This window comes from Anabrus simplex, chromosome 9 (genome assembly GCF_040414725.1).
Source record: "Anabrus simplex isolate iqAnaSimp1 chromosome 9, ASM4041472v1, whole genome shotgun sequence".
In the NCBI taxonomy this organism is placed as follows: Eukaryota; Metazoa; Arthropoda; class Insecta; order Orthoptera; family Tettigoniidae; genus Anabrus; species Anabrus simplex.
Window position 1 is genome coordinate 105,426,881 of NC_090273.1, and position 130,023 is coordinate 105,556,903.

A 130,023-nucleotide genomic window follows, 5' to 3' on the forward strand; every position below is an offset into this window, starting at 1 on the left:
GATATCTTTCGTTATAAGACTCCAATGCTTGGGAAAGAAACTGGTTTGTAATCTTTGTTATTGTGGAGTTTATTATAGCACGTGTAACTGTAATTTTTTCAGATAAAGGATTAGGATATTTGTCACAGAACTTGAATTACAGCATGATATCACCATTTTCCTGCAGTAAGTGTTGAAGAACACCAAGAGAAGCCAAATTCATATTTCCTGTACTTGACAGCACCTGAACCTTGAGCCTCCGAACAGTGCTAAATGTTTCTGCCAGCTAGCCTTTAAAATGAGTTATGCATTTCTAATCTTTTGTACGGTATATCACACACACACGTACAAACCAAACTCCATGGCACAACAGCGCCGAAGGGCGATGACCTACCAAGCGAACCGCTGCTCAGCCCGATGGCCTGCAGATTATACAGTGTCGTGTGATCGGCACGACGAATCCTCTCGGTCATTATTCTTGGCTTTCTAGACCGGACACACACGTACAAGCGTACAAAATGATAAGAGCAGTCATACTTCAACATCTAGCCACGGATCCAACCTTTTCTTAAACGATTTCAATGACATTGGAAATTTATTGAACACCTCCCTTGGTAAGTTATTCCAATCCCTAACTCTCCTTCCTATAAATGAATATTTGCCCCAGTTTGTCCTTTTGTATTCCAACTTTATCTTCATATTGTGATCTTTCCTACTTTTAAAGACGCCACTCAAAATTATTCGTCTACTACTCATAAAACCTCGTAAATTTTCAGGATCCGAAATGAACAAGAGTGTCAAATGTAATTTGGACAGAAACGATGAACGAGAGAAGCCTTATATAAGTGGTAGCAATTCCAGGCGCAGTGATCGTGGTTATTATAGGTTTTAGGAGCAAAACAACCAAGGTTCAAAATTATGTTTTACTTATATTCCCCCTTAACAGGAACTCTGGGTTAAGGTTATACTTTTTGATAATAAAAATATAACTCAGGTTCACTATTTTATAAGAAAGAATTTGTGAATGGTGCCAGCAGTTGAATTCAGCAACAACAAAAGATAATCGTGATTCGACGACCAAAGCCCTTCAGTTATGAAAAAGCAATATTACTTCTTCTTTCTTCTTCTTTATCTGTTTGCCTTCCAGGGTCGGTTTTTCCCCCGGACTCAGCGAGGGATCTCACCTCTACCGATCAAGGGCAGTGTCTTGGAGCTTCAGACTCTGGATCGAGGGATACAACTGGGGAGAATGACCAGTACCTCGCCCAGGCGGCCTCAACTGCTATGCTGAACAGGGGCCTTGCTGGGGGATGGAAAGATTGGAATGAATAGACAAGGAAGAGTAAGGAAACGGCCGTGGCCTTAAGTTAGGTAACATCCCGGCATTTACCTGGAGGAGAAGTGGGAAACCACAGAAAACCACTTCCAGGATGTCTGAGGTGGGTATCCACCCCTACCCAGTTGACCTCCCGAAGCTGAGTGGACCCCGTTCCAGCCCTCGTGCCAATTTCCAAATTTCGTGGCAGAGCCGGGAATCGAACTCGGGCCTTCGGGGGTGGCAGCTAATCACACTAACCACTACATCACAGAGGTGGACTAGCAATATTACTAACGTGTGAGATGAATATGTGAGTTAAGCTCGTTATATCAGAAACTAAAACATATTGTCTTAAGCTTAAATTAAACTTGTCAGAGTATCTGCCTATCATCTCACCTAATTACTGCTGCAAGACGCCGGCAGAAAAAGGAACGTTGAGGCGAATCTTCTGTGAGTGAGTTTGATTAATTACACAGTCAAAGTTACATCACCCGCACTGCTTGGTATTTAAGTTATGCTGCAGAGTTGTCAGGCACTCTATAACAAATTGTCTTACAATGTATCTGACCTCATGGACTAACAGCCTGCACAGAAATCTACCTGTGTTAACGAGCTAGCAAAAACAAGAACGAATTATTCTACCGGCTCAAGTGCTCTTACAGGTTGTGGTGATAAAGTAATCATTCGGTGTCAGCTTTAATTGATCGAAATATCTAGAGCTCGAACTGTGCCTCATAAATTCTTCTTGTAATTCTTACTGGTGGTGATTATTGCTTCCAGAGGGAGTACTTTTCATTCGCCTAATTTCTCCTGCTAAATTCTCAAAAAATTATTATAGGTCGATTATGGCAGTAGAGATCTGCGACAGGCTCAGAATGTTAATCTAGAAAAATAAGCAAATTACATGCCATGTCTGCCATATCTATCAGCCAAATATAATATTTCTCTTGGTCAATGGGTTGTCAGAGGCCTCCTGTTTGGATCAAAGGTACCTGTCGAAGAACACAACCACTACCCTCCAAAATTTGTAAATTCCTTTTTATGACGTAGAGAAAATCTTATTACAAATCGTAAGTTAAGAGATTCTCTGCAAATTATAAAGTTACATTTATACCTGAAATCGTAATCTCTGGCTAACGATGAACTTTCCAGCAAAAATTCTTCAGTATAATTTCTGTAAGTTATATATTTCGGACTTTTAGGGTCACCCTCACTGCAGGACGGGTGATTTATTTCTAATAAATCTTACTACTGTTTCATTCCTCCAATTGACCCTATCTAATATTCTTATTCAAATTAAATCCTTTAACTCACATTGTAAGAGCTGTAGACTTTTTATCTTATCTTGTGCTATCTTACCTTATATTTAATTATTACAGAAATTCCACCCGATACTTGTTTCTTCATTGGCTTTTCGTAATACAATTTGACTCCGCACTCTAAGTCCATCAGTCTTCAGATCTTTCTTGTAATCAGATCACGTTTCTACTATTAACCTATTTTATATATATATACTAGCAAGATACCCGTGCTTCGCTACGGTATTATACTGAAATTTATAATTGAATGCTTATTGTTTTAGATATATAATCCGCCGAAATTCGCGATCTGACTCGTTTTCTGCGAGAATCCTCCAAAATTCCCGATCTGACTCGTTTTCTATTATTTTACAGCACGCTTCCTCCCATTTTTCAATATTCCTTTCCAACAATCGATTTCATACTTCCCGGGCTAGGCTCAGGTATTCCTCCTGGTCAGTTGGGTCCGTATATCTTTGCCATCTTTTCCGTTAATCATTTTTAATATGGATAAAATCCTTCAGGAGATCCGGCGTGGTGTCATATTGGGTGATTTGGCGGCACTGAACCCGCGGCCGGACTGCATTCTTAGTCATTACCCGTCCAGGAGCCGTTGCCAGCGCGGTCCGCACATTTGACGACGGTCCGGAACATTATTATTATTATTATTATTATTATTATTATTATTATTATTATTATGTGTTGCTGGAATGGCTGATGACAGGGAAAACCGGAGTATCCGGAGAAAAACCTATCCCGCCTCCGTTTTGTCCAGCACGAATGTCACATGGAGTGACCGGGATTTGAACCACGGAACCCAGCTTTGAGAGGCCGGAGCGGTGCCGCCTGAGCAACGGAGGATCCTTATAAGTACATTAATAACAGTAAAATCAATTGGTCTCACCTCCTTCTACACCCCACCGCCGTTAAGTTTATTTACCGCCACCTCCCCACCCCCCCAAAAAATTAAAAGAAGGCTTGTTTCTTTATGTTTAAGGGAGATTCCAAACACCAATTTTCACGTCTATTACCTTCAGTTTTGAGATATAAGTATCCCCATAAAAGTAATTTACTTTTTTCACTTCATTTCACACTACTCCCCCCCCCCCCCCCTAAGTGAACTTTCCCGAAAAAAATACTTGTTTCTTTAATAGTAAAGGATCTTCTAAATACCAATTATCACGACTCTAACTTCTTCAGTTTTTGATTTTTGTGTCCTCATGAAAGGAATTCAACTCCTTTACACTCCCGCCCTCCAAGATAGTTTCCCGCCCAAAACGCGTTTTTCTTTGTTTTTAAAGGAGATCCAAATACGAATTTTCACATCTTTAATAACTTAATTTTTATTAGATGTATGTATTCTCATACAATTAAGCCAATTAATTTTTCAATTCTTTCACCCCCCCCCCCCCCCGCTTCATTGGATTTTTAGAGAGTACGTGTATTTTTACTTTTAAAGCAGATTGAAAATATCAAATTTCACGTCTGTAAAATCTGCATTTTTGATATATCAGTAGCCTAATTAAAAGAATTCAACACCAGTTTCAGTCACTTTTACTCCCCCCCCTCCACCCAGGTGATATTTCCGAAAACAAAAAATACACGTTTCTTTATGTTTAATAGAGATAAAAAATACCATTTTCACTTCTGTAACATGTTAAGTTTTTTAGATATACTGTAAAAATTCTCATTTCAAAATTTCACCCCTTTTGAGTTCCCCTTAAGTGGAGTTTCCAAAAACAAATCACCTATGTTTCTTTACATTTACAGGAGATTCCAAACACCCACTTTTTACGTCTGTAACATTTTACGATTCCAAGATATTCTGTAGATATAGTCTTTCAAAAAATTCACCCCAATTTGTCACTCCTGTTTAACCGCTATTAAATGGATTTTCCAAAAACTAAAAGATACATGTTTCTTTATTTTTAAAGGAGATCCCATATACAAATTTTCAGTTCTGTAATATCTTTCGTTTCTGAGATATATGTATTCTCATTAAAGGCATTCAACCCATTTTTCCCCCTTTTACACCCCTCCTATTGCGATTCACAGGAAACAAAAAAATATGTGTTCCTTTATTTTTAGAGGAGATTCTAACTACCAAATTTTACATCTGTAAATTTTAAAGTTTTAAGATGTAGACACACTCATTTTAAAAAATTCACCCCCCCCCCTTTTCACCCCCAACATTTGGATTTTCCAAAAACGAAAAAATACGTGTTTCCTTACTTTTAAAGTAGATCCCAAATACCAGTTTTCAAGTCTGTAATATCTTCAGGTTCTGAAGTATAAGTAGACTCATGAAAAGCATTCGACCCCTTTCTCAACCTTTTCTTCCCTTCTTATTAGGATTTTCCGAAAACAAAATATAAGTGTTTCTTTATTTTTAAAAGAGATTTTAAATACCAATTTTCACATCTATAACCTTTACAAGTTTTGAGATATAGATACACTCATTTTAAAATATTACCCCCTTTTCACCCCCTCCCTTAATTGGATTTTCCAGAAACAAAAAATACGTGTTTCTTTATTTTTAAAGGAGATCCCAAACACCGATTTTCAGGTCTGTAATATCTTCAGTTTCTGAGATATAAGTAGCCTCATTAAAGGCATTCAACCCTTTTTCCACCCCTTTTCACTCATCCTATTGCGATTTTCCGAAAACAAAAAAAAATACGTGTTTCTTTATTTTTAATGAAGATTCTAAATACCAATTTTTACTTCTGCAAACTTTAAAAGTTTGGAGATATAGATTCACTCATTCTAAAAATTCACCCCCTTTTCACCCTCCCATTAATTGGATTTTCCAAAAACAAAAAAATACGTCTTTCTTTATTTTTAAAAGAGATCAAAAGTACCAATTTTCAGGTCTGTAATATGTTCAGTTTCTGAGATATAAGTACCGGTATCCTCATTAAAGGCATTCAACCACTATTTCACCCTTTTCACCCCTCCCATTGGAATTTTCCGAAAAGAAAAAAATACGTGTTTCCTTATTTTTAAAGGAAATTCTAAATACCAATTTTTACATCTGTAAACCTTTAAAGTGTTGAGATATAGATACACTCATTTTAAAATTTCACCCCCTTTTTCACCCCCTTAGAGACGGAATATCCAAAAATCCTCTCTTAGCGAGCACCTGCATCGTATTATGAATGTATCCTCAAAATTTTATTTCTTTATGTCAAGTAGTTTTGGCTCGGCGATGATGAATCAGTCAGTCAGTCAGGACAAGTTACTTTATATATATATAGATATATATAATTCGCTGGGGCCAATAAGGACCACGTTAAGTCTTGTTGCATTTGACACTGAACTTGGCCTTCTTTAGAGCCCAAATTTCCCTCATTCTTTGTGAGTGGGCCTGCTTACGCTCCTCTGTCCAAGGGGCACCGTGTCTTCTCTTCGGTTGCTCGTCTCGGTTTAACCCGTTCGTCAATATTTTCTTGCGGAAGAGATCTCTGTTAAGGGCGTCTTCAGCTGAGATATGTAGCATTTGCAGGTCTTCTTTGGTATTTCTAAACCAGGGAATTGTGGTTTTGGGGTTTGAATAAAAAAAGTGAAAGATTTCTTTAGTTGACTTTCTTCCGTCCATTATTTTCAGATGACCGTAAAATCGTGCCCGTCTTTTTCTGATTGTGTCGGTAATTTTCTCTATTTTGCTGTGGACTTCCTTGTTGGATCTCTTTTGATGGATTCCATTTCTGTACTTTGATCCCAAGATTCCTCTCACAATTTTGCGTTCTCTTTTCTCCAGTTCTTCAAGGAGTCCTTTGTTGGCATTTAGAGACAGGGTTTCGGCTGCATATAGAACTACTGGCTTCAAAACTGTTTCATAGTAACGTATCTTGGTGTTTTGGGAAAGGCATTTTTTGTTGTAGATTGTGCGGGATGTTTGGTAGGCTATTTACAGTTTGCGTACTCGCTCCTGAAGAGCTTCTTTGTCCAGTCCATTTTTCATGATGATCTCACCCAGGTATTTGAATTTGTCTACTCGGGTGATCTCCCCGTATTTTGTATGGAGTTTTGGTGGAGCCTCTTTGATGTTAGTCATTACTTCTGTTTTCTCAAACGATATCTGCAAACCAGTTTCTTCGGAAATTTCCTTTAAAATTTCAACTTGAGCTCTAGCGGTTTCTATGTCGTTTGAGAGAACAGCAATATCATCGGCAAATGCTAAGCAGTCTGTTGCGATCCCCTTGGATTTGGTTCCTATTCTCAATGCACTGTAGTTGGTTTCCTGTAATCTCACCCGCCACGTTCTGATGATCTTTTCAAGAACACAGTTGAAGAGTATCGGGGATAGTCCATCACCTTGTCGGACTCCTGTTTTGATGTCAAAGGAATGCGAGAGACATCCGTGGAACTTCACCTTGGATTTTGTATCGGTCAGGGTGGCTCTAATTAATGCCAGCAGTTTCAAATCAGCTCCAAATTCATTTAAGATGTTTAGCAGGACTTCCCGGTCAATGGAGTCGTACGCTTTCTTAAAGTCCACAAAGACAGACACATACTGCTTGGACCTTAGTGTACAATATCTGATGATCGTTTTGAGATTTTGGATCTGTTCAGCTGTTGAGCGACCTTTTCTGAACCCTCCTTGGTATTCACCTATTTGATGTTCGACTTGTGCTTCCAAACGCTCCAGGATGGCAAGTGATAGAATTTTGTAAGTCACGGGTAGCAAAGATATTCGTCTGTAGTTGTTGATGTTCTTCATGCTGCCTTTTTTGTGTAGTGGATGGATCAAAGTTATTTTCCAGTCATCGGGTAGGGTCTCCTTGTTCCAAATTTCTTCTATTTGCTTTTGCAAGATATCAAGTGATTCCTCTGGGGCATATTTCCATAGTTCTGCTACTACTGAGTCTTCACCCGGCGCTTTGTTATTTTTGAGACGGGCAATGTGGCGCTTGATTTCATCTCTGTCGGGTGGTCTGGAACCTGGGTACCTGAGTAAGGGTTCCTTGGTCTCAATGGCGCTTTGCGGTTTAGAGCAATTAAGTAAATTCTTGAAGTAATCTGCCAGAATGCTGCAATTTCGTCATTTGACGTCGCCAGTGTGCCGTCCTTTCGCTCAAAGCATAGAGATGGTGGTTTATAGCCAGTGAGTTTGCGTTTGAAGGCTCTGTAGTACTCTCTGCTTCCATTCTTCCTAAATTTTTGTTCTATCTTTTCAATGAGAGATTTTTCGTATTTACGTTTCTCAGTTCTGAACACCCTAGCTGCTTGGGCACGTTGGGTTTTGTAAGTTTCCCAATCATTTTCTGATTTCGTAGAGTAGTACTGTTTCCATGCATTGAATCTTTCTTGGAGGACTGATTCGCAGGTACCATTCCACCAGGCATGCTTTTTGCTTCTCTTGATTTCTGCAACGTCTTTGGCAGCCTCAACAAGGAGACTTTTGGCGTTGTGAAAGTCACAGTCATTTGGTCTAGCCTTCTCCTGGAACTCCTCGACCCTTTGCCGAAGTTTATCGTTGTCGAAGCGTGTGATCTGTTTGGTTGTCTTCCTTGTGCTTGCGGGAATTGGTTTGAATTTGATAAGAGACATATAATGATCTGAGGCCACATTGATGCCTTTCTTTACCTTCACATTCATAATCTCAGGGGTGTTTCTCCTGGAGATTGCAACATGACCAATTTGGAACTCTCCGAGAGCTTGGACGGGAGAACGCCAAGTCATTTGCTTTCTCGGTAGATGGCGAAAGTGGGTCGACATGACCTGCAGGTTGTGATTTTCGCAAATGGACACCAGTATTTTGCCGTTGGGATTGGTTCTTTTGTGAGCAGGGTGATTTCCTATTACTTTCTTGTACTTCTGTTCACGACCTAGTTGGGCATTGAAGTCACCCAAAAGAAGCTTGACATGGTGTTTGGGGATTTTGTTTAATTTTTCATCCAGTAGGTCCCAGAAATTATCAACTTCGTCTGGATCAGACTTGTTCTTATCGTTTGTAGGAGCATGTGCGTTAACTAGGGCGTAGGTTTTGTTCGCGCATTTAATTGTGAGTATAGACAATCTGTCATTCAGAGGTTCGAAATTTGCAACTGATTTAAGGATCTTGGTTCTAACAGCAAACGCGGTTCCAAGCATCACAGCTCCATTGAGGATTCCTCTTTGCGCTTTGCTCTTGAAAAGTCGGTAGCCTTCGGATTCAAAAATCTCGTCATCTGGGTACCTTGTTTCCTGTAGGGCCATTATGGATATCTGATTTTCGTGAAGAGCTTTGGTGAGGGTTTTCAGCTTACCGGTTTATGTAAGTGAATTTATGTTGAAAGTTGCTAGAAAGGTTTTAGATTTTGGCCTGAGTTTTTGACTCTTCGGGGTACACCGAGACGCTCCGACTCGTCTCTTGCATGATGTCAAGTCTCCCCCAGAATCCGAACGAGAATCGTGCGCCGTGGCATTCACGACGAGGGATTTATCCGAAGATTTACCCCCTGGGGTATGTTTCTTGAAATGTTGTGCCATCATGCTTTTTGACTTGACTTTGCTTTGGACGGGTACCCATCCTTTTACAACTAGGGTTGTTAGCCCTAGAGGTTGCCTCAAGATGTTTTCTGGCTTCTGGTCATTTACCAGTCTTCGCCGTAACCCTGGCAAGGGACCAGGTTTTTTTTCACGGTGGTATTTTATTTCCCTACTACCTGGTGACTCTGCTGGCGGCAGAGCCAGCGAGCTTCCCCAATTCCAATGGGATGCGCCCGCTTGAGGTAACCGGTAAATCCGGTAAACCTATTTTATTCTATATATTTTTCATTATTTACATATCGTCGTTGCGCATCAAAATACCGCTATGTGACAATGTTGAGGGGGAGAAATACTGACCCGCAGCACATGTATCACTCAGAACAAAAGTATTCGTTGATACAGTCCATGCAATACTGAACATTTCTGGTCAGAGTTCTAAGTGAAATATTATAACACAGAGGATTTTCTAGGAGCAACAACGATATGCTACCTTTAAATCTAGTTGTTGTTGTTTTTTCTTCTAAGTTCCACTGAACCCTCTGGCTTATATCTCGTCATCCTATATACTTCCACTTCCATTAGACTTCCCTCAGGAGAGGAAATAACTTCCTTCTGAGACAGCTCGTCTGCGATTTTTATTATACTACCTGAATCCCCACTCTTCTCTTGGAAATAGTATCTTAAGCTTACTGTTCAGGATAAGGGGAAAATGGAAAAGGTTCGACACTTCGAAAAATGGGAAGGGCCACGAAGGGCTTGAAAGTGGAAGACTTCCTAGGCCTCAAAATCTAAAACCATCGGGGTAGGAAAAGAACAAGACTTGACTAAGCGAGGTCGGACAGGAAAGATGTAGTGAATGTAAAGTATGGGAGGTTCAGCTAGGAGCTCTATGGCCGCCAATCTACGCTCCGTAGTTGACAGCCTCTGATCCCACTTTTAATCGACTGTTACGACAGACAGGAGCAACCGTGGATGCATTCTACAGCACTCGCTCATAGGGGTATCTAACTATGGACTTACAAATCAAACCCCATGACGCAACAGCCCTGATGGGCCTTGGCCTACCAAGCGACCGCTGCTCAGTCCGAAGGCCTGCAGATTACGAGGTGCAGTGCGGTCGGCACGAGGTATTCTGTCGCCCGTTATTCTTCCTTTGTAGACCGGGGCCGATATTTCACCGTCAGATAGCTCCGGAATTGTGATCACAAGGGTCCGGATTTTTTAAATGCATATACGCATATGCAAATGCATATTTTGAACGTTAGTGCATATTTTGAGCGTTAGTGCATATAAAGACATATTTTTCTCATGTGTGATCGATTATCTAAGATTTCTGAACGAAATTAAAAATCTAATGAACTCTGTATGCCGTACATCCCTTGGCAATATGAGAAGCCTTCCCTGATCAAGGAAAAAGCTCTCAGTGTCGCAATACTAACAGGTAGACAGATAATGACGCTTTTCACAGTAGCTGTTTCCTTCTTTCCTCTTTCCTTCTCCTTACAGTAGCATCCCGAAGTTTGCTTGAACAAATGCGTTTATCTGTTAACTTGCTCTTCGTCTGCTGCAGTGTTTCAATAGATTAAACTGTAAAAATGCCTAAAGATTTTGCCAGAAGAATGTTCCGAGCAGTCAGTGCCAGTGTTCAAGCATTACCCACTTACGCCCATCGACGTAGAACGATCATTTTCAGCCTATAAATTAATTATGGTCGACAACAGAAAGTTGTTGACTCCTGAAAACATTGAAAAACTGCTGAAACATACGGACATGCATCATTTTGAAAGGAATTAAACACGTTTATCAATTTAACACTGAGTTAAAATTAAATAATGCGTCTGATAAGTGTATTTTGTTTTATTTTTAGTGCATATTTACAACATTTTGAGCACATATGCGCATGCATAGTTTCGGAGTTTTTAGTGCATACGAATCCGGGCCCTAGTGATCACGTAGGCTGAATGGACTTCGAAACAGCCCTTTGTATTTGTTCGTCGAAATCCGTGTTTACAGTATCGTTATCATCAAAATTCTTCATACGAGTACGTAGGGCTCCATCCTCACAGGCGCGTAAATCACCCATACGGCGTCAACTAGAAAGACCTGGAACAGACCTCGTCGGAGGCCACGCGCCATTATAATTAGTTCATTTTAGAGTTAAAGCGATGATCTTTATCAAACTGATATTTCCCATAGAGTTTCGACCATGCTCAGTCGAGATTCAGTGGAATTGTATGATATGTTTAGCATCTTGATTTTCTAGGTGCTAGATCTTTAAATTATTTTTCTGAGCTATTCCTGTTCATATTTGTTTAAAGGTGTTATAGTGTAATAGGCGTGTGTATCGTATTGAGATGACATGGGTTAAATCAACCTACATATTTGTATTCCACTCGGGTAACATTTCATCTGGAAATGTAGTAAGCTGTCTAGCCTATACTGACGACTTGGTCTCAATGGCAGATTGTACCGAGATCCTGCAGTCTAATATCTTGCAACTTGAAGATAGGTGTAATGAGTATGGTATAAAACTAGCCTTTAGAAGATTAAATTGATGTCAGTAGGTAAGAAATTCAACAGAACTGAATGTCAGATTGGTGATACAAAGCTGGAACAGGTAGATAATTTCAAGTATTTAGGATGTGTGTTCTCCCGGGCTGGGAATACTGTAAGTGAGACTGAATCAAGATGCAGTAAAGCTAATGCAATGAGCTCGCAGTTGCGATCAACATTATTCTGTAAGAAGGAAGTCAGCTCCCGGACGAAACTATCTTTATATCGGTTTGTTTTCAGATCAACTTCGCTTTACCGGAGCGAAAGCTGGGTGGACCCAGGATATCTTATTCATAAGTTAGAAGTAACAGACATGAAAATAGCGAGAATGATTGCTGGTACAACCAGGTGGGAACAATGGCAGGAGGGTACTCGGAATGATGAGATAAAGGCTAAGTTAGAAATGAACTCGACGGATGAAGCTGTGCGCATAAGCTGGCTTCGATGGTGGGGTCATGTGAGGCGAATGGAGGAGGATAGGTTACCTAGGAGAATAATGAACTCTGTTATGGAGGGTAAGAGAAGTAGAGGAAGACCAAGACGACGATGGTTAGACTCAGTTTCTAACGATTTAAACATAAGAGGTATAGAACTGAATGAGGCGACAATGCTAGTTGCAAATAAAGGATTGTGGCGACATTTAGTAAATTCACAGAGGCTTGTAGAATGAACGCTGAAAGGCATAACGGTCTATAATGATGATGTACTTTGTATGTGTATGTATGTCGAGTAACAATTGTGTTTATTGTTCTGCATATTCCAGTTAAATTTTCCTCGTGTTGTGAATTTAGATTGCAGCCTTCTATTTGATTAGGTATGAATCCCAATCATACTGGGCTATTTGTGTGAAATTAGTTTATGAAGTGATACATTTACTAAGGAAATAGTACTTTCATTTTGTGACATCATGCAATTTCTTTACAGCCCCCGTGACTCAAGTGGCAGCCCATCGGTCTCCCACCGCTGGGTTCTGTGGTTCAAATGCCGGTCACTCCATGTGAGATTTGTGCTGGACAAAACGGAGATGGGCAGGTTTTTCTCCCGGTACTCTGGTTTTCCCTATCATATTACATTCCAGCAACAGTTTTAACTATAATTTAATTTAATCTGTCAGACGTTAACCATTGCTCCAGAGGAGTGCGACAGGCTTCGGCAGCCGGCACAATTGCTATCCTCGCCGCTAGATGGGATCTTCATTCATTCCATTCCTGACCCGGTCGAATGACTGGAGACAAGCTGTGGATTTTCATGTTCATGTAATATGTTTAATCTTCCAAAAAGACACATTGTACTGATGTTGCATGGTTAGGATCCGGCCAGCAAAAGTAAACAAGAGTCTGACTTGGATTAGCGCGCTTCCAGTTAACAAAGTTATATTATCGAATTCAAGATAAATGTTATCGAACTGTGCTCTGAATCTGGAACAGGTATTTCTAATAACTTAAAATCAAATGTAACCTGAATTGGGAATTGAGTTATAATAATTTCCTACATAACGGATTTTTAATTAAAACTTTAATTTGTAATAGTGATCATACCCATTGCTGTCTAAAGCTAGGTATTGGACGATTTGATAATTAAAGTAGATTTGATCCTATCATTTCTATATGTTTATTTATTGTACCTCTTAAGAATCTGAATGCCTTCGTGTACCCAGTGCCAACGCTGAAATAGTCCAATGGGGTTGAAGTGACAATGGTACTGCGGCAACCCAACAACCTCGTGTCCTTGTTCCTCCGCTACTTCATCGACTACATACGTCGGTGAAACGGGTTTGTTTTATTTTACCAGTGCATATCAGGCTAATTGAATAATACCCATATGCGCTGAAATATTTCTTGCCTGCAGCCATTCCACTAACAGTTATTTACAGGTGCTCCAAGTAGGGGTCTAGTCTATTATTACGGAGTGGTAAGGTGCATTGTCCAAAACAATGACAGAAGGGCCTTTGAGCTATTGAAGGAGCTTCTTTGGCCAATCCAAAAACCAACATGGCCCATATCTTCGTTATAATCGCTTTTCTTCTCCTTCGGAACGTAAGATCACCTTCCACAAAACCACTGGATGAACTTGCGAACGCTATTATTAAGCTGGCACCCCTCTCAGTCGGTTGATTACCTGAGCTTTTAGGACTGCCATCAGTCCAAGATTTAGGCATGCACTCCCCAGCATTCACCCACGTCTTATCCAACCATATTAGCTCGTGGAGATCCTTACCGACAAGTTTATTAAGAAAAATATTCCTCGCCATCACGACGTGTGACTTTTCAAGTAGCACTTGTCTTCCGTTCAATTTGTTTTTAAATGTGAAACCTATGGCTCGCAGTATCAGTTTTAAGGAAGTCTTACCCCCCGAGGAAAGCTTTGCCCGCTTAAGGGATGCTAGCAATTTCGCCACGGTAGGGTATTCCTACCTGGTCCGATTCGTTGGCTTAATGGTCAGCGTACTGCTCTTCGATTCAGAGGGTCCCGGGGATTTTAATCTCTTCTGATTAATTCTTTTGGCTCGGGGACTGGATGTTTTATCTACCCCAAAACTACCAACCACCATAGAAACACGCAATAGTGATTACATCCCTCCATATAGGGTTGGCGTCGTTCGGCCGTAAAACAGGGCCAAATCCACACGTGCGATGCAGTTGTGGGAAAAGCGGAAGGAGAAGAAAGGTATTCTTTCCTACTGTAATAATCGTACACGCGTCTTCGTATTTCATCAACCTGGAGAGAATCAATTCCTGTCACAGAAAATTGCTTAATCCGTTTCTTCCCTGGAGTGCTAAAAAGCAAGTGACCGCTATCCGCCCTTTTTACGCTTCTGCTAATTTCCCCAGTCCCTTTTTCCTTGAGTTCCTTGAGCGAACACCTTTCTAAATAATAGTACGCTTTCAAACTCTAATGTTTAAAATGTGCATTCTACAACTCGATCTGCAGGAACAGAGGGACAGCCATACAAGCGTAAAATTCCCTCTCCCTCTCGTAAAACTCACGAGTTCTCCACACTAATTCACATTCCTGACTATTAAGGGGCACAAGGGGCACAACTCAGTTCAAAGGATTAATAATAATAATAATGGCGTATGGCTTCCGGAGAGGCCTGGTGCAGGTCTTTTTCTAGTAGACGGCCTATTAGGCGACCTGCATGTCTGTGAAAATGAGGGCCCTACCTATGATGATTTCTAATGTTGAATACGCCACACACACCCAGCCTCCGAGTCATTGGAATTAACCAATTAAGGTTAAAATCCCCGACCCTCCGGGAATCGAACCCGGGGCCCTCTGAACCGAAGGCCAGTACGCTGACCATTCAGCCAACGAGTCGGACGGCTCAAAGGATTACTACTTCGCTATTCATTGCTATGTTGTAGTTTCCGTGACATCGCTCTGCACTAGTGTCAAAAAAGTTAATTAAAGCAACGGTCGCTTCCTTTCCAGTCCTAACCCTTTCCTATCCCATCCTCACCATGAGACTTATCTGTGTCGATGCGACATAAAGCAAACTGTAAAATAAAACAAAAAGAAAATATTAATAATAATAATCTTATTAAATGAAAAGGAGTCGAAGAAACATTCTGACAGTGAATAAATTAGCACGGAAAACATTTGTACCTCGCACGATGTATGGGAAGTTACGTTAAATTTATTTTATTTCATTGCGATTATTTTATTCATTTTATGGAATGTACCTTAAATTTTGAATATATTGAATAAACATTTCTCTCAGAAAAATTAACCTCTTTTGAAGTTATCATCCACAAGAGTTTACGTACTACACCTCGTAAAAACCCATTCCGTTTTCCATATCCTTGATTTCTTTGTCGTTGGTTGTACCCGTTTTATTTGTTTCGTTTTATGAAAATTTGCCATGTTCTAACTTCCATTTATATTTAATTATGTTAACTCGCAAGTGGTTACAAATCTGATCAGTCTTAGGACTGTAAACCGATTATGATGATGATGATGATGATGATGATGATGATGATGATGATGATGATGATGATGATGATGATGAATTGGACAACCACGATAAGCTAGACTGAAGATTATCCGAATGCTGATGGAGCGTTACATCAAATTGAGAGTCAAGCTAGTCTAAAACAGCTCGTATAGTTATCGTGCCTTCTGCCATCAGGGGCAAATATCCATTTTCCCTGGTGAGGGATTTGTCGGATGGAGAGGTGGAGAGCAGAGGGAATCCGCGGCGAATCCCCGGTGGAAAGGGTCGGCTTGTCTCACTTCACTCTGCTTATCAAATCACGCCTGGGTCTCCCAAGGCGAACACTCACTGCCACGCGCTCAGAATGGCATTTTTTACGCCAACTGCGACGCAGACTCGTATTCAGGATATTGCACCTCCATCCCGAGAGAAATGAAATGATAAACAGGAGGGTAAATAATGGAGAAAGCTTTTCCGCGGAAATTCTCAAGAGATGCTCCAGTTACAAATACCGTGCCATTTCGTGGAAATGAAAATGCAAGATACAAATGGGATTCGAATCAAGACACCCTAGTAACTCACCCGAGATGGTAATGAGCCATAGATTGTTATCATTTTTCAATGTTATTATTGTTGATGAATCTCCTAAGCCTTTTTATCTCAATGAATTAAATCGCCAATGGATGAAATCCAAATGAAAATTTTAGGCGTTTTTTTTCTCGTGTATTTTCATTATTTATTTATTTATTTATTTATTTATTTATTTATTTACAAGGGAATAAGTTATAGCTCTTAGCCCCCTCTTACAGTTAACAACTTTATTGATACTATTTTGATGATCATAGTGTTGATGATGTTAGTAGGGAGAAGAGCTTGTTTTAATATAAGTGCTAAAAGGATTAGGCAAGTATACCGCTGATGGGTTACTCGTAAGGGTCTAGGAGCTCTTCTTCAGGCTGCATTTATGATACCCACTTGGCTTGTCGTGGATCACAATGCTTCTTGCAGTGTTGAACTATCTGAGCACTTGTCTGCTGTGGTTGAGGAATAGCCGCTACCAGTGTCCAAGAACGGCAATCAGATCTGGAATCTTACGCATGGAAACAGTTCGTCAGTTTAGCGATTAAGCATTTTTATAGTTTTGGTCGTGGTGCCGTGAGACCTGGCAGCATAACAACGCGCTTGGTGAACTAAAAAGTCATTGTAATATTCCCTCCATAAACTATGCCATAAACATTTGCTGAGTAGAGATAAGACTGATTTGCATGAGTTTTATGAATTGTTTCGTAACACGTAGGCTAATATCGTATGATAACTTGTTCATACTCTTCAAACATCACAGCTTTACAAGATGTGTGCAAACCAGTATGATTCTGTTCAAACCGGTTGAGTGAACTCTGTTATCACATTACACACCATTAGTCATTAGATATGCACTAATGTCAGGTGGCAATGCCCTTAAAGATCACGAAATATTCGGGCAAATGTATCCTAAAAATATATGTCCTCATAATTAACTAATCTTCTTACACTTCATTATTCAAATTTTACTTCAACTTAGTCAACTAATTCGCAAAAATGTTAACAATTTTATCATTAAGAGATGTTTTCAAAGTTGTCAAAATGATCTCATTATAGTTCCGTTTCTATGAGTTTCAAGTTGACAGTTAACCGGATGCAGTTATCAGACTGTGCCCCTTATATAGGGCTTCTGATAAGTTCACCTGCATACACCCCAGCGTCAGTGGGTAGGGTCTGACACATCCCACTCTGATGAGTCTAGTGTCAGACCTAAGACGAAACGCTGGTTAATAGAGCAAACGCCTGAAAAGCCTTACATCTGATCTGTTTTTGTGACATGCTCTATTGGTGGAAAAATATCTAATTCCCTCCTTGGGAACTTAGAATTTCCATTCAGTTAACCGGATGTCAGACATTGGTGCCAAATTGTTACGAGTACAAACAGCTGATTCACGACACGTAACACGAACGGAAATGTATATACTCGAATATACAGTAAGTCCAGAATCAATTATTCTTCGTAGCACCATGCATAACTCACATAAGATGAACAATAACACATTACATATTTAGGATACGGTTATAAGATTAAAATAGATTAATGCTCGAACAGATGAAACGGAAGAAAATGAAGTGAAATTTCTACTCACCATCTAGAAGAGCTCGCTTTGCTAATAGATTCAATTTCTCTTAAACGCGGAAAAAGAATCTACAAAGGGTGGCGACCAACTTTATGCCCACGCCTCCTGACTATTTCATCCACCACATAACTGGCTACTAGGGCTGGTTTTGTTTCACAAGATGCATGAGATCCCCCCTTCTCCATGTCAACGCAAACCGAAATATTATGCTTCTTCAACCACTCAATCAACTCATTCTTTCTACCCGTCATTGTTGGTGCTTTGTCAAGAATGACGGAGTGAACTGACCGCGAAAAGGACTGAGCACAACACAAGACACAGCTGATAGCACGTGGTTACAGTAAACAAAAGATCGACAACATTGGTAACCGGAACTCGAGTCTACCGCGCTCTATAGGAGCGATCGGCTGCTTATGATTGACTGTTTTATTATTTCAGTTAGCCTCCGCAAAAAGGCAACGCTCAAATGTCAAGTCGAAATTCATAAGAACTGAACTATAACAAACTGATTATAACACAACCAGATAATAGAAGTATTTTCCTTTTTTTCTTTCTTTCTTTCTGTTATTTTTATTTTACAATTTGCTTTTGGTCGCATCTCCGGCCCCGTGGTGTAGGGGTAGCGTGTCTGCCTCTCGCCCGGAGGCCTCGGGTTCGGGGGTTTTTTCTCTCGACCTGAGGGCTGGTTCCAGGTCCACTCAGCCTACGTGATTAGAATTGAGCAGCTATCTGACAGTGAGATGGCGGCCCCGGTCTCGAAAGCCCAGAATAATGGCTGAGAGGATACGTCGTGCTGACCACACGGCCTCTCGTAATCTGCAGGCCTTCGGGCTGAGTAGCGGTCTCTGGGCAGGCCAGAGCCCGTTCAAGGGCGTTAAGTGCCGTGGAGGGGGGTGGGGGAGGTTCGTCGCATTGATACAAGAAATATTTCTTCTTTCTTTCATAATCCGTTTACCCCACAGGGTTGGTTTTCCCTCGGACTCAGCGAGGGATCCCACGTCTACCGTCTCAAGGGCAGTGTCCTGAAGCATGAGACTTTGGGTCGGGAGATGTCACTGGGAAGAAGGACCAGTAAATCGCCCAGACGGCCTCACCTGCTATGCTGAACAGGGGCCTTGCAGGGGATGGGAAGAAGACGGGAGGAAGTGACCGCGCGTGGCCTTAAGTCAGGTACCATGCGGCCATTTGCTTGGAGGAGAAATGGGAAACCACGGAAAACCACTTCGAGGATAGCTGAGGTGGGAATCGACCCCCTCCCCCCTTTTCTATTCAGTTGACCTCCCGACACGTTCTTCATTTCACATGAACTAAGTTGTTAAATGCATTATTCGAAGATGCCACAATTGGTACTTACCTGGTATTACCCACACAGATTTACAATCCTACAGAAAAATAAAATATGCTTTACTTATGTCCGAAAATGTAACACTAGTGATTTTCACAATACGGAAGTGGCAATACGTAAATTTCGCAAGTCACGAAAAAAAAGAGGCTATTTAGGCCTAGTGCCAGTGTGCCGTAAGATAGCGTATCGGCAAGTAGGATTCCTAAACTATATGGTCAGCGACACTGAATCCAATCCAACAGTTAAAATATAAAGCACTACCTTGAGTATTAACATGGGAAATAGTAAGGTTGTACATGGCAGGGAGTTTAATTAAGGCCACGGTCGCTTCCTTCCCAAGCCCTTCCTGTCCTATCGTCGCCGTAAGATCTCTCTGAGTCACAGTGACGTAAAAAAGCAAATAAAAATAATAATAAGAAGAAGAATAGGAATAAGAATTAGATAATTCGCATTTTTAAGACATGGAGCGCTAAGACATACAGCACGATAGAACTAGGAATTATTTAAGGATGGCAGTTCACCACTATGTTACTCTTGTGATCCACTTAACAATAGCTCACGTTTGAAAAGTACAAGAATTAATTAGTGCAAACAGCCGACATTGTCAGAAAAGGGTTATTGAGTACAATAGACATTAGCAGTGACCAATTTCATTATTTTTCATAAATATCGATAATTTCTTTTTAAAAATTAGTTTAAAAAATTGTACGAAGTGTGCGATTTGCAAATACTGTTGTTGTAGGAAAATACGGGCCATTATTGCTGTCCACTTCGTATGTTGGCCGCTGGGATGCCTGCTTCATGTCATATAATATGCTGTAATTAACAGTTAAGAAAAGAATGATAGTAAAACCAAAAATTACTTCCGGAACATTCGTCGGTATAATAATGCACTAACACTTGCTTTCGTTCAAGTGGATACCACAAATGTTAAAATAATAAATCAAAGATTACATTAAGTGGTAAGTAAGACTGTTTGATATTGTACTGTATGTATTCCTTAATTCACCAGGGGGCTAATCCACCACATACTTTACGAACATGTGAGATTTCTCACACGGGTGCCCTAGTCTAGAGTAAACGTATAGGGATCTCGTTGAACAAGACCCATGATTATCACCAACTCTAGAGTCCGGCTCCATGACTAAGGCCCGTATTCAAGAACGTTAGTTATTTGCTCTTATCCAAAATTCGGATAATGCCATTATCTCGGATAACGCTCACTTCGGTATTCACCACAAAATTTACTATCTCGGTTTACGAAAACTAAGTTTTCTTTCAATCTGAATGTAAACCTTAAATTTTTCATACAGACACATGAAAAACAAATGACTACATCCTGCCGCCACTATCGAAATGTAAAAAGTATTTTATTCCAATCGGGGTTTGCAAATAATTTGCATAAATTATGTCCGTTATTGATCAGAAACGAAGAAAGAAGAATAATATGACTTTCCAAGAGAGTGAATTGTTATTGATTTGGTGACAGAAAGCATTAAGAGCATAGAGAATAAGAAAACAAATAATAGACTACACATTATATATTTCACTCGAAAAATAAGGCAGTATTCCTTAATTTTTCATTAAGAAGACATCCAGTCGTGTACCGTACAAGATATAATCGAAAATTCATCCTAGGCCTACCTGTGTGTTGGGAATTCCAGGTTATGTTCAATCATGGTTAAGGCGACACTTCGGAGTTAAAATTATATTTTTACCTAATGCATGGATTTTTACGAAACTTTGTGGGAATGTCACCTACATAAAAGTAGAGATATCACGAAAATTCCAATAACATACTTTTTTTTGAAATTTTGAATTCCATTTTTTCATGAAATTGAATTAGCATGTTAATGTAAATTTGTAATTAGGTATATAATACGCATTTTAAAATCACTACGTATCGATTTTTCTGTACATAATTTATATAAGGAGATATATTGTGCTGAAATTTGTATAAATTTTACGTCCTAAAATTTAGGACTTTAAAATCTCTACTGCTTGAAAAAATTCTGCAATCAAAAATTCCATAAGCAGGTTTCTTAATATAACTGTGATGCATATACCATACACATTTTGTTACAATTGGATGAATATTATGGGAGAAAAATGGTATTTAAGTGTAAAAATTACAATTGGCGAGAAAATTAAATGAAAGTCCAAGTGACGTTTTCTTCCTGATTCATTACCTAAAAGTCACCAGAACCGTATGTTTTTCCTTCCCATCCTTTCTTAGCAGCTTCTGTAAGAATACTGGTAACTTTGGAAGCTTGTCTCTTCTTCTTCTCCAAAGAACGGAAAATGATTCACCTGCACATTGTTTTTCACACTGCTACCTTTTCTGAGTCGAAGTTATGGGGATTGTAGTTTCTGTCATGTCATGATTGTTGGGTAAAGGTGCAAGACTTACATGTCTTGAAGTTGATGCGACACCTTCCTGGTGAGAACAACCTGATTCCGATAACATTTCATGACCTTTTGTCCCTGATTTCTTCAATGGAGACTTCTGTCCGTTAATAGTTGATCCCCATCAGTTTCCTATCAAAAGTTCAGCAATTTGTCGCTTAGCTAAGGCTGATTTATGTTTACGCATATTATTCCCTTGAATACAAGTTATCAATTATTACAGCACACTGTCTTTCAATAACAGTCTTGATACGCAACTACAAGACGTCTGTAGCAGATTTTAGAAGGCAGTGAAAGACAAGAGACAAAAGAAATAACAGAAAAAAAAGAAAGTAGGAACCCGATATTGCGAATTCATTAAGATGATGTTTTTTTGCTTGTAAAATCTTATTGTTGTACATACAGCAGTGTAAATAAATGCATTAAATATTGATTAGTGACCAAGAGTTATAAGCAGTAACATTGGTGACCTCCGACGTGATACAAATAACGGCAAGTTTTCGAAGTGTAGTGAGGTGAAACATAAAGAAGCCACCAATTAAACAACAGCACACTGTTACGTGAGTAGAAGTTCTCAGTCGCATTCATTTCATCACCCTGTGATGAATATCAATCTTAGGCCGTAGACTGTGTTATAAATTGTGTATTCAGAATCATATACAATAGGAACTAACCCCGAAATGGCAACCCAGGAAAACAAAGATATTCCAACCGTAAGATGCGAAGCTAACAAGGTTAGCATAAAAATTCCTCCGTTTTGGTCTGAGAAGCCCGAAATTTGGTTTTTCCAAGTAGAAGCCCAGTTCAAGATTAATAGAATCACATCCGAAGAAACCAAATTTAATTACATAATTGCCCAGCTCGAACCAAAATATATCGAGAATATTTGGGATATAATAACAGGACCAGGAACTGCTAAATATACGGCCGCCAAATCACGGCTCCTGGATATTTTCAAAGAGAGTGAAGATGTGAAAATCAAAAGATTGTTTACTGGTGTAGAGTTAGGAGATTACAAACCTAGTCAGCTTCTTAGAAAAATGCAGTCGTTAGCTGGAAAGTGTGTGACTGATAAGGTTATTAGAACCCTTTGGCTAGATAAGCTTCCAGATTCGATAAAAAATATCCTAGTCGTGAGCGAAGAGTGCCTGGAGCGTGTCGCAGTGATGGCTGATAAGATGTTGGAGATGAACCCCCGCAATGACGTATTCAAGGTTGATACCCAAGACCCAAAAGGTACTATTATTAATGAGTTAATTACTAGGATTGCTCATTTGGAACAACAAATCGCTACGATGCCCGTAGGACAACCCAGCAGTCGAAATCGTAGTCATCGCCGGCGAAGCTCTAGTCGTGACCGAAGCCGAAGTAGAAGAAGATACGACCCAAAAGGCAAGTACTGCTATTATCACTTCCGATTTGGTCAACAATGCATTCCAGAGAAATGTAAACAGCCTTGCTCATGGAAGTCGTCGGAAAACTCCAACGGGCAGTAGAATTAGCGGCTAGTTCACCTGCCGAGAACCATGATAGAAGCCGCAAACACCGGTTATTCGTAACAGATAATAAAACAGGCCTGCGGTTTCTTGTTGACAGTGGGGCAGATGTGTCAATAATTCCACCAAGGAACTGTGATCGAATCGATGATTCGTTTAAACTTTATGCTGCCAATGGTACTGTAATTCCAACGTATGGTATCAAAACCCTAACTTTGGATTTAGGTTTACGCAGACAATTTCAGTGGCCATTTGTAAATGCTAAGGTCAACAAGGGTATATTAGGAGCAGATTTTTTAAACGAATTTCATTTATGTGTCGATATTCGTAACAAACAATTAACAGATGGCGTAACCAAACTTAAAAGCAAGGGTGAGGTTATGTCCATTTCGGAAAATGAAACTATAAGTACAGTGAAAAAAAGTATGTAATTTGCCGACTTGTTCAGGTCCTATCCTGAAATAACATCGCCAAATTTGGTACCAGAAAAGATTCCACATAATATTAAACATTATATCAATACCCAAGGAACTCCAGTTTATTCTAGAGCAAGACCATTAGCACCTCATCGGTTACAGCAAGCGAAACAAGAATTTCAATTTATGCTGGATCATGGAATCATCAGGCCATCAAAGTCAGAATGGGCTAGTCCTCTTCACTTGGTAAACAAGAGGGATGGATCACTTCGTCCATGTGGAGACTATAGGAGACTGAATGAACGAACAGTTCCAGACAGGTATCCTATTCCGAGACTTGAAGACTTTCATCACATCTTGGATGGTGCAACGATTTTTTCCAAAATTGATTTATTCAGGGCGTATTTTCAGATCCCAATAGCAGAAGAAGACAAGCACAAAACTGCCATTATCACACCATTCGGACTTTTTGAATTTAATGTCATGAGTTTTGGACTTAGGTATGCCCCATCGACATTCATGCGGTTCATCCATGGTGTTTTGAATGGGTTAAATTTCGTATTTCCGTACCTGGATGATATATTGATTGCCTCCAGATCAGTTGCAGAACACAAGCATCACCTACAGCTAGTTTTAGAACGGTTGTTGAAGTATGGCCTCCGTATAAACATGACTAAATCTGTAATAGCTGCAAAAGAACTTGAATTTCTAGGGTACCTGATTACACCAGATGGTTCGAGACCACTTCCTGAGAAGGTACAAGCAATCAAGGACTATAAGTTACCTAGGACCGTGCGTGACTTACGCACATTCCTCGGTTTGATCAACTTTTATCGTCGTTATCTGCCAAATGCAGCAGAAACTCAAGCTATTCTACACGAATATTTGAAAGGAGCTAAGAAGAACGACAGCAGAAAAATTGACTGGACCGACGAAGCCAAGAAACAGTTTGAGAAATGTACAGAAGACCTGATTAATGCTACATTCCTGACATTTCCAGTTCCAGATCTGCCTATAGCTCTTTTCACAGATGCTTCTGATCAGGCTGTTGGAGCAGCATTACAGCAATATGAAGACGCTGGTTGGAAACCTATAGCTTTCTACTCCAAAAAGTTTAGCAGTGCGCAGAAGAATTACAGTGCATATGATAAAGAATTGCTTGCAATATACCTAGCCGTGAAACAATTCAGGCACCTCATTGAAGGTAGAGAACTTACCATTTTTACGGATCACAAACCAATCACCTACGCATTCCAACAAAAGAATGAGAAGGCTTCCCCTCGGCAACTACGGCATCTGCAGTACATCTCGCAGTTCACGACTGACATACGTCATGTCAGTGGCAGAGATAATGTGGTAGCCGATACTCTGTCAAGACTTCATGAAATTTCAGTAATTGATTATGAAGTCATAGCAAAGCATCAAGAAAATGATGAAGAGCTGAAGCAGTTACGACAAGACAATACATCACTGAAATTCAAACAGTGTCAGGTTCTCACTACATGTTGTGGTGTGATGTCTCTACTAATAACATTCGCCCTTTTGTTCCAAAGTTATTTCGCACAAAAATTTTCAGACAGATTCACGATATGGCACATCCTGGCGTGAAAGCAACAGTCAAAAACGTTGTTGCCAAGTTTATATGCCCAGGAATAAAAAATGATGTGCGTAAATGGGCTCAATCTTGCATTAGTTGTCAACAAAACAAAGTGACAAGGCACACTAAGTCTCCAGTTGGAAATTTCGAGCAACCAGATGATAGATTCAAAGTGGTTCATATAGATATAATTGGACCCTTGCCACCATCAGAGGGAAACATTTACTGCCTTACTTGCATTGATCGATTCAGCAGTTGGATGAAAATCATTCCAATGGCCAATATCACCTCCCAGTCAGTAGCAAGTTCATTCTACAACAATTGGATAAGTAGATTTGGAGTTCCAGAAGTAATTGTTACGGACCAAGGGAAACAATTTGAATCGGAATTATTTAGAGACTTAACAAAGCTCTGCGGAGCGAAGGTGCAACATACAACTTCGTACCATCCCCAGGCAAATGGAAAAATAGAACGGCTACATCGTACTCTTAAAGCAGCAATTAGAGCTCACAAGGACCCCAGATGGACTCAGAGCCTACCGACAGTTCTACTTGGTCTACGAGCAGCCATTCGAGAAGACTCCAACTACTCACTTGCAGAAATGATGTATGGAACCACCATCAGACTTCCTGGAGTGTTTTTCGAACATTCAGTGCAGTTACAGTGCAATCCAGATACCTTTGTGACCCAACTCCGGGATCACATAAAGCATCTTAAGCCTGCTGAACCTAGAACAGTGACATCCAGATCTACATTTATTCACAAAGACCTCTCTTGTAGTTCACATGTGTTCTTGAGGACAGACAAAGTTAAAAAATCCCTCGAGCCACCTTATGAAGGACCGTTCCGAGTGGTAAAGAGGCAGGACAAATATTTCACCATCAGTATCAAGGGCAAAAATGTAAACGTTTCCATTGATAGACTCAAACCTGCTTATATACTAGCAGATGAAGAAACAGAACGAGATACAGTGAGGAATCCTAATCTACCTCCTATAACACCCCCTGTTTCCGAAAAATACCGTGCCAACCAGAAACAGGAAAATACCTTCCAGGACAGTGAACGAGTCAAGACTACACGTAGTGGTAGAGTGATAAGATTTCCTACCAGATATCGGGACATTAATGACTTCTTAGGTTAGGTTAGCCTTTTGTCATGTACAGTTCATAAAAGTTTTCATCTTCTGTTAACGTAACTTAGTTACTGGCAGGAGAGTGATGTAGCAGATTTTAGAAGGCAGTGAAAGACAAGAGACAAAAGAAATAACAGAAAAAAAGAAAGTAGGAACCCGATATCGCGAATTCATTAAGATGATGTTTTTTTGCTTGTAAAATCTTATTGTTGTACATACAGCAGTGTAAATAAATGCATTAAATATTGATTAGTGACCAAGAGTTATAAGCAGTAACACGTCTCTTGCGCGCGTACTTCACAAAAGTAGACTGGCTACCACCACGGAACCCATAAAAAGATTAAACATACATGAAGAACAAAACTTATAGTTATCGGCACTGTTGTAGTACCATCAGGAATACCAATACAAGCATAAAATGTTGCTCAACGACAGTCGAGTACTGAAATATTAGTCCGTAACAGGCTTTATAAATTAATTCAGAAATATGGTAGATCTTATAGCTTGAGTCTATATAAATACATCGGGAGAAGGGGAAGGGGGCTTTTGGCCCATCCCATGGATGCGTAATTGCAAAGAACAGGCATATTTGATTGAATTGAAACATGACAGTGACATCATTACCTAACAAAGCAGTTCAGCAGATGACACGCCCATTTCTGCTGTGTGCAGACTGGTAAGTGATAAATTGTTCCAATTCAACGAAATAACTTCGTGACAAGAAAGAAGAAACTCAATCCTTTGAATTTTAGTCCTTAAATAATTTTCAAAATGACCAAAATATCGATTTTCATCTCGGGAGTGTCGCCTTAACACTGACAGTGTCGTCGTAGTCCTCGATATATCTCGCACGTTCTTTTATCCACCTAAGACTCATAATCTTGATCATATTACTCGACGCTGTGATTTTCTCTTTCAGTTAGAAATTCCAGCCGTCTACAAGCTGCCAACTTGGAAGGCTATTACCTTAGATTTTCCATTTCACCGGCCAACCAATCTCCGGTAAAATTTTAAACCCTGATAATACCCGTTATCCGAGATAATGTTCTTGCGGAATACAAACTTAACTGTTACCTCGGTTTACGCAGATTTAAACTAAGATAAAAGCCTTTACTCGCGTTTGTAAATGCGGCCCTGAATGGTTAGCGTTCTGGCTTTCGGCCAAGGGGTCCCGAGTTCGATTCCCGGCTGGTCCGGGGATGTGTGTGTGTGCGTGTGTGTGTGACGTCTTCAGCATTACAATTCATCATAGGTGGGGCCACATCCTCACAGACCCGAGGAGTCAACTCGAAAGACCTGCACCAGGCCCCTTCGGAAGTCACACGCCATTTTCTACTGACACTAGGAATTAAACCACCCAAGTCCAATCTTGCAGTTTTAGCACAACACCGGACGAGTTGGTCGTGCGGTCAGGGGCACGTGGCTGTGAGCTTGCATCCGGGAGATAGTGGGTTCGAATCCCACTGTCGGCAGCCATGAAGATGGTTTTCCGTGGTTTCCCATTTTCACGCCAGGCAAATGCGGGGCTGTCCCTTAATTAAGGCCACGGCCGCTTCCTTTCAACTCCTAGGCCTTTCCTAATGCATCGTCGCCATAAGACCTATCTGTGTCGGTGCGACGTAAAGCAACCAGCAAAAAAATAAAAATAGTTTTAGCACTTTGAGCGTAATTAATATAAAAATTCAAGTAAATCCCCTCCGCGTTCATCGGGAAGAAATAACATCGGACAATCACGTGAAAGTCCAAAAATGACAGACAGACTTTACTTTTGGGGAGACACATTGCCCTCGTGTTCATACACTCAGTAACAGGAACAAGTGCCAGACGACACTTTTCATTGAGTGAAGAGACTGCACTCCTGTAGTAACATCCATAGCCTGTCTTGCTTTTATATATAAAAACTGGAGCTTCTCTTCTTCCGTGTCGTCACCAAGATAGTGACATTTTACTTAACAAAAGGAGTCTCGATTTGAAGAACAAGTGTAATAAATGTAGTCAACGACCTTGTGATAATAGAGACAATGGATGTGATTACCAGCGCTTCACATAATAGCTCCTCCAGTTTCATTGTTCTGAACTTGAAATTGTCTTGGTGGCTGGCTTAATAAACAGGTATTTATGGTTCTTTACTCTTACAGCTGAGTGGTATATCAGTTTTTGGAACTTTGTCGATCAGGGATCTAGGTCTCTCTAGGCAATGAAGTATTAAAGTTTTTAATTTATCACATAGAGATTCTAACCCATGAATATGCTCAACTGCTCGCTATTCCATGGAAATCTTACGTGAACTACAACGGACTTATCATTCCCTTACTTCTTACAGGGTCCTCTCATAACCACTATCCATAGAGTCTCAGTTGAATCCGGCAGTATTTCCCGTTGTCTAATGGCTCAGACGGAAGAGCGGTTAACTTCTTAGCCCATGTTGACGTGTTCGATCGTGGCTTAGGGACGGTATTATAATGAAGGTTTAAACTGAAGATTGAGTTAAACTGTAACTTAAGTTTAAACATGGCCATACTACACTACACTACACTAGTAAAGTCCGGCCATGGTTTAAACCGATGTTGAGTCTTATAATGGCCGGTCTAAGTTAAACTGAAGTCTATTCGTCCTGCTGAGGTGAAGAAGGAAGTATACGATCTTGGTAGCAGTGAACGAAAATATGACTGTCGGTAATGTTTTGCAGTAACTGACAGTCTTTTTCCAATGTCCTTTATATCGTTCAGCTCGCCAACGTCTTTTACACCACCTTATCCGGCACAAATTTTCATTGCCTACCAGTATTTCTTGTTTACTCTATAATCTGACACCCACTGCAATTTCAGTAATTACTACTTTTCTTGATGACTCTAACCTCACTTTATAACTTGATATCATATTACTCTTTCTTTTTTTTTTGTCGGTATGCTCCTGGCTTCCTTTGTGTATATAACCTGATCGGGTTTTTTTTTTTTTTGTGACTCTTCAATCTCAGTTTTTCCTCTATTTTATTACTGGAGCTGATTACTACCCTCTCTATGAAGCTTATCTCTTGCATACTATGCCGTTACCGCTCTATGAGTTAATCAAGTCTATCATGCACACCCCTTTTTCCAAACCCCCTGTGTTTTCTGTCGTGTGTATAATACAGTGCTCCTAATTGTTTATTTATTTGTACAGATATCTATATAGTGTTTTATAAATCCCTTAAGAATACTGACTGGGCGAAAATCACAAGGAGCGCAACACAACATTTCATGAAGAAGAAGAAAAAGAAGAAGAAGAAGATAATGTTTTGTTTACTTCTTGTAGGTAAAATGGCGGATAAAAACAATAAACGTTGTCCTAATTTTACTTGTAAGGAAATATAATTGCTTGTGCAATTAGTACAGAAATATTTATATAGTCCGTGAAACCTTATGAATTCCTCCGAAATCTCCCACTGTAATAAACATACTACCGGAGGTTTTAAACCGCGATGCTATGAGTAGCTGACTGAGGGGTTCTACAGCGTGATTTCTGAAATAATAGGAAGTTACTTTATTTTCTAAAATTTGCACTTTTGACATTCAAACCGTTCAAAAAGTCATTTTTATATTCTTACCTTTTCGTTGTATGTTTTATTCTAGCACCAATTTGCTGAAATAGGGTTATGACAGTCTGTTTTGTAAGCCTAAACCTATTTAAAAACTCTGTTTGGTTCCGTATATGAAAGTGAAGTGCCCTTGCTCGAAAAACTCGTGGTGACCTTGGTCGTTCAATAATTTGAAAAACTTCTTCATCATCGCTTAGTATTTATTCAAACACCTCAAAAAATATCTTCGAGATCCGTTTTCTCTGCCATGTTGTAAGGTTATGTATTCTTAAACTTCAGTTTAAAACGGTAGATGAGTGGCAGAAAAATTTATCTCTAGGTAAACTTAAGATTAAGTTTATAATACGCGATTAACAGATAAACCAAAGTTTAAACTGAACCAACAGTTTAAACCTTTATTATAATACCGGCCCTTAAATCGGTGCTCAAATGGGTCAGCCTCGAGGCGATGTATTTTAGTCGTTCGTTTCACGTCTCAGCAACTACTTGTACGGTTTTTGGAGACATGACATTCATTGTTTAGGAGAGGTATGTCAAGGTCACGAGCTGACTGAGAATTCTGCGTGCATGAGAAACAGGTGTTACGCTAGGGCTACACTTGCGCGACTTCACGCTGCGTTACTGAGTGAAATCTCGCGTCAAAAATGCACAACATTAATTTGGACGCGACCGGCCACATACAGCGTGATTTCCCGCCGAGTGACATGAGACAAGGCGCGTCTTGCAGGTCACCCGCTCGAGAATGGGCCGAAGTCCATTTTGTGTGCGTGTTTCCCCGTTCAGTGCCTGGCCATACTTGCTGGAAGAAGACACTGTGGTATTGTGCTCTTGTTAGAACACTGCGCATGGTCCATCTGCGTTCGGTTTGTACTTTCACTTTGCAAACTGGAATTAGACTTAAATTAATAATTTTGTAGGTACAAAAGTACCTGTGCCTTTACGATACAATCATCATCATTATCATCATCAGCATCATCATTTTCCAGTTCCAGTTTCCCGGGTACTGTTTGTGAGCCTCTTCCATTCTGTTTTATTGACATACGTTCTGTTGTTAATGACGTCCTCGATTGTCCTTCCCCGATCTGCAATGTCCATCATAACGATGTCCATCAAGGGGGTTCTTGGTCTTCCCACCATCCATTTCCCTGCCACATGTCGCTCCAAGTTATCATATGCTGTCCTTGTTAGCTCCATCCTCATTACATGCCAAAACCACCTCAGCTGGACAGACTGATCCGAACTAACAATGATGTAACAATCCCAGCTTCCTTCCTAACCACATCATTCCTAAACTTGTCCAGTTTGGTTTTCTTAATTGTGGACCTAAGGAACTTCATCTCGGATGCCTGCAACCTTGATGAGTCTTTCTTAGTGAGGGTGCAGGTTTCAATACCATAGGTTAAGACTGGTATTAAGTAATGATTGAACATCATCAGCTTTGATTTTGTTGGTACTTTGGAATCCCAGAGGAGTGTTCGTACTTGTTGGTAAAAGTGAGAGCTCTTCGGCGCTCTATTTGCCACCTCTTTGTGGCTAATGTATCTCGAGATATTACACTGCCGAGGTATGAAAGCATTCCACACTTTCTAGTGGATGGTTTCCTACCATGATGTTCGCTGGTCGTCCCTCTCTGTTTATTGCCATCACTACTGTTTTGAGTTCGCTTATCTTGAGATTGAACTCCTGGAACTTAATCTTCCATTCATTGAGTCTCGACTGTACTTCTTCCTCAGTTTCTCCCCAGATCATAACATCATCAGCAAAGGCCATTGCATTTAGTTCACCAGAGGTTTTCTTGATGTTCTTCATTATTTCATCCATGTCATCTTTACGATATAAAGGACCAAGAATTCTAAATCAGAGGCATGGCGAGAAATGTGTGGTTATCAGTAACGGGCGCTGTTCTGGGGGAGACGTTGTGTTTATTTTGCTGATAGCATTTTTCAACAAATAGAAAAGAATTTTTAATGAGTTCACGGATATTCTGTAATACTAAACAAATTCTCTTTGTTGTCTTTTAGTTTATTCTGTAGGAGAACAAATTGTCCACTTGATGACTTGTCACTTATTATAGGATGGATCCAATATTTCCTTTGACGACGTCGAACAACCAATGCAGCACATAACACAAGAACGGTGTTATTACTGTATTTAATGGAATTCGTTCCATATGCAGAGCAATGGCGATGCTTTGCTACTTCGCCATAAACAACACACTAATAAAATCACACCGTGCAAACGCGCAAGTGTTGCCACGCGCACTGTCGTCCAGCTGCGTGAAAAACACGCAAAAATCCAGCGTGACAAAACGCAAGTGTGACCACCCACCTGCCAGGTCATCCAGCTGCGTGAAAAACACGAAGTAATGGACCTTGAAATCACGTAAGTGTGGCCCTAGCCTTACGAGTACTAACCCAGGATGTTTCCATATAGCACAAGCCTGGAGGAGTGCACATTACACGTTCATAACTACCAGGTGTATGCATAAGTTTTTGCCCGTTTTTGTGGTGAAGAACACACCTAATTTTCAAGGGAAATTAATTTCTTGTTTATTCAAAACATTGGCCACTGGCTTTTACACACTTCGCCCATCTTTCCGGTAAGTTATGAATGCCATGCCAGAAAAACTGCTTGTCTTTTGCGACAAACCATTCGTCGAGCCATTTTACAACTTCCTCGAAATTGATGAAGTGCTGTTCTGCGAACGCGTGCCCCATTGATGGCACCAGGTCGGGGCAGTACGGCGGGTGCGGAAGGATGTCCCATCCAAGCGATTTCAAAGTGTCTTTCACTGGTTTTGCTGTGTGAGACGGCGCGTTGTTGTGTAACAAAATCACTTCACCATGTCTTCTGGCCCATTCCGGTCGTCTTTCAATCAATGCGTGATTTAAATTAATCATTTGTTTGCGATAGCGTTGTGCACTAACGGTTTCGCCGGGCTTCAAGAGTTTATAATACACAATACCGGTACCAGAGCGCGCACTGTCTTTCACAATGAAATCACCACGTTTACATTTTCGGAAAAAGGTCTCACATCTTCTAATCGATGGAACATGTTCACCATATGTTTCTACCAGCAAACGATCACTTTCTACAGCCGTTTCCTTTTGATTAACGTCGACATGATCACTGAACGATACAACACAGACGCTAGTGTTTGGCGGACTCAACTTGTGTGTGTTGGTAGGTTAATATTAGACGAACAAGCTCACATTTGTGTCAAATTCATACACTGCGTACTGTTCGCTGGCGCCATCTCTTAGTGAAACAGGAAGACTTAAGCATACACCTGGAACGATGCTCTGTTCAATACCTGCATACATTCTTTCATGTAAAGACGTACATAATTAAATGTGTTCAACACAGCGTTTGTATAATATGCGCGAAACAACGTGCTTTTTAATCACCGTGTACTAGGAAAATAAATAATTAAATTAAAATTTGCCGTAAGCAATGAAGTACAAAATTAAGGCATTTACTTTTTAGGGGCTCAACATGCTCAACTATTGAATGAACAATTATAAAGCGAAATAATGTAGAATACCGCAACGCTTCTATATATCTTCTGTAAGAAAACATAAGGGTTTTGTTATAAACTTGAACAAAGAAAATTAGGCTTCGGTAAGAGTAGCATCTCCTCAAGTAACCGTGTTGATACAAAAGTACATAGATGCAGACACACGTTAACAAATGATTGTGTCAGTCCTTACGCCACAGCTTATGTAGCTGTGTGTTTCAACCATTACGTGTGGACCAAAACAGGTAACTGGAGCCTGTCAGGGCATACAGCATTGAGTCAGCAACGTGGGGAAGTACAAGGTGACTGAGGGCAAGAAATTGCGCCCGCGAGCACAGGTATTGCTAGCACGGGCTAATACTTATTTAGCATTAGTGTCCTCCTCTATCTGGACATTATCCTTGTAACCAACAATCTTTGCATCCTGCTGACTGAATACTTCTGTCTTTTGAAGATCCTGACATACACACTCCCCTTGTTCATTAATTATTCCTGGAATGTCCTTCTTGGAACATGTTTCTGCCTTAAATACCTATACATACTCTTCCATTCATCACTGAAATTTGTATGACTGCCAATTATGCTTGCCGTCATGTTATTCTTAGCTGCCTTCTTTGCTAGATTCAATTTCCTAGTAAGTTCCTTCAGTTTCTCCTTACTTCCACAGCCATTTCTAACTCTATTTCTTTCCAATCTGCACTTCCTTCGTAGTCTCTTTATTTCTCTATTATAATAAGGTGGGTCTTCACCATTTCTTAGCACCTTTAAAGGTACAATCCTATTTTCACATTCCTCAACAATTGCTTTAAACCCATCCCAGAGTCTGTTTACATTTTTATTTACCGTTTTCCACCGATCACAGTTACTTTTTAAAAACTGCTTCATACTTGCTTTATCAGTCATATGGTACTGGCTAATAGTCCTGCTTTTAAGACCTTCCTTTCTATCACATTTATTTTAAACTACGACAAAAACAGCTTCATGATCACTAATACCATCTATTACTTCCTAAAGGCTGGGTCCAACGCGAGCCGAGCTGCTATTGGTTAACGAAATGACGTCACATTAGGAGCAAAGCAGCCGAGCCCAGAGCGCGCAATTCAGTAGGAATCTCATTTCAGCAAACATTACAGTTTCTCAGAACTAATTGCAGACCAGACATAAAGATTACTGCTGTTATAAGATTGAAAAGGAGTACAGCATAGTAACTTTTCATTATTTCCATTACGAATAAGGCGTAAATGTAACGTGACGGCACACTGACCAATGCTTGAAATTTATTAACATTTCCAAGTTCCTCTACTTAGTTTGATCAAGGTTACGCGCTTTCAAATCTGTAAACATAAATATTTAGAGATATGAAATCTTTGTCATATTAAATTTTTACAGCAGAAATTCCGTGATGGAACTACCGTATGTTAACATACGATATACTGACTCACTTCCGCAGGTACCGGTATCGAGTTTAAAGTTTATAGTACATATTATAACAGCAGCAGAAGTAAGTTCATATACGAAACCACGCATGGATAGTCCTGGAAAACCTACAACCTGTTTTCCAAGTCTTTGACTGGGTCAGAGATGTAATGAATGAATCATATATAGGCTATTATTACAATGGGGTCGTCACTCCCAAAGTGATTTATTAATGACTGATAAATGCTATGAAATGATAATGGAGAGTGTTGCTGGAATGAAAGATGACAGGGAAAACCGGTGTACCCGGAGAAAAACCTGTCTCGCCTCCGCTTTGACCAGCACAAATCTCACATGGAGTGACCGAGATTTGAACCACGGTATTCAGTGGTGAGAAGCCGACGCGCTGCCGTCTGAGCCACGGAGGCTCCGCATAGATAGTCTACTTTTTAAAAATTAAACAATAAGAAAGAACAGGAAAAACACTTCATCAGAACACAGTCCTACCTGTGAAATTAGATGTCATGGAGTGGTTGCTTTTGAAGATGAAATCCACTGTCGTGCCTTTCGCCGATGAGCTGCTATGGATTTTTCAGTTCTTGTCCGAATGTTCATTTGTCGTATGCGTATAAATATTCTCGTTCTAACATATATTTTTAATATTTCTGGTGGTACAGCGGGGAATTTACTGCTAATTATTTGATCCACTTTGCGTATAATATTGGGTATGCGTCACAGTTCAGCACGTCCGTGAGTGTCGCTGAAAATTAACTCAAATTCTTTTATTTGGTTTACCATTCTAACGATGGAACGAGTAGACCTCCCCGAGATAACATTTCTATCCATCCCACAGGGGCTGTACCAGAAGAAATGGAAGGCATTTCCCCAGTGGGACTTCGCATTGACCTGTCAAATTTTCTTTCACGGTCAGCGATGTAGCCGGTGAGGTACCGAAATCCCTCTGCTGAACAATCAGGTGTCGCTGTAGATTGCAGTGAATATATATATTTTTTCTATTTGCTTTACGTCGCACCGACACAGATAGGTCTTATGGCGACGATGGGACAGGAAAGGCCTAGGAATGGGAAGGAAGCGTCCGTGGCCTTAATTAAGGTACAGCCCCAGCATTTGCCTGGTGTGAAAATGGAAAACCACGGAAAACCATCTTCAGGGTCTGCCGACAGTGGGGTCCGAACCCACTATCTCCCGAATACTGGATACTGGCCGCACTTAAGCGACTGCAGCTATCGAGCTCGGTCGGTGAATCATTAACGGCACAGTTTTCTATCGCAATGATACTGTACAATGAACACATAAATTTCACTCCGGCTACTATTACACTGTTCATGCAACTAACGAAAAGAAAATAAGTGCACCTCACTGCACGAAACACAGCAACTTAACAGAGATCTCACAGAAACGAACTACGACACACACACTACGCAAAATACAGTAGGTCACTATATAAACCAACAGCAAAATACGGAAAGAAATTACGTATAGTTATTACGTGGAAATCCTTTCTTTATAAGACAGACATATATAAACAACGAAATGAGATACACGTACGGTTGTGTGCTACACAGTCACGGTGCTCCTGTGATGACGTCACGAGCAGGACGAGGGAAAATAATTAACATCTACTGCGCAACCAATCTGGGCCACCCGTGACTATTACTTCAGTTTCTCTATAGAGCTCATCTGGTTTTATCAGCACCACATCCAGGATATTTTTCCCTCTGGTTGGTTCCAACACTTTCTGAATCAACTGTCCTTCCCATATTAACTTATTTGCCATTTGCTGGTTATGCTTCCTGTCGTTCACATTTCCTTCCCAATTGACATCTGGTAAATTCAAATCTCCCGCTTCAATCACATTTTTTTCCATATCGTTTTCTACATAGCTGTTTATCTTATCAAATAATTCTGAATCCGTGTCAGTGCTACCCTTTCCCGGTCTGTACACTCCAAATATATCAAGTTGCCTATTATCTTTAGAAATGAGCCTTACACCTAGAATGTCATGTGTCTCATCTTTAACTTTTTCGTAGCTTACAAATTCTTCTTTCACCAGAAGGAATACTCGCCTTCCCAAATTCCTACTATTCCTATCATATCTCTACGATACACACGCCAGTTCCGTGAGAACATTTCTCCACCCATTATATCATTTCTCAGCCATGATTCAACTCCTATTACAATATCTGATAAATATATATCTATTAAATGACTTAATTCTCCTGCCGAGTCGGCCACAGATAAACTGTTTCTTGTCACTATTTTAATTATTGCTGCCGTTTAAGCGTAGGCCCGTTAAAGATTAACTATCTTATTGTCAAATTTAAATCTTGTTGATTTTAAAATACTTTCTATGAAGCACCGATTTAATATTAACTCTAACCCATATATATACACTGTTCATTTCTTGTTAATGTCTGTTGTAATGTAACACACTCACACATACTAGAATACTTCAAAACACTCGTGAAAAGTTCAAATATTCCTCCTATATTGTACAACTCTTACCATTATGTATCATAGCCTCAGATGGATTTACTAGCTGAGTCGGCCGCAGATAAACTGTTTCTTGTCACTATTTTAATTGTTGTTGCCATTTAAGCATAGGCCCCTTAAAAATCAACTATCTTATCGTCAAATGTAAATCTCCCGTTATGTCCTTGAATTTGTTCTTCTAGTACTACAAAAAGAAAAAGCTATGTTACACAGATAAAACATATTGTAATTTTTTTAATAAATATAGTGTATATTAATAGAGTCCGCCTCTGTGGTGTAGTGATTAGTGTGGTTAGCTGCCACGCCCGGAAGACCGGGTTCGATTCCCGGCTCTGCCACGAAATTTGAAAAGTGGTACGAGGACTGGAACGGGGTCCACTCAGCCTCGGGAAGTCAATTGAGTAGAGGTGGGTTCAATTCCTACCTCAGACATCCTGGAAGTGGTTTTCCGTGGTTCCCACTTCTCCTCCAGGCAAATGCCGGAATGGTACCTAACATAAGACCACTGCCGCTTCCTCCCCTCTTCCTTGTCTATCCCTTCCAAACTTCCCATCCCCTACCAAGGCCCCTGTTCAGCATTGCAGGCGAGGCCGTCTTGGCGAGGTACTGGTCATTCTCCCCAGTTATATCCCCCGACCCAATGTCTCACGCTGCAGGACACTGCCCTTGAGGCGGTAGAGGTGGGATCCCTCGCTGAGTCCGAGGGAAAAACCAACCCTGGAGATTAAGAAAGATATATTAATACAACTTTCTGAAATGCCTACCCGCTCGCCAGCCAGACACTTACTAGTGTGAATACTGCTATTGTTGCTTGTAACCTTGACCACCTATGAGGTGGGAAGGGGAGGGGGTGGGGCGCTGAACGGTTATAATTGATGTTATCTATTATCCGTTTTCTTTCCTTTCACATATTGGTCAGCTAATTTAAATAATGGATTGACTTCGTTGGTATGTTCATTTAAATTATTGTCAATATTTTGTTTCTGTTCTAAGTAAATGGTAAAAGAATATTGAATTTTCACGACCGCATTGTAATCGAAACAGACTTTCAACGTATTAGGTCGTGTTACGTACATGTAGTAGACTACGTGTTGAAGAGATGTTACGTACAGAACAAAAATGGCCAGCCGGACACCACTGGATTAAATGGTAAAAAAATCAAATATTGATAGTATATCCCGTTGTACATTTCTGCTCGGTAATATTGTTGAAAATATCTTATAAGCCAGTGGCAAAAGGGATATACCTCTATAGTTGTTGACATCTTGCTTGTTACATCTCTTGTGCAAAGGATGTTCGAGTATTAGAGCCACTTTCCATTTTCCGGAATCTTCTCCGTTTTATTATTATTATTATTATTATTATTATTATTATTATTATTATTATTATTATTATTATTATTAGCTGAAGACAACCCGCCCGCTTCGCTGGGCTTTTTGTACATCTGTGGGGTTTTCTCTGTATAATAGAGAAGACGTGCATTAAAAGACTACCCTTTATCTGTTTCTTCTTTTATTTTTATTTCGGAGTACATACATATCTTACTTTCTAAGTCATAGTCTAAGTTCATAGAAATACATTCTTATACACTACATTTGGTGTCCTTTTGTCTGGCACATGCACAAACAGATTTTATGCTTGTCCGACACGGGAGAAAGCAACAGGAATCCTTCAAATTAACTCCGCAACTGTGGAACGTTTGACCCTGAGCCTTACTGGTAGTCATACTACGAGGTAATCTCACTGGAAATTGTAATCGTTTGGAAGAAAATGACAAATCATTTGAGATCAATGAAATTCCTGGTATGAAAACCGATTTTTCTTTTCCTTTGCCGATTAGGATTACTGCCTCAATGATATAGTAAAGGAGCTGTTTCAGTAAGTAGGGCCTATCTGCTTTATGTTCGAGAATTCCAGAAAATACTCTCAGTTGTACTCAAGAAGCAAACTGTTATGATTGTGATGTCACCACACTTCTGCGCGATGAATCAAAGATGGTATATAAAACCAAGGAGTACGCATCACGGCCTTCTAGAGTACAATATCACTCCGATCCTTCCAGTACATTCTCACTCATTTTAATACATTCAATGAAGAAGTCAGCCAGCCAATTTCAAGCCCCACATCTCCCACACCACCACAGCTACAGACACGGAACCACTATAGTGTACGATGGGAGAATCGAGGCTGATATCACACACACACACACACACACACACACGTCTATTTATATGTGTAGTCGCCCAATTTCAAGACCCACATCTCCCACACCACCAGAGCTACAGATACGGAACCATTATATTGCACGATGGGAGACTTGTGGCTACTGCCACGCACAAAAACCAGTATCCTGCGAAGGATAGTTGTGGCTGCAAGGTGAAATATACGAACACACGCGTCTATTTTAATACAAAGTCGGTCAATTTCAACCCCCATATCATCCACACCACCACAGCTACTGACACCAGTGGTCTGCGATGGATACTTGTGGCTGTAAGGTGATATATACGAACACACACGTCTATTTTTATATGTAGTCGAAGAATTTCAACCCTCATGACTGCCACACCACCACAGCTACCGACACACAACCACTATAGTGTAGGATGGAAGACTTAAGGCCACTACCACACACAAACACCAGTAGTCTGCGATCGGTAGCTGTGGCTGCAAGGTGAAATACAGGAACACATACGCCTATTTTTATATATAGTCGATCCGTTTCAACTCCCGTAACTCCCACACCACCACAGCTATCAAGACGGAACCACTGCAGTCCACGATGGGATACTCAAGCTACTCCCGCACACGAACACCAGTGGTCTGCGGTGGATAGTTGTGGCTGCAAGGTGAAATATACGGACACATGCGTATATTTTTATATATAGTCGGTCACTTTCAAACCTCACATCTCCCACATCACCACACATACCGACAATCAACCACTGTAGTACACGATGGGAGACGAGGCTATTACCATGAAGGAGTTTATAAAAAAGTAAATATGATCGGTGGAAAACGCTAAATTAAAATGTGAACAGGCTCTGGGATGGGTTTAAAGCAATTGCTGAGGCATGTGAAAACAGGTTTGTACCTTTAAGGGTGGTAAGGAATGGTAAATATCCACTATATTATAACATAGAAGTAAAGAGACTAAGACTAAGAAGGAGGTGCAGGTTGGAAAGAAATAGAGTTAGAAATGGCTGTGGAAGTACGGAGAATTTGAACGAACATACTAGGAAATTTAATCTAGCAAAGAAGTCAGCTAAGGATAACGTGATGGCAAGCATAATTGGTAATAATACACATTTTAGTGAAAAAATGGAAGTGTATGTATAGGCAGAAACAGGTTCCAAGAAGGAAATTCCAGAAATCATTAATGAACAAGGGGAGTGTGTATGCGAGGATCTACAAAAGGCAGAAGTATTCAGTCAGCAGTAAGCAAAGACTGTTGGTTGCAAGGATAATGACCAAATAGAGGAGGTGGCTATTACTAAAGAAGTATTAAATTTACCTATCATAACAATGACATTTACAGTAAGATACAAAAGTTGAAAAATAGAAAAGCAGCTGGAATTGATAAGGTTTCAGGGGATATACTAAAGACAATGGGTTGGGATATAGTACCATACAGTACCATATCTGAAGGATTTATTTGATCTGCCGCCACGGCTGCGAAACATCCACCCCCACCCCCACCCCCAGCCTCCACTCCCTCCTTCCGCGCCGCCCTCATTCCTTTGCAAGTATACTTCCTTCTTTTAGGTTACACTTCTCCTTTCCTTGGGCTGGCGAACGAAAGTTTGATCCAGGTCGTATGAGTGAAGGAATGCCATTTACTGAATCGCGTGCCGTATGTTGCTTATTTAAATCCAAGCTTTCACGAATATACTGGTCTAAATGCTTGTCTTCTACATCAACAACGGGTCGTTCTTTAGGAATAATTTTAGAACAGTAAGGTGCGTTAGGAAAATACAATTCACGAGAATTTTCTGTAAGCGTAGGTACTTTTCTTCGATATTCCATTAATTTCCCTTTTGGTGAGTTATATCATGAAAAGAAGATATAGGCTACTATCCAGCAATCCCATTCTACCACCGAGAACAGGGACTTGAATTAAGTTAATAAAAACCCAAACACATGGTACTACAGAACTGGCAGGCCTTAGCCTAACAAGCGACCGCTGCTCAGCCCGAAGGCCTGCAGATTATGAGGTGTCATGTGGTCAGCTAGACGAATCCTCTCGGCCATTATTCTTGGCTTTATAGACCGGTACCGTCATCTGGCTGTCAGATAGCTAGTAGTATAATTGGACAGTTCTGCGGCCTCCTCCTCCTCCCGCGGGAAATTTGAATTTTGGCGGGAAATTTGAATTTTGGTGCGAGATTTGAATTTGTAAACAAAGCCACGTGCTTTTATGACAGCTGTCATCGACAACAACGCATCGTTAACCTCACTGCTGCCATCTTGACGGGCCTAAACCTCAGTGGTACCAACTTAACCCAACTAGCGCGAGATTTGAATTGGTAAACAAAGCCACGTGCTTTTTGACAGACAATAACGCATCGCTAACCTCACTGCTGCCATCTTAACGGGCCTAAACCTCAGTGGTACCAACTTAACCTAACTAGCGCGAGATTTGAATTTGTAAACAAATCCACGTGCTTTCTGACAGCCACGTGCTTTTTGACAGACACCAACGCATCGCTAACCTCACTGCTGCCATCTTGACGGGCCTAAACCTCAGTGGTACAAACTTAACCGCACTAGCGCGAGATTTGAATTTGTTAACAAACCCACGTGCTTTTTGACAGACAACAACGCATCGCTAACCTCAGTAATGCCATCTTGACGGACCTAAACCTCAGTGGTACCAACTTAACCTAACTAGCGCGAGATTTGAATCGGTAAACTAATCCACGTGCTTTTTTGACAGCTGTCATCCGCCATCTTTAAACCACAGAGCACTGTGCTGCCCTCTTTATCGCAGTAGCTGTAAATTCGTCACCTGTCATCCGCAGTGCTGCCATCTTAACGGGCCTAAACCTTAGTGCTACCAACTTAACCTCACTAGCGCAAGATTTGAATCGGTAAACAAATCCACGTGTTTTTTTTGACAGCTGTCATCCGCCATATTTAATCTATAGAGCACAGTGCTGCCCTCTTTAGCTACTTACCTTTGAAATATGGTGGCGGATAATTTAAAAAGAAAAATTCTACAGCAGCCATCTCTCGATGCTAATTGCACAAGATGGTGGCTATACATGACTCCTTAAAGGTGCTTATGCAAGATGGCTGATATCCCTTTCAGACCGAGTACGCACATTTGTGCGGGTTCGGATTTTAGTTATCCCTGGCCGTATTTGATGTTTTTTCGGCGCTAGACCGGACTGCAGTGATTGTGCGGGAGTCGTGGCGTGTATTTCAATTGCTTTTAGTATGCGCTTGAGCGCCAAGGCGAAGGAAGAAGAGTTTAAAAAGCACAGTTGATCGGCGAGATGACGGGAAGCAGTAGTGCCAAAATTAAGTATTTATTTATTGCATGTATATTAATCTAGAAGCTTTACTGAATACCGGAATATATTCAATGAAGTGTGTACATTGGTTAGTGAACGTAAATTTTGCACATACATCATCGTATGTGATACAACGAGGTTTTGAATTTTGATACGCACAATTGTGTGGGTCCTGCTTTTCGGATGTTAGTTTTTATTTTGTAAAATAAACTATCAATATGTGTATTGAGGAGCATTTTAGTAAGTTTTTGACATACAAACAAAAATTCACACCTCCAGTTTTCTTTCAGGTCTGAAAGGGCTATACATAGGTTCTTATGAGACGCACTTGGGATGCTTGCGCAAGATGGCGGTTACACATGGCTCCCTATGAAACGCCCTAGGGATGCTTCCTCAAGATGGCGGTTGCTCTTATGAGGCGGCTTAAGGGTCCTTGCACAAGATGGCTAGAGACGCCCTAAGGATGCTTGCGCAAGATGGCGGACGCAAGATGGCGGCTATACACGACTCCTTATGAGACACCTTAAGGGTGCTTGCGCAAGATGGCTGCTGCTCTTATGAAGAAAGCTAGCTTAGAGGCTAACGTGTCATGCTAGTTCGATTCATTAAATTTGGGGCTTAAATGCAAAATGTTAAATATCTCGAAAACGGTGCATCGTAGAGCAAAACGGACAAAATGTTTCTTCCCAATACCGCGGTTCGCAGTATGAGGAACATGATAGCATAAGAAAAACATAGTCTAATGATAAGATCAACGGTTCGGTTCCTACTTAGGCCCTTTGGCATTCGCTCTGTTTTAGCTTGTATTGAAGCAAGTCTTCGTAACATGATAAGGTCTAGCTATGGTAGAGAGTATAACGTGCTGTGCAGGTTCGATTCATTAAATTTGGGGCTTAAATGCAAAATGTTAAATATCTCGAAAACGGTGCATCGTAGAGCAAAACGGACAAAATTTTTCTACCTAATACCTAGGTTTGCAGTATCAGGAACATGATAGCATAAGAAAAACATAGTCCAATGATGAGATCGACGGTTCGATTCCTACTTAGGCCCTTTGGCATTGGCAGCTATCTAATTCTACAAGATGGCGGACATAGCTTCTTATGAGACAGCTTAAGAGCGCTTGCACAAGATGGCTGCTGCTCTTATGAGGCGCCCTAGGGTGCTTGCGCAAGGTAGCAGCGACAAGATGGTGACTATACACAGTTCCTTATGATACGGCCTAGAGGTGCTCACACACGATGGTGGCTGCTCTGATGAAGAAAGCTAGCTTTGCATCGTGCAGGTATCTTTACAGCACTAAACATCATACCTTTGAAATGTGGTGGCGGGTAATTTGAAAAATTCTACGTGCTTTTTCTTAACAGCAGCTATCTTTAAACAATAGCGGCTACACATAAGCTGTTAAGGCCTCTCCTTATGTCAAGGCATAGCTCTATCGAACAAGTTTAAACCTGCATCGGGATAGCTAGAGTAAGCACGTGCTGCAGTGATGACGTCATTATGCATGTTTAGACTTGCAAATCACAAAAGAAACATAACAAGACTAGAATCGAACATTGCACTCTATGCCGTTAACTTTATCATGTGATCGGAACATTGATTGAAGTGTTTAGAACACTAAATAAGTGATCAAGACTAAAATAGAACACTGTACTCGATACAACATGTGTTTAGAACATGTCAGGGGCTACCTTTGTTCTAAGAATATTAGATTACCGAACATTCCTTGTAGGGCTAATAGGCTAATGGAAAAAAGGGCAAAAGGGATAATGGGCTAAAGGGCTAATGGGCTAAAGGGCTAGGGTGCTTCTCCTCTCTTGATCCGGGCTTGAGACCGGCTCTACAACTAGAGGCGGAGTTAACACCCTAAGGAAGGGAGAATGTTGGGAAATAATCTATACGAATATAGCTGCTCGATCGACTATATACTACAGATGGATGACTTAGGTGAGGGTAAGCGCTTACTTAATAATACCTACACGACGTAATTCAGGCTCTATTTCAAAAATATCTTCTTTGTACTGTGTGTAACCAGCATCATGATAGGCTCTTAGCAGTTGTAAACGTTTTACGAGTACGTTGGGGTCTTTACAGTATCTTATATCTACATAGGGTAACAGAGGCTTGTTGTGAACTTTGAGTCTATATGCAGACAGTTGATGTGTAGGGACTTGTTTTGATGTAATACGTGCTTCAGCAGTAGCGTTAACTTGTTTCGATAAAGATGAAGCGTTGAAATTTCCTTCTTCTTTACCTTGCATCTCTTCTTGAGATGTTTGCACTGCGACAGAACGTGTAGTAGGCTTAGGAAGTGAAGTAAAATCATCAAGCTGTAGTGGCAATGAAACATTAAGATTTTCTTCTTCTTCTACTTTCCCTTTACTAATGTTTTGATCAACATCATTATCCTTATTATCATAATCATGACCTTGCCTCTCTTTATCTTGAAGTTTGTGCTTAGTAACAGAACTTGTAGCAGGCCTAGACAACAAGGGAGAATTAAAAATCTCTCGCAGAGGTGTACTTTTTAAACATAAATCAGTGTTCGCTTGAATATGGTTGAGCTCTTTGTATTTTGTTCCCGATGAAGCTACATTACACGCGGCTTCATGACGTTGAGCGTTGTATGCGTTCTTGAACTCCCTTCTACAATGTTTGCATTGAAAAATTGTCCTACATGATATCTCATGACGTCTCTTGTGATAGCTTCGGGAAAATGCTTTTCCACACTCTTTGCAAATATACCTAGAAATAGGTTTTTCCATGACGGACTTTTATCTTCTGCTAACAGATTCTTCTTTAAATCCACTTGACATTTGTTGCTCTCTACTTCGATGATGCGAACAGCTTAGCGATTAACAGTAAACTAACACAAAAGCGTATAACCAAGGTAGCAACAGTAAGGTTTAAGCCCATCAAGATGGCAAGAGTGAGGTTAGCAATGTTCTGTTGTTGGATTAATTCCGCACTATAACATGCAAACGGTGGCAGCCTTGAGGTTTACCGCCGTCAAGATGGCAGCAGTGAGGTTAGCGACGCTCTATTGTCCTTCAAAGTGAGGTTAGGGTCCATCAAGACGACAGCTGTCAAAAAAGCACGTGGCTTTGTTTACTAAACAAGAGCACGTGGCTGTGACGTCACGGTCACGTGGTATGCTGCGTCAGCATGCAAAGTTCAATGTCTACACCTACGTAGTTGACACTCTGCTATGTTCACAAGATTTTTTACACATAACTATTCTTTATGCTTTAAGTTCCTGTACATAGGTTATGTTAAGATAGCAGCAGATACAAGCGATAGTCACACGCTCTAGGAGAAGCTGCATTCATTATCAAAAGGTGGTGTGTACACGCTTTTAAACCTTGCTATTCTTACCACTGCCATGTTCATATGATTTTTAAACATCGCTATTCTTTGTACTTGAAGTCAATGCACATAGGCTATGCTAAGATAGCAACACAAACACATGCGAACTTTGTACACTCTAGTGGAATAAGTTTAGTACTGCGTGCATCATGGATACATGATGTGTACACGCATTTAAACATGGCTATACTTAATGCTGCTGCTATGTTTACAAGATTTTTATACATTGCTCTTCTTTATGCTTTAAGTTCGTGCACACACAAGCGATAGTCGTACGCTCTAGCAGAAGAAATTTATTACGATAGTCGATACTTACATTATCGATAGGTGATGTGTACACGGTTTGGAACATAGCTCTTCTTCGTGCTTTAAGTTCGTGCACATGGATTAGGGCTACACAAAAGCGATTGCTACATGCTCTAGCGGAAGAAGCCTAGTAGGATAGTCAATGCATGTAAAATCGATAGGTTATGCTAAGATAGCAGTACACTTACACAATTTTAGCACAATCTAGTGGAAAAATTTAGTATGATAGTCGTTTCATGCAAATTATTAGGTAATGTCTACACGATTTGAAACATGGCTGATCTTTGTACTTTAAGTTCATGCGTATTAGTTATGCTAAGATAGCAGCACAATCTAGCTGAAGAAGTTTAGTACGAGAGTCGATGCATGCATCATAGATAGGTAATGTGTACACGCTTTGAAACATGACTATTCTTTGTACTTTAAGTTCATGCGTACAGGTTATGCTAAGATAGCAGCACAATCTAGTGCAGGAAATTTAGTACGATATTTGCTGCATGCAAAATCGATAGGTGATGTGTACACGGCTTAAAACATGGCTATTCTTTGTACTTTAAGTTCATGCGTATAGGTTAGGCTAAAATAGCAGCACAATCTAGCGCAAGAAATTTATTACGAGAGTCGATGAATGCAAAATCGATAGGTGATGTGTACACGCTTTGAAACATGGCTATTCTTTGTACTTTAAGTTCACGCGCATAGATTATGCTAAGATAGCAGCATAATCTAGCGGAAGAAGATTTAGTACAAGAGTCGATGCATGCAAAATCGATAGGTAATGTGTACACGCTTTGAAACATGGCTATTCTTTGTACTTTAAGTTCATGCGTATTAGTTATGCTAAGATAGCAGCACAATCTAGCTGAAGAAGTTTAGTACGAGAGTCGATGCATGCATCATTGATAAGTGATGTGTACACGCTTTGAAACATGACTATTCTATGTACTTAAAGTTCATGCGTATAGGTTATGCTAAGATAGCAGCACAATCTAGCGGAAGAAGTTTTGTACGATATTTGTTGCATGCAAAATCGATAGGTAATGTGTACACGCTTTCAAACATGGCTACACTATTTACTTTAAGGTCATGCGTATAGGTTATGCTAAGATAGCAGCACTATCTAGCGTAAGAAGTTTAGTACGAGAGTCGATGCATGTAAAATCGATAGGTAATGTGTACACGCTTTAAAAAAGGCTATTCTTTGTACTGTAAGTCCATACGTATAGGTTATGCTAAAATAGCAGCACGATCTAGCGGAAGGAGTTTAGTACGAGGGTCGATGCATGCAAAATCGATAGCTCATGTGCACACGGTTTGAAACATGGCTATTTATACTGCTGCTCTGTTTCCAAGATTTTTAATAATAGCTAATCCTAATGCTGCTCTCAACGACGTAGAGATAAGTATTGATTACGTTACCGTGACGTCACAGCCACGTGCTATTGTTTAGTAAACAAAGCCACGTGCTTTTTGACAGCTGTCGTCTTGACGGACCCTAACCTCACTTTGAAGGACAATAGAGCGTCGCTAACCTAACTGCTGCCATCTTGACGGCGGTAAACCTCAAGGCTGCCACCGTTTGCATGTTATAGTGCGGAATTTAAAATCCAACAACAGAACATTGCTAACCTCACTCTTACCATCTTGATGGGCTTAAACCTTACAGTTGCTACCTTGGTTATACGCTTTTGTGTTAGTTTACTGTTAATCGCTAAGCTGTTCGCATCATCGAAGTAGAGAGCAACAAATGTCAAGTGGATTTAAAGAAGAATCTGTTAGCAGAAGATAAAAGTCCGTCATGGAAAAACCTATTTCTAGGTATATTTGCAAAGAGTGTGGAAAAGCATTTTCCCGAAGCTATCACAAGAGACGTCATGAGATATCATGTAGGACAATTTTTCAATGCAAACATTGTAGAAGGGAGTTCAAGAACGCATACAACGCTCAACGTCATGAAGCCGCGTGTAATGTAGCTTCATCGGGAACAAAATACAAAGAGCTCAACCATATTCCAGCGAACACTGATTTATGTTTAAAAAGTACACCTCTGCGAGAGATTTTTAATTCTCCCTTGTTGTCTAGGCCTGCTACAAGTTCTGTTACTAAGCACAAACTTCAAGATAAAGAGAGGCAAGGTCATGATTATGATAATAAGGATAATGATGTTGATCAGAACATTAGTAAAGGGAAAGTAGAAGAAGAAGAAAATCTTAATGTTTCATTGCCACTACAGCTTGATGATTTTACTTCACTTCCTAAGCCTACTACACGTTCTGTCGCAGTGCAAACATCTCAAGAAGAGATGCAAGGTAAAGAAGAAGGAAATTTCAACGCTTCATCTTTATCGAAACAAGTTAACGCTACTGCTGAAGCACGTATTACATCAAAACAAGTCCCTACACATCAACTGTCTGCATATAGACTCAAAGTTCACAACAAGCCTCTGTTACCCTATGTAGATATAAGATACTGTAAAGACCCCAACGTACTCGTAAAACGTTTACAACTGCTAAGAGCCTATCATGATGCTGGTTACACATAGAACAAAGAAGATATTTTTGAAATAGAGCATGAATTACGTCGTGTAGGTATTATTAAGTAAGCGCTTACCCTCACCTAAGTCATCCATCTGTAGTATATAGTCGATCGAGCAGCTATATTCGTATAGATTATTTCCCAACATTCTCCCTTCCTTAGGGTGTTAACTCCGCCTCTAGTTGTAGAGCCGGTCTCAAGCCCGGATAAAGAGAGGAGAAGCACCCTAGCCCTTTAGCCCATTAGCCCTTTAGCCCATTATCCCTTTTGCCCTTTTTTCCATTAGCCTATTTGCCCTACAAGGAATGTTCGGTAATCTAATATTCTTAGAACAAAGGTAGCCCCTGACATGTTCTAAACACATGTTGTATCGAGTACAGTGTTCTATTTTAGTCTTGATCACTTATTTAGTGTTCTAAACACTTCAATCAATGTTCCGATCACATGATAAAGTTAACGGCATAGAGTGCAATGTTCGATTCTAGTCTTGTTATGTTTCTTTTGTGATTTGCAAGTCTAAACATGCATAATGACGTCATCACTGCAGCACGTGCTTACTCTAGCTATCCCGATGCAGGTTTAAACTTGTTCGATAGAGCTATGCCTTGACATAAGGAGAGGCCTTAACAGCTTATGTGTAGCCGCTATTGTTTAAAGATAGCTGCTGTTAAGAAAAAGCACGTAGAATTTTTCAAATTACCCGCCACCACATTTCAAAGGTATGATGTTTAGTGCTGTAAAGATACCTGCACGATGCAAAGCTAGCTTTCTGCATCAGAGCAGCCACCATCGTGTGTGAGCACCTCTAGACCGTATCATAAGGAGCTGTGTATAGTCACCATCTTGTCGCTGCTACCTTGCGCAAGCACCCCTAGGGCGCCTCATAAGAGCAGCAGTCATCTTGTGCAAGCGCTCTTAAGCTGTCTCTTAAGAAGCTATGTCCGCCATCTTGTAGAATTAGATAGCTGCCAATGCCAAAGGGCCTAAGTAGGAATCGAACCGTCGATCGCATCATTAGACTATGTTTTTCTTATGCTATCATGTTCCTGATACTGCAAACCTAGGTATTAGGTAGAAAAATTTTGTCCGTTTTGCTCTACGATGCACCGTTTTCGAGACATTTAACATTTTGCATTTAAGCCCCAAATTTAATGAATCGAACCTGCACAGCACGTTATACTCTCTACCATAGCTAGACCTTATCATGTTACGAAGACTTGCTTCAATACAAGCTAAAACAGAGCGAATGCCAAAGGGCCTAAGTAGGAACCGAACCGTTGATCTTATCATTAGACTATGTTTTTCTTATGCTATCATGTTCCTCATACTGCGAACCGCGGTATTGGGAAGAAACATTTTGTCCGTTTTGCTCTACGATGCACCGTTTTCGAGATATTTAACATTTTGCATTTAAGCCCCAAATTTAATGAATCGAACTAGCATGACACGTTAGCCTCTAAGCTAGCTTTCTTCATAAGAGCAGCAGCCATCTTGCGCAAGCACCCTTAAGGTGTCTCATAAGGAGTCGTGTATAGCCGCCATCTTGCGTCCGCCATCTTGCGCAAGCATCCTTAGGGCGTCTCTAGTCATCTTGTGCAAGGACCCTTAAGCCGCCTCATAAGAGCAACCGCCATCTTGAGGAAGCATCCCTAGGGCGTCTCATAGGGAGCCATGTATAACCGCCATCTTGCGCAAGCATCCCAAGTGCGTCTCATAAGAATCTATGTATAGCAGCCGTCTTGCATAAGCACCTTTAAGGAGTCATGTATAGCCACCATCTTGTGCAATTAGCATCGAGAGATGGCTGCTGTAGAATTTTTCTTTTTAAATTATCCGCCACCATATTTCAAATGTATGTACATAAAGAGTGTAGCACTGAGGTTTGCGATGTAGGATGGCGGATGACAGCTGACAAAAGGCGCGTGAGTTTGTTTACTAATCAAGAGCACATGGAATTTTTCAATTTGCCGCCACCACGTTTCAAAGGTATCTAGCTAAAGAGTGCAGCACTGAGGTTTGTGATGCAAGATGGTAGATGACAGCTATCAGAAAAAAAGCACGTGAGTTTGTTTCCAAACAAGAGCACGTGGAATTTGCCACCGCCACAAAGAGGGCAGCACGGTGCTCTCTTGATTAAAGATGGCTGCTGTCACGTGGAATTGCCTGCCACCACGTTTCAAAGGTATCTAGCTAAAGAGGGCAGCACGGTGCTCTCTGGATTAAAGATGGCTGCTGTCAAAATGCATTCTTCAAATTATCCGCCACCACATTTCAAAGGTAAGTAGCTAAAGAGGGCAGCACTGTGCTCTATAGATTAAAGATGGCGGATGACAGCTGTCAAAAAAACACGTGGATTTGTTTACCGATTCAAATCTTGCGCTAGTGAGGTTAAGTTGGTAGCACTAAGGTTTAGGCCCGTTAAGATGGCAGCACTGCGGATGACAGGTGACGAATTTACAGCTACTGCGATAAAGAGGGCAGCACAGTGCTCTGTGGTTTAATGATGGCAGATGACAGCTGTCAAAAAAGCACGTGGATTTGTTTACCGATTCAAATCTCGCGCTAGTTAGTTTAAGTTGGTACCACTGAGGTTTAGGTCCATCAAGATGGCAGTACTGAGGTTAGCGATGCGTTGTTGTCTGTCAAAAAGCACGTGGATTTGTTTACAAATTCAAATCTCGCGCTAGTGAGGTTAAGTTGGTACCACTGAGGTTTAGGCCCGTCAAGATGGCAGCAGTGAGGTTAGCGATGCGTTGGTGTCTTTCAAAAAGCACGTGGATTTGTTTACAAATTCAAATCTCGCGCTCGTTAGGTTAAGTTGGTACCACTGAGGTTTAGGCCCGTTAAGATGGCAGCAGTGAGGTTACCGATGCGTTATTGTCTGTCAAAAAGCACGTGGCTTTGTTTACCAATTCAAATCTCGCGCTAGTTAGGTTAAGTTGGTACCAATGATGTTTAGGCCCGTCAAGATGGCAGCAGTGAAGTTAACGATGCGTTGTTGTCGATGACAGCTGTCAAAAGGCACGTGGCTTTGTTTACAAATTCAAATCTCGCGCCAAAATTCAAATTTCTCGCCAAAATTCAAATTTCCCGCGGGAGGAGGAGGCCGCAGAACTGTCCAATTATACTACTATAGCTCCTCAGTTGTAATCACGTAGCTGATTGGACCTCGAACCAGCCCTCAGATCCAGGTAAAATTTCCAACCTGGCCGGAAATTGAACACTGGGCTTCCGGGTGGGAGGCAGGCACGCTACCCCCAAACCACGGGGCCGGAAGAAGAAAGTTAGTAGGTCAGCTAATAGGAGAAATTCCTAAGACTTTAGAAAAATGATTTGGGAGTTTCAGCCTTTCTGCATCACTGAAAAAAATATGATTTTATCAGCCTGAAAAGTTCTATATCAGTACTGACACCATTTGTATAGCAACCTGTAAATTGTACTAATATTCATCGTAATTTCGGGCAACCTCTTCGTGAGAGAAGTGCTTGTTCTAGTATAGAGTAAATTGTATATTGTGTCTACTATATTGATACCAAAAAGCCAACCCCATGGCGCAACAGCCCAGAATATCCCTTGCCTACCAAGCAACTGTTGCTCAGCCCGAAGGCCTGCAGATTATGAGGTGTCATGAGGTCAGCACGATGAATCCTCTCGGCCGTTATATTTGTCTTTCTAGACAGAGCTGCTACCGCACCGTCACAGAGATCCTCAATTGTAATCACGTAGGATAAGTGAACATCGAACCAGCCCTCAGGTCCAGGAAAAATTCCTGACCTGGCCGGGAATCGAATCCGGGGCCTTCGGGTAAGAGGCAGGTAGGCTACCCCTACACCGCGGGACCGGCACTCTAATGACACACGATTCTTAAAAATGTTTTGTGGAGATAGTGAAATGTTTAATGAATTATGATACAGTACATGAAAACCACACGTTGACACTTCTCGTGATCTTCTAACATTTTAACATAATTACTAAATATAAATACGTCCGTTTTTGTGGTGTAAAAGTTAGTGTGATTAGCTGCCATCCCCCGGAGGCCTGGGTTCGACTACCGGCTCTGCCATGAAATTTGAAAAGCGGTGCGACGGCTGGAACGGAGTCCACTCAGCCTCGGGAGGTCAAATGAGTAGAGGAGGTTCGATTTCCACCTCAGCCATTGTCGAAGTGTTTTTCCGTGGTTTCCCACTTCTTCTCCAGGCAAATGCCGGGATGGTACCTAACTTAAGACCACGGCTACTTCCTTCCCTCTTCCTTGTCTACCCCTTCCAATCTTCCCATCCCCTGCAAGGCCCCTGTTCAGCATAGCAGGTGAGGTCAGTTGGGCGAGGTGCTGGTCCTCCTCTCCAGTTGTATCCCCGACCGAATGTCTCAAACTCCAGGACACTGCACTTGAGGTGGTAGAGGTTGGATATCTCGCTGAGTCCGAGAGAAAAACCAACCTTGGAGGGTAAATTGATTTTTAATAATAATAATAATAATAATAATAATAATAATAATAATAATAATAATAATATGAAAACTACACTTGTCACTTCTCGTAAACTTCTAACATTTTAACATTTCTACAAAATCTAAGTATAGTACTGTTTCTGCTTTTAAATAGGCATTTAATTTTGAAGAAAATAAAATGTTAGAATTCTGGTCTCATTACAGAGACTAACAAACATACGTGACAAAATAGCAAATATACGTGCAGTTTGTGAATAAGTAACAATGAACATTTGCAACAAGGTACGTGGACTCCATGTTAAGAACTTCTGATTTAGTGGTTATACATCAATTTACGCCGTGCAGCTGCCAGTCTAGCTGCTTGACGTCATGCAAGAATTTGACCCGCGTTCCTTAGCCGGTCTATTTCGTCAGCCACGACATCTCTTATAGTTATTTTACAGTCAAAATCATAAAGCTATTACGTCATACTGCTAAGACCCCCACCAGCCACACGAAGAACTTAATCACTGTAAAGACCTTCGAGACAATGTATCAGTACAGAATGCTTCAGGCACTTAACAAGTTCGCAGTCCAATTTCCAGCATCACAGCAGAGTTAGCGCCCAGGATGTGTGACAGTGCAGCAGCAGTAAACAAGAATCCCAAGCAAATACGTCAATTTATCGCCGCCATCATAGGTAACTAAATTGTATGATTAGGCCTATTATTTGAAAACCGCATATTAATAATACAGTCTAATCTCGATATTTCGAAGCTCCATTGTTCGAATTTTCGGTATCTCGAAGCAACGTCAATTTCCTGGGCGATAGTTTTATCCGTCACATATGTTTGTTTCCTTCTTCTTCTTCTTCTTCTTCTTCTTCTTTTGCTACCGTTTTTTCCCACACCTGTGGGGTCGCGGGTGCGAACTGCGGCGCACATGTGGATTTGGCCCTGTCTTACGGGCAGATGCTCTTCCTGACGCCAACCTTATATGGAGGGATATAATCACTATTGCGTGTTTTTGTGGTGGTTGGTAGTGTAGTGCGTTGTCTGAATATGATGAGGAGAGTGTTGGGACGAACACATACACCCAGTTCTCGAGCCGGCAGAATTAATCAGAAGCGATTTAAATCCCCGACCCGGCTGGGAATCGAACCCGGGACCCTCTGACCATTCAGCCAACGACTCGGATACCTATGTTTGTTTCTCTATTATTCGAAATTCATTTACGAATTTTTCGATTTCTCGAAACGAAAGTTTCCTACCTAGAAGAAGAAAATATTCTATAATTGGAATTTTGTTCAACTGTGCATAGGCCTTACTGCATTTATTGTAGGCTACAGTACATCTTTGGTGACCTCGGCATGCTTTATATAGCAACATCAGCTGTCCACCCCTGGTGTGTTCACCATAGGCAGTTGAAGCAGCTTGAGCCCTGTCCTGTAAAGCCAGCACACCAGGCGATGCTGTTCTTCGATTGAAAAATAGTGTTTCCACGGCAATGACCGTTGTTGAAAACTTTTTTTTTTGCTAGTTGTTTTACGTCGCACCTACACAGATAGGTCTTACGGCGACGTTGGGACAGGAAAGGGCTAGGAGTGGGAAGGAAGCGGCCGTGGCCTTAATTAAGGTACAGCCCCAGCATTTGCCTGATGTGAAAATGGAAAACCACGGAAAACCATTTTCAGGGCTGCGTTGTTGAAAACTATCTGAAAGAAAGGAAGCTTAACATAAGGTGTTAACAAGAGGTTTCATGATCCTCTACTGTAAGTACTCTGTCTTCAACGAATTGCTATATAATACGTTTTTCACTTTAATTAAAATGATGAAGTACTTCGAGTTTGTTTCTATAAGGTTAAATAATACTAGATACATGAGTCGATTATGCGCTATACATGCTCAAAAAGGAGAACTCTCCACACCTCGAAATAAAATATATCTCCAGGACGAATAGAAATGTATAATGTGACGACTTGTGCAGGTTGATATATTCCTTCACTACGCGGCGCTGGTGTAGACAGGGATCAGCTGTCTCTGAACATGTGTTTCTAATGGGAATTGATGGGATTTAATTCGGAATTTATAGCTTAAATAAATGATTTGAAGCCGTGTATTCATTATTGTGGTGTTTCAAGACTGTGCATTGTGTTTACTGACTAATAACTGTGTTTATGTGCGATATATCTTCGTTGCAAATTGAGATAACAGTGTTCCATGTTTTGAAAGTAATCTGTGAAATTTACGTAGGAAGTATTTTAAAGCAAGAATCATATAAGAGAAATAGATCCGTCACTCCTGTCGTTGCCTGCGAGATATACAAGGCCGGGAAGTGTGCGCTAGTTCTGAGCATAAAAACCGTCCCCAACCAGGTTCGTAGTACCGCCGCCAGATGTCTCGACATCGTGCTATAGTTTTTATGTGCTGTAGTGTATTAACATATGGAGAAAAGTGTTTTTAATACGTTTACTTATAGATTTCACTTACTGTTAGTGTTCAAATGAACTCGAAGTAAATTTCATATACTCTATACATCCGGACGGGGTAAGGGGGCAAATTAGGTTCCCTTTGGTCGCCTGGGACGTCATCCAGAGTCTGCAATTTACATTTTAAGTATTGAGACTTCAGATTAAGGGTTACAGATTCATTACATCACTTCACTGCTTCCGACTACCGCATCAAAAGACCGAATTAGGCCTATGTTGGCTTTTCGAATCGAAAAAAATTTAGAATAACACTCCTCATTAAAGATCCCCCTGTGGGTGGGGGTGGTAGAATAACACCTACGCTATCCCCAGCCTATCGTAAGAAGCGACTAAAAGGGGCCCCAGGGGCTCTGAACTTTGGAGCGTGGGTTGGCGACCACGGGAACCTTAGCTGAATCCTGGCATTGCTTCCACTTACTTGTGCTAGGCTCCTCACTTCCATCTATCCTATCCGATTCCTCTTGGTCAACTCCTGTTTTTTTCAACCTCCGCGGTATTAGGTTCCCCAGGCCTAGGGATCCTTTCATTTTCACGTGGTCCTTGTCTTCCTTTGGCCGATATCTTCACTTTTTGAAGTGTCGGATCCGTTCATTTTTTTCCTCAGATTAGTGTTATATAGAGGACGGTTGCCCAGTTGTACTTCCCCTTAAAATAATAATCACCAACACCACCACCACCAACTCATTGAAGGAAACCTCCAGTACGAAGCCATGAATTTGACATGCGTGGAGGAAACGTTAGGATCCCTTATCATAGATGAAATGGCTATCAAGCCCAGAGTACACTATGATCGTAATCCTGATCAGCAACAGTTCTGGAAATAGGCCTACTTGATGAGACGCTCGAAGGTAAGCTAACTAATCAATTCGCGATTATTCTATTTTCTTTCAGGTGTACTATTTTTAATAGGCCTAAAATATATCGAAGTTTTTTTTTTGCTATTGGTTTTACGTCGCACTGACACAGTCTTATGGCGACGATGGGATAGGAAAGGGCTAGGAATGTGAAGGAATCGGCTGTGGCCTTAAGGTGCAGCCACAGCATTTGCCTGGTGTGAAAATGGAAAACCACGGGAAACCATCTTCAGGGCTGCCGACAGTTGAATTCGAACCCACTATCTCCCCAATGCAAGCTCACTGCTGCGCGCTCCTAACCGCACGGCCAACTCGCCCGGTAGTTTTATATTATCTTAGATGCTATTGATATTAAGAATGACACCATGCCTTTTCAGAAAAACCTGTCACTCTGGAGTTGTCTTCCTTGGCCATGATATGTGGTTATCTCGTTCGAGTTGCGGAAGAAAATTCCAACTGTCAATCATGCTTGGGACAGATATCCTCGGCCACTACTGACAGTCCATTGATGTGCCTCATTAGGATGAAAGATCGTGGAGCATTACGCTACCCCTCAAAAGAATTTGTTTACTTCCTGAAAAATATGTTGAATTTTACGCGTCACTCATTACTTTATCTGGGAAATAAGAATTTAGTTTAAAAACTTCACGTTTTTGTTGTTCCAAAGTTCATTGAGGCATTCAAATGTGACGAGTGTGATCAGAGAGTACTGACTGCAACTCATATTACAAAACTTTTAAAACCAATACTGGACAACGAAGCTCATACAATCAATTACAGATGCTCATGACTTGGAAAAGAACTTCAGGACAAAGCCTTTTAAGTTGGAAGATCTTAAAAATGTGATTGATACGAGGAGTGATCATGGTAAATCATTTTTAATGTATTACTTTTATTAATTATCACACTTGACTTCGCCTAAAATAATTCCAAATACCACTTAAATGTGCCTTACTTTACATCCAACCACTCGAAATCACGTTTAGGTGGTCCTAACTTATTATTTGTAGATTTTTACGTCTTTAGAAACCAACATGTAGTATTAATTGAATGTATTTCGCGCGAGCAGCATAGCAAGGTGTCGAGACCTCTAGCGGACGTTCGTAAAACTACTTGCGACCCGCATTTCTATCGGTCCACTTCCCGGCCTTGTATATCTCGTAGGCAACGCTCCTGTGTAATAAAGTCCACTGAGAAAACAGGTCATGGAAGCTATGTATGTTCAGTCCGTCAGCGATGCCGCTGGTGGGATCCTCAACAGCTCTGCCATCAGCTGTCATAGATGGCCTAGGCATCACTGAAGAGGTTTACTAGGGAAATCAGGAGTGAGGTAGTTTCCCGTTGCTTTACTCACCGAGCCAGAGTGGCTATTACATATCAGTCTGCCAAGCCCACTGAAATGCATATACCAACCGACCCTATGAGCAACATTTTCACACCATTCATAACAGGGACTGGCTGCATAAGGATTGGCATTACTAGCATCGCTCATACCTCAGTCACTTTCATATTGTCAAAGCCAAGGATAAGACAGAGACAGATTTATGAAAGTAACAAAATTGCTCTAGCCTATACCAGAAGACATAGTGCACTGTAAACACTAGGTCCTGCCAGCAAAGGCATATGAAAGCTATTGCTGCGAAATATAGGCTATCGCAATAAACATATTAAACCTCTGCGGGCTTGCCACATTATCCTTATAAATACGTATGATATACACATATAATTCTTATATAACAACTTAAGTTATAGGTGAGCATGCTCAGTTTAATCATGAATGTTACGAGTAAATTCCTCTGTAGATGCTTAATTATCTTTTATAAGATGAATTCCCGTTGACTGTCAGCACTAACTCTGTGTTATAGTTATAACCAGCACTAGAGCATACAGAGCTAATACGAGGGCGAGTCAATAAATAAGTCACAAAACTGAATTGAGGCAAAAATAATCAAAGTAACTTTCTGATATTTATTTCACTTTTTCACATATTTACCCTGTACATTCAGGCACTTATTCCATCTCTTTACAAGTCCTTGAAAGCCAGCAGCAAAGACGTCCTTTGGTTGCTGTCGCAGCCACCGTGTAGCCTCATAGATTACGGCATCATCTGTATCAAAATGACGGCCACCCAAATGATTTTTAGGGGCCCAAAAGAGATGAAAATCATTGGGGGCTAAGTCAGGACTGTACGGTGGATGTTCCAGTTGACACCTCCGCAGGACGACCAGGACGCTCCCCATCTCTGATGCTTTTCCTTCGACGGTTAAATTTATGGATCCAATTGAACACAGCTTTCCGTGAGAAACAGTTTTCACCATAGACGGGATGTATTTCGCGATGCACTTCTTCCGTGGATAGTCCTTTGGCCCACAAAAAACGCACAACTGCACTCTGTTCTTCTCGTGTACAGTCATGCAACACATATGCGATCGTGCACTAACAGCCTCTGACTGACTGAGTGCCTGCGAGATGCCGTACGACAAGCCACTGCCTTCGTAATATACAGGCCGTACTGTAGAAAGCACGCCAAGCAAATCAGCTGATCGATTGAGGCGAGCTAAGTGAATGTTACAAGTTGTACTTGTGAATATAATCCATAAGGATTGGGGGCATTCTTAGGATAATTCTGACCGTTGAGAGACAAAAATTGTCTAGAAAAAATATTTGCATGTTTTAATAGGTTGATTACAATCGAAAAGAAATCAGCTGAAGTGTTGACAACAATATATTTTTTTTAAATCCTCAAAACCAGATTTATAAACATTGAAAATAAACGTTTCTTTATTAAGTAAACAGAGTTTAACCCGCGAGAAGGAGCAAATAAATCGATGGTTAGAGACATCTAACCGTAGAAGGCCAAAGTTTCTAGTAGTTCATAAGTTCAAGCTTCTTGACATCGATGGCCTTAGAAAAGGCGTTCAGTTTAACTAGCCGGGGAAGGCACTATTTCTTGATTAATATAAGTTCTACGGCAGGATGCCCTTCCTGACGCCAAACCTATCTAGAAGGATGTGTTCACCATTGCGTGTTTCTATGGTGGTTATTAGTGTGAATTATTGTATGTAAATGAAGATGTGTATTGAGAAGAACGAAACACAAGCCCTTAAGGTTGAGGAATTTTCTAGACGCGATTAAAATCCCCAACCCGTCCGGGAATCGAACCCGAGGCCCTCTGAACCGAAGACTAGTAAGCTGACCACTGAGACAAGGAGACAGGCTATATAATAATAATGTCCGCCTCTGTGGTGTAGTGGTTGGTGTGATTAGCTGCCACTCCCGTAGGCCCGGGTTCGATTCCCGGCTTTACCACGAAATTTGAAATGTGGTACGATGGCTGGAAAGGGGTCTTTTCAATCTCGGGAGGTCAACTGAGTAGAGTGGGGTTCGATTCCCTGCGCAGCCATCTTCGAAGTGGTTTTCCGTGGTTTCCTATTTCTCCTCCTAGTAAATGCCTGGATGGTACTTAACTTAAGGCCACGGCCACATCCTTCCCTCTTCCTTGCCTATACCTTCCAATCTTCCCATTTCCCTACAAGGCCCCTGTTCAGTATAGCAGGTGAGGCCACCTGGGCGAGGTACTGGTCCTCCTCCCTAGTTTTATATCCCAACCCAAAGTTTTACGCTCCAGGACACTGCCCTTGAGGCTGTAGAATTGGGATCACCCATGGAGTATGAGAGAAAAACAAACCCTGGACGGTAAACGGATAAGAAGGGAAGAAAGAAAGAAAGAGAAAAGAAAGAAAGAATTGCTCTGGTCTCCTGAACCCAAGCGGGCGGTTCAATCCCGGCTCAGTCCGATGCTATTTAATTTACACAAATAAGCCATTCTCATAATCTTAGATTTTTCGGCACGTTAAGAACTCCGGCGGGACAAAATTCCAGCGCCTTCGCTTATCCAAAAAACTTTTAAAGTAGGTATTTAGTGGAACGTAAAACAAAGAATACAAGCAGTACAGTATTGCTCTTGTTATCCATGTCAATAGCACGTGCCCTTAGTCCAAACTACAGCTTTAGAATTCAGAAACAAAACACGAGGTTAGCCTTTTGTTGTGACGATGGGATCTGAAATGTATTATAGATTCAAAACGAACTGGTGTATTCCTTACAGATGTCATGGTCTAATTAACTTTCCAAATGAAAATTAACCTAGTCTGGCCATATATATTGTTGCAGTATATCTTATGACATGGAGAGGAGAGTGTTGGGACATACAAAAACAGTCAGTCCCCGAGCCAGAAGAATTAATCAGACGAAATTAAAATTCCCGATCCAGCCGGGAATCGAGCCCGTGACCTCTAGAAAGAAGACCTCAACGCTGACCATTCAACCAAGGAGTCGGACAATAATAATAACTGGAAAAGAGAAGTACAATTTTTGGGTATGAAAGAACATGTATTTATTCAAAATATCCACATTTTTTCTTAAAAATTCTTCCTGGCCATACATCAATGCGTCACGTATGATGATCATTATAAATTTGATCACGGCAGTCTTCAGAGATCCCTTTTTTCTCTTATTTTCCTTTTTGGTAAGTTTTTTTTTACAGTTGGCTTTTCGTCGTACCTATTCACACATAGGTCTTATGGTGACGATAGGATAAGAAAGGGCTAGGAGTGGGAAGGAAGCGGCCGTGGCCTTAATTAAGGTACATCCCCACCATTTGCATGATATGAAAATGAAAAACCACGGAAAACCATCTTCAGTGCTACTTACTTGTTGCAGACGGTAGGATTTGAACCCACCATCTCCCGAATTGCAAGCTATCAGCTACGCGTCCCTGACGTTACGGCCAACTTGTTCAGTCAAGTCTCTCTTTATGCTGCCATTAATAAAATGTGTCTTCTTGGAAACAATTTACTCAACCACTGACCACAATATTTAATCCAATGGATTGAGATCTGGACTGTCAGATGCCCACGAAGTCAGCAATACAATGGTTTTGGTGTTGTCTTCTGAAGCAAATTTGGGTCAACCAACCACACCTCTACTACCTCGGATATACCCCCTTTTCTTTCCAGAGTTGTAGTCTGAACAAGAGTCTCGCCCCTGAGAGAGCAACAGTTTTTTTTTTTTTTTTTTTTTTTTTTTTTTTTTTTTTTTTTGCAACATAGCGCTGTAAGAAAATAATCGGAAAACTTCGGTGATGGAGCTTTAGTTTCAAATTGTGATACGTAATATCGGGAGCGCGCTGGTGCAGTGGCTCTTGTGAACCGAGACATTGTCTACGAGATAAGTAAACGTCTCTGCTAAGGCTCTATAAGATGGGTATGCTTAGCCGCCATTTTGGTTCATACAAGCGCAATGGTCCATGTGATCAAACTCTAGTTTCTCCTACGAGAGCTCACTTCATCACATTGAACGTATTGCTTTAATCACCACGTGCGTGGACAGAATAGTACTATGTTTGTGTGGATAGTACACAATGATGGGTTGTTCTGCACCCAGTTTTGGTAATATATCTACTGTGGTATATTAAATATTCAGTTTTTCCTCCAAAGTCCGGCAACAGGAGTTCAACATCCAAATACTACAGTTACAATATTTGTCAAAGCTACGGTAACTTCACATGACAGAAATAATTCTTTAATGTTGGTGGTAGTGCAACAAATGCATTATTGAAAACCAAGATCTGTGGTAGGCCTATACGCAGACAGGTTTTAAACTATAAACTCTGACTCAAGCTCTGAAACACTCGTACTGTTTTAAAAAATTGGGTGGCCTAAAGAAACCAAATTGTGAAGTTATGAAATTAATTTGTAAATGTGAAGTCTTCTATAGGGACTATCAGCATTACATAATGAAAAATGGTGCAAATCTTGTAACGGAGAACATTTTGAATGATTAATGTACCGGTAGCCTACATGTTATCCAACGTCTTGTAATTTAAAATAAAAAAATGTTAGACACATCTTCAAAATTCGAACCTATTGTGTTGTGTGGACTTTAACAACAATGTACGGAAACAAGGTAAAATGTATGGGACTGCTTCGGAAAAAAAGAAAAATGTAAACAAGGAATGGAATGTTATTGTTTTGTAAATGCTGTAATAAAAGGAGACAGTACATTTGTAAAATATTACTTAAATATAATTTTTTTAGTGTGCTGTCTTAGCATGTTAACCAATGTTGCAACCCTTTAAAGTTTAATAAGGCGAGTCGTGTTGAGTAATTATACTACTTCTCAAACCATAGAAATCTCTATAATCAAAAGTAGTGTTAACTTTGCCAAAGTAAATATTTTTCAATATTCTCCACAGCTCGTGGGTCACTCACCTTACAAGTCATTGGTAACTGATTATCAGTGCAATACTTCACATTGGGAGAAAAGATTCAGCTACCGCTATAGAAGTAGTTACTATGTTCCTATTTTCTTCCTGAATGTAATTTTAATAACATAACATGTGTTTCATTAATATTCGGTTGAATAAACTAAAATCGTCTGTTCATTAAAACTGCATAAGCTGATGAGATTCGTAACACATGTTTTATTTTGCACATAGAATGTACTCTTTTAAATACAAGTAGGCCTAACTGAGAAAAGAGACAAAATTTTAGACGAAAGAAGTAAACTTAAAAGAATCCCAGTTAGTTGGGTGTGTTCGTCTTCGTACATCACGTTTCAGCGTTATTTTTGTTCGAAGAATATTTTTTCTTATTTTTCGACAACATTGAAAATAGCGCTGAATCAATTTCATGCAAGTATGAGATACCGACTGAGTTCATATGGTACCAAAATTTTCTATCACAATGTATATATCTTCGTCACTGACCGATTACCACGTCAAATTCCACGATTTAAGAATGACAGTATCCTATATCAATACCACGGTATCCCTCATTTCATTTGACGGTACCGCGGCGCTTAACTTACGAACAGCCTATTGTACTTATCTATAATATAATAATTATAATAATACACCGATTTATTAATAAGCTATTTTTTCTAATATTTCTACAGTGAGAGTACATGCCTAGTTTGTTTGTTTGTTAAAAGACAAATTATCAACGACCTTGCTTTTGTAATCACTGTCTCGAGTGAAACTTACACAATGTTGTACGAAATATACTAACACGTATTTATGTTGAGTAATCGTTCGAGTGATACTGAGAATGAGTATTTTTACAGTATGTTAGTATAGCATTATTTTCTAGCGTGGAGAACGTTTAAAAAGAGGGATATACAAGGCTGGGGCGGTCAGCTGCCTTACCAACGTAGTGCAGGAATGAACCATAATGGCGGGCGAGCATACCTAGTCTTTAGAGAGCCCTATCTTTAGAGAGCCCTAGTCTCTGCATTCGCGGTCCTTTAAAGTACTAAATTGACAGAGGCACGGCCGACTGGATCCCTCGCTGCGCTGGAGCTAGCTAGAGCGACGCATCAAGTCAGCCGTGACAGAGGAGCAATAGTTCAAATAATGCCGCTAGATGTCAGGCTATCCCTCCATACATCAGCACGATTCCAATTTTGGTATCACGACAATAACTTGCACACAAAAGCAAATTATTTTTCATCGTATTTATATCATCATCATCGTCATCATTACCACCATTTCAATGGCTTTTTCGAAGATGCAGGCGACTCGGAATGCCTGCGTTGCAGTAGAAACGAAGTCTCGCTTCGATTCAAGATCTCGAACTCCCCATAAAAGCACACTCGAAAGATAAAAATTGCGTTTTGAGTAGAAAAGTAGAGCTCATACGAGTCAGATCGTCGCGACAGGGAATTTCACGTTCTAGTAGAAATTAAAATACTCCATAGTGTGTTCGATGGTGTATATATTTACAATATTGGCTTTACGTCGCACCGACAAAGATAGGTCTTATAGCGACGATGGGATAGGAAAGAGCTAGGAGTGAGAAGGAAGTGGTCGTGACCTTAATTAAGGCACATCCCAAGCATTTGCCTGGTGTGAAAATGGGAAAACACGAAAAACCATCTTCATGGCTGCCAACAGTGGGGTTCGAACTCCCGAATGAAAGCTCACAACTGCGCGCCCCTAACCGCATTGTTCCCTCGAAGAGTTTCTTCTTCTTCTCGATAGTTATTGAACTCCGCATATATAGCCCCGTCCAGCCAATGAAGATCTTCAATGTTTACAATTCTTATATTAAAAACCATACTGAATATCGTTATGCTATTTAAAGTACATAACTATATGGGTCGATAAAAATCACAAGGGATACAGGGTACTATATCTTCTCGCCAGTGTGATTCATCACGGCATTTAACTACCAAACATACCGGGTGAGCAGAATAAAGCGGAACCGCTCCATCTTGTGCGCGGAAATTCCTGAGTGAGTTGGCCGGTGACAGAATGCAAGGAGTGTGGTGCGTTAATAGCGGCGAAAGAATAACAGGCCCAATTTTTCCGGAAGCTATCAATAGTGATAGGTATGTGCAAACCAGTTTGCGGCCATTTATTGAAGAATTTACAGAAAGGGAAAGAAGTGTCGCGTTTTTTCAGCAAGACCCTGCGACGGCACATACAACCCACTTCTTACCGGAAGTCCACGCAGTGTTTGAAGACAGTTACCACTAATAACATATTATACTTCTTTCACTCTCGTCAGTTCCTATATTCGACAAGATCTGAAATATTCCACCACGACAGCACGCGTGAAATTCAGATGTCCCAAAAATAATGTTCATATGGCCAAATATGACATCACAATATGTGAAAATCAGCACACAGTATCACACAAACACTTACATGCAAATACACATTTATTAATGGTGTATTTAAGTGGTCGCTAAATTATCTAATTTGTAACTATTATTATTATTATTATTATTAGTATTAGTATTAGTATTAGTATTAGTATTTCATCTGCTCATCACGGCAATATTAATCATGACCGTACATTTCACGTAACTTTCCAAATTATATCGACTTAAGCATCTTGTGACGGAATTCAGAAATATCACTTGTTACAACTAGTACTTCAATTCCCAAAATATCATAACACTGGGATTTTAACAGAAGAAATCATCTACACTTCTTATCATATTATTCCTTGAGATAATTTATCTTCATTATTTATTTGTATTGAGCAACCTACAGAATGGTTATTATTTAAACTGACCACCTTTTGCTCGCAGTAGCTACACGTGCTCACAGTATATCATTCCAATCTACACAATTTAGCTCCTAATTCATAAAAGAGACTCATCCATACCGTATATTCTGCCTGTTGACTGGAGCACTTTTCGTTTTATTAGTAAAATATGCACCAATTGCATTTATCTGCTGAACTGCATTATTAATGGGTAAGGTTCCCTACTATCATCTAAAAAACTATCGGTTTTAATTTTATTTCATTATTATTATTATTATTATTATTATTATTATTATTATTATTATTATTATTATTATTGTTATTATTCCCTGAATGTCTATGAAATTGAATCACGATTGATATAATTTATTTATGGAAAATACTCGTAGAAGATTCTAGTCAATATCACATTAATCATAACCTGGTTGAATTCTAAGTCAGATATTTAAATTAATTCATTATGTACGTTATTATTACTTTCATATTGTTATACGCCAATATAACGTGAATTTATATCTTCACATGATCACTACATGCATTCCTTCATCAAATTAGAGCTACGCAGACATACTCTTGTGGCGGCCTTGAATATTAATATATATGTGTATAAACTCATATATGTTTATAAACTCCTTGAACTTTATGTTTCGAAGACTTCTATATACTGTATTGATGTTTTGTGTTTCTAATATTATCTATATTCTCTCTGATTATTATTCATGTTTTACGTTCGTCCCCACGAAACTCGGAGTGTTAATTAAACACATAAATACACCATCCCTTTTCTATTATTCATTTAAGTACACAACCATCATCAATAACTACATTGGTGACTCCCGACGTGATATTAAAACACGGCGCGGAACACATTTTGTGGTTAGTCAAGTATGATAATGACCGATGCCAGCAACGAAATAAATCCACCGCCAACAACAGTATGGAACGAAGCGGGTATTGCTCGCATTTCAGTGAAGATTCCGCCCATCTGGAAGAAAAACATAAAGGTATGGTTTCTTCAAGTTTAAACACAGTTTACTACGTTGGGTATCACTAACGAAACCACGTAATGTAATCATGTTATTGAGTCATTAGAAGCGGATATTGTGGAATTAATTTCCGACCTTTTATCTCGATCATTATCTACCACTCCGTTCACAGAGCTTAAAGCAAGACTAATTCAGGAATTTGAAGAGTCAGAGAATAGAAAAGTGACGAAATTATTAACAGAATTAGAATTAGGTGATAAGAAGCCAACTCAACTCTTGCGTGAGATGCGAACTTTAGCCGGTATGCAAGTCAAGGACGATTTTTTGAAAACCATATTTATGCAGCGGCTTCCTATTACCGCACGTTCTATATTAGCTACGAGTAAAGATAATCTGGACACCATAGCCACTATGGCTGACAAAATTGTTCAAATTTCACAACCGGGATTAAATGTTTCTGCTCATACCACGCAGGCACCATCCACCATTTCAGTCGATAAAATAAATGATGTCAGTAACGATCGTATCTCAAGACTAGAAATGCAGATCGCTGAATTAACACTGAAAATCAGTGAATTGAAAACGTTGTCACGTTCATCAAGAAGTAGCTCACGATCATCTCGTTTCTCACCAAGAATGTCACGAGACAGGTCCCGATCAGCTCATTCTTTTAATCCTAATGGAGCACTAAGTTGGTATCACTTTAAATATCGCAGCAGGGCAAAGAAATGTCAGAGCCCATGCTCATATCAATCATCTTACGCTCAGAATTCCAACGTGCAGTCAAACTAAAACGCTCCACACTAGCGGCGGCAGGTGATCGGAGTCATTTTTCACGCCGCCTATTTCTCACAGACAGAAGTAGTGGAAGTCGCTTCCTGGTCGATACCGGAGCTGATATTTCTGTGATTCCACCTTCGGATAGTGATCGCCCCCAAAAAGAAAACAGATCGTAAACTTTATGCAGCAAACGGACTCGTATTAATATTTACGGAGAGCGTCTACTAGTACTCAGTTTGGGCTTACGGCGCAATTTCACATGGAAGTTCGTAGTTGCAGATGTGCAATCACCGATTATCGGAGCCGACTTCATTCACCATTACAACCTTATAGTAGATCTAAAGAACAGGCGACTCATTGAGCCATTAACGTCAGCAGAAACACCTGGCACATTGATTAAAGTCTCTGGCATAGAAACAGTTTATGTAATGCCACCAGATCAAAAACATGCTGACATTCTAAATAAATTTCCCAACTTGCTCCATGAAAACGTCCATTTCGACATCCCAGATACCTCTGTTTTTCATACCATTGTCACAGAAGGACATCCTGTAGAAGCAAAGGCACGACGACTACCACCAGACAAACTCAAAGCAGCTAAAGCAGAGTTTCAACAAATGATCGGCATGAAAATCTGCCAGCCGTCAAAGAGCGCCTGGACAAGTCCCCTTCACTTAGTTGCCAAGAAAGACGGATCCTGGAGACCTTGCGGAGACTACCGTGCTCTCAACAACATCACCAAGCCTGACAGAGATCCTGTTCCTAACCTTCAAGATTTTAAGAGCTACTACATGGAAAACGAATATTTTCAAAAATAGATCTAATCAGAGCTTATCACCACATCCCTGTACATCCGGACGATGTACTCAAGACAGCTGTGATAACTCCATTTGGTTTGTTTGAATTTTTGCGACTCCCGTTTGGACTCCGTAATGCGGCTTTAACTTTTCAAAGATATATCGACAGTATACTCAGAGACGTCGATGCCGTGTACTATTATATAGATGACATCCTAGTGGCATCACAAGATGAAGAAGAGCACAAGAAGCATCTTCAAATGCTTTTCGAGAGCCTCAGTAACTTCAACACCAGAATCAATCTGAACAAATGCATTTTCAGTTCAACAGAAGTACCTTTCCTGGGATATGTGATATCTGAAGAAGGAATCAGACCACTACCAGAGCGAGTACAAACCATTGTTGACTATCCGCTACCCACAACAGTAAAAGAACTGCGCCGGTTTCTTGGCCTTATTAACTTTTACCGAAGAGCACTGCCAAATTCAGCCAGTAAACAAGCAGAGCTTTTAAACCTTCTCCATGGGACTAAGAAAAATGACAACAGAAAAATTAATTGGACAGAAAACCTTCGACAAGCCTTTAATGACCTGAAAAACAGCTTGGCCGTTTCAGCACTTCTAGCTCATCCATCTTCAAATTTACCTCTAATTTTAATGGTAGATGCCTCAGATTATGCTATTGGTGCATCATTGCAACAAATCAAATACAATAATCTGCAACCATTAGCATTCTTCTCCAAGAAACTGACAAATGCAGAGAGGAATTACTCAACCCACTACAGAGAACTCCTCGCTGCCTACTCAGCGGTGAAGCACTTTCAGTACATACTTGAAGGACGTAATTTTCCGATTTACACCGACCACAAGCCACTCACTTTCATGTTCAAGCAACGTTCAGACAAAGCTTCTCCACGTCAGATCCGACACAGTAGTTTCATCGGACAATTCACCACAGACATACGTTACACTACTGGGAAGGAGAACATCGCAGCTGATGCTTGTTCACGAATTGCTTCAATCACTATACCTCCAACTGTTACGATGGAAGAAATAGCAGAAAGCCAACAATGTGACGTAGAACTTCTACACATTAAGAATACGTCACTTACACTTCGAACACCTATGTTGCCCAATGGTAAAGAACTTGTTTGTGACATGACACAAGATATGATTCGCCCATATGTACATCAACAACTACGACAAGCAATTTTTAACTCGCTACACAATCTAGCTCTCCCTGGTATTCAAGGCCGGGCTGAGTGGCTCAGACGGTTGAGGCGCTGGCCTTCTGACCCCAACTTGGCAGGTTCGATCTTGGCTCAGTCCGGTGGTATTTGAAGGTGCTCAAATACGTCAGCCTCGTGTCGGTAGATTTACTGGCACGTAAAAGAACTCCTGCGGGACAAAATTCCAGCACCTTGGCGTCTCCGAAAACCGTAAAAGAGTAGTTAGTGGGACGTAAAACAAATAACATTATTATTATTACTGGTATTCAAGCAACCATTAATTTAGCAAAAAAAGCACTTCATTTGTCCATCACTAAGAAAGGACGTACAGACCTGGACATCAGCATGTATTCCTTGCCAACGAAGTAAAGTCTGGAGACACACTAACAGTGCAGTAGGATATTATCCTCCAACGGCAGCAAGATTCAGTCACATTAACGTGGACGTAGTTGGACCACTACCTCCATCACAAGGATATCGCTATTTACTAACAATTATTGATCGTTTCTCCGGATGGCCAGAAGCAGTTCCATTAACTGACATCACAGCAGAAGCAGTTTCATTTGCCATAGTCTCAACATGAATATCTCGTTTTGGCGTGCCTCATATCATAAGTACTGACCGAGGAAGGCAGTTTGAATGTCAACTTTTCAAATGCCTCACAAGCACATTGGGCATCGTCCACATTAAAACGACAGCATATCATCCGGCAGCAAATGGAAAAATTGAACACTGGCACCGTCAATTAAAATCTGCTTTGAAGGCACAGGTGTGTGATGATTGGGTTTCGAAGCTTCCTCTGGTCTTGTTAGGTCTTCGTTCTACATAATTCCGCAAGTCAACACTTCGCCAGTGGAAATGACTTACGGCTCAACAATTAGGTTACCAGGAGCATTTCTCAACGAACAGACGTCCCATCCTTCGTTTTCAAACTGAACGACCAGTTGAGGAACCTAAGACCAGTCCCAAGAGAACACCACGACCGCAAAAAGATTTTTATTCACCCACGGCTGATGACGAGCAAGTTCGTTTTCGTTCGACATGATGCGGTCAGAACACCTCTTCAATCATCATATGACGGGGCATTTCCAGTCCTGTCTCGCAGTGACAAACACTTCGAGGTGGAGATGTCAACAGGGAAACAAACTATTAGCATTGACAGATTGAAACCTGCCTTCCTTCTGGCAGACCAATCATCAGACAACAAGGAAGACACATCTGGAGAAACCACTCTGGACATTCCGTCGAGTTCCATTCCAAAGACTGTCAACCTTCAGAAGAAGACAGGCAGCACTCAACCCAATACACCCGCAACACGGATCGCCAGATTAGGTCGAAAGGTCACCTCCCTCGAAAATACATAGACGCTGTCACTGCGGAGGGAGTGTGTGGCGGCCTCGAGTATTAATATATCTGTGTATAAACTTATATATGTTTATAAACTCCTTGAAATTTATGTTTCGAAGACTTCTATATATTGATGTTCTGTGCTTCTAATATTATCTATATTCTCTCTGATTATTATTCATGTTTTACGTTCGTCCCCACGATACTCGGAGTGTTAATTAAACACATAAATATACCATCCCTTTTCTATTATTCATTTAAGTACATAACCATCATCAATAACTACAATTTAATCTACCTTCCACCTTAAAACATAAGAGAGAAAAATTCTAATCTACAGTAAAATAATAGAAAATATTAATTCTATGAAGAAGATCACAGTATAATCTACTGAAATTGAAATAAAATAATACAATTGGGTACTCATTTGTAGCAGATGGGAGTCGATTCTTTGTCGGTCCGTCCTCGTGCTGGATGAATCATATCACGGCTCCGGTTGATTTATGTCATAGCCCTAGCTGCGCTTCTCTATTAGGCTGTCATCGTAGAGGTTATGTCCCACGAAGGAGGCCCCAGTCGAAGGATTGATGATCGTATGGATGGGAACATCCCTCGCTGGTGTAAATTACAGCAGATGATGTCCAGTTGATTTAACTCGTTCATAGCTGAAACTAATAAAATATTTCAGAATGTGCACTCGACCAGATTATAACACATGATAGAGTGTTCCTTGAATAATACTCCATTTATAGATTGGAAATCCAATGTTAAGCTGCTGTATACTTTCATTACACAACTCTCTTGCACTTAAAAATTTGTCTTCTTGATTAACAAATGTTTAAAGTTATACGTCTCCATGAGCCGAAGTCATTTCTAGTGGAAATGTCCCTGAACATGTTGTCTGTTCGTAACTCATACAATGTTCTACACTGTCTTCCTTTTAATGCAAGAAATAATAGCGTAAGATAGCTCTTACCCACGAAGAAAATAATAAGTAAGAGAGTAAGATTGTAAGGGAAAGTAATGTTCTGAGAGAGAGTAAAGCTCGTCTGCACGCGTCTTATATTAATTACTGTCCTGGGAGACGTGTATGCTAGTCACACATTTATTGGTTGTATCGTACACTTAAAATATCATTGGTGCAGTCCTTCTCTTGACAGACGTTTCTAGAATGACGGAGTCGATTTTCTTATGCACACACTTGCCTGTGTATCACGTGATTCACACTTCACTTGCAACGAACTTGAAGAAAACAGACAAACTAAACGCTATCCTTGGACGGGCATGTGTTCCCTAGCTCTCATTCGATCAAGGTCAGACTTTCAGCTGTTCGCCTCTTCTTGCACTGGCAATAGAAAGAATAAATTACAATAGAAAATGTCATATATTCTTTCTCCAATAAACATGTACCATTTTAGACGGGTACAATACAATGCATCAGAATAAATTGGTCATGCTTTCAGAAAAAAAAAATTTCTTTGGTCACCTCTAGAGAATGAACAAAGACTGATAAAAGAAATATATTTTTGAACACTATGCAAATTATAAAAACCAGACCTGCTATTTTAAAAGAAGCCGAAGAAGATATGGAACTACTGAAAATTAAAGAAAACCAATTGCAAATAGAAAATAATTTAGGAAAGGAATATTTGATTGTAAATTTCCTTATAAAGGCAAGAAGATCAGGCAATAAATGGACGGAAGAAAGGAAAACACTACACGAAGAAAGTTTCGGAAGACAAGAAGAAGAAAACTGTTTCATGTGATCCTAAGATGGCATAATCAAATGAATGAATTATAAATACTAATATATTCTAGCATTCGAATCATTCTGATTGATTAGAGAATCTACAAAGGGAAATAGATAGTCAGAATTTTCTTGTAGTTGGTATAAATAAAGGAAGAACATTCGTTCTGAAAAGAACAACATAGATCAGAAGTGGACAGTCATTTCTATCTTTAAATAAAATACCCAGTTTTACAATTTAGGTGCCACCATTTCCCGGTATGTTAGTGGAAACCAAAATAAGCAGCCTCTAAAACCCCGTCTCCTTGAGCTCCCAAAAGAACAATATTTTTCAGCTAGGTTTTCCCCCTGTTAGCTTGAAATTAAATACCGAGTTTCACCAATAGTTGTATAAGATCGATACTGTTTTCTTATCATGGAATGACCTCATAAAGTACAGTAACAATATATCCTCTTTGTTTCAGTAAATCTGAATTCAGTGGGCTATGGATTTGCTTAGGGATGGGCTGCTAGTGCTCTTCTGCTTCTTCAAGGACCTGATTCTCCCATAGGAGTAACTCTTACGTCAGATGAAGCGTCCTGGGTAGTCGCAGCGCTTTTCTTCGGAGGATTTACAGCGACGCCAATCTTCACTGTACTTCCAAATATAATTGGAAGAAAGAATGCCGGTTACATCCCAGCAACATTCATGGTAACTGGCTGGATCATCATCATATTTGCTAACAGTGCTACTCACCTGTATATCGCAAGATTCATGTGTGGATTTTGCGGTGGCGGTCATCTAGTTGTTTCGCCCTTGTATGTGGTGGAAATCGCCGACACGAATTTCAGAGGAATGCTCGGATTGCTATATACTGTACATTATAATGGAGCTATTGCTTTTGCATACATTCTTGGTGCGTTCATTTCGTATCACAATATGCTGTATGTTGGCGTATCTATACCACTGATATTCTTATGTCTATTTTTCTGGCTCCCTGAAACTCCTAAATACCTCTTACGTAATGGAAGAGTAGAAGAGGCTACAAAGAGCTTGCGTTGGTTTAGGGGAGACGATCATGACGTAAAGGGAGAAATTGAAAGTATCAAGGAATCGATGAAAGCAATAGAAACTTCTCAGACAGGCTCTACGGAAATCAAAGATATCATATGTTCCAAAGCTGCACTTCGTGGATTTTTTATTCTGACAGTATTGGCATTCAATCACCAGCTAAGTGGAATATCACCCGTTCTTAACTGCACGACTGACATTTTCCAGGAAGCGGGAGGCGCATTACCAGCAGAATATTCTACAATAATTGTAGGTTCCTTACAACTTACTGGAAATCTGGCAGCTCTTTTCCTGGTAGAACGTGCAGGGCGTAAAATGCTACTACTAATCTCCGATTCATTAATGGCGACGTCCCTTCTAGCGCTCGGAGTATATTTTTATCTTAAAGATATAGACGTTGATGTTAGTCTCGTAGGATGGGTCCCAGTTCTTTTTTTATCAACTTTCGTTGTCTCTCTCTCGATTGGATTAGGTCCATTAATATACGTAGTCTTAACGGAGATCATTCCATCACCCATACTGTGGATTGCACAAAAGCTTTGTTTCTGTATACTGTGGTTTATGGCCTTTATAATGACAAAGTACTTCTACATAATTGTGGACAGTCTTAACATGTATGGAAGCTTCTGGTTATTCACGGCGTTTTGTATACTACCTATGCTAGTTATAATTTTTGTACTTCCAGAAACAAAGAACAAAACATTGGAGTCAATTCAGGTAGAAATGAGAGGAGTGGGAACAACGGAAATTGTCGAAAATTCGCCAAAAGTGTAAACGAAGAGTCAAGTGAAATACGAACGTTTGAAATACATGATATTACTACGAAGACTGAAGCATCCTAATGACTACAGAAAGGTCTTGATGAAGAGTTCCTTTTTGTCTGCCTGATGTCAGTGGTATTTAAAAAAACAATATGAGTTCATTTGTTATAGAATGTGCATTCTTCTTTCTTTTGATTCCAGTGCAAGTGGAAGGAATGGTTTATATTCTGATGAGACGGCAAAGAAATAGGCAATTTTAGGGTAGAATACAGAAACAGGAATAGCTTGAAACAAAGTTATCTATTTGAAAAATGGTTTTACAGAATATCTTCCCTTAGAGCTGTCTGCCGTTAATACTTAAGATCTGAAATCGAGATAGTAGTCGGAATTCGTATCCGAATCCCCCTACTTTCAGGATGGGGCCGTTGACAGAGTCCCCAAGAAAGTCCAGCAAAGTTCTGAGTAGTTGCCTATTTCTTTGCCGTCTCAGCAGAATACAAACCATTCCTTCCACTTGCACTGGAATCAAAAGAAAAAAATAATGCGCATAATGCACTGACAGATTTTCAATCATTAGGTTGGAAATTTGGTTGTGCCTGAATCCTCGCGACAGATGGATTGATGTATCGATCTGAAACGCAAGAGTTCGGTTTATGAGAAAACTACATGTTCAGCTCCAACAACTTTTAAAATATTTCTTATTTTCCACCTTACAAAACATATATTAAAAGAAAAAGAGAATGGTGTATTTAATGAATCAATAGTCCAGAGAGAAATTACTTCTATCATGAAATTAAATTACTATTATTATTGTTTTTATTATCATCATCATCATTTCATTTTTCTGAACAATCCAATGGATGACAACATCAATAAGCAATCAAAATAGCACTTCTTCTATTTTGTGTTGAAATGCCCGTTTAACTTGCAGATACTTCAACTGAATCGCAGACCTCCCAGACCACACGGCAGTTATGAGATTATACAGCAGTTCTGAATATAGTACAATGTACAAGAGATTTTATGTAATACATTTAAGTTGTAAGAGACTAAAATATTATGAAATAAATATTTATTACAGCTAAGAAATCGTATACATAGGGATTATTTCAACAACAGACTTACCTTCCTTAACAACACATGGTAGAACATTGTTGAAAAATTGCCAGATACCATTACTTCATATGTGTTCATTTGACAGGAAAATGGTATGAAATAAGAGTTGCTGGTAACAATGATAGCAAAGATTTCGTCTTTTTCTTTTCTCGACTTCTTATCCTTCCGCCGCTTTTACCATATCCCTTTGTGGTCGCGGTTGCGAACTGTGTGGCATATGTGGACTTGGGGCTGTGCTTTACAGTCAGATGACTTTCCAGACCCCAACTCTTCTGGAGGGATGTATTCCCTGTTGAGTATTTCTATGGTAGTTGGTAGTGCGGTGTGTTGTTTGCATACGAAGAAGAGTGTATTTGGATATACACAAACACCAAATTGAAGACCTCCCCGGAATAACGAATAATTCCACCTGTGGGTGGAGGCGGCAGAATAACACTATCCCCTGCCTGTCGTAAGAGGTGATTAATAGGGGCCCAAGGGGCCTTGAACTTTGGAGCGTGGGTTGGCGAACACGGGGCCCTCAGCTGAGTCCTGGCATTGTTTCCACTTACTTGTGCCAGGCTCCTCACTTTCATCTGTCCTATCCGATCTCCCTTCGTCAACTCTTGTTCTTTTCCGACCCCGACGGTATTACAGCACTTGATGCCTAAGGAGTCTTTCATTTTCAGGCCCTTCGTGGCCCTTGTCTTCCTTTGGCCAAATCCTTCAATTTTCGAAGTGTCGAATCCCTTCCATTTTTCTCTCTGATTAGTGTTATACCTATAGAGGTTGGTTGCCTAGTTGTACTTCCTCTTACAACGATAATCACCACCACCACCTTCTAAGGATGTAACCAACAAATTAAGAATAACCTTTCAGGAGAGAGGAAAATTATTTTGTTTTTTTTTCATGGTGTACACTACTTTAAATAATTGCATATGCAATTGTACAAATAAGTTCATCTATTACAAGCAATATTTTATTGTTATACAGTGGAAAAGAATCTGCAAGTATGTCTTGCGTTCGTATATAACAAAATAAATCCTGTAATTTGCACTTGAAACGAAAATGAGAGTAAATAATAAAAATAACTAAAAATTCAAGGAAATATTTCAAAATATAGATGTTACATCGTCTATGACCTTTATTTAAGTGATCTATTACACCTGGTGATTAGCTGTCCATCACCCTGATAGACGTTATACAGGTTAGGTACCAAAATGGGTTTTATAAAAAGCAATGTGCAGTACATTTAAATCTTACCGAAGTTGTATAGTATTTTTTGAAGTGATTCCACATACTGTATATGAGTTGACTATGTGTGTAAGTACAGAAGATATTATGAGTAGAATTTTGTAAATAATATAAATTTATTTAGGTTGGACTGTGTGTTGAATAGAAAAATTGTTTATGTAAATTGTATAATAGTGTATTTTAGGAAAATGTCTTCTTTTCTTTTTAATTTAAAATTTAGTTGTTGAAAACAATGTATTTTCGTGTATCATTTAACACCGAGGTAGAGACAACATTTTCTAATAAGTACTTTGATTTGATTTGATTTGATTTGATTTGATTTGATTTGATTTTATTTGATTTGATTTATTTGATTTGATTTGATTTGATTTGATTTGATTTGATTTGATTTGATTTGATTTGATTTGATTTGATTTGATTTGATTTGATTTGATTTGATTTGATTTGATTTGATTTGATTTGATTTGATTTGACGTTCTATCCATACACTACGGAGGACAACGTTCTGCTGGCTGTAAACCAGCTTTAAGTTCAAATGTAAGACATAAAATGACACCACAGCAAATAGGCGAGACGATATACTGTCCCCTTCAAAAGTGGAAATAATTTATTAAGGGAGAAATTTATTTCATCAGTGAGTTGAAACATTATTTCGATCGCCAGGAGGGTGAGATTTTACACTCCGGTGCTAGCGTGAACAAGCCGCCTGCGAACCGATTTTCCCAACCTACCAAGAGAACGAGGAAGCAGGGTGAAATTCCTGTTAGGTGTCCTTCAGACACATGTGTGTGGGTGCCACGTGATCGGGCGGGCAGCGTAATTATAATCGATCAATAATTGCAAGGTCGTGTGACGTGAAACTAGGGCAGCCAATAAAAATTACAATCTTCACAGGAATGCAACAGATCCACCAATCAGATATAATCAAGGGGCACACCTCCGTCTTAAGACAGTGAATTTATGGTAATTCCAAAGGAAATTTTATAGAGGGTTTTTACTTCTAAACACTTTATTTGAGCGTTACTCTGAATGCAGCTACGGTCGAGACTGGACGTCGTTTGCTTTACAGGCAGACTTTGCATTAGAGAAGACACTGAGGACTGAGTAAACTGCAATTCAGGCATTTGAAAAACTTCTCTACGATTTATTTATGACTGTCATAAGATAAGTGTTCATCTCCAAATTATTAAACATCGCGTGTGTATCCTGGACTATTGCTAAGACTTTTATTAGTTTCAGCTTTTCTACGAGAACTCAGAAGAAGGAAGGTCGTTGGTTCGAGCTCGCTTCAAGGTGGCTATCCCTTTCCGAGATGAATCCTACTGTTTCCTGTGCACCTTCATCTCCTCCATGAGTCACTAATTATGTAAGGCGTCGGACATGGGCAAGACTTTGTTCGATGGAAGGTGATGTGACCACGTACTAGGTCATCAGCCAGAATCCAGTTAACACCAGCCACATGAGTATTCTTTAAGAATTCATCTTTCTATCTTTCTGTAAAATGTCTGTAAAACGTAGCCTTACCTTATTCATTTAGATTTTCTATTAGTTTAGCAGTAGTTTGACTTTTCATTCTTCTTTCCTCTGTGGGAGGTAGTTTGTGCTCTGGAATGAATGTGTATTCGGTTCTATTAGTTAGAGATAAGAGTGAATGTCATCGAGAGAGACCTCAACTGTCCTAAAAATTTAAGACGGCAGGAGAAATAAAAGTAAATGACCTCCGCGTTAATCTTGAATGATTTTGAAATAGTTTGAAAATTAATTGAGACAGATTAGGACAGTGTTCTAGTGTTTTTCTAAGTGTCAAATTTCATTCTACGATTATACGACATTTCTGTGGACTTTAGTTCGTTTAGAGTCATCTGAATAATTTCGTACAATAGCTTTGCAAGTGTGATTAGGCACGGTCAATAAATATAATAATAATAATGAGTAAAAATAATTAAACGTAATTACGGGCTAAAATTTGAATAAGGTCATGGGTTTAATGTTGGTTTGTTCTTGGAAAGAATTATCGTGTGCTCACTTTATGTAAAGTAGGCCTGGAACATGGCATCCTCCGGACGGAGTAATGATGAATTATACGTATATTTTACTGTGCTATTAATTTGATTATGACTTGCAGATGGACATTATATTTTGTGTGATAATTTATGCATCCATTAGAGTCATTTTTGGAAGAAATATGTCACTGGACACGATTTCTTCGAGCTTGAGTGCAGATTAATCGAGAGCCACGATATAGTAGGAGAATAAGAATAAATGCCGCAACTCATGTAACGTAAGCGCGTATTCTAATATTTTGACCTGTGCTGTAGGTATTTTACTTGCTTATTTTGAATGATTTCTGTTTAAAGGATATTCTTGAACATTGTTGTATCATTAATTTCTGCATAAAAGTGATAACCTCAACTCTATCACGTCCTAGATCGATACCTGGAATATACATGATATTGTCATCTAGAGAATGATTTCCCTAATTTGGAATAAATCCAAAATTTAATAATAATGGGTTAGTGTTCGTGTAAATAATATTTTAATATTGTCGTGTACCTATGTGTGAATGTGTGATGTGTGATTTGATTATATTCTGTGTTTTGTGAATTTTCTTGACTGGTTTTATGGTGATGTTCTCCACTGCGCACGTCAAATTTTGACCGATTTACGTTATTTTCGCGTGTCCGTGATTTGATGAATTATGAATCATTAGAAGATTTTATTATAATTTAAGGTAGATTAGGATCTAATTCACTAAAATAAATTGAATAAGAGAAGGCAACGTCCGTGGATTGATGTCACGAGGCTGAATTTTTAGTTATTGTGCAGTCACTTATTGCATAACAACGAGTAACGTTTAGGTTGATATGAGATCAAATAAGAATTAATTATGAGAAGTTCAGTCACTTAATAATTATAAAAATGAATTTATTGATGAAGGGAACGTCTAAGGAAGACTTATTAACCACAATTTCTTGAATTAAACATTTTTCAATAATTTTAATAAGGGAAAGAAAATGATCATTTTCTTGTAGAATTAAGTGAGATCCAGAAGGAATATTTTAGTTTAAGCAATTTAATTATCATTATTGGAGAGAGTGATACCAGATAGTATTTTGATTTTCAATCCAGTTTATAGTAAATTAATGATCCCTATTATTATTATTATTACAGACAAGAACATTCGTTGAGCTTTAATTTGATCAAGATTCCTTATAGGCGATAGCACGAGGAGAAGAGATTTTCAAGAATTAGTCCCAGATTTTGTAAATTTAATTGTTTATTGGAAGAGTGATAGTTTTTAATAAATGTATAAACCTATTTTAGATTCTTTTCATTTGTCGCTAGTCCTTCATCTATTCCTGCCTTTAAAATTTTCTGCACAGCCGATAAGCGAATGGTCTACCTCTGAGACTCTCGCTCACTGGCGAGCTGAACCCGGCATGATGGGGGCAATGCCCTATTTCCACTGAAATATCATTTTTGAAAAATTTGGTGGTTACATTCTTATTTCGGGGAGTTCTTCAAATCCAAAGTGAAAAAATTAACTAGACGTGGTTAAAATGTTCAGTCCGGCCGAAAATCGAACTTGGGAATTTTGCATTCATTTATTTATTTATTTATTTATTTATTTATTTATTTATTTATTTATTTATTTTCGTAAAACGAGATTCCTGTTTGAAAGGGTGGTTCGGACATGCCATAAAGACAGACGGACCCCTCCCAGATCGAGTACTTCACTCTTAACCGCATGGGAAACGCCCAAGAGGATGCCCAAGGACACGGTGGAAAGATCGTGTAATGGTACCGGTAGCTTTGAAGCAGGCGGAAGCCGGTGGCTACGGAAGAAGAGGCGGGGGGCAGACAGCAATTGGTCAACATCTGCAACAGATCTGTTTCTGCGACGCTTTTATCTTCCACGCGATTGAGACCTATTTTGTAACCTATTTTATATGTGGGTTTTTTCTTTGTCTTGGTCTCAATGGCCTGTAATGAACAACCCTATCACCGACCAGCTGTAGATCTGAATGCCATAAAGTGAATTTAAGCATGAGAGACATAGCTAATAAGCCACCTTGTTTTCTTCATCAACTTAAAGAGGTTAACTGGAATCTCTCTCAAGCAGATTTTAGACTCAGGGACATTCGCTTTGTTTCTTAATTGGTTGAAGACGTCAGCTCTTCTGTTGAGGTCATTCATGAAGATGCAATGGACCTCCTGCAGTTCAACTAGGGTCCAATGAAACTTTTGTTCCGGATTTAGCAACACGGTACGGCCGAGCTTTCAGGACATACCTTCCTCTCACGTGGATATGGATTGGGAAACTCTTTATTTCCATGTTAGAACTCAGTTTTTATAACTATATGTTGTACATGTATATTTGACTTTAACTTTCTAGACTAATATTATATTCTAGCTTGTTATGTACTTATTCTTGTGCTGTTTCCCTAGATTAATGATGCTCTTCATCTCGTGTCTATTTTGTTACCGTAACTCCCATTACTAAGGTACTTTTCTAGCTCATTAATTTATTCTTGTCACTTGGTAGGTAAAGCCCCATATGGCTGTATTGCCATAGGGTATTATGTTAATTTCTTAGAACAATGATCCAATTTAGCTCTTAATATGTGCTTTATCTTAAATCTCTAGCAAAATGATTAATTTGAGCTATTCATGTATATTTCATGTTGACTTCCTATAGGTTTTCTCTAGCTCGTAATATACCTATCCTTATGGTTTTTCTGCAAGGTATTGATCCTTTTCAGATCTCAATGTATGGTATGTGTTCTCTAGGTCAGTGTATGTGTTCTCTAGGTCAGTGTTCCTTTTATCTCCTAATTTACCTATTTCAGCATTAAGTTTCCTTCTGGCTTTTTTATGTTTTTGTACCTTAGCCTGTTATTCCTTTTCACCTCTCATTGGATTTGTACTCATTTTAAAATCATAAATACATTTTAAACAACTTTAAAAAAGTTCATGAACGTCTCCTGTGTAGTTCAAAGGTACTCCATGGGTGGGATAGTTATGAACATGTTATGTCTTGTTGTACATTAACAATGAGGAACACACATGAACAGAACGTACCAACATACCACATAAAATGTTCAAAATGCCCACCGTTTCACAGTTAGTTTCTTATTCGGATAGCGAATTAGATGTCATGTTGCAAAAGATCAATAATTTATTGGGATGTTAGAAAGCTAATTTACATTTTGGACAAAATACGTTTTGATCCATTTTATAGGACACTAGTATGTTCCCGCGGCTTCGCCCGCGTTTATTAGGCTAATTCAACCACATTAGATGTTTCTGTTGTTGTTTGTCCAACCCTTGTCCCGCTTCCCTACGGGGTCGGGTATGAGGTGAGATGAATCTGTCGTGGCGGGTTTTTATGACCTGATGCCCTTCCTGACGTCAACCTCATCAGAGGAATTAATGAGATGAAATTAATGTTGTGATATATATGACAGTAGGGAGAGGGTGAAACCCGGTGCCGGCACATAGCCTACTCCCGTCGAATAGCACCAAGGGGTCTGCTCAAGGCTTAACGTCCCCATCCGACGGACGAATCACCATCAACAGCGTCATATGCCCTCACTCCATATGATCACTGCGGGGAGGTTTGGAATGTAATCCAGGCTTTTGGCACGCAATCTAGTGATTAGAAATTGTATACCACCACATCCCCTACCCTGCCGGCCAACATTCTGATGGTGAAATTTTTTTCGACCAACGGGACTCAAACCGGCTAAACTCGGTGTCAGACCATTTAGAATTCAGCGCCTTAACGGTCACGGCCACCAGGCAGGCTACATTAGATGTTTCTAAACCGTTTAATTAAATACAAAAGAAAAACTATATTTATTGGCATACATCGTTTTCACTTTTAACATTAGTCGTTTTCTATTACCTAGGTATTTTCATATTTTACCCCCTTTCAACCCCATCTGTAGGGCTATCTTACCCTACAGTTTTCTTTCCCAAACAGTAAGTCATATGAGTATCATGTTTGGTTCAAAGCTATGCTGAAACATGCACACGTACATCCATGACCTCGGTCATTTTGAATATTCCTTTCACCCTTTCTCACCCCCATCCCGATTGGGAATGAACTTTGGCTCAAACGGCATCCAGTGTTTCACGGTTCATCTCAGCTACTCAAAAGTCTAAGAACTTGCCACCAATATCGTTAATTTTTCGGATATTTACATTTCGTCCCATTCTTTAAGGGTGCTAGGGGTTTCTTTCCCCTACAGTAATTGTTCCAGATAGTATGTTATATGCGTATCTAGTTTGGTTGAGAGCTATGCTGAAACATACACACACATTCACCCGCAATCTCTGTCATTTTCGACATTTTCTTTCTTCACGCCTTCTCACCCCCTATGCAATGGGGACTGAACTTGGACTTTTCAATTTTATATACCGTTTATAGAGGAAGAAGAAGAAAAGTTTTAAGCACATCATTCTCTCCACACATATACTGTTGGTTAGGCAACCCACTGATCAGACTTGTCATGCAGTTTACTTTACATTCCCCTATTACATTTTTTACCCTTCTCATCCCCTATGCCGAACTACCCATCAGATTTCGTTCAAGCCACTTCCTAAAACCTCCCAGGAGTAATAAGAACAAATTGTGAAATTTTCAGCCAGATCGCTCTAGTAGTTTTTGAGTCCATTCGAGACATATAAACAAACAAACAAACATTCATTTATATAGATAGATAGATAGATAGATAAATCGATTATATGTTTTGATGAGTTTACTGTATTTTTATTATCATTAGTTCACATTAATTTCAATACCTGAAAATTATAACTTAAAAAATTAGACTTTCAATCACTTCAAATTTACAGTGCCTACTTACAGTAGAAGAGCATAAAATTAATATTTGCCTGTAGGAAATGAACAAGTACTGAAACTACTTTGCAATAACTGGTTCAGTACAATATTTTTGTAGGAAGAATATTATTATCTAAAGTAGGTTATATTTATTACATTTTAAAGGAAAGTAAAATGAAAATATGTCATTTGTGGACATTATAGGTTCTGATTCTGTCACCTGCGTGGACAATATACGATTTGCTTTAAACGCTCACTGTCAAGATATTATTTCAATTTTACAGTATACAGATAGATAAAATTCGAATGCGGTACCATATAGAGCAGGGGTTTGCAAATCGTCGACTGTGAGGGCTTTAAGAAATTATTTTAAGAAATGTGAAGAAAATTTACAAAACGTATGTCACAGCTCGTTCAAAAATGTATTAATTTATATACCCAAGTGATAAATAATTCATCCTTTAATATTACATCCTGTTTTTAAGTATTCTGAATAGATTATTTTTTATTTGAAAAATGTAAATCCAAACGTCGGCGGGAAATGAGTCCTAACAAATGCTATGGGATCCGTACCAATTCTTGAACTCCATGCCAACCAGACTGTGGACAATTTTATGCAACGTAGCATGCAGTGAATACCAAGAAATACTTTCACTGTCATTAATGTAAGAAGCAGTTTCAAAACTTCGTTCTTCTCTCATTGGTAGTAGTGGCGAGTACACAGTGCTGCACAGTCGAAGAAAGTTTCAGGAAGTACATTGCTGGGATTCTAGGCTCTTGTATGTATGTTCAGTCCTCAGCCCTAAGGCTGGTTGGATCCTCAACAGCTCTGCCGTCAGCTGTCATCGATGGCCTAGGCATCACTGAAGAGGTGTACTAGAGAAATGAAGAGTGAGGTAGTTTTCCGTTGCTTTCCTCGCCAAGCCAGAAGTTGCTATTACATATCAGTCTGCCAAGCCCAATGAGATGCATGTACCAACCTATCCTACGAGCAACATTTTCACACCATTCATAGCAGGGACTGGCTGCATAGGGAATAACATTACTAGCATCGCTCATACCTCAGTCACTTTCATATTGTCAAAGCCAAGGAGAAGAGAGAGACAGGTCAATGAAAGTAACAAACTTGATCTAGCCTATACCAGAAAACTTAGTGCACTGCAAAGACTAGGTCCCGCCAGAAAAAGCATTCTAGGCTCTTACAACTGTATATCACTGTTCCCTTCACACTACTTCCATTGAATTGTCCTTCTTCAAGTTTTGTTTTGACTACATTATTCATTTCAGTTAGTCTTTAGGTATTTTTCTTTTTGTCATTTGTCAAATAATTGAAATAATAATTTCGCGTGGCTATTTCTAGCCGAGTACAGCCTTTGTTAGGCAGACGCTCCGATGAGGGTGGGGGCATCTGCCATTTGTAGGACACTGCGTGTTATTGTGGTGGAGGATAGTGTTATGTGTAGTATGTGAGTTGCAGGGATGTTGGGGCAGCACGAACACCCAGCCCCCAGGTCATTGGAATTAACCAATCAAGGTTAAAATCCCCGGCCCCGCCGAGAATCGAACCCGGGAACCTCTGAACCGAAGGCCAGTACGCTGACAATTCAGCCAACGAGTCGGACAATAATTCAAATGAACTTGACATTGTTGGGTGCTTTTCTTCCAAATTCGATTGTCCTGGGTAAAGTAATGATTCATTTGACTTTTTTATGCAATTGTAAAATAGGGTTTTAAGCAATTAAAATTGTTAAACCTTCATTTCTATTGAAGTACGCACATTATTTCATACAGGTCCCTCTGTTTTATTTGAAAAATTTTACAAAAAATGGCCTATTATTAAAGTTCAGCCCGCGATCACGCGGCCTTCGAGCCCTTACAAATTGGAAACACATGATGCAGAGCATGAAAAATACTCCATGAAACTGCATAAAACTCACTCAGTTTTGTCCAGAGATGGGCATTATATGTTTTGATTGGGTGTTCCTCAGTCATATACTCCATGGCTACATCAGCACATTCGGGATTCAATACGATTGCGGGAGGATCTTTAACTAAATGTACGCACGGCGTACTTAAATCTTAGTTGATATCCATTTTTTTAGTAATGCAAAGTTGTCTCCGAACTACAGGCCACGAAAGCTGTTTGTGGAATATTATTAAAACTCATTCATTCATATCATTTTTGCCCTCTTGGACAGTATTTGAAGTCGAATATCTCATGATGATACAATGTTCACTTCTTTTCGTTCCTCCTGTTCCCTTCCCAAAATCACTTCATCCTTTGGCTGTGCTCCTCTTTCCTTTGTTCTGTCCACAATGTTCCTGTCTACTTCTTATTCTCATTGACTATAAATTTTGTATTCCTAACTTTGTTTCTGAATTCTTTTCTGTCTCCTATCATTTGTCCGTTGATCCCCACCTGCCTTAAATCTTCCTCTGTTTCATGATACCAATTTGTTTTCTTACTTGAACTGTTTACTACATCAAAGATTTCCTTTGTAAGTCTGTTGTTGTCTATTCTCTGTATGTGCCTACTGAAAAATAGTTATATTATTAACTATCGTTAAATATTAATAATTATCAATAATTGTTAATATTAATTATGAACATTATTAATTAATAGTTTTAATGATTTTTATTTATTTATTTTTAATTAATAATTATTAAATATTAGCTATTATTAACATCGGCAGGTAGTGGGGCCGTGGAATAGAGCACCTAGATCTATTGCCAGCCACCTTTATCCTTAAAAATTAACTTCCTAGTCATTTCTGTGTAGGCTGAGTGAACCGCTGGGTTTCTCCTCGTACCGTACGAAAGATTCTTTTCTACATTTCTTGTCTTCCTGTCGGAGAATCGAATTCACAAGTTTTCACATGAACTGAGCACACCTTTACCGCAACCCCCTTTCTCTGTCGACTCTGCAAGTTGTTCCTGAGATTACGGGGGCACGTGGGTGGCCGTATGGCTGTCAGCGTCTTGGACGTGACGTACTCTCCTTTCGGCTCTCCGTGGCAATTCGAAATTTCATCTTCTTTATATTATTGCTGCCCTTAATTTCATCTCTTCCTTCCAGTACAAAAGCCAAGTATCTGATTAACCCTTGAGCACTTGCGCTTAGTCTCTCACACCCATGCCACATGTTTTTGTACTTGGTGGACGAATGATGGGGGTTGCAAACCTGTTTCTCTGTGTACCTTCCTCTCCCTTATCTAGTTTGACTTCGCACTCTCGGGTTGCATGATCAGTTACAGAACCGGAAATAATAGCCGTTTGGGCCAGTCAGACTTGGCACCGGTGTTCATGTTACACATCTAACAAGGGGGCATTCCCTACTCGTCACCACCGATTTCGATCAAATTTATAGAACATGCAGGGCTTGGCTAGAAATGAAAGTACCGAGCTCGATAGCTGCAGTCGCTCAGGTGCGGCCAGTATCCAGTATTGGGGGAGAGTAGGTTCGAACCCCACTGTCGGCAGACCTGAAAATGGTTTTCCGTGGTTTCCCATTTTCACACCAGGCAAATCCTAGGGATGTGCCTTGATTAAGTCCACGGCCGCTTCCTTCCCACTCCTAGCCATTTCCTGTCCCATCGTCGCTGTAAGACCTATCTGTGTCGGTGCGACGTAAAACAACTAACAAAAAAAAAAGAAATGAAAGTACCCGCAGTGGGAACTCCAGATGGCCAAGCGTATAGAAAATAAAAATAAAAATTTTGACGCGGCTCTCGCACCGTATAAGCCACTTACGTTAGTGCGTAGGCCAAGCAGTAGTTGGCTTTGTTTGCAAACAAGAGCACGTGGAATTTTTCAAATTGCCCACGTGCATATGTATAATGTTTAGTACCGTTAAGATGGCAACACTGAGGTTAGCGATACAAGATGGCTAATGACAGCTGCAAAAATGCACGAAAAATTTCAAATTCATGCGCGCCGTAAGGTTTAGTACCGTAAAGAGAGCAGCATTGAAAGTTTGCGATCAAGATGGCAGATGACAGCTGTCAAAAAAGCACGTGGAATATTTCAAATTTCACGCCACCACGATGAGGTTTAGTGTCGTAAGAAGGGCAGCACTGAGGTTAGTGATGAAGAACTGGCTCCGTTTGACTGTTTGCGCAAAGACTGTAGTACCATGCCTACCATGGATCAGGAACACCATCACCGAAAAACCATCACCACGTATCTCTCGAAGTTACCACGTCCACCATAGATCAGGAACACCATTACCACGTCCCTCGAAGTTACCACGCCCACCATAGATCAGGAACACCATTACCACGTATCCCACGGAGTTACCACGTCTCCATCGGCCGGAGTTCTCATGAAATTACGAGCGGTCGGAGTATGCACGGGGCGTTGGTTTACATACACCACTTCGAGTGATATTGCACTATTTGTTCCAAGTAGCACGTCCAATATGCACAGTAATTTGCACCAAGTCCACTAATAAGGTGACTGACTTTTCACGAGACACTGAATTTACTAAGTTCCATTTGCTAGTTTAATGCAATTCAATAACTTTTAAACAAAGTCTACGCTAAGGTAACTGAACATCCACGGTACCCTGACTTCACTAAGTTCTGACTGTCAGGTTAATGCAGTTCAAGGAAATTGAAATAAAGTCTATTCATTCAACTTCACACGCGATCTTAATGTATGATTCAGTCTATGTTCCTGATGCGATGAGAAGCAGTCTACTATCACTCTATCACCCCGAAATATTAACTAGTTAATGGCACTACCTTTACTTCAAACTATGAAGTATTAGGCATGTAGTTTCCACAAACAAAGTCCTAACTGGTTAATTTACTCGTAGATTCGTCGTATTAATGTGTAAGTTAATCAACAGTTCCATCACATACGGTATTAACATGTCCGATGTCTAACACTTGTATGTTATAAGTCACGCGAAATGTCTAAGTATTTGGAAAAACTTAGAATGCAGAATTTATACCGCTGTCGAAGTTAGAGTTCTCGGCTGAACCTCGTAGGTACTTAGTTCGACATTCGGACTCAACACTCGCGCACAAAGTTGAACTTTACTGCCGGCACAACCTCCGGCAGCATGTCTCTACTATGCTGTACTATGTCTATACTGTCCTCTCGTTCGTCTTATATACCCGGGCTTGAACCTGAGCACACACGTCATTAAAATTACTTGATATCTTGACGAGGAAATATCTCCTTAAATAAAATAGTTATCAGTATTCAGTTTGGACATGAGCTATCTGTTATTGTAAGCTACACGGTTCCGTTGTCCATTACTCCATTTCTCAGTTGAAAGCGGAGATATAAGAAAGTTTCAAGATGGTTCTCTCTGACGTGTGGGCCACGAGTTTTGTGACGTTGTAGTCGTGTCTTAGCAGGCAGCCACGAGCTCGCTCGCCGGGAGCGCTACATCATAGCCTACAACGCGCAAAATTTTAAAGGACGAAACAGACCGCGCGGTCGCCAGTTCGATCACGGGCGGTTCCTGTTTCATGATCCCCCCTTTCAGGGTAAAGTAAATTCGATGAGGATTTTCTTTTATGTCATCTTCTTGCAGTACATCATACAGTTGGCAGCGTTGTATATGCCTTCGATGGTATTGTCTAAACGAGCAATCTTGTATGCTCCGTTCTTAAGGATTTCCACAATGCGGAATGGTCCAACAAAGAGTGGGCAAAACTTGGCGTAAATCCTTTGCTCGGGAATATACACTGCCGGTTTGTGGATCAAGACAAGATAGTCTTCCTGTAGTAGCCGTCGGAATTTCTTGCCCCTTTGCCGTCACTCTCTGAGTATGGCTGCATGTCTCAGATGATTGACGGCGTTTGTGAATCTAGCTTCTTGGGAGTACATCCACATCTGGCGGTGTTTATAGTAATCGATCCAATGGTCGATTTGGAATTACTCGCCGATGCAATGTTAACGGGATGTCACGGAGTTAATTCGTGAGTAGTAGAGTTCACGATGTGTTGCATGATCGGTAATACCTAGATCCATTTCCAATGTTAGTTACCGCAGTAGCTGTTGGTGAGCAGATACATTTTCCGTGTACTTGGGGCAATGTTGGGCAAAAACTGACAAAGTCCCATAAATTGCCTTACATGCTTGATTCAATTAGGCCTAGGAGAATTCAAGATACATTGAATTTTTGCAGGGTTAGGTTTAATGCCTTCACCACTGATCACATGTCCCAAAAACAAAACTGCAGTTTAAAAACTGACCATTTTGGACATTGATCTTGAAATTCTTCTCCATTAGCTCCTACGATCCCTTGTGAACGTCTGCTTGATGTTGCTTCCACGTCTCTGACGCGATCAAAATATCATCGATGTAAATCTCAGTAATGGCTTCCACTTCATCAGACAGCTGATTCTCTAAATTCCTAATCAAGGCTGCTCCTGAGTTCTTAATCCCGAATGGGAGCCGCTTAAATACGTACGTGATATGTTATTACTATTTCACAAATTCGTTAATTTGTTTGTTTTCGTTTTTTGCTTTTTTGGGGAAGGTAACACTTAAAATCATCGTGAAATACATACTCCTAGATAAATCTTACTCGCGAGTAAGATGCACTCTTCCAAGCTGCCATCATGAAGACCAGCTACAATAGGAATCCTGTCAATTTTCTTCACCTGCTTTTCTCTCACCTTGGAATGTCTGACACAAATGTTTTGTCTTTCTTCTTTTTCTGAACAATTCACAAATCTAACATAATTTGTTGTTCACTTCGGACTTCCATTCTAACGAATTCTATAAACAAATCAAGTCATGATTGAGAACTGTTTTCTTGGGTTTCTGCTATTCTGTAGCTTGAGTCTCTCTACCATGATTGCTACGTTTCTTCAGGAAGACTCGATTCAGCAGGAGGGAACAACCACACACTTGGATCTGCAGAATCAATCTCTAGCATCTTCAATTATCGAAGCTGAGATTCCAGCTTGATCATCAAAGTCGACAATTGTAGCTTTTTCTGACCCGGTGCAATCGAAATGGCTAATTTCAGTAGTTCCCTCACAAACATTTTCAGGAGTAATTTCTCTCTCCTAAAACGTTTAGTCAGTGCTTAAATTTCCATACTGTACTTCTCTGCTGTTTGTAAATAGTTCACAAAAATTTCCCTTTCCTCAGCTCCAGGTACCATCACCTGGTACAAATATTGAAACTTGTCACTCCCATGCAAAGTTTTATCTTCACGGAGTTTCTTGAATTGAGACCAGAAACCAAGCCAATCTTTTAAATCCCCATTCATTATTTGAAGTCCAATTCTGGGCAACTTAAAAACCTCATTTTTCTTCTGTTGGTAGATTTAAGCCCCTGAAGCCTTAATTCATAGAGGAAAAGCCATCAGTACCCTCTGATATTGTGTTGGTTGTTGCAACCTAATCTACTTTAACTCTTATATTCTCGAATTTGTACGATACTCTTCACCCATTTCAAATTCATCTAAAATGCTTTCTTCACTTTCATCATTCTCTAATAAAATATCCATAATCTCCATACCGTAGTTTCTTTCATTAATTTTTCTAGTCGCCGAAAAAACAGCGTTTAAACGATCGTAATTATCGGGCGAAATAACCCCACTATTCGCGAATAAATCATTCCCTTCTTTTCCTTTCCCAGTAAACAGAATTCTCTCTGGTCGTCTGCCTTTTGTAATATTGTCTTCATTTCTTTATGTATTTGCATTTAAATGGCACTGTTTCCAGCACTATTTTCTTATAAAATATGATCTTAACAAGATGTTAATTTATGGCGTCAGATTCTTCACGAGAATTGCATTTCGGTCATATCTTCAAAACAACTGCATTTATAATCTCTTAACATTACCATATAATCATGGATATCACGTCGGGATCACCAGGAAAATTGGGAAAATCACAAGAATCCAATTTAAAACAATCAATTTCCCCTTTCTCCAAACTCTCTAAGGCATCTAATTTCATATCCATTGTCTCGTTAATTTGTTTTCTTCTCATCTCGATCGGCACTTTCAATTGCACAGATAACACAATACAACTCTTGTAAGCCTGGATGCATCCTCAGAAACTGTACGGACAACGAACTCAAAGTTTAGCTTAGGTCTACATAGGAAACAGTCTTCCATCAAGCCCGTTATTGGCTATCAAGGATAAGAAGGAACGTGAGTGTTAATTGACAGGGGCTACTTACCATTCACTAGCAACTTTTCAAAGGGGGGAAATGGGGGTAGATCGCAATTTCCACTAAGATAACACAACCCGTCAGCAATTTCATTAGAGAGTTCCATGAATTATTACCACAAAGGGAAAAGATACAACTTGACTACCGTAACAAATAACTAAACAGGACACGGTAATATGTGAATATTCCGCACAAACATACACAGGGTTGTAGTTACAATAATACAGTACTGTAATTAAGATGCACCTATACTGTTTACGCTGTATAGAAATGACAATAAGACGGCCTAGCTGTTAACAGACCACATTATTCCAAAGATAATGTTCACTTGGACCAGCGAAAATCGCTTACAAAACAGGAGAAAAATAGTGCTCGTTAATAATCGAGTTATACGGATCGTCGTGTTATAGGGATTTAATGTAATATTATTAAGAAGGAGATATGTAGACCACAGCCCCTCCTGTGTGTGAAATTACAACACAAAAATAATAATCCCTGTATTATTATTATTATTATTATTATTATTATTATTATTATTATTATTATTATTATTACTATAAAAATAATATAAATCGAACTCTATTCTCTTTAGTTCCTGAACAGAAATTTGCAGCCATTATTCACACAATTTCACCTCCACTCATTGCCGTCTTACAACTGACGTAGAAAGAGGACTGCCTCCGAGATTAAGGCACGAAGAGTTTTGGACACAGTGACCATTTTTGACAACGTTAGTCTAATATACAATGTTGGTGTATGACAAGGGCTTTCATATTCCGCAGAATGGTATCTAATTAGCTGTTCTTAATAACTCTTTCGTTATGAAGTATTCAATAATCCGTCAATAGTACCTGGTCTCAAAATGTTTCCTCTTTGTTTCAGCAAATCTGAATTCAGTGGGCTATGGATTCGCTTTAGGATGGGCTGCCAGTGCTCTTCTGCATCTTAAAGGCCCTGACTCTCCCATAGGAGTAACCCTTACGTCAGATGAAGCGTCCTGGGTAGCCTCAGCACTTCATTTGGGAGCATTTACAGCGACGCCAATCTTCACTTTGATTCCAGATCGAATTGGAAGAAAGAATGCCGGTTACATTACAGCGACCTTCTTGATAACTGGATGGATCATCATCATTTTTGCTAACAGTGCTACTCACCTTTATATCGCAAGGTTCATGTGCGGATTATGTGCCGGTTGTAATCTAGTTGTTGCGCCGTTGTATGTGGTGGAAATCGCCGACACGAATATCAGAGGAATGCTCGGATCGCTGTGTATTCTACATTACAATGGAGCTATAGCTTTTGCATATATTCTTGGTGCTTTCATTTCGTATCACAATATGCTATATGTTGGCGTATCTTTTCCACTGATATTCTTATGTCTATTTTTCTGGCTCCCTGAAACTCCTAAATACCTCTTACGTAATGGAAGAGTAGAAGAGGCTACAAAGAGCTTGCGTTGGTTTAGGGGAGACGATCATGACGTAAAGGGAGAAATTGAAAGTATCATGGAATCGATGAAAGCAATAGAAACTTCTGAGACAGGCTCTACGGCAATCAAAGATATCATATGTTCCAAAGCTGCACTTCGCGGATTTTTTATTCTGACAGTATTCGCATTCAATCTCCAGCTAAGTGGAATAACACCCGTTCTCAACTACACGACTGAAATTTTCGAGGAAGCAGGAGGCGCAATACCAGCAGAATATTCTACAATAATTGTAGGTTCCTTACAGCTTACTGGAAATCTGGCTGCTCTTTTCCTGGTAGAACGTGCAGGGCGTAAAGTGCTACTACTAATCTCCGATTCATTAATGGCGACGTCCCTTCTAGCACTCGGAGTATATTTTTATCTTAAAGATACAGGCGTTGATGTTAGCCTCGTAGGATGGGTCCCAGTTCTTTGTTTATCGTGTTTCGTTGTCTCCCTTTCGATTGGATTAGGTCCTTTAATATACGTAGTCTTACCGGAGATCATTCCATCACCCATACTGTGGATTGCACAAAAGCTATGTTACTGTATAGTATGGTTTATGGCCTTTGTAATGACAAAGTACTTCTACATAACTGTGGACAGTCTTAACATGTATGGAAGCTTTTGGTTATTCGCGGCTTGTTGTGTTCTACCTATACCCGTTATAATTTTTCTTCTTCCAGAAACAAAGAATAAGTCATTGGAGTCAATACAGCTGGAAATGAGAGGAGTAGAAACAACAGAAATGGCCGAAAATTCGCCGAAAGTGTGAACAAACAATGATGTTAAATACAAACTTTTGAAGTACAGTTAGTTATGACGAAAACTGAAGCATCCTAATGACTACAGAAATGTGTTGGTTAAAAATTTATTTTTGTCTGCGTGATGTCAATGGTGCTAAAACAAAAGAATACGGGTTCATTTGTTATATAATGTGCGTTTTTTGTGAGGTATATGTATCTTTCTTATTCCAATGAACTTGGAAGGAACGGGTTGTATTCTGTTGAGTCTACAAAGAAGTAGCTAATTGTAGGATAGAATACAGAACAAATAGCTTGAAAAATGTTATACATTTGAGAAATGGCTTAACAGATTATCTTCCATTAGAGTGGTCTGCCTTTCAGACTTAGGGTCTGAAATTGAGATAGTAGTCGGAATTGATATTCGAATTCCCCAGTTTTCCGCCAAAACATCAAGTAAGGTTCTGATCATTTCGGTTATTATGTTGCACTGACCGATTTTCAATCAATAGGTTGGAAATTTGATTGTACGTGAATCGCCGCGACTACCACCAAAATTTTCAATAGAGAATGTATCCCTTCACAAGTGTTGGTGTAAAGCAGGGAAGAGTTCGGATTCTAAGAAGACTACAAGTTCAGCTCAAGCAATTTGAAAGAATATCGCTTCCTTTTCCACCTTACAAAATATATATTTAAAGAATAAGGTAATCGTGTATTTAATGAACCAATAGTCCAGAGATAAATTACTTCTATCATGAATTGATTGTATTATTATTATTATTATTATTATTATTATTATTATTATTATTATTATTATTATTATTATTTCCTTTTTCTGGGCAATCAAATGGATGACAGTACCAATAAGCAATCAGATGCGTGTTTAATTTGTAGATACTTCAAATGAATCGCAGACATCCGAGACCACGTGGAAATTATGAGATTACACATCAGTTATAAAGATGGTACAAAGTATAAAAGATTCTATGTAATACATTCAACTTATAAAAGACACTACGAAATAAATCCTTTTAAACCTAAGAAAACGCATTTGTTGGGATTATTTTAACAACAGACTTAATCTTCCTTAACATCCCGTGGAAGAACCCTGTTAATAAATTACCAGATATCACTACTTCATATGTTTTCAGTTGATGGGAAAATAGAACGAAATAAGAGTTTCAGGTAACAACGACAGGAAATATTTCTTTTTTAACTTAATATCTTTCCGCTGTTTTTACCATAACCTTTTGTGGTTGCGGTCGCGAACTGTGTCTCACATGTGGGCTTGTGGCCCAGCTTTACGCCAACACTTGTGAAGGGATAAATTCTCTATTGAAAATTTCGGTGGTAGTTGGTACTGCGGTGTGAAGAGGGGTGCATTTGGATAAACACAAACATCCCTGGAATAAGGAAGTAACCAAAAAATCAGTAAATTTTCAGAAGAAAGGACAAATATTTGTGAGGTTTATTTCATGGTACACACTACTTCAACGAATTGCATATGCAAGTGTACAAATAAGTTCATCTATTAAAAATAATATATTATTGTTACAACTTAGGGTTTTAAAAATAATGTATGAAGTGGAAGTGATACAGTGGAATATAATCTGCAAGTATGTCTTACGTTTGTGAATAACAGAAGAAAAATCCTTTGCATGCACTTGGAACACAAATAATATTAGTGTAATAATAAAAATAACAAAAATAACAAAAAAGTAAAGAAAATATTTCAAAATATAGATGTGAATTCATCTTCGTCCTTTATTTAAATGATTTATTACACTTGATTATGAAACAACACAAACACTGTTCACACTCTTGATAGACGTTCTCTCCTTACACCACGAAGGACAAAGTTCTGGTGGCTGTAAACCAGCTTGAAGTTAAAATGTAAGACATAAGATGACACAACAGCATAGAAGCATGATATGATACACCATATTTCCACTGTAACCTCACTTTTCAACTAATTGGTGGTTACATCCTTATTTCGGGGATGTCTTCAATTCCAAAGTGAAAGAAATTAACTAGACGCTGCGCTGTTAAAATTCGCAATCCTGCCGAAAATCGTACCCGAGAATTTTGCATTTATTTATTTATTTATTTATTTATTTATTTATTTATTTATTTATTTATTTATTTATTTATTTTCCTTTCACGAGATTCTTATTTTGAAAGGGTGGTTCGGACGTGTCCCTAGGACAGATGGATCCTTCCCAAGTCAAATACTTCACATTTAACTGGATCGGAAACGCCCAAGAGGACGCCCAAGAGAACTCAAAAGGACATCTTGGAAAGATCGTGTCATGATAGCTTTGAAGCAGGTGGAGCCGATGGCCACGAAAGAAATGCGAAAGAAAGACGTGGACTGGTCAACAACTGCATTAGGTAACTGTAGGTGTGACGAGTGTTCTCCCGTGCGATCGACACCTATTTTTGTAGCCTGATTTATATGTGTGTATATTCTTTGTCATCTGCTGTGGGTTTTAATGGCCTGTAAAGAGCAATAATTTATTTATTTATTTATTTAATTAATTAATTAATTAATTAATTAATTATTTATTTATCTATTTATTTATTTATTTATTTATTTATTTATTTATTTATTTATTTATTTATTTATTTATTTATTTATTTATTTATTTATTTATTTATTTATTTATTTATTTATTTATTTATCATAAATTATTTCTAAAATCACGAGCATGACTCGGGTAAATTCACCCAAGCGGGAGGAAGCACAGAAAACGTTCACGACATTATCTACCTAATATGTGGCTGAGTAAAACTCCTTTACTGAATTGTCAACGTACTGGCCTTCGGTTCAGAGGTTCTCAGATTCGATTTCCGATCGTGTCTAGGATTTTAACAGGGTTTGCTTACTTCCTCCATCTCAGGGGATCTGTACTTGTGTTCGTCTTAATATACATCTTCTTCATTGCAACCCACCACAAAAACACCTAATAATGAATACATCTCTCCACATAGGGTTGGCGTCAGAAAGAGCATCCAGCCGTAAAACAGAGTTCAATCCAAAGTACCCATGTAGTTGGGAAAAGACCAGGGTGAGGAAGCTGAAGTGTAAGAAGAAAAAGAACATACTAAGCAGTGGCTCTCAACTTGGGAACGCGCATGGATGACTGTGGTGAATATAGCTGAGTATGGCATTTTCCGCATTGTTGTGACGGCTTCTTCACTTTCATCTTTTCTGTCTGACCTCTCTTGGTCCATCTGCACTTTTCATAAATGTAAAATTCACAATAATACCTCAATTAATAGATCAATGAGAATATGCAACAGTATTTATCTACACGTTACTATATTTAGTATGGGGGAAGCTACATTAATTTCTTCATGTAAATTAGCTCTGTACTCCCTCAATAATTTTATAATTGAGACACTCAGCGCACACATGGCGAGATTATTGCTTTAAGAATATTCTTACAACTTCACACTATAAGTCGGTCTAACCAACATTATCAGTTTCACCTCGACATTGCATCGTATCATCTGCACACCGTATTTCGCACGCTGCCATAGAGAGGCGAAACAGATGTCTTTACTGAGTCGGACAAACCCACAGAGTTCGTCTTCAAATGTGGTTTGGGCCATTGGTGTTCTAAAACCAGTAACGTTTCTGTGAGTGTATTGCATTGTAGCGGTGTTTTCTTATTGTGATTGAGCCACTTCATTATGTCACAAGGTAAGTGAACATCTTTCATTCTTTTTGACACATCATTCCTCTTCTAAACTCTTCTGATCAATTAAACACTCTGCACATCATGTTAATTTACGAAACATAACACATAACATAAACTACGATGTACTGAAGAAAAACTATTTGATAATCATTCTAGTTCATATATCTTCGGACCAAGAAGACAATGACTTTTCTGAATTATTTTCTCCACACTGCCCGTATGAAGATCAAAATTCAGACACTTCAACATCAAAAACTGCAGAACAGTTCAATAGTTAAAGATCTTGTGATTATATTATTAAAAACGGAAGAGCTTTACATATTGTTACAATTTTTTTTACGATGGCATTGCTTCACTTCCATAGGTTAACATATTGAAGAGAATGGGAAATAAATTATATTCGAAAGGAAGAAAGCAAATTTATTTATTTTCATCGCCCTAATTCACCACTCCATATACACATCTCCCAAATATTTTTCAACGATTAATGAATCTTAACGACATATTGACGGAAGTTCAGATGAGTAGAACAGCCCTTCTTATTATATATTATCACACTGGCGGGGAAATGATATCCAAACACTACGAAATAAGGAATGTAGAATACGGAAATTTTAGCAATATATTTGTCGAGGTTACATATTTAATTCATTAAAGGTACAAGAATACAGGTTACTTATCGGTGCGAAAAAAGCCATCGCAAATGTGCCACGCTGGTCCATTAATAACCGGCATAATCGCCTGACTCTTGAATGCAGGCATGCAAACGAGCATGCACTGTGTCGTACAGGTGCCGGATGTCAGCTTGTGGGATGGAGGTCCATGCCTGTGGCCCTTGGTCGGTCAACACATGGGTGGTTAATGCCGATTGTGGATAACGCTGGAGTTGTCATTATATGATGCCCCATACGTGCTCGATTGGGGACTGATCGGGGGATCGAGCAGGCCAAGGCAACATGGCGACACTCTGTAGAGCACCTTGGGTTATAACAGCGGCGTGGGGACGTGCATTATCCTGTTGGTAAACACCCGCGGATATGCTGTTCATGAATGGCAACATAACAGATCGAATCACCAGATGGACATAAACATCTGTACTCGAGGTGCGTCGGATAACCACTGCAGTGCTCCTGCTGTCATAGGAAATTGCTCCCCCGAGCAGAACTCCCGATGTAGGTCCAGTGTGCCGACGCCGCGGACAGGTGGAATGCAGGAGCTCACCTGGCCTCCTTCGAACCAATACACGGCCATCACTCGCACCAAGGCAGAATCAGCTTTCATCGGAAAACACAACGGACCCTCACTCCATCCTCCAATGAGCTCTTGCTTGACACAATTGAAGTCGCAGACGGCGGTGGTTTGGGGTAAGTGGAATGCACGCCGCAGGGTATCTAGCTCGGAGCTGTCCTTCAAGTAACCGATGCGGAACAGTTCGTTGGGTCACTGTGGTGCCAAATACAGCTTGAATTGCCGCTGCAGGCGCAGTCCGCTGCGCCACAGCCATACCCCGAATATGGCGGTTCTCCCTCTCGTTGAAGCCACGGGGCGTCCGGAGCCCGGTCTTCTTGCGAGCGTACCTTCTCGTCACCACTGCTGCCAGCACGCAAGCACAGTGGAGACATTCCTGCCTAGTCGTTCTGCTACAGCGCGGAAGGAAAATCCACTTTCAAGAAGCCTTATTATACCGCCTCGTTCAACAGCAGTGAGCTGCTGATACTGGCCTCCTCGTCGTCGTAAAGGCATTCTTCACCCACTCACAGTCACTCCGTCCAATCTCACAGGTAACTAACGCTCTCGCACAGTACAGAACGTATTTAAAGCAAAATGATGTGCAATGTCATGGGGCCGCTACTAGCGCCACGCTAATACGATTTGCAGGAAATTTGAATCAACCTTATCTTTCAGATGTATAAACACGCCTACCAATGTTCGTTAATCTAGCACAACCCCTTCTTGATGTCTGGACTTTTTTCAGCCTGTGTATATATTTACCACAAAAATACATTTTTTTTCCTGCTTAATACAATACTGAATTCTGTTTCAAATACCTACATATTGTAGATTTGTTCCGAATTGTATTTCTTTCTATTTCAATGCGTATTTCAATTCATTCCTCCAAAACACTAAAAGAATTAGGCCTATAGTTATCAAACTACCGAATGCAGGTCTTTGTTAAATCATACTGTTGTAAGACGTTGAAAGTATGTCCACGTCATTTGAAGTCACTTACTTAAATTTAATGTTCCTATTCTTTAAATAATAAAAAATAAAGTTCTTTGAAAAAAATTGTATTCATGCATGTATAATTTTAAGAATAGTATGATAAGTCTAACCTCAAAAGTATATCCTTATTTTTAGATGTAAATATATAAATATCCTGTACCTCATTATTTCCTTTCTTTGGGGACCGGGGATACACAGGAAAATAGATATATATTCAGAGACGTAATTATCTCAACTTATTATGTTTTGAGTTTCAACTTTAATAGTTTGAAAAAGTCCTGTTTTTTAAAGATCTACTTATAACTGTATCTGAATGTTTATTATATCTCAGCTTTTCTTATTAGGTTACCATAGCGCTTTGTATTGGGATGTGATTTAATGTTACAACATATTGTAATATATTGTAATATTAGAGCTCGTGATCCAATACGTTCAAAATCGGTCAATAAATAAACAATGAAACTGACATATACTCTACTATCTCCATCACCAGATGAATAAGTAATGAAGAAAACCTAGATAAACATCAGAAAATACCGGATAAAGTACAGTCATACTCAGTCTACTGGACTTAAATATTCCATTACTAAACAAACCTCTCCAGATGAACCCAATGACACTGCCTCATAGTGATGTACTCCAACTAAGTGGTAATCTAGGTGGGTGCAATTTATTCCAAGCCAGACACATTTGAAATTATAAAATTAGTTTTAAAGTTCTAAATCGGCATATTTTGCATCAGGCAATACTCCAAAATTTGTACATGTTTATATGCTTAAGATTATTCAGTACCGCAGTAAATAGGAACGTGATTCGCATAGTGGCTTAGCTACTAACTTTCATCCGGCCAACCGACGTTCGATTCCCGATCGATCTCGGGTTGGAATTTTACCTGAAGAATCACGCGGTATCAGGAAGGACATCCTGCTATAACCTCACAGCTGAAATCCACATTCATCCAGGTGGATCCAGTTAGCCCAGAAATACGTGCCATAAGCTGAAGAAAGCATTCAGAATGAAATAACGTTGCCGAAAATACATAAATGGTCCATCCTTGAAAGTAATAGCTTATTTTCATTCATTTTCAAGAGCTATTGTATACTTAACACTACGACCCCCATTTCAAAATTCTCTACTTTTATTGGCGAGTTATATATCTGGCAGGTAGTTGTACCTTCAGCCCTTTTGTAAAAATTGCAGTGCATCAGGCTTATTATAAAAAGGCCAAGTTTTCCAGTCTAAATGAGTAATCGACATTTTTCTAAAAATAGGCTGGCTTTTTTATAAAAATGTGAAGTTAGAATTATCCTGCGCGAGCAGTACCTCGTATCCCACAATGCTCTTCCTCCTTTAGACTGGTCACGCTTCCCAGACACACATTGATATGTACGTCGTACGTAAATTTAGGTAGAGATCGTTTCGCACCCAAGAACAATCCTACCAACGACCACCTGTAAATCTGAATGCCATAAAGTGAATTTAAGCTTGAGAGACACAGCTAATAAGCAACCTTGTTTTCTTCATCAACTTGAAGAAGTTAAATGTAATCTCTCTCAGTGCATGTTTTAGACTCAAAGGCATTCGCTGTATTTCTTCGTTGGTTGATTATCATGTCGGCTCTTCTGTTGAGGTAATCCTTGAAGATACAATAGACCTCCTCAAGTTCAGCTTGGGCCCAGTGAAATCATTATATAGAAACATGAATAAGTGTTATACGAATTCGTCTTTGGAAATAGCCCGATGAAATTATTATATAGAAACATGAATAATTACTCGACTTAAACTTTGGAAATATTATTATGTTGGTGCTTATGTTGTTCCCCATGGTTCGCGTAAATGGTCTGGATATCTTTCGTTATAAGACTCCAATGCTTGGGAAAGAAACTGGTTTGTATTCTATGTTATTGTGGAGTTTATTATAGCACGTGTAACTGTAATTATTTCAGATAAAGGATTAGGATATCTGTCACGGAACTTGAATTACAGCATGATATCACCATTTTCCTGCAGTAAGTGTTGAAGAACACCAAGAGAAGCCAAATTCATATTTCCTGTACTTGACAGCACCTAAACTTTGAGCCTCCGAACAGTGCTACGTTTTTCGGACTGGTAGCCTTTAAACTCAGTTATACATTTCTAATCTTTTGTACGGTATATCACACACACACACGTACAAACCAAACCCCATGGCACAACAGCGCCGAAGGGCGATGACCTACCAAGCGAACCGCTGCTCAGCCCGATGGCCTGCAGATTATACAGTGTCGTGTGATCGGCACGATGAATCCTCTTGGTCATTATTCTTGGCTTTCTAGACCGGACACACACGTACAAGCGTACAAAATGATAAGAGCAGTCATACTTCAACATCTAGCCACGGATCCATATGCAACTTTTTAGATATAGTATTGTTCTTGGCATTGCTAAATCCTTGAGGATGGAGCAATGACACAGATCACAAACAAATTATCAATACACTTATGTATATGTTTAAAAATATGATAGCAGTACAACTGAACACTTTAAATAGTACGTACTTTTTAATATGTTCACCATGATAACTACATTCATCCTATGCTCCACAAGTTTAAAAATATTTCTTGGCGATAGAGGTGTAGTCCCTGCTAAGATTGGGTGAAGTACAGTATAACTACTGTTTAAATCGAGTAGTAAGAAGTGGATGGTAAGAACGCCACCACCGCCACCTGGCCCCTGAGAGAGGCCTCCACCACCCGGAATGCGCTAAGACTGCATGCTTAACCTCACATGAACTTACTTGGCGGGCGATTTGAAAAGTAAGGCAGTTGGCTAAGAGTTCACCCTTAACCTCACATGATATTACACTGGCTACATGTTCAGGCTTAATCTCACAGACCCCGGGTTCGACCATAGACTTAAGGGCGTTAACCTTACAGACCCAATTTTGATGCCAAAAGTGCAATCTGGACCCAACTGCTAACGTGATTATAGTCAAGAGTGTAAATTAACCTAACAGGTAAGGATTCCACTCCAATCTTAACCTCGCAGGCCATGGATTCAACCCTAGGCTTATGGCCGTTAGCTTTACAGACCCAAGTTTGATACCCAAGAATGCCAGCTTAACCTAACTGCTAGCGTGATTCTGGACAAGAGTACTAGCTTAGCCTAACAGTTACGCATTTGTCGCCAGGCTTAACATTACCAGGGCGCTACAGTCTCAAGTTTGAGATTCGATCCCAGGCTTAATCTAACTAGACAAGATGAGACATGGTCCAGGGTAACTTCAGGGAGCTTTGATGCTGAGATTGGTAAAAGCTGAACTTGAGACAAGATGGCGGGTACACATAGGACTAGGGAGATGGTATACGGTGTAATACATATGCTTTATTTATAGAGGGCGTAATATTGGGAACATCTTTGAGGCTCTAAAACGGAGATCGAGTTTCGGACTCCCTTGAACAAAAATAGAACTACTGCGGGACTAAATTCTGGCACTTCGGCGAATCTAAAACGTATTTAGTAGGACGTAAAGCCAATATCATTATTAATAGCTTTTTGCAAGTTGCTTTACGTCGCACCGACAGACAGGTCTTATAGCGACAATTAGACAGGAATGGGCTAGGAGTGGGAAGGAAGCGGCCGTGGCCTTAATTAAGGTACAGCCCCACCATTTGCCTGGTGTGAAAATGGGAGACCACGGAAAACCATCTTCAGGGCTGCCGACAGTGGGGTTCGAACCAACTATCTCCCGAATACTGGGTACCGGCCGCATTTAAACGACTGCAGCTATCGAGTTCGGTTATTAATAGTTGACCCTGTGATCGAGTCTGGTACTCCGAAGAACAAGAGAAGAACGACTGAGAGACTAAATTCTGGCGCTTCGGTGTATCTAGAAATCAGTTAATAGGACATAAACATTATTAATGTTCGACCAAAAAACAGAGATCGAGTCTGGAGGACCCCTTTGCTGCTAAAGTCAAGTCGTGACAGAAAATGTATTTTAGCAAAAGAAAATTACTGCATGAGCAAGACGATTATTCTTGAAAGTACTTGCTGAGACATGAAATAACAAGTTTTAGCTTAGCATGCACATATCAGCAAAAAATAACTACACGTGCAAGGTGACTAGCTTTGGATGTATATGCTGGCACATGTAATACAAAGTCCATTTTTTCTACAAGTTCGCAACTTAGGTACAATCACGCAGGAAGACCTAACCTATCTTCATACTGAATACCCAATATAATACGTAAAAAATAATGTGGTGCCGGAATTTAGCTCTGCAGGATTTTGTGTATTATCAGAATTCTCGAATACACAATAAAATACTACCTACACTTCACGTTCGATGCCCCTGCAGGCCTAGCGTTGCGCTGACCACGCGTTAACCTCCCAGAACTTGACATAGTACTAGGGAGATGGTGTAAGACTTGACACATATGATTTATTCATTGAGGCGTAACGTTAAAAAGCAACCTTAGGTCTTGGGGAGTTGAGCGACCGCGCACGGTATCGGCCAAAGAATGACAAGGCTACGAAAGGCGTGCAAATAAAAGAATCCCTAGCCCTCGTAAACCTAATAGCGTCGGGGTAGGAAAAGAGCAAGAGTTGACCAAGGAACGTCGGATAGGATAGATGAAAGTGAGGAGCCTCACACAAGTAAGTAGAAGCACTGCCAGGACTCAGCTAACGGCCACCCTGGTCGCCAACCCACACCCTAAAGTTTAGAGCCCACTGGAGGCACTTTTAGTCGCTTCTTACGACAGGCAGAGGATAACGTAGGAGTTATTCTACCGCCCCCACCCACAGGGACACACATACACAGGTGGTGATGATTATTGTTTTAAGAGGAACTACAACTAGGCAAACATCCTCTATATAACACTAGTCAGAGAGAAAAAGGAAGGGATCCGACACTTCGAAAATAAAGGTATTGGCCAAAGAAAGACAAGGGCTACGAAAGACGTGAAAATAAAAGACTCCTTGCTGTGTTTGTGTCATCAGTCCGTAGACTGGTTTGACGCAGCTCTCCATGCCACTCTATCCTGTGCTAACCTATTCATTTCTACGTAACTATTGCATCCTACATCTGCTCTAATCTGCTTTTCATATTCATACCTTGGTCTACCCCTACCGTTCTTACCACCTGCACTTCCTTCAAAAACCAAATGAACAAGTCCAGGGTGTCTTAAGATGTGTCCTATCATTCTATCTCCTCTTCTCGTCAAATTTAGCCAAATCGATCTCCTCTCACCAATTTGATTCAGTATCTCTTCATTCGTGATTCGATCTATCCATCTCACCTTCAGCAATTTTCTGTAACACCTCATTTCAAAAGCTTCTATTTTCTTTCTTTCTGAGCTAGTTATCGTCCATGTTTCACTTCCATACAATGCCACGCTCCACACGAAAGTCTTCAAAAACATCTTTCTAATTCCGATATCAATGATTGAAGTGAGCAAATTTCTTTTCTTAAGAAAGCTCTTCCTTGCTTGTGCTAGTCTGCATTTTATGTCCTCCTTACTTATGCCATCGTCAGTTATTTTACTACCCAAGTAGCAATATTCATCTGCTTCCTTTAAGACTTCATTTCCTAATCTAATATTTCCTACATCACCTCCCTTCGTTCGACTGCACTCCATTACTTTTGTTTTGGACTTATTTATTTTCATCTTGTACTCCTTACCCAAGACTTCATCCATACCATTCAGTAACTTCTCGAGATCTTCTGCAGTCTCAGATAAAATAACAATATCATCGGCAAATCTCAAGGTTTTCATTTTCTCTCCTTGGACTGTGATTCCCTTTCCAAATTCCTCTTTGATTTCTTTTACTGCCTGTTCTATGTAAACATTGAAAAGGAGAGGGGACAAACTGAAGCCTTGCCTCACTCCTTTCTGGATTGCTGCTTCTTTTTCAAAGTCCTCGATTCTTATCACTGCAGATTGATTTTTATACAGATTGTAGATAATTCTTCGCTCTCGGTATCTGATCCCTATCATCTTCAGAATCATAAACAGCTTGGTCCAATCAACATTATCCAATGCTTTTCTAGATCTACGAATGCCATGTACGTGGGCTTGTCCTTCTTGATTCGATCCTCTAAAATCAGACGTAACGTCAGTATTGCTTCACGTGTGCCTACATTTCTTCTGAAGCCAAATTGATCTTCTCACAACTCAGCTTCAACTTGTTTTTCCATTCTTCTGTAAATAATACGTGTTAAAATTTTGCAGGCATGAGATACTAAACTAATGGTGCGGTAGTTTTCACACCTGTCAGCACCGGCTTTGTTGGGAATAGGTATAACAACATTCTTCTGAAAATCGGATGGGACTTCTCCTGTCTCATACATCTTGCACACTAAATGAAATAACCTTGCCATACTGGTTTCTCCTAAGGCAGTCAGTAATTCAGAGGGAATGTCATCAATTCCAGGTGCCTTGTTCCTATTGAGGTCACTCACAGCTCTGTCAAACTCTGACCTCAAAATTGGGTCTCCCATCTCATCAGCATCAACAGCCTCTTCATGTTCTAGAACCAAATTATTTACATCTTTACCTTGATACAACTGTTGGATATGCTCCTGCCATCTTTCTGCTTTGTCTTCTTTCCCTAGAAGTGGCTTTCCATCTGAGCTCTTAATATTCATACACCTGATTTCCTTTCTCCAAAGGTTTTCTTGATTTTCCTGTATGCAGCATCTACCTTACCCAGGACCATACAGCCTTCGACATCCTTGCACTTCTCCCTCAGCCATTCTTCCTTAGATACCTTGCAAGACTCCTTAGCCCTCGTAAACCTAATGGCCTCGGGGTCTGAAAAGAACAAAAGTTGACCAAGGAGGGTCGGATAGGATAGATCAAAGTATGGGGCCTGACACAAGTAAGTTGAAGCAATGCCAGGACTCAGCTAAGGGGCCCCGTGGTCGCTAACCCACGCTCTAAATTTCATAGCCCTTTGGACCCCTTTTAGTTGCCTCTTACGACAGGCAGGGTATACCGTAGGAGTTATTCTACCACCCCCACCCACAGGGACACACACACACTCTATAATAATCTAGAAGATCAAACTCACTTTCGAACTGAATACACAACATGATACGTAAAAATAGTCTGGTACCGGAATTTAGTCCCGCAGGAATTCGAGTATTATCAGAATTCCCTAATAAAGAATAAAATCCCCGACCCGGATGGGAATTATATAAATCTAGAATAAAGACGTGTTTATCACTCACGTTGTTAGAGACCAAAGCGATTACTGTACTGCAAATACAAAGCTCGCAATAATGCTGACAAGCAAACAGGAAGTTTTAAGTTACTGCCTTCGTGACGAAGATTCTTCGGACCTCGCAAGCTAGGTGTGCGCAGGAATTATCAGAACTGTTAGAAAAATTTGCAAATGTAGCTTTTTGTGCAGGTGTTCATCTAACTACAAGTCTCAAAATAAAGCTGACAAGCAAGCAGGAAATTTCATGTTACAGCTAACATTTTTTGCAAATGTTTGTACATGCCATTGTCCGTTCTGCTGACGATGCTCATGGGTTTTTTTCGTGATTATCTTTGAAAAACCGCGTGGTCATCAGATCATAACGACAAGGAAAAGTATGAAAGTGATTATCAAAATGAGAGGAAAATACTAAAGGAACGATCGTTTGAGAGTAAGACAAGAAGGTGATATGAAAGGAGGAAGAATGACTTCCTTTACAAGAGATTCTCTAATATTACAGAGTCGGAAGAAAAGTAAATGTGAAGGTCTACTATATCGAAAGCCCATAAAAATGATCAACAATAACATTACATTGACTACGGTTTGTTGTGATGTGCTTTGTCTCTTCCGCTGCTAGTCATCTTGGGATTACTGCTGCGTTCCGAATAGAACAACCGACCTGAATATTGACGGGAGGTAGTCGCGGAATTAAAGTAGATAACGTTACATTTTAGCATGACATTGCTCTTGTTCATACAGTACATATTCTGATGAGTACTGGTACTTGACACACTGGTTCATCAAAGTACTCCAGCTATTTGATCCCTGCTCTGAGGCGCTGATGCAAAGAGGAGTGTGCACACTTAATGGAAAACGGAAGAGCTCCGTCCACGTTGTCTGTGGCCGGGTCATTCCAGCTCTGGAATTTAGCGCTGTTAGTGAAAAGTGAGAAACTGTACCGTCTAGTCGGTCAGTATTGTATTCCGATAAGAAGATTGATTTCATTGCAATTCCCTTCCGAGTTCAATTTCATATTTGTCCGTGTCTGTTACAGCATCATGGGAAATGGATGAGTGGATTTTAATGAAACTTGGCATTTCAGTTTAGAATAAGGTCGAGTAGGATCTTAGCTATAAATTGTTCAATAAATTTTACTAGCAGGATGTACTTCAGAAGAGGTCTAAATTATAAAACTTAACGCATCTCTCTTACAGTTGGTTTTACACGAAAATAGCCCATGCTGAATGTTTGTCCTATACCTTATCCTGGTATAGTGAAAAAATAAGGGAAGTATCAGTGGCAGGCATGTGGAAGATTAAGTCCAAGAGCCGATAACCGGGTCTGTAGACTGTAAAGAGAATTGCTATGAAGATCATATCGGGAACATTTTAACGGCTTTGAACACCTATCAGTATTTTTTAAATATAAACCGGATACTTGTCTTTCTTTTATACCGGAAGGATGAGATCGAATTAAGATCAGCAATTTAAAAAATTGGCGGTAGACTGTTATTATTGTAACGCCCGCAGGGTTTTGAGGGTTTCATAGATTTCCTTATTAGAAATAAAAGACAAATGTTATGTTAATTGCGGCCAGTATCCAGTATTCGGGAGATAGTAGGTTCGAATCCCACTGTCGGCAGCCCTGAAAATGGTTTTCCGTGGTTTCCCATTTTCACACCAGGCAAATGCTGGGGCTGTACCTTAATTAAGGCCACGGCCGCTTCCTTGCCACTCCTAGCCCTTTCCTGGCCCATCGTCGCCATAAGACCTATCTGTGTCGGTACGACGTAAAGCAACTAGCAAAAAAAAAAAAAAAAAAAAAGCAAATGTTATGTGGATATTAAATGTTATTCTATAGAACGTGGCACACTTGAATTGTGGGTAATAACTCGGTGTACTATGGGTCTGTGATATGAGAAATAAGAGACACAATTTAAGACGTCAATCTTCCTTTTCCATGATTAAATTTGTTATTCTATACAACTGACCACTCAACGGCAGCTAACCTCCAACTGAGTCAACACAGCGCCACCTTATAACAGAGTATGCTTGTGACGTCACATATTTAGCACAAATTTTGCCGTACTTTGAAGCGCTATTTCATGAAAACTATGTTTCAGATTTTCATTATATTTTCGCCAGGTAGCCTCATCTTTTATCTGTCAATTAAGACATAAAACATAATCGTAAAGTGAATACTCTCGGCGATATACGCGTTTTACTCAAATACTAAAAGCGTCTTAAAATTTTGTTTTCCACGTACCCGTTGTCAAGGAACGTACTGAAAGTCCACGTTAAAAAAATGCCGCAGAAAGCAAGGAAGCGATTACGTCACAACAATCCTCTGAAAGAGGACGCATGCGCACTTATGTGCTTCAGAATATGAGGAACAATGTGAGGAGTGGACAAAAGTGCCATCATACACATGCTAAGTGTTTTTCCCGTCAACGACGGGTACTACAGCTAGCAGTCAATAATTCCGACAGTCTAACCGGTAGCCGCTACGGTAGTGGAGTAGACCGTACGGCCAGGAATATGTGACGTCAGTGGACTCCAGTCTGTCAGGCGTTGTAATTGCAAATCATTGTGCCGAGCGCCTCACTTATCTTCCTTATCACAAATACGTTTTCATAGTAATATAATATTTTCAAATGAAAACCACTAAGATATTGCACAAAACTATTCGTTCCATTATTTCATTTGTATGCTTTTGTAAATATTGCAGACCTACTTTGAAAGCCAGAATAGTGAAACCTTCTGCTAACATATTTAAATATATTTTTAAGTGTTCCAATATACGGGAAATTTTAGTATATACAGCTCCCATGAACGAATTTAAAATAAGTACCCTATGTATGTGTGTTTCTCTAAATTTTCTTTTGATTCAGAAAGCGTGGGAATGTTTGGGGAAGGAACTGTTCCATTTTTCAACAAGTGCCAAAGAATAAATATGGTAATACTCTGTCAAAATCAGAATTCAGAAAATGTTCGAAGGATATACGTTCGATTTTAGACTTTTAAAACATATTTCCTTTAAAAAAATTCTACCCATTGTTTGTGCGGAGTTGGGTTTTTAGGAACTATAACAGGACAACTTACGTTTCTTTGCGTTGTTGGGATGATTTGTATAGCCTGCAACCATACGTCACGGCATTTCAACAGCACAAACACGACATATACGCTTAAATTCACTTTACTCACGAATGATTCGCACGAGTTCACGACTTTTAAAGCATTCGCAAAACTCGAAAGTAATTAATTAAAGAAACAGTGTGCAGATCGCAGACGAACAGCAATGAACCGAACGTCACTGCTTAGAATGAATACACTGACACCAAAGTGAATAGATTGACATTATCGCGCAAAACTTTGCGTAGCGTAATGGGAGGAAGAGTCCAGTGACGTCACGACCAAGCCAGTCTACTGCGCATCCGTCTCGTGACACCTACCGTCTGTTTTCTAGCTACCGTGGTACGGCCAGTGTCTCAACGCTGAGTGTTGGGCGGCCAGAAATACGAAGTAACTCGACTCTCTAAGAGGACCAACGGCTTCGGACGGATTAGGTCCCTTCATTAGAATGATGGTCCCCTTGTATAGAAAATGGCTTCGGAACCCAGCAAGTAGCGTTTGTTCCCAGGTTAAGGATGGCTGCGAAAGGCGTCTGTACTCCACATTAGGAGCGACCTGATGAACTGCTAGCAGAAGCTCTAAAATGCCTCTGGGTGTGGTGAGCTCATCGAACTAACAGCCTATATGATGAAAGTTGGTGAATCAAGGACTCGGAAATGCTACGGCGTCCCACGGAGGTGACGCGCAGTTCTTAATGTCCTGGGGGAAATGTGAAAAGGGGACGAGTAGACTTTACAAAAAGTTTTATTATTTCATTTACATTTCATTTTACAAATTAACCGATATACCAGCTGTAGACATTATATCAGTCTAGTCCACATCACGTGTAATAAATCACCCTTTTCTCATTTTCCTCATTTTACAAATAACTAATTATTATTTCTGCCATACGAAGAAGTGTAATCAAGGCGAAAACAGTGAATATGCATTTATCAAAATAAGGGTATATACATGACGAGATATCCTAGACTCAATGACTCAGTTAAAATCTAGGAAATAACACAAAGGCAAAATTTATTTAACCATTAAAAACACGTCTAAGAGGTATTGATGAGATATGTATAATATTAGCAAATTATACGGTAATAATTTTGTAACATTTTCTCAGTTGTAATCATCACAAAATATCTAAGCCATTATATTAGAACAGTGTTGATAATTATATAATTAAATTTATACTGTCTAATTTTAATAATAATTTCCTTAGTTGGATTATATTTAATATTTTGTACGATAAAAAGCTAACAGCATGTATTAATTAGTATTACAACATATTAATATTCTCTCCCCCGTTGGTGGTCAACCGCGACTGGGGGAAAACGAATATTCTATTTATTCTGTCCACTCGTTCATATTTTCTCCATGTCATTATTACGATCACTGTACAGCTGAAAAATACTGTTGTTTCTTATAATAAATACTAGCAAATGTACCCGTGCTTCGCTACGGTATTCTACAATGTATACGGATATCGAAGTAAATTGCTGTACATGAAGTGAATAAAAAAATTTTCAATGCATGTCTCTTGGCGTTATCCGAGAAAAAGCATAGGGAGGTCCGCAGACGTTGTTTCCAATGTGAAGTGCGGGTTGCAGAGTTGTGATGATAACGACAGGTCCACCTGTCTGCCGCAATTCACTATGCGTAACGTCAGCCACATTTTGATGGGTAAATGTGTTTATAATCGGGGGCACCTGTACCTAATGATAAAGAGAATCAGGTAAAAGAGTTTAAAAAATGCACGCTCCCTTGCCTTCTGCTAGTCAAATCAAGAAGGGAATTATGCATTACAATGGTACACAGGCGTTGGAGAACTACCCTATTCCTATTGCTAGTTAAAGTCGATGTGGGGAGTACTGATTACAACAGCAGACGCCCTCCTGCTGAGAGTCACTATTGATTTGTAAGTATTAATTACAATGTAAGACACACTCCTTTCTTGATCGCAACAAATCGACTTAAATTAATAAATGTAGATCGACATACGGAAGTATATGCATTTTCACCTTCATTTACAAAATAACTGCTGCTAAACGGTGCCTTTATATTGAAAAACGGATTGTATAAAAATACGACTCTGGTCCAAGTTAGCTATCTAAATGGCTGGCCCTATATTTCCTCGTACCTCATCTATTTAAAGGCAAGATTATTTTAGAAACGTTGAATAGGGTGCATTTGTGTAAGGTTTTCACACAGTGAATTACTTTTCAGATACTTATGCGACAGCTTCAAACATAGAATTTGGCTGGTGGGCCAATATTCGTGTAGAATTTGATGATCCCCTCTTTTCTATAAGTGAATCAAAGCATCAATTTTACGTGTACAAAGTGCAAAATTTACGTAAATCCAGAAATAGAGCCAAATTTAACATAAGGGATAGAGATACGACAAAAAGTCATAGTACCAAAGTTGTAGATCACTCCAAATTGAATGGAGATTATGCCATCCGTTTTCTGATACGACTTACCGTTTAGCCACCAAATACCTGGAAAGGAAGGTCTGCACCGTCATTAATATTGCCTCCATATTTCGATATTTTTTGGGGGGAAAATACATTTTTTAAACATCTCGTAAATTTTCCATCGGTTTCAGGCAAAAAGCTATAATTTTGCCAAATTTCTATTTTCTAACTCGTCTGGGAGATTGTGCTGCCATCTTGATATGGGGGAGGGGGTTAAAATTAGGACTTTAAGGAAACTTTTAAGCCCATGAAACCTATAGGTTATCGTTCAGGATAAATATCACCGACTGTGTTCTTATGCAGATTTGAAACTCCCAACGTGTCCCTCTCAGAGAATTTTGAGAATTTTAGATTTTTCTACGGATCCTGAAGTCATCAAGTTGTCTGGTACCAAGTTTTAAGTTTCTAGTATGCCTAGAATGGTCTCATTAATTTACGTCTGTTTTCATTTTTATGCCTCAATTTATATATGTATAGTACAGTATATATAGATCGCGCCAAACTGACTTCTATTTATTAATATGGATTACATATTTCACCCGCTTCCGAAGTGGTTCTAGGGGCATCTTACTCCCACAATATGTTTTCCAGGTAGTGAGTCATACTTGAAAGTCATACTGGAACATACACACGTCTATTACCTTGGGCATTCTTGACAATTTATTTTTTCACTCTTTCTCACCCTCTATGCCAAAGGGGGCTGAAGCTGGACTTAAAAAATCCGGAATGTTACTATTCATCTCAGTGACCCGGAAAACTATGGATTAGGCAGTATATTCGATTATTATATCTCACACCCCCTCTCCCTAAAGGGGGTTAAATTTGCGTTTTAAAAAATCGGGAGTGTTACTATTCATCTCAGCGACCTCGAAAACTATGGCTTCGACACTCTTTTCGATTATTTTCATATATCACACTCCCATCGCCCCCTACCACGAAGGGGGATGAACTTGGACTTAAAAAAATTCCGGAGTGTCACTATTCATCCCAGCGATCCCAAGAAGTATGGATTCGACACTATTTTAGTTAATTTGTATATCTGACCCCCTACCCCCACCCCTAAGGGTTCCTGTGCTGTCTTACCCCAACGTGGTTTATCTCCTGATACTAAAAATCCAAAGTGTACAATTCCCCTCGGCGACCCCGAAAACTATGTATTCGACACTATTTTCGTTTATTTTTATATATCACTCCCCGCTCACACCCAAAGGGGCTAAACTTGGACTTTAAAAAACCAGGAGTGTCACTATTCATCTCAGCGACCCCGAAAACCATGGATTCGACACTATTTTCGTTAATTTATATATCTGACCCCCTTGCCTCCCCCCGCCCTTAAGGTTTCCTGGGCTGTCTTATCCCCACGTGGTTTGTCTCCTGATACTAAAAATCCGAAGTGTACAATTCACCTCGACGACCCCGAAAACTATGTATTCAACACTATTTTTGTTTAATTTTATATATACCAGTCCCCCTCGCCCCCCACCCAAATGGGAGCAGAAATTTGACTTTTAAAAAATAGGGAGTGTCACTATTCACCTCAGCGACCCCCAAAACTACGAATTCGACACTATTTACCTGAGCCCCTAGCCCCCAATCCTAAGGGGGCTAGAGGTGGCTTACCCCCACAGTGCTCGTCTCCAGATAGCAAATAATAAGTGTTCAAAATTTGATTGAAATTGCTCCAGTGGTTTAGGAGGAGATGTGTCATTTACACACACACATACATACATACATACATACATACATACATACATACATACATACATACATACATACATACATACATACATACTGAACCCATGACCTTTGTGCCCTAAGAATATCATGTATTAAATTGTCAATTTAATAAGAAGTTCGATTCTTGATAGCATGGAATTGACACGTGGCGAGGGGGTGATCACCTTCGGTGCCACGCTCTGGGATACGTGACGTCAGCCGCACGTGTCAACGGCGGAAGAAACTTAAGTCATTTTTGTAAACTATTTCAAAGCGCGCGTATATGGCGTGCCCAAGCCAAGTCGAAAATATAGTGCCTATCAAATGAAGTCATTTATCCCACAAATCGAACATGTATAAATTTTAAATGTCCATGAACACTACCGCCGGAAATGTAGCGAGTATATAGTCACCTTCAAACTCTTGTAATTACAGTTTAGTTAAGTCAGAAAAGTTATAGACATTTTCTTGGCGGCAAAGGGAGATTCCCGGAGAGCTGCTATATATAAGAATTGACGCCATGACGAACCCCCTGCATTTTGTGTTACGAAGCTGACGACAGAGGGTTGAGCTGCTCTGTGAAATCGAACTACAAAAGTAGACTAAGTCCAATCAACATATTTTAGCCATTGTGGCTGGGGTCTTGACTCCATGTGGAGACAGTTTTTCTTGAGTGGAAATAGTTGTACCAGATAGGTCGGTCAAAGTACCGAATAAAATTTGGAGTGGATGAAGAAAGTAAATCGTGTGCGGAAATAATTACAGTCTACCGTGTACGCTCAACAAAAACAAGTGAAGGGTATTTTCTTTTTTGTGCTTTATTTCCAGGAAGCCGGAAGAATAAAATATGTAAAGCCACAAATGTAAAAATGGCTAAATAAAAATGCCAGGGTCGCAGGTGAGCCATATGGTGAATACTGGCGTGACCACATAAGGTATGTGACTTACCATCTTACTACCTATTATATCTTGTTTCATGATCTCAAAAATATGTATTTGAATGGGGTATATATGACGCAGCTGGTCACCCCTATGTGGTTTTTGTAAATGTTAGAATACGACTAAAAAAGGGTCATTTGTTTTATTTTCCACTTGGACAAATTTTTGAAGTCTTGCGAGTGCCGTATGATGTTGTAAAAAGTTATTAATTAGGGTTTCGAAGTGATATCACGTCCAATGTAGATCGTCATTTCCGTGTGTTTATTGCCTATATTTTGTGATGTCAAATTAAGATGTTCATTCGACGTGAAATTTTTCTGTCTGAAATTTTGACGTAAATAATATAAGAAATCCATGGTTACTCATTTTCAATCGAGTGAAAGCGCGCTGTCGGGTGAGAGTATAGAGTAATAAATTTGGTCACGGAGTGAAACGTTTTTCTAGGCTCATTTAAACTGTGTCTGACTGACAATAAAAAGATCTGTAGAATTTTTCAGTCATTTTCGTGGAAATCCAGTTATTAAAATACGATATCATATTATGCGAAGTTATTCATTATTAAAGCACTGAGCGTTATTAGACGTCGTGGATTCTAGTAAGGATTTTATTCCAGTTCTTTGTCGGTGATAGTCGTGAGTTGGGAAACAGAGGTTAGTTTTGTCGTGTGAGTCGAGATGAGATTTGTGAATCAAGTTAGAGACCTGTCAATGAAGCCGGGACTTGTGGAAGCCCGAGGAAGATTTTATAATGTTGGGAATGGAAAGCAATATACAAGAATCCGCGCTGATATAAATTTGCGACGTGTATAATTATTGTGGGCATCTTGAAGTATAATCTATGTGCATTTGTTGGTTAGAATATCGTATTTGTTTAATTATGTCGGCGGAGTTTAAAAGGGAGCATTCTGAGAAGCCAGTCAGGTAGAACGGACCAGGTGTCCCATGTTACTGCCAAGCGAACTTGGGGGCGAGAGGCCGTCAGCTGATAGGGGTTCACCGCAAGATAATGGGACATGCAAAGTATGTTACGCGTGGAATTGCGATTGTATTTCCCGGCAAGGGATAACGTCAAGTGTTGGATTTAGTTGAAATTTTCATCCGGTAATAACCTGAGTGTTATTAGATACTGTAAAATTTGTTTAATTGGGGACGTAATATGCATTTGATAACATGGACTTAGAGTATAATGAACAAGATTAGCCAAATTCAGGGTTGTCCAAAATATAGAGCGATGGTAGTGATGATTGTTTGTCTGTGAGGGGTGCGCAAACTTTATAAAATGTTATAACGAGATATGACATCGTAATTATATGGCGAGTTGCTTTTGGTTTTTACGTAGATTATTAGGATTGAAAAAAAATGGCGTATGGCTTTTAGTGCCGGGAGTGTCCGAGGACATGTTCGGCTCGCCAGATGCAGGTCTTTTGATTTGACACCGGTAGGTGACCTGCGCGTCGTGATGAGGATGAAATGATGATGAAGACGACACATACACCCAGCCCCCGTGCCAGCGAAATTAACCAATTAAGGTTAAAATTCCCGACCCTGCCGGGAATCGAACCCGGGACCCCTGTGACCAAAGGCCAGCACGCTAACCATTTAGCCATGGAATTATTAGGATTATCCAAGTGTTAATAATGGCTAGGGTTAGATTAGATTTAAAGTGTGAGGTCATGAAACAAGATATAAACGAGACATGAATGCTGTAGCCATAGGAATCAACAGATAAACATCACAGGATAAAAATTTTTACATCACAATCGCGTAGGAATTTGTGAAAAACCAGAGTCCGCGGAGATATAATTTGTTGTTCTTTAAGATTTCATTAAATCATTTAAATTTATTTAATTATAAAATTCAGTGAAACCGCATTTTGAAATAACTTTAAATCAAGCGAATAACTTGGAGATGCATTCTGGAAATCTTAGTTTCTTTCTGGGAAATGTGTAAATGTTAACGTAACGATTAAGGGGACATATCCGAAGGTAATGGATTTTACTGCCACAAAGTATTGTGAGCATTGCTATTGTTGTATTTAACATTGATTGATTGAGCAGTGAATGTGCTGGGGATAGTAAAGTGGAAACTTTGGTCATTAACCGATGTAACTTAATTGTGTTCAGCCTTCAGCTTAGAAACTTGGATGATCTTGGGGTCATCAACCTCAGTGACTTAGATTAGGGTCATATGCCACTGTAGAGTCATTTTCCTTGCGGTCATCATCCACAATGACTTTAAAGTAACTTAGAAGTTTAGATGTCGGTGCATGACATAGACGCAGGTCACATCGATTCAATTAAGGGTCCATGCCGTGTCACCACTGTGTGGCACACACCGATTGGACTGCCTTAATTATAACCAGAGTCCAGAATTCGTGTTACGAGGGCTGGACCATAAAGAATCACTATGATGGTACATGTAGTCTCACATGGAAGCCGAATTTAAGGATTTCCAGACTTTCCTTTCTTTAATTAATAATTGAGACAATGGTTTCTAGTAAGAATGCCCATCAGGCAGTTACGTCAAAGGCTCACACCAGTGTTCTGACATTTATGTAAAGTAATTGTGGTGTCCAGTGGACACGATTAATTTCAATGATACCGTTGACAAATCAGAATGCTTTAGAATTTCATGAATAAATAGGAATCTTTTAAACAGACCTTTCATTCCAGTAGATAGATTAGAATTACTGAACCCTACCTTTACCTCAGCAAGTGACGAAGAACCCGATACGACCCAAGAGACAGATCTCATGAACTTTGCTGATAGGTAAGAAAGGTAGGTATCCTTCAATATGGACCAAAAGGGTGCAATACATACATACATACATACATACATACATACATACATACATACATACATACATACATACATACATACATACATACATACATACATACATACATACATACATACATACATACATACATACATACATACATACATACATACATACATACATACATACATACATACATACATACATACATACATACATACATACATACATACATACATACATACATACATACATACATACATACATACATACATACATACATACATACATACATACATACATACATACATACATACATACATACATACATACATACATACATACATACATACATACATACATACATACATACATACATACATACATACATACATACATACATACATACATACATACATACATACATACATACATACATACATACATACATACATACATACATACATACATACATACATACATACATACATACATACATACATACATACATACATACATACATACATACATACATACATACATACATACATACATACATACATACATACATACATACATACATACATACATACATACATACATACATACATACATACATACATACATACATACATACATACATACATACATACATACATACATACATACATACATACATTTCCGTTCATTTTTATATATCACTCCCCGCTCACCCCCCAAAGGGGGCTGAACTTGGACTTTAAAAAACCCGGAGTGTCACTATTCATCTCAGCGACCCCGAAAAGTATGGAATCGACACTATTTTCGTTCATTTGTATATCTGACCCCCTTGCCCCCCCCGCCCCTAAGGTTTCCTGGGCTGTCTTACCCCCACGTGGTTTGTCTCCTGATACTAAAAATCCGGAGTGTACAATTCACCTCGACGACCCCGAATACTATGTATTCGACACTATTTTCGTTTATGTTTATATATCAGTCCCCCCCTCACCTCCCACCCAAATGGGATAAATTTGACTTTTAAAAAATCGGGAGTGTCACTATTCACCTCAGCGACCCCAAAAACTATGGATTCGACACTATTTTCGATTATTTTTTACCTGACACCCCTAACCCTCACCCCTAAGGGGGCTAGAGGTGGCTTACCCCCACAGTGCTCGTCTCCAGATAGCAAAGAATGTTTCAAAATTTGATAGAAATTGCTCTAGTGGTTTAGGAGGAGATGTGTCATTTACACATATACATCCATCATCAGTCCCCCTCGCCCCCACCCAAATGGGAGCAGAAATTTTACTTTTAAAAAATCGGGAGTGTCACTATTCACCTCAGCGACCCCAAAATGTGGATTCAACACTATTTTCGATTTTTTTACCTGAACCCCCTAACCCCCCGCCCCTGAGGGGGCTAGAGGTGGCTTACCTCCACAGTGCTCGTCTTCAGATAGCAAATAATATGTGTTCAACATTTGATTGAAATTGCTCCAGTGGTTTAGGAGGAGATGTGTCATTTACAAACATACATACATCATCAGTCCCCCCTCGCACCCCACCCAAATGGGAGAAGAAATTTGACTTTTAAAAAATCGGGAGTGTCACCATTCACCTCAGCGACACCAAAAGCTACGGATTCGACACTATTTTCGATTATTTTTATACCTTGGCCCCCCTGATCCCCCACTCCTAAGGGAGCTACGGATGGCTTACCCCCACAGTGCTCGTCTCCGGATAGTAAATCATAAGTGCACCAATTTTGGTTGAAATTGCTCGAGTGGTTTAGGAGGAGATGTGTCATTTACACACATACCCACATACATCCATTTTTATATACTAGCAAATGTAACCGTGCTTCGCTACGGTATTCTACATTGTATACGGATATCGAAGTAAATTACTGTACATGAAGTGAGTAAGATTTTTTAAATTGCATGTCTCTTGACGTTATCCGAGAAGCAGCATAGGAAGGTCCGCAGACGTTGTTTCCAATGTAAAGTGCGAATTGAGGAGTTGTGATGATAATGACAGCTCCACGTCTCTACCGCAATTCACTATGCGTAACGTCAGTCACATTTTGATGTGTAATTTTTTTTTTATAATCGGTGGTACCCTTGCAAGCGGGCACCTATTTCTAAATATAAAGAGAATCAGCTAAAAGAGTTTTGAAAAATGCACGCTGCCTTGCTCTCTGCTAGTCAAATCGAGAAGGGAATTATACATTACAATTGTACACAGGCGTTGGAGGACGTCCCCATTCCTACTGCCACTTAAAGTCGATGTGGGGAGTACTGATTACAACAGCAGACGTCCTCCAGCTGACAGTCACTATTGATTTGTAAAGTATTAATTACGAAACGGGGGTGTGATGCGAATATATGAATATATGAACTCACCAAGAGAGTTCACTTAGCCGCTCACACCTCAATTCTCCAAATCCTACCTACGCGTGGTGCCCCTGTTAAGCTGAGCAACCCAGTGGAAGGTTGGGTTTACAACCCCAGCGGAAAACTGGGTCAGTGAGCCAACAGGAGTGGAGGACGGTGGAAGGCAACGGGAAACCACAACTGTAATTTTCCCAAGAAAACCCCATGGCTTTGCTCAATTCAAAATATTCCGGAGTTTCAAGTTCCCCAGTCGGATCTCCGGGGGGAACTACGTTGAGAGAAGCCTCAAGAAATGTGCGATGCTGCAAGGAACAGTACTGTTTAGGAACTTGGAATGTAAGATCCATGTATCAAGGAAAGCTGGATATAGTCAAACGAGAAATGAAGAGACTGGGCATCGATATACTGGAAATAAGCGAAGTGAGATGGATTGGTATTGGTGAATTTGCTACAGATGAGTACATGGTATACTATTCTGGACATGAAAACCAAAGGAAAAATGGAGTTGCCCTCATAGTTAGCAACAGGGTACGTAACACTATAATGGGGTGGAATTTTAAAACTGATAGAATGATGTCTGTACGTTTTCAAGGCCAACCTTTTAACATCACAGTCATACAAATTTACGCACCAACCACAGAAGCTGAAGAGGAAGATACTGACCAGTTTTATGAAGACTTACGAGAATTGCTACAGTTAACACCAAAGAAGGATGTCGTCTTCATTATTGGCGACTGGAATGCCAAAGTAGGAAATCAAACTGTAGATGGAGTAACGGGAAAATTTGGCCTTGGCACAACAAATGAAGCTGGACAGAGACTCCTAGAATTCTGTCAAGACAACTCACTGGTCATTACCAACACACTGTTTCAATTGCCCAAACGACGCCTATACACCTGGACCTCGCCAGATGGTAAATGTCGGAATCAGATCGACTACATACTCTGTAGTCAAAGGTGGAGGAGTGCTGTAAAGTCATCCAAAACAAGGCCTGGGGCTGATTGTGGATCAGATCACGAGCTCTTAATTTCCAAATTCCGGCTCAAATTAAAGAGGATTGACAGAGCTAAACCATCAAGCAGATATGACCTAAATAGCATACCTCTTGAATATACAGTAGAGGTTAGAAACAGATTTAATGGATTAGATTTAAGAGATAGAGTTCCAGAAGAGCTATGGTCAGAAGTACGTTGTGTTGTTAAGGAGACAGCGGAAAAGCATATTCCCAAGAAAAAGAACAAGAAGAAGGCCAAATGGTTATCGGGTGAAGCACTACAAATAGCAGAAGAAAGAAGGAATGCAAAAATCAAAGGGGATAGATCGAAAATGTCTAAATTAAATGCAGAATTTCAGAAACTAGCTAGAAGAGATAAGAATGCCTTTTTGAATGAACAGTGCAAGGAAGTTGAGGAAAATAACAGACTGGGTAAGACAAGAGATCTTTGCATAAGAATTGGAGACATCAGAGGGAAATTCCAGGCTAAGATTGGAATGATAAAAGATAAAAATGGAAAAGATCTTACTGAAGCAGAGCAGATTAAAGAAAGGTGGAGGGAATATGTAGGCAATTTGTATAGGAAAGATGGGAATACTCCTGATGATGAAGTTACTCTGTTGTCAGAGCCAGAACCAGATATCTTAGAAAGTGAGGTCAAGTGGGCCCTAGAAAGTATTGCAAACAATAAGGCAAGTGGTTACGATGGAATCCCAGCAGAACTGTTCAAAATCCTAGGAGAGGATGCTGTGAAAGTGCTACATTCAATATGTCAGCAAATATGGAAAACCCAGCAGTGGCCAAAAGATTGGAAAAACTCAGTGTTCATCCCAATTCCAAAGAAGGGCAGCGCTAAAGAATGTTCAAACTACCGAACAATCGCACTTATATCGCATGCTAGTAAGGTTATGCTCAAGATCCTGCAAAATAGGCTTCGGCAGTGTAGATCGAGAACTACCTGAAGAACAAGCCGGTTTCCGCAAAGGCAGAGGAACCAGAGATCAAATTGCTAATATTCGCTGGATTATGGAGAAAGCAAGAGAATTCCAGAAAGACCTATACTTATGCTTTATTGACTATGCTCAAGCCTTTGACTGTGTCGACCACAATAAATTGTGGCAAGTACTCAAGACTATGGGAGTACCAGATCATCTTATTTGCCTTATGAGAAATCTCTACTCTGATCAGGAAGCTACGGTGAGAACCTTATATGGAACAACTGAATGGGTCAAGATTGAGAAAGGTGTACGTCAAGGCTGCATATTGTCACCTTACTTATTCAACTTATATGCAGAGTATGTGATGAGGAATGCCAAATTAGATGAAACAGAAACTGGAGCTAAAATTGGTGGGATAGATATGCTGATGACACCACCCTGTTGGCAGAAAGTGAAGAACAACTTAAGTATCTACTAATGAAGGTGAAAGAAGAAAGTGCAAAAGCTGGACTAAGGTTGAATGTCAAGAAAACAAAGATCATGGCAACTAAACCTATCACCTCCTGGCATATAAATGTTGAAACAATGGAGGTTGTTCCTAGTTTCATCTACTTGGGCTCCAAAATAACTGCTGATGGCGATTGCAGCCATGAAATTAAGGGACGCTTGCTCTTTGGGAGGAAGGCAATGGCCAACCTTGATAACGTTTTCAAGAGTAGAGACGTAACTTTAAGGACGAAGATTCGTATAGTGAAGGCTATGGTCTTCCCAGTAGCAATGTACGGAAGCGGAACCTGGACAGTAAGAAAGGCTGAGCGCCGAAGAATAGATGCATTTGAACTATGGTGTTGGAGAAAACTCCTTAGAGTTCCGTGGACTGCGAAGAGATCTAATAAGTCCATATTACAGGAAATCAACCCAGGCTGTTCACTGGAAGGTCAAATACTCAGGCAAAAACTAAAGTACTTCGGTCATATCATGAGAAAACATGATTCACTGGAAAAGACCTTAATGCTGGGGAAGACTGATGGTAACAGGAGAAGAGGGCGACAACGGATGAGGTGGATTGATGGCATCAAGGAAGCCACGGCTCTCAATTTAGAAAGACTTCGGAAAATAGTATACGACAGGAAGAAATGGCGCACTTTGGTCTATGGGGTCACGGAGAGTCGAAAGCGACTAAACGACTAACAACAACAACAACAACAATTACGATGTCAGACACACCCCCTTCTAGGTCGCTACAAATCGACTTCAATGAATAAACGTAGATCGACATACGGAAGTGTATGCATGTTCACCCACATTTACAGAATATCTGCTGCTAAACGGTGCATGATACCGAAAAGCGGAGTGTACGGTAAGACACCTCTGGCCTCATTTAGCAATCTAAATGGCTGGCCCTATGATATTTCCTCGTATCTCATCTATTTGAAGGTAAGATTGTTGCAGAAACGTTGAATAGAGTGAAATTTGTGTAAGATTTTCCCACAGTGAATTACTTTTCAGATACTTATGCCAGGGGCGATTTCTCCGAGCATGCTATGCTTGCTGCGCAAGCGCAATATTTTTCTTAAGCAGGCGAGTTAAAAAAATTACAATATGTACCGTATCTGTAATAGATCTGCATTATACAAATCGCATGTTGCATATATCTTGGCGAGTCCAGCGAGGCTTGCTCGTGTCTTACGAGCTTCAGCTGAGCTGTCGACACAGCGAGAAATGTATGCGCGCGCAGGTTTCTTCTCTCCAAGGCCGGTTGCAAGCTGTTACGTTTGTAATGTGTAGTTGGAAGCTCTGGTCTGAGAGCTACAGAGCTAGTGTGTTGTGTCAGTGAGTAGTGTACTTTAAGTTACTGATCATCTATTCTGAATGATTTGACGTGCTGCAATGGGTTCCGAACCGTGCATTATTGACAGCTTGTTATCAAATCCATTTTCTCGGAGGAATATCCAAGAGAAAACAGACATTATTAAGAATGGCAGGCCCTGTCCGGCGCTGCCAGATTTAAAGACACAGCACAGGGAGAAAAATAGAGAATATGTACGTTCGTTCTCTGTATCTCAATATAATAATACGCACTGGTTGACAGGGTCCAAGAAACTGAATAGACTGTTTTGCTGGCCGTGTTTACTATTTTCTGCTGATAACGGTGTATGGTGTAAAAGTGGCTTTGACAACTTGAACACCCTGACACTGTCCATTACAAGACATGAGAAATCTGCAAACCATATGAAGTGTTTCTTGCAGTTAAATAGCTTTGGGCGTACAAGGATCGACCACCAGCTGGATGAACAGAAACGCATCAGTGACCAACTTCATAATGAAAAGGTAAAGAAAAATCGTGACATACTTAAACGACCGATCGATGCAGTGTGTTTTTTAGCAAAACAGGAACTACCATTTCGTGGACATGACGAGTCTGCAACTTCCGTAAACAGAGGGAATTACATCGAACTTCTACACATTATAAGTGAATATGATCCTCTTCTGGCAGCTCATCTGAAAGACTCCACCATTTTTAGAGGGACGTCGTCTGCAATCCAAAATGATTTAATAGCAGAAATAAGTTCAGTAATTGTGAGAAGAATAAAGGAGGAGCTCAAACAAGCAACTTTTGTGGCAATAATGTTGGACGAAACGTCCGATATTATTAATAAGTCGCAACTCTCTACTTTACTCCGTTTTGCAGATGAAAGTGGTGAAATTCAAGAGAGGTTTCTTGGTTTTGCTGACGTTAGTAAAGATCGCACTGCTGGAGCCCTCTTAAATCATGTTCGTGCTATTTTAAAAGAGTTCAGTTGTGAGGAAAAGATTGTGGCTCAAACATATGACGGAGCTGCTGTCTTAGCCGGTCATGTGAATGGGCTTAATAAACTACTTCAAGACCAGTATCCATATGCGACATTTGTGCATTGTTATAGCCACCTATTGAATTTAACACTACACCAGTCTGCTTCAAAAATCAAGGAATGTACAATTTTCTTCCAAACAATGTCAGGACTTGCTGCTTTTTTTCCAAAGTCTACAAAGAGAACAGCTGCTCTTCGAGATTTTGTTCAGAAGAAGTTGCCAACAGTAGCACCAATGAGATGGAATTTTGCTTCACGTCTTATTAATACTGTGAAGGAATATTATGATACGCTGGTGAAATTCTTTCAACATGTACAGGATACTTCAGACGACTGGGATGAAGACACTACATTGAAGGCACAAGGATTTTTGTTCTTCTTACTTAAGTTCAACACTAGATTTCTGCTGGCAGTGTTCTCCAAGATTTTTTCATTCTCCGATACTGTGTTCAATATTTTACAAACAAAAAGTCTGGATATTCAGTACTCTGGCAAGAAGGTTGAGGAGCTCTTTTTAAATATCCAGTCTGTGAGAGATGAAGATTTTGGTAGTTTGTATGGACATGTTGATACTGAAATTGATGTTTATGGAGGACAGCCGTGCTCTAAAAATCGAAGAATTAGTGATGAACCAGAAAAATCAAATTACAAACGTCTATTCAATGAAATTATTGACAAAGTACTTGTCCAAATAGGAGAGCGTTTTAAATGCATAAAGAAATTTGTGTTCTTCTCGCTGTTGGATTGTGATTTGTTTGAGAAGCACAGAAATAGGTTTCCAGACAGTGATGTTACTGCCCTAGAAAAGACCTATGGGTCATTTTTCGACATTGTTCGCTTAAAAACCGAATTAAGTGTGATGTATTCATCTTCTGATTTTAAAGAGAAAAGTGTTTCAGACGTAATGCAGTTTATGCATACTAATAAATTGTACATGGGTATGCCAGAAATTTTCAAGCTCATCAAACTTGTAGCAACAATTCCTGCTACTACATCCTCTGCAGAACGTTCTTTCTCAACACTGAGACGCATTAATACATATTGCAGATCGACTCAAGGTCAGGAGAGGCTATCATCATTAGCTACGTTGTCGATTGAAAAAGGATTGCTTGCGAAAATTAGATTACAGTCCTCTTTCTATGATGCAGTTATTGATGGTTTTGTAAAGAGAAGCCGCAGAGTAGAGTTTGTTTTCAAGTAGGAAGATCTAATAAATAGTTGCAATTTTTCTGTGTACATAGTTTGACGTTTACTTATTTAAATTATATAATCACTGGCTTGTCATAATTTGTTAATAATTATAAAATGTGTCTGATTGTTATTCTTTTGGCCATTCTTGAAGGTGTGACGTAACCAGTTAGAATGCATGTTCATGTAACCGATGATTAAAATGTTCATGTGATTTAGCGATTATTGGGTTTATACATTTTATTCATTCAGAACTATGCATTCGCCCCTGACTTATGCAACAGCTTCAAACATAGAATTTGGCTCACATATGGCTACTGGGTGGGCCAATATTCGTGTAGAATTTGATGATCCCATCTTTCGTATAAGTGAATCAAACCATCAATTATACGTGTACAAAGTGAAAAATTTAGGTAAATCCAGAAATACAGCCAAATTTAACGTACAACAAAGCTATAATTTTGCCAAATTTCAATTTTCTAACTTGTCTGGGAGATTGTGCCGCCATCTTCATATGGAGGAGGTGGTTAAAAATTAGGACTTTCAGGAAATTTTTAAGCCCATGAAACCTATAAGTTATCGTTCTGGATAAATATCACCAACTGTGTCCTTATGCAGATTTGAAACTCCCAGCGTGTCCCCCTCAGAGAATTTTAGATTTTTCTAGGGATTCTGAAGTCATCAGCTTGTCTGGTACCAAGTTTTAAGTTTCTAAGGTGCCTAGAATGGTCTCATTAATTCACGTCTGTTTTCATTTTAATGCCTTAATTTATATATATAATACAGTATATATAGATCGCTCCAAACTGACTTCCATTCATTAATACAGGTTATATTTCACCCGCTTCCCTAGTGGTTCTAGGGGCGTATTACTCCCAAAGTATGTTTTCCAGGTAGTAAGTCATACTTGAAAGTTATACTGGAACATACACACGTCCACTATCTCGGTCATTTTTGACAATTTATTTTCTCACCTTCTGACCCCCTATGCCGAAGGGGGCTGAAGTTGGACTTTAAAAATCCGGAATATTACTATTTATCTCAGAGACTCGGAAAACTATGGATTCGGCAGTATATTCGATTATTTTTATATCTCACTCCCCCTCCCCCACCCTAAAGGGGCTAAACATTGATTTTTTTTAATTCGGTGTGTTAGTATTCATCTCAGCGACCCCGATAACTATGGATTCGACACTATTTTCGATTATTTTTATGTTCAATACCCCTCGCCCCCCCCACTTATAAAATATCCGGAGTCTCACTATTCATCTCAGAGACCCCGACAACTATGGATTCGACACTATTTTTGATTATTTTTATATATCACTCCCCCATCGCCCCTCACCACGAAGGGGGCTGGAACTTGAAAAAATTCCGGAGTGTCATTATTCATCTCAGCGACCCCGAAAAGTATTGATTCCACCTACTCTCGATTATTTTTATATCTCAGCCCCTTCTTCCCCCACCCCTAAGGCTTCCTGCGGTGTCCTACCCCCACGTGGTTTGTCTCCTGATACTAAAAATTCGAAGTGTACAATTAACACCGGCGACCCCGAATACTATGTCTTCGACACTATTTTCGATTAATTTTATATATCACATCCCCCACCCCCAAAGGGGGATGAACTTGGACTTATAAAATATCCGGTTTCTCAATATTCATCTCAGCGACGCCGACAACTATGGATTCAATATTATTTTAGATTATTTTTACGTATCACTCTCCCATCACCCCCCCCCCACCAAGAAGGGGGCTGAAGTGGGACTTCAAAAAATTCCGGAGTGTCACTATTCATCTCAGCGACTCCGAAAAGTATGGATTCGACTCTACTTTCGATGATTTTTATATCTCAGCCCCCTCGCCCCGCCTGACCCTCAGGTTTCCTGGGGTGTATTACCCCACGTGGTTTGTCTCCTGATACTAAAAATCTGTTGTGTCACTATTCATAGCAGCGACTCAGAAAACTATGGATTCGACACTATTTTCTATTATTTTTATATATTACCCCCTATCGTCCCCACCCCGAGGGGACTGAACTTGGACGTTAAAAAATTCCGGAGTGTCACTATTCATTTCAGCGACCCCGAAAAGTATGGATTCGACACTACTTTCGATGATTTTTATATATCACCCCCCTTGCCCTCCTGACCCTAAGGGTTCCTGGGCTGTATTACCTCCACGTGGTTTGTCTCCTGATACTAAAAATCTGTTGTGTCAGTATTCATCGCAGTGACCCCGAAAACTATGGATTCGACACTATTTTATATTATTTTTATAATTCCCCCCCCCCATCGCTCCCACCCCGAAGGGAGCTGAACTTGGACATTAAAAAATTCCGGAGTGTCAATATTTATTTCAGCGAGCCCGAAAAGTATGAATTCGACCCTACTTTCGATTATTTTAATATCTCACCCCCTCGCCCCCCTGCCCCTAAGGGTTCCTGGGCTGTCTTACCCCAACGTGGTTCGTCTCCTGATACTAAAAATCCGGAGTGTACAATTCACCTCGGCGACCCCGAAAACTATTTTCGTTTAATTTTATATATCACTCCCCCGCGCCCCACCCCAAAGGGGGCTAAACTTGGACTTTAAAAAAATCCGGAGTGTCACTATTCATCTCAGCGACCCCGAAAAGTATGGATTCGACACTATTTTCTTTAATTTCTATATCTGACCCCCACGCCCCCCCCCCCATCCGTAAGGGTTCCTGGGCTGTCTTACCCCCACGTGGTTTGTCTCCTGATACTAAAAATTCGGAGTGTACAATTCAACCTCGGCGACCCCGAAAACTATGTATTCGACACTATTTTCGTTTAATTTTATTTATCACTCCCCCTCGCCCCCTACCCAAAAGGGAGCTGAACTTTGACTTTTAAAAAATCGGGAATGTCGCTGTTTATCTCAGTGACCCCGAACACTGTGGATTCGACACTTTTTTCAATTATTTTTATACCTTGTCCCCCCTGACCCCCACTCCTAAGAGAGCTCGGATGGCTTACCCCCACAGTGCTCGTCTCCGGATAGTAAGTCATAAGTGTACCAAGTTTGACTGGAATTGCTCGAGTGGTTTAGGAGGAGATGTGTCATTTACACACATACATACATCCATTTTTATATATAGTAAGATAGTAAGATTAGAGTATCGTTATTTGTTTTGTTATAGTGTAAATACGCGTAACATTTAGCATTTAACTTATGCACATAGATCACAGATTATTGTCATACTTGCTTATCCGTTACTTTATTACGTATTGTGTTCTGTTTATGCATTGTCTTATAATTTTCAGTTTGCATTTTACTTGTTTCTCATTCTGATTATCTCTCCTTTTACTTTTATGCTCCGGATTTCTTATCTCTTCTTTCTCCTCCTTTTCTTTTGTTTGTTGAGCTTTGCTTTCTTTTCTGTCTTTCTTAATTTTATGTTCTAAAAATCTGTTATTTAACTTAGTTATCTCGTTTTAATTATATACGTGCTGTATTATCCTGCAGTTTACGTGAGTAAGTGTAAGCGAGAGTTACGAGCCCTAACTTTATCACTGCTAAAGTCAAAAATAAACACATAAATAAATATATCTGCATAAGTTCACAGACAACCCACAGAC

General features: G+C 39.8%; 1 protein-coding gene across 1 annotated transcript; it reads left to right on the plus strand.

The window, feature by feature from the left end:
- Window positions 1-53,834: 53,834 nt before the first annotated feature.
- LOC136881003 (facilitated trehalose transporter Tret1) lies at window positions 53,835-93,967 on the plus strand. The gene is made up of 2 exons (XM_068229163.1): window positions 53,835-53,988; window positions 92,607-93,967. Exons 1-2 carry the CDS (start codon window positions 53,919-53,921, stop codon window positions 93,965-93,967), a joined length of 1,431 nt encoding a protein of 476 aa, XP_068085264.1. The 5' UTR covers window positions 53,835-53,918.
- Window positions 93,968-130,023: the final 36,056 nt, after the last annotated feature.

Bases quoted from the DNA above. Each gene is read 5' to 3' on its own strand.
- LOC136881003 (XM_068229163.1), top strand. From the start codon at position 53,919: ATGTGTGACAGTGCAGCAGCAGTAAACAAGAATCCCAAGCAAATACGT. The intron at 53,989-92,606 runs GTAACTAAATTG...TCTTTGTTTCAG, and splicing joins ATTTATCGCCGCCATCATAG to CAAATCTGAATTCAGTGGGC.